The sequence below is a fragment of the Heteronotia binoei genome, chromosome 2, assembly GCF_032191835.1.
Source record: "Heteronotia binoei isolate CCM8104 ecotype False Entrance Well chromosome 2, APGP_CSIRO_Hbin_v1, whole genome shotgun sequence".
Taxonomy (NCBI): domain Eukaryota; kingdom Metazoa; phylum Chordata; class Lepidosauria; order Squamata; family Gekkonidae; genus Heteronotia; species Heteronotia binoei.
In genome coordinates, this window is record NC_083224.1 from 171,008,554 (window position 1) to 171,139,508 (window position 130,955).

General features: G+C 44.7%; 3 protein-coding genes across 3 annotated transcripts; 2 read left to right on the forward strand and 1 right to left on the reverse strand.

The window, feature by feature from the left end:
• Window positions 1–1,437: 1,437 nt before the first annotated feature.
• DDR2 (discoidin domain receptor tyrosine kinase 2) lies at window positions 1,438–62,942 on the forward strand. Its single transcript, XM_060232442.1, has 17 exons — window positions 1,438–1,623; window positions 15,895–16,003; window positions 30,456–30,558; window positions 32,201–32,432; window positions 33,465–33,612; window positions 36,069–36,174; window positions 39,449–39,632; window positions 40,230–40,473; window positions 42,110–42,172; window positions 44,715–44,845; window positions 45,572–45,782; window positions 49,317–49,540; window positions 52,403–52,530; window positions 54,575–54,766; window positions 56,643–56,877; window positions 61,413–61,562; window positions 62,358–62,942. The coding sequence occupies exons 2-17, from the start codon at window positions 15,922–15,924 to the stop codon at window positions 62,490–62,492; spliced, it is 2,568 nt and encodes an 855-aa protein (XP_060088425.1). The 5' UTR covers window positions 1,438–1,623; window positions 15,895–15,921; the 3' UTR covers window positions 62,493–62,942.
• A 12,230-nt stretch (window positions 62,943–75,172) lies between these two features.
• HSD17B7 (hydroxysteroid 17-beta dehydrogenase 7) lies at window positions 75,173–97,982 on the forward strand. Its single transcript, XM_060232443.1, has 9 exons — window positions 75,173–75,472; window positions 81,483–81,686; window positions 84,653–84,745; window positions 88,301–88,415; window positions 92,660–92,854; window positions 94,307–94,411; window positions 95,274–95,330; window positions 96,564–96,662; window positions 97,640–97,982. Exons 1-9 carry the CDS (start codon window positions 75,438–75,440, stop codon window positions 97,739–97,741), a joined length of 1,005 nt encoding a protein of 334 aa, XP_060088426.1. The 5' UTR covers window positions 75,173–75,437; the 3' UTR covers window positions 97,742–97,982.
• Window positions 97,983–101,947: 3,965 nt separating this feature from the next.
• On the reverse strand, window positions 101,948–106,197 carry CCDC190 (coiled-coil domain containing 190). Its single transcript, XM_060233364.1, has 3 exons — window positions 106,023–106,197; window positions 103,463–103,574; window positions 101,948–102,545 (listed from the first exon to the last, which is right to left on the reverse strand). Exons 1-3 carry the CDS (start codon window positions 106,195–106,197, stop codon window positions 101,975–101,977), a joined length of 858 nt encoding a protein of 285 aa, XP_060089347.1. The 3' UTR covers window positions 101,948–101,974.
• Window positions 106,198–130,955: the final 24,758 nt, after the last annotated feature.

The following is a 130,955-nucleotide window of genomic DNA, read 5'->3' on the forward strand; positions in this document are numbered from 1 at the left end:
TACCGCAACGCCGCCCCGATCCAGTTGCCGTTGGAGGTCATCCACTAAGGCGACCAGCACCGTCTCCGTCCCATGGCCCGGCCGGAAACCAGACTGACATGGGTCTAGGACAGAAGCGTCATCCAGAAACCCCTGTAGCTGCTGCGCCACGGCCCTCTCAATAATTTTACCTAAAAACGGTAAATTGGACACCGGCCGGTAGTTCGCCAATTCAGCCGGGTCTGCTGTAACTTTTTTCAGGAGAGGGCGGACCAAAGCCTCTTTCAGAGGTGTTGGAAAATGCCCCTCTAAAAGGGATCTATTTATGATGTCCCGTAAAGGACATCTAAGCTCCCCTTGGCAGGATTTAATCAGCCAAGAGGGGCAAGGGTCCAGATCACATGTTGTCGGGCGAGCAGCAGAGAGGACTCTGTCGACTTCCTCCAGGCTGAGTGGGTCGAAGTGGTCCAGCACTAAACCCGAAGACAGGCACGGAGCCTCAATTTCACTCACTGTATCTAATGTGGTAGGCAGGTCTTGGCGGAGCAGCGAGATTTTATCTGCAAAATATTTCGCAAATGCCTCGCAGCCTATTTCTAATTCTCTAACATTTGGTTTGCCTTGTGGCAACGTTGTAAGATCCCCAATTATTCTAAATAATTGTGCTGGGCGCGAATTTGCAGATGCAATCCTGGCTGCATCCAGCTGGGTGATTTACATAGCAATCCTATGAATTCCTTCCTAAGAGTAAGCGCTGTTGAGCAGACCTGCTTGGAAATACATTGTTAGAGTAGCAGTTTGCAGCTCTAATTTTAAAGAAGAGGGGTAGGGTTTTTATTTTTTACTCAAACAAAAGGGGAAGTATAGTACAGTTCCAAACAGTTACACTGTTCTTAGTCCATTGAAGTAAATTGGGTTAGAAGTGAGAACAGCTTAAATATGCTTACGATGCTACTCTAACAATGTATTTCCAAGCAGGTCTGCTCAACAGCGCTTACTCTTAGGAAGGAATTCTTAGGATTGCTATGTAAATCACCCAGCTGGATGCAGCCAGGATTTATATCAAGAACAGCACGTAGTTTGGCAACAGTTCCCTTAGTTCGGTTCTGCCGTTCTGTTTATCAATTCCTTTCAGGACAGTAACATCAAAGTAAAACCCTGAAATCTTATTCCAGTGAAAAATAAAAAAGCCAAGGCATCCTTTTAATTTATAAAAGAGGCTACATATGTCTAGGAGCCTGTTGGCTATAGATTCCGCCCCCCCCCCCCCCGCCTTTCCTCTTGCAATGAATGGGTTTTGTCGTAAATTACAGTTTGGAACAAGTTCCCTTGAGGGAAGGAAAGGAGCCTACCAAGAGAAAGCCAGCCCCAATTGGTGACTGGCTCCCCCCCTTCTCATTCCCTAATTGAAACCAAATGTGAAATATGTTGGATTGTGGGATTTCTGGCTGGAACCCAGGAATCCTCAGAATGCAAAATCGCTCGCAAAGGCATCTTGCATCAGCTTGCAGAAGTTTCTTTCCAGCCCGGCTTCTCCATCTAGGGCGAAAGAAAGCTGCATCGGTTCTTTTTCCTTTAGCACCGTGGATTAAACTACTGAAAACATCCTCCCTTCTTCCCCTAAAACTTCATCTCAGCACCCAGGTATGGACTTTATTTTGCCTTTTTTTTTTTTTAAGAAAGAAAGAAATGAGAGAAAAAAAACAGATACCCCAAAAAAAGAAGTCTTTCGTTTCGCAGTTTGCCTAATGAAAAGGGCGGGAAGAAAACATTTGCCTTTTTTGCCCCTGACAAAGACTAGAGCAGTTTAGGGCAATGTTAAGGGAGGGAATCTTAACAGTACAAAGTACGGAGTAAAAGCCACTGTTTGCAAAATTAAGTGTATTTTGAAAAAAAAAAAATGTTTGCATGGCAGGCCAGAGTGGTAGATTACAGATTCCGTTGATGGATATGTGAACGGGGAGGTACATCCGAAGTAGTTTTAGGAACTAGAGCAAAACAATGCTGGAAAGGGTTTGGGTTTTGTTTTGTTTTGTCACTGTGGTGGACGAGTCTTAAAAGATGTTGATTCAAAAATTAAAGATTAACATTTAGGTGTAAATACCACCATTGGGAGGTTATGAAATCTGCAACCCCCTCCTTCGCCGGTTATGTGCATGCGCCTCGTGACGGTCCAATGTTTCATTGCTATTTCTGTAATTATTGGTGGCGCCTCCAGTTTCTACAGTTTGGCGACTGTACAACCTAGAGGTCTGCCCTCAAAAAGGCTCTGATCCCAGAGGTCCTGCCATTGTATGGCTGGAACCCTTTCCCAGTGCAGTCCTTCGGAATAATGGCTCACAAAGGTCTAGTTGAGATAGCTGCTCCAGATGTGTAAATGGCAAAGGCAGTATCTTAATTCTGCTAGGTGAAAAAAAAAAATCTAAAGTTGACTTTTCTAGTAAGTTTCTAAGAATATATCAGTGCACACATAGCTAAGTAGTAAGTATGGAATAACTTTTTAAGATGCATATCCAAGAAGAGGTACAGTCTTAAATGAAATGTCTGCAGAAGACCAACAGGTGTTTGCACATGCACAAATCATACAGATGAGGGAACCAGGATTTGCTGCAACCTCATGTATATTTCACGGCAACCCTGTGTTTGCTCATGACATTGCCTTATGCTGAATCCAACCACTGGTCCATCAAGGTCAGTATTGTCTACTCAGACTGGCAACAGCTCTCTGGGATCTCAGGTAGCGGTCTTACCCATCACCTATTGCGTGGTCTTTTTTAAAAACTGTAAATTAAAAACTGGGACCTTCCGCATGCCAAGCAGTTGTCCTACCACTGAGCTGCTGAATTATGTGTGAGAGAAAGAATTTTTAGATGCATGAAAAATAATATTAGAAGGGGAATTGTATACTTTTTGTCTCCAGGGATATATTATGTTACCTATGGAGAAAGATGACGGAGATATGTTTTTTCTTCTTCTAGAAATTAGGGTCAGCTAGGTAAGCTGATTTGACAGTAGATTAATGAAGGACTGAAGAATGACCTTCTCACTTCGTGTAATGAACTTTGCTGCCTCCAGAGCCAATGATGGTCACTGGTGCAAACTGTATCTGCACAGGTGTTTTGCTCTTCCATGGTTTTTGGAGCATCCATACCACTTTGTACACCAGTGGTCCACTTGGCAGAGTTTCTCCTGCTGTGCTCTGATCTTCCCCAGCCTTGCTTTGTTTTAATCTTTCGGGGAAGCAAGTATGCACATTGGGAGGGATGATGGCTTAGTGGGAGGGACGGTGGCTCAGTGGTAGAGTATCTGCTTGGTAAGCAGAAGGCCTCAGGTTCAATTCCTGGCATCTCCACCTAAAAAGGGTCCAGGCAAGTAGGCGTGAAAAACCTCAGCTTGAGACCCTGGAGAGCTGCTGCCAGTCTGAGTAGACAATACTGACCTTGATGGACCGAGGGTCTGATTCACTATATGGTAACTTCATATGTTCACATGGAAAGGTGTATATGCTTGAACCTCCCACCTACACTGGTGCCATTTTACTCCCGGTGCTGTTGTTCTACCTCTCTGCTTCCAGAGTGGGTTTTGCTAGCTTAAGAGGGAGAAAGAGTCATTACTATATCACTGCCCTGTAGCAATGTAACAACCACGAATTTCTTTTTAAAAGCTGGTCAAAAGGCGGGGGGGGGGGGACCCTTTAGTGGTTTGGTGGAGGAAACTATGGCCATAAGGGGATGATTGAGGAAAGTGTGGAGGAAACTTTCATGAGGATGCTGCACTGACACTGCGTGCCTCTGCATTTGGGGTGGAAATTAATCCACAGCAGAGAACCACTTCCCTGTGGAGGCAGCTTTGAAAGGAGATAAGGCTATAGAATAGAGGTGTATCAAAGGCCTCTCCTCACAATAGCAAAATGGACTGTCCATATTTAGAAGAAATATGCTTCTTGATTACTGATATGGGGAGACAACAGGAGACATGGGTTTCGCAGTGGGGACAGCTATTACCTTCAGGCCCTACTTGTGGACTCCCCTGGCTGTCGCTGCTGTAAATAATGGATGCTCCTTTGGAATGATCCAACAAAGCATATCTTTACAAAAAAAAGTACATGGACAGCAGAATTCCAGGAATACCTGCAGAGACGTTTTACAGTTCAACAAGCATGCTGGATGTTATACAGGCAGCAACTCTAGTGCTAAGGTAGAGCTAAAAGGAATAACAGATTTTTCCTGGGGGTGCATTTTCTTCCAGATTATACTAGAAATCCACTGATTTCCTGTAGGACCATTGGAAAGCATTCATACAAAGCGGGGTTGTCACTCACCCACCTGATCTTCAGGTTGTGTCCTAGTGTGGACTAGAACAGGACTGTCTCCTAGTATACCTAGAGTGTTGGACTTAGGAAATTTGGGTTAACAGCCTTCCTCAGTCATGTATGGGATCAAAACTAGGGTTGCCAGCTCTGGGTGGGGAAATACTTAGAGATTTTGGAACCTGGGAAGGGTGGGGATTGTGGAAAGACTTCGGTAGGGTAGAATGCCAGAGAGTCCACGCTCCCAAGCAGCCATTTTTTCCTATGGAAACTAATCTGTTTCCTGGAGATCAGTTATAATAGCAAGAAGTCTCCAGGTCCTGCATGGAGGTTGGCAGCCCTAAGAACCTCATACAGTTTGCTTTTAGGATTAATTGAAAAGCTGTGGGTTTTGCCACTTGGTACAAAATAGGTAATTTAGGGGCTTTTTTTGTAGCAGGAACTCCTTTGCATATTAGGCTACATCCCCCTGATGTAGCCAGTCCTCCAAGAGCTTACAGGGCTGTTCTTACAGGGCCTACTGTAAGTTCTTGGAGGATTGGCTACATTAAGTGGGTGTAGCCTAATATGCAAAGGAGTTCCTGCTACAAAAAAGCCCTGGGTAATTTATATGTTTATGCCTTGTTATCTCCCCAGTGGGGACACAAAGTGGCTTACAACATTGTTATCTCCTCAATTTTATCTTGACATGACAACCCTGTGAAGTAGGCAGGATTCCATGGCAAGAGTGGGAATTTGAACATAGGTCTCCCAGATCTTACTCTGACACTCCAATCACTACACCACACTGTGTAGTGCTTGGGCACCCAAGTTTAAAAAGGCAAAAACACTAAAGGGAACTCTCAGCCTGCGTTTTCTGCCTGTACAATGGGAATCTTAGCAATCCTTCCTCAGAGTTGAGTTGTAAGACTGAGCAAGAAAAAACACTATAAACTGATAAGGCATCTGAGCTTTCCTCCCAAGTCTATGTTTATATGCACTTTTGGACACCCAAGTCCTCCAGAAGTATCCTGTTACAAAAATAACTGATTTTGAACATTTTCTCGCTTGCACCTGAGGCTCAGCATCCTTGCAGTGGCTATGGAAAATCTGAAATGATTATTGACATACACATATCAGCAAAATCAGAGTCTCTGTCATACTCCAGTGGACAGAATAGATTCTACATTTCTTGGCTTGTTGCTGCTAATTGGGGGGGGGGGGGTATTTTTATTTGGAATTGTATATTCTGCAATGATTCTCATGGAGTTGTTAACTCCTGCAGTTGTGAAATAGAGAGCGACCCCAAATTAAATTCACATTGGGGTGTTGCCTAAAGAAAATGTAGAATTTCCCAGGATGGCCGTTGAATTTTGGTGGATGCATGCACGTTAAGTTTAGTGCTTCTCAGTTGTGAGTATAGCATGAACCATGAACTCCTTTGTGCCTTTGTGTGTGCATTTCCTTTGAACATTCCCATCTTCCTCATACCAGTGGAATTCTACTGGGAAACCTATGGGCACAGCATGAAGGCAACAGCAGCGATCCCCCAAGTGTCTCCCCCTTGCCCTGCTCCTGTGCTTGAAACTGGGAGGTCCACTACCTCTGAATATAGATGCTCCATTTAACTATCATGACTTTGATGGGTCTGTCACAAAGGCTATCTGTATAAAAGAGGGATTGTTGTGTGTTCAGGAAAATTGGAACATCACATCCTTTTTGGCATCTAAAACAAGAAAAAAATCACAGGCAAAAGGTTCTCTTAATTCTCTAGAGAACAGTAGTAAACACTAGCTAAGTCATTAGCAAGATTCTGACTTCCTGAAGTTTCTTGGGACTGGAGGAAAGAAGGAAGTTTTTGAAGGGACTGAATGCATCAAAAGCAATCTGATCTCCAGCTGATGTTATGGCATTTCCAAGGTTTTTTTGGGGTGGGGAGGGGTGGGGTGCATTGTTCCCTTTCTAATGTTGTCCTGTTATTGGTTTGGACTGCAGAGGTGGGCTGTTACTTGGGAGGTGGGGGGATGAGATTGTATGTAGTTTTCCTGTTCCTATGTACACGTGTAGCTGCCTTATATGAATCAGAACACTGGTCCATCAAGATCAGTATTGTCTACTCAGACTGGCAGGGGCTTTCCAGGGTTTCAGGCAGAGGTCTGTTATATCGCCAACTGCTTGATCCTTTTAACTGGGGAGATCGGAAATTGAACCTAGGGCGTTCTGAATGCCAAGCAGTTGTTCTACCACTGAGCCACAGTCCCTTCATATGTTTGGATGAATGTTTGCTTAGAACCTGTGTGGATACAGCTGTCCTTGTGCATTTAGGAAGGCTCCAGAATTCCCAGTTGCAACAAAAACACACTGAGCACATAGTAAAATTTATACACACAAGCCATTTTCAAACATTTTATTTGGGTGCTTCACCTGCATATAATGGGAACATGTACTTTTTGTGATTTCCCTCCATGGGTGTGATTGCTGTTTTGTGTGAATGAAGCAACATGTATTTCCTGGGCATTTGCAGCTTTGGTGCACATGAACATGTTCCCTCAGAATTCCGTGATTCTGCATATGTATTCTGAGGCTGTATGCACATGGAAAATATACCTGTTACCTCATTCACATGAAATGCATTTGGGGAAGATCGCGCTTAGTGTGGGCTCCCATTGAGCATGGTAGAAGTGCCAGAACTCAGAACCTGGGAAGGGTCACCCAAACCAGTGGAGGTTAGAAATGGGGACAGCATATTCAAAGTCTGCCCAGGGTCTGTGTCTCTTCCATCCATATCCACAATTACTTTATCATGCAGTTTAAGCTGTCCTAGGGCTACTGTACCCAAAGCTGCTGCCAGTTTTGCTAAAGGGCATGGGTATAGAGCGAGCTGCTCTAACACAATGAATGTATGCACTGGCATGCTGCTGAAGGCTGAAACAGATATACAATGTGAAATCCATGATCAGATCTCCTGACTTCCCCCCCTTGCTTTAAAGCATTTGTGGATTTCCTGGACTGGGGAAGTGGTGGATTTTTTAAACCTAGAGCTCCATACTTTCCTCCCAATTTAAATTGCTTCCAAGCCATTACAAGACCCACAGGTATGATTGTAGTTGGATCCTGAAATAGGAGTCTGGCCCTTGGGACATATGATTTTTCACAAGTGTGTGAGAGACTTCAGGAACCCTTTAAACTGCGTGCATACCCTAGGGCTGTTTGTACTGAGGTAAGCATGAATAAGCATGCACATCAGAGATTTTTTTAAAGACTGAAAGAGTTCTGGGATGTATCGTTTCTTCAGCACTCAGGTACTCTGGAAAACGACTTACTCCACAGCTCTTGCTGACCTTCACATGCTCAGAAGTTCAGTTAACTTTCTAATCCTCAGAAGAACTTTCCTGGGGAATGAGTCAAATGTCACTCAATGATACAACTGAAGATTATCAGTTCAAGAAATATGTCTAACAAATTGTAATCAACTTTGATGATCTGACTTAAATCTGTGGGTTAGACCACAGGTATCCATTCGGTGTACTTGGCATTACAAAAGAATACTATTGCATATGGTAAAAGAATCAATAAAATATGGGTTCTTGCCCCAAGGAATTTACAATCTATGCTGTGACAGCTGCTGAGAAGCGAGAAAAGGGAGCGCTGGGGAAGGCAAGCATGGAATAGGAGGAACACAAACCGATTTCCCACTAGCTTTATGCCACTCTCATGCTCTTCTCTGCAGGGCTTCCATTAGATTTCACACTATCTGCCCCAGGGCTGCAATTAGCTTTGCCTTTGTCATGCGGCAAACAGAAACTGGTCTTTAGAGGATCTTGTTTGCTGCACCAAAGAGGTGAGGCGAGTTGCAGCCTCGGGGCAGCTTGTGTGAAATCCAGTGGTGAGTGAGAGTGAGTGAAGTGAAGTGAGGTAAGTGGGAAATAGGTCAAAGAAAATGGAGTTCAGGACAGCTTACTCTGGTTTAGTGCTAAAGCCTCAGCTTAGCTTTGGAACATATGAAGAAAGAATAGAGATGAGAATGCCTCTGGGCATGTATAGATTAGCTTTTCTTCAATGAGGTGGCAGGAGGCTGTGCACTTGTGAGATTAAGGGGAATAATTTCCAGGAAAGCTTGAGCACTGGCACCTCACATTCTAGAAATTGCACTGAGTGAGAAATTGCCTTGAAATGCACCCCTTTTACTTTTGGTCTCCCGGATTAATTTTTTAAATCACCATCCTAATTTTGGTATAATGGACTGAGTTAATTCACATACCTGGTAATGAGCCGTTTTTTTTTTTTTTTACATCTGCAAGGGGAGTTAACTGAGTGTGTTTTCAAAACGTTCATGGATAGAAGTGTTAATGGAAACATGAGTGCCGCAGGGATGTCAGCGGGATATGGCACAACATCCCAGAGGTTGGCTGTCACGTGGATAAATACAGGGAGGCTGCTAGGCGCATGGTTGTCTTGTGGTCTGGGTCTGGGCTAAGTGTCCAAGGTCATGGTATGTCTGTTCAGGCATTGCTGATGAAGCCAATGAAAAATGTGTCCCTCACTTAAGCACCTTACATCTGTCTGGTACAAGGATCTGTCCAGGAAGTCTGTCTTTGCTGAAAGCAGGTGTGTGTGGGGGGGAGGGGGGTGCTGTTGGCAGAACCAGGGATTTGGAGATGGGCGACCAGGGTTCAACTTGCTATTCAGTTGGGAGGCTCAGGTGGTAGCCTTGAAGAAGTGCTGTCTGTCTTAACCTTCCCTGCAGGATATGATCCCCATCTTCAAGTACGTGAAGGGCTGTCATATAGAGGATGGTGTGGAATTGTGTTCTGTGGCCCCAGAAGGTAGGACCAGAACCAGTGGGTTGAAATTAAATCAAAAGAGTTTCTGGCTCAACATTAGGAAGAACTTCCTGACTGTTAGAGTGGTTTCTCAGTGGAAGAGGCTTCCTCAGGAGGTGGTGGGCTCTCCTTCCTTGGAGGTTTTTAAACAGAGGCTAGATGACGATCTAACAGCAGTGAAGATCCTGTTAATTTAGGGGAAGGTATTTGTGAGTTTCCTGCATTGTGCAGGGGGTTGGACTAGATGACCCTGGTGGTCCCTTCCAACTCTATGATTCTATGATTCGAGGGCGTTAAGCAGACAAAATAGATAACCCCAAATATGCTGCACTGAATTCCATGGAAGAAAAAGGGAGATACAAACCATTGCAGGTTATTCAGTTATTTCAATTGTTTTTAGGCTGCCCTGTCCATCAAGGACCTTCTAGGCAACCATAATAGCATAAAAATATGATATCACTTTACCAGGGTTAAAGTAACTACAGAGAAAATTTTAAAGACCAAGAATCCAAAGAAAGGAGCCACACTTAATCTATTGTAAACAAGTCACTTCAACACAGATGGATTGTGTTGCCTTGCCTTTCCACCTGCAACAGTTCTTCTGGGGGCTTCTGTACTAAAATTGTTGTCTGGTCTTTCCCCTTCCAGGTTTTACTTGACTCCTTGGCAGGTTTTCCCAAGGTACACTTTTTTAAAAACCTGAGGAAAAAAATTCCATGTGAAGCATTGCTGGCACATTGCTTCTAGAATGGAGGGTATACGTTTGATTTCAATGAAAAGGAATGTCGCCCCCTATTACCTCCATCTATCCATTAGGGTTTAAAGACACACACACACGCAAAAGCAAAAATCTCTCTGAGCTTCACTGACAAATCACAAGTCCTAGGGAATGGGGGCAGCTGCATTTAGGCTTTTCTAAATATGCCTCCCCTTTTTTAAAAGGAATTCAAAACAGAATTGCACTATGCCTGTTACATTGTGTGAGTCTTGCCATTAAGAAGAAAGAGGGGCAGGGGATTGTGAAAGAAAGATTCTCAGATATGGACAGTTTTACTTCGGCCATAGAATCCAGCTCCAAAAATCAGGAGCCGGGCTCATATTTTAATCTTAAGAGTTATATATGATTATATTTTCTAATTATTACAAACACAAAAATTACTAGGTTTCACAATGAAATTTCTAGGCACCACAGTGACCCAGGACTTGGGATTTGTTCAGACCCTGCCCAAATGGAAGGTATGCCTTCCACCATTTATCCAAAAGATTTTTATTTTTTAACTCTTTAATGCACTGTTGTTTCACTATAGCAATTAAAAACCACAGTTTTTTCTTGGTGCTATAATTAACTCAGTAAGGGCTGGGCAATTGCCAGGACTGGATCTACATTTTTTTTGAGCGGGGGGGGGAATTAAAAAATGATGCCCCCTTTTGGGCCATTCTATCTTAGGCTTCCCAACCCTCCCGCCCTGGCGGGGGACCCCAGGTTTTCCACCCTCTTCCCCTGCTCCCCAAAAAAATGGAAGCGGGGGGAGAGGGGGGAAACGGCGCCGGGGAGCATGGCGAGCCGCCCGATCCTGGATCGGGCGAGGCCGCCGCGCCACTGCTGCCCCCTCCCCGCCCACCGCAGTTGCTCCTCCGAGATGGGCCCAGGCTGAGCCCATCTCGGAGGAGCAGCCAAGAGGCGGCAGCAGCTCAGGGGAAGGCGAGGCAGGCCAGGAGCATGGCGAGCCGCGAATCCGGGCCCTTCTATGACCCGGACTTGCGGCTCGCCATGCCCCCGGCCCGCCTCCACCCCCCCTCCGCTTCCACTCCAGAGGCGGAGCAGCTGAGGCCGCCGCGCCGTTGCCGCCTCTTCTCCGTTCGCCGTGGCTGCTCCTCCGAGATGGGCTCAGCCTTAGCCCATCTCAGAGGAGCAGCCACGGCGAGAAGAGGCGGCAGCTGCGGGGCGGCCCGCCACGCTCCCCGGCGCCGTTTCCCCCCTCCCCTAGCTCCACCCCAGTGTCTCCTGGCTCCACCCCCAAAGTCTCCTGGCTCCACCCCCAAAGTCCCCAGAGATTTCTGGGGTTGGACTTGGCAACCCTATTCTATCTTATGGCCCCATAGAATACAATGGACTCCATACCCAATTTGGTACGCCCCCTCCATCGGCGCCCCAGGCAAGCACCCCCCTCTGCCCCCACCCTAGATCTGGCCCTGGCAATTGCCCGCAATCTCCAGCCCAGTTCTGAACAGGGTTGCCTCATTTCCTCTGATCACCAGAGGGGGGTGGGGGTGGGTTAAGGCTGCCAGATCCAGGTTGGAAAATTCTTGAAGATCTGGGAATGGAGCCTGGGAAGGACAGGGACCTCAGTGAGGCACAATGTCATAAAGTCCACCCTCCAAAGCAGCCATTTTCTCCGGGGGAACTGATCTCTGTAGTTTGGAGATGATCTGTAAATTCCAGAGGCATCTCCAAGCGGTGCCTGGAGGCTGGCATCTCTAGTGCTGAAATTTTGCCCTGAATTTATGAGAGAACAGGTTAATTCTGAGCAGCACTGTGTAAGGTTTTCTGGGTTTTGTTTTTTAAAGGCTTGTGTTATTTTACAATTCCTCTTTAGCACTAGGCGAGTGTCTGAAAACAGAACAAGGGGAAAGAGGGTGGACAAGGATTCATGAAGGAGGAGAGACAGCAATGGAGGGAGGGGGTGATGATAATGCACACCTGATGTGAAAGAAAAAACCCAGCTAATAACCAGATTAGACTGTGCTGTGTGGGATCTCCATTGTAAGCGCAAATTGAGAAAATATCGTACTGATGAAAGAACGAGGACAGGAAAACTTCCTAGTGTGGAAGTGCCCCTGCTTTGGTACAATTGTTCCTAAGAAACTGAATCCGAAGCAGAGTTGTGGGAAGCGTGGAGGGGGCTGAGGAAGATGTAGATAGATTTTCAAATCCCCCTGCCCATATCTGGTGCCATTTTCTTTCCTGCCTGCTGTTCCTTTTCCCCTGTGGACTTTTTGCTGTTTGTTTTTTAATTATCAGCAATAAATATAGTAATGTAATGTTAAAACAAAAGCAGGTTTAATGCACTGATTTCAAGCACTGCCAATATATTTCTAAGTTTATGGAGGATTTGCAGTCAGAGGGTTAGAAGCTTGAACAGTGTATCGAGAGGAACTTGCATCCAGCACCCACAGTCTTTGCAGAACAGAACCTTTCAGTTTCCCCCTTCTGTGGCAGCCCATAGAGGGTTCCCCATTTAGTTCTTGGGGGGAGTCCATGCATCCACAAAATGGAAACATCACTCCATCAGTAACTGCATGGTAATGTAAGTGCCACTTTGTTTGTAAACTAATATGTAGTCTATATCCTAGCCGTATGATAACTAATTTTTGTTGTTGTCAGAGAGTTACAGATATGTGAATCATCTACACAACACATTGTAATTTTTTTCTACATGGATGTTGCCTTGGTTGTTAGAACAGAGCTTTTTAAAAAAGAAAAACAAAGCCATTAACCTTCATCTCTGGGTTCATTAAAAGAAAAACAAACCCTTGTGAAATAGGGGTAGTCCTTAATGTCATTTTGGTACTTAAAGCATTTTTTGAGCACAAACAAGACGTGTGACAAATGGAATATGAAACACATTTTTGCTGTTGAGTCACACTATAATTTACAGATTATCCTGGATTTGCAGCAGAGGAATCTGCATTCTCAATCCATGAATCACAGGAAGCAATCAACACCGTGTCAACCTCTACGGCTCCTTTTGAGCCACAGAACAGCTCTGAAAGCTTGTTTCTGTTCCCATAGCTTGACCCTCGGACCCCTGAATTAGGATATCTCTTGGCTGAACCTGAAGAAGTATCCCATATGAGCCCCAAAGGATGTTGCGATCGGCCAACCAACACCTTTTGGTCATCCCTGGCCCTAAGGACGTCCGACTTGCCTTGACTAGGGCCAGGGCCTTTTCGACCCTGGCCCCAACCTGATGGAATCAGCTCCCGGTGGAGGTGTGGGCCCTGCTGGATTTGTTACCCTTCCTCAGGGCCTGCAAGACGGAGCTGTTCCGCCAGGCGTTTAGTTGAGGCAGACGGGTGTCCTCTACTCTGTTGCCTATACCATTGGCTGCCCCCCACCCACAGCGATCTACCATCTGAATCTTTATATTTGGGCCACTGAAAGATTACACCTAAAGTTGCACTATGTGCTGCCCGCCCCTGCTATTTAATGTTGTTGTAATGCTATCGTTTTAACTGCATTTATTGGCTTTATTGATTTTATTGTATGTGATTGTTTTTTTTATCTGAATGTGATCCGCCCTGAGCCCGTCTGGGAAAGGGCAGAATACAAGTGAACCAAATAAATAAATAAGAATGTACTGATTTAGTTGGCTGCTTAATTAGTGGAAGCTTTCATTGTTTAATCGGTGGAGCAGAGTCTGCACAAGGGCATTTATCTTTCCTTGGGCAGAGGCAATATTTTCATTGGCAGTGTTATTGATTTAATAAGGAATGAAAAAAATACTGAAGGTGGCCATAGTGTCATCTTTTGTTTATTAAAGTGTTAAGTTACCTTCCACTTAGGGTTCCAGTCTCTGAGTGGTGTCTGGAGATTACAACCGATTTCCAGGCAACAGAAATCAGTTCACCTATCACATGGAGAAAATGGCTGCTGTGGAAGGTGGACTTTGTGGCATTATACCCTGTTGAAGTCTCTGCTCTCCCTAGACCCTGCCTTCCTCATGTTCCACCTCTAAACTCTCCAGGTATTTCCCAGGGCAAAACTGGCAACCCTACATTCCACTAAAAGGTAAAGGTCATCCCCTGTGCAAGCATCAGTCGTTTTCGACTCTGGGGTAACGTTGCTTTCACAACGTTTACACTGCAGACCTTTTACGGGGTGGTTTTGCCATTGCCTTCCCCAGTCATTTATACTTTCCTCCCAGCAAGCTGGGTACTAATTTTACTGACCTTTGAAGGATGGAAGGCTGAGTCAACCTGGAGCCGGCTACCTGAACCAGCTTTCGCTGGGATTGAACTCGGGTCGTGAGCAGAGGGCTCTGACTGCAGTACTGCAGCTTTACGACTCTGTGCCATGGGGCTCTTACATTTCACTAGGCGAGCTTAAAAAGCGAATGATGAAGATGTATTTAAATGTAAATCTATTTTTTAAACAGTAAAACATAAACTAAAACTTTTTAATCCGTGGTAAGGCCTCACGTTTCCACGCTTTATAGGTATCTATATTGGTGACTTTTTGTTTTTTAAAAATACAATTTCGTAGCATTTAGTTAATTTATTTAAATATTTGTACCTGGATAGCCCGGGCTACCCTGTACTTGTCAGATCTCAGTGGGATATTTGGATGGGAGACCGCCAAAGAATACCAGGGTCACTACACAGAGGCAGGCTACCAGACAACCTTGGGAGAGAGGTCCCAGGTATTGCTGGGATTCTGATCCATCAAGAACAAATTATTTGAGATGGGCTACTCATGCTGAGTGATTTTGGTTGGCAATTTCCCATTCATCCTTTCCACAGTAGGATTATAATATGCCATAAGTGGTTTTTTTAGTTAGTTACTCCATTTAACCCCACCGCTTTCCCCCAATGGGGACACAAAGCATTCATCATTTGCCTCTCCTTCATTTTATCCTGAGAACAGCCCTGTGAGGTGGGTAAGTTAGGCAGTGTGTGACTGACAAAGATCACCTAGCAAACTTCATGGCAGAATTGGGATTCGAACCCAGCTCTCCCATATCTTAGTCCAGTTCTCTTCTGACACTGATCAGGAGAAACTGTGCAACCTGAGGAGCCTGTCCTCTCCTTTGTTAGAATGAATAACAGAGCAAATAACACCTTTCAGGGCCATTTTGGTTTGGGAAAACTGAATGGGGAATGATGAAGCCCCTTTTCCCCTCCCCCTACTGCCATCCCAATCTGAATTGGGTCTCTGTGGGGCAAATTAATTCCCAGCAACTGTTGTCTGACTAGATGTAATGGGAGTTGTCCCCTGGCACAACTCATTAAGAGATGTAACATAAAGTTTGGTTTTAAGTGTGCTGATATAAGGTCGAATTCAGATCGGGACCATAGAGAGGGTAGAAAAGGAGCTTCTGCCTTCTCCGGGGCAAATAGTGCTTCCCCAAGGCCATTTCAGATCAGGAAGGGAGAAAGCCACTTCTTCCCCTGTGCTGTAACCCCAATCTAAATTGTGTAAATATGTCCCTAAATTACGGTTGTAACTTTCAAAAACCCTTAAGCCAACCTTGCTCACTGTCAGAGTGATAGGGTTGCCAAGTCCAGTTCAAGAAATATCTGGGGACTTTGGGGGTGGAGCCAGAAGAAAGGGTGTGACAAGCATAATTGAACGCTGAAGGGAGTTCTGGCCATCACATTTAAAGGGACCGCACATCTTTTAAATGCCTTTCCTCCATTGGAAATAATGGATAGGGGCATCTTCTTTTGGAGCTCATAGAATTGGGTCCCCTGGTCCAATCTTTTTGAAACTTGGCGGGTATTTTAGGGGGAGGCACTGGATGCTGTGCTGAAAATTTGGTGCCTCTACCTCAGAAAACAGCAACCTTAGATCCACAGATACCCGCAGTTCAATTCTCCATTATATCCTATAGGAATTGGCCTCCATAGGGAATAATGGAGTGCCCAGCAGATATTTCTGATAACCTGGAAGTGGAGGGAGGGGCTCCAAATCGGGGGATCCCCTGTCCCCACCTGGGGATTGGCAACCCTACACAGCAACACTGTGTAAGATTTAATGATGTATCCTGAGCCTGTTTCTCTTTATCCATGCTCTTACTGTAGGTACCGGAGTCGTAAAAGTGTTCCAAGATGCTCACTCCTGCCTGGGCATTGATAGCTGTACTGGTGCTGTTGGATATTCCAAGTGCTGTGAAAGCCCAGGTCAATCCAGGTAAGGGATAACTTTGCCATTTGTTGGGGACACAGAATGGGAGGTCCGACATACACCGTGGCTTCCCAACACTGGGTGGCTGATCCCAGAAACCTGGAAAAGAGTAAAGGAAGCAGGAAGAGAGGAAGTGTAACCATAAGACCTTCCTAAATAAGTAGGTGGACAAAGAACAACAGAAGTAATATTATGGAAAAGGCTCATGTAGATTTTGGTTGGAAGGTGAAATAGCGCTAAAGGTCATAGCTACATGAAAATTTTCAGGAGCCCCATGGCACAGAGTGGTAAAGCTGCAGTACTGCAGTCCAAGCTCTCTGCTCACAACCTGAGTTCAATCCTGGCAGAAGCTGGGTTCAGGTAGCTGGCTCAAGGTTGATTCTGCCTTCCATCCTTCCGAGGTCGGTAAAATTAGTACCCAGCTTGCTGGGATAGGGTGGGAAGGAAGGAAGGAAGGAAGGAAGGAAGGAAGGAAGGAAGGAAGGAAGGAAGGAAGGAAGGAAGGAAGGAAGGAAGGAAGGAAGACGGGAAGGCAATGGCAAACCACCCTGTAAAAAGTCTGCCGTGAAAGCATTGTGATGTGACATCACCCCAGAGTTGGAAATGACTGGTGCTTGCACAGGGGACTACCTTTACCTTTTTACATGGAAATTAGGCTGAGGCTGATTGTGATGACAACCCCCAGAAAGGAATCATGGCAGAAAACACTTGGAAGGCCTTGAAATACAGGGTGATAACTATCATAAAGTGATGGTGGTGCTTGTTTAGCAGTAGCAATCTGTCACGTCTTAATCTTGCCCTTTCTGTAAGGAGCTCAAGGCAGGGTTCTCCTCTCCTTCCATTTTACCATCACAACAGTCCTTTGAGACTGGCCGAGAATCACCCATGCTTCATGGTTTGGGGGGCGGAGATGGGATTTGAATTTACATCTCCCTGATCTTTGTGGAATATTCTAACCATTGTGCCATGCTTATCCTCAGTTTGTTTTTGCAATTGTTTCAAACCTCTAAATCACACAGATCTGTTGTCCTAAGAGAGAAAGAGAAAGAAAGAAAGAGTAGATGACTGGGGAAGGCAATAGGGTTTGAACCTGATTTCACCATAGAGTTTTGCCCAAAAACTAGGGCATTGCCACATGATATTGGTGGCACGATGACTCCACTGCTGGGTGATGTCATTGCATTGTGTTTCAGGGTGTTTGCAGGTGGGGTTTACCCCTGCTAGCTGGCTGGTCAGCAGTGGGAAGGAGCCACAAAAGTGGGGGAATCCCTGCCCATACTTGGGGGATGTTAACCCTGTCCTCAGTACTGATGGCATTTGGGCCAGTTACTTTATAAGGTGGAAGAGCAATAGGCCTAGTATCTTCAGTCTCAATGTTGTACAGACGTAACTGGGTTCTCCCTGGGAAATTGAAAAAGTTGGTCTGATACTCCATTCAGACAGCCATAATATGCCATTGCTGGTCTTAAGTCATGTTGGGTGCCGTATTTACCCCACTAACAGTGCTACCTTTGGTTATCTTTTCCCGGCCCTTTAATGCAGTTTCTTCTTTTTGCCCTTCTCTGGCCATAAGGACCAGATTACCTCTATCATGTGAAGGCTTTAACATGTTTACAAGGTACATTTTACACTGCCCCCCTTCCAAATGTACATTTACCAGATAGTTTATATTTGAAACGTTGTTTTCAACTCTGAATGGTTCTTCCCAAGCTACTTCTAGCTTGTGCTTTCTCTGAGGCTTACAAGCACTTGGTTTCCTGGCTTGAAGACTCTCTCTCTGGCTTTGGCTTCATCCCAGGTCTTCTTTTTTTTCTCATGGACTCTTTGCTTGTTGTCTGCTGCAGCCACTCTCAGTTCCTGCAGGTTCTCCTGTAGCTCCTGAAGATAGGTGACTACATCCCTGCTTTTGATGTCCTCTTGCCCCATCCATGCTTCTTTAAGGGTATCCATAGGGCCTCTTGCCTGACATCCGAACAGCAGCTTGAAGGGACTAAAACCAGAACTCTCCTGTGGCACTTCACAATAACCAAACAACAGATGTTGAAGAACAAAGTAGGAGTCAAGTTCATCTTTAAGACCAACAAAGTTTTATTCAGAACATAAGCTTTCGTGTGCTCCAAACACACTTCATCATTCCTCGTCTGATGAAGTGTGCTTGGAGCACACGAAAGCTTATGTTCTAAATAAAACTTTGTTGGTCTTAAAGGTGCATTTAACTCCCACTTTGTTCTACAGCTTCATACAAACACAGCTGCCCACTTGGACCTATCTAAACAGATGTTGAAGTCGCTGCTCCCAGCTGTTTCACAGCATAGGTCTTCAGCATGCAGTTCAAGGTGCCATTGAACCTTTCATTTAGAGCAGGGGTGGCCAGTGGTAGCTCTCTAGATGTTTTTTGCCTACAACACCCATCAGCCCCAGCCATCATGGCCAATGACTGGGGCTGATGGGAGTTGTAGGCAAAAAAAACATCTGGAGAGCTACCGTTGGCCATCCCTGATTTAGACTATTTGCTTACAGGTGGTAAGATTTGGTAGTCAGGTGTTTGATACCGCAAGCCTGCAACAGTTCCTTCACTTGGGACATGAATATGGTTCCCAACTTCATGACCATCTCTGAAAATGTTATTGCCCAGAATATATTTCTAAGCCCATGAAAAAGTTAAGACAGCATTTACAAATTAGTCAAGCGGAGTGAGTTTTATATAACTGGAAAGCTCTTGCCAAGACACCGAGAAGGTGCGATGGTTGTCTGGAGAGGCACAAAAACATTGGGATATTGGGAAATCTTTGAACAGCATGCCTGTCAAGCACATATCTGCTGATGTTGAGTCACTCTCTTCCCTCTGTCTCAGCTTTTCCTAGCAAATTGAAACCAGACAGTGAGGCTTCAGATCTGAAGGCTTCTACCAATTTCCAAATGTTGAAATGAGGGGTGTAGCTCCGTTCAGTGGTAGAGCACCTGCTTTGCTGAATGGCCCCCAGGATCTTCAGTTAAAAGGATCAGATAGCAAGTAAAGTGAAAGACGTCAACTTGAGATCCTTTAGAGTACCGCCCTAGAGCCATCAATGGTTTGACTCAGGTTCATGAGCTGAGAATAATTCTATTTAGATTTGGAGCATTTATGGTTATTTCCAAATACTGTGCTGTTTGGAACTGATGGCAATTAGTAAAATTCCAATGGCACATCTCTCCGGCCTTCTGCTTGGCTAGTCTTCCTAATTGGCTCCAATAAACTTTGTGAACAAGCTATTCCATGTTTCAGTAGTGGAAAACGTACAGTGCAAAGAGCAGTGAAAGATACATCTTTTTTAAGCGGAATGTTTATTTACTTCATTTATTTACTCCACTTTTTTTCAAATGGGGGCCCAAAGCACTTTATATTGTTCTTTCCTCCATTTTTATCCTCACACAACCTTGTAAAGTCTGATTGGCTGAAAGTGTGTGAATAGCCCAAGGTCAGCCAGTGGGGATTCAAAGCAAGGTGTCCCAGACTCTAGTCCAACCTTGTAACTGCTACACCATGCTGACTTTCTTTTGCTTTGGCATAGCCAGTGGGATATTTTTAACAGCATCCATTGCCGTAATTACTTTGACAAAGTCCATTTCAAAAGTAGTTTCTAATACAGCCTGCTGTTTGAAAAATGCATGCTGAAAGTTGGGGAAGGCATATAGAGGTAGTTTTTATGGTGTGGCTGTTGATTCCCTGCTAATACTCAATCCTGTTCTCCTGTACACCTCTACCTTGCTATCTTATGTTACACCAATTGGCGAGAGTGACACCTTTTGTGCCCATATCTGTTGGTATTTTCCTTCCCTGAGAGACAAAAGGAGCTGTTGTTTTGTCACGGTGCTTATTCTGGATTGGTGCACAGTGCTACTGGCAGAGCGGTATAGCTGCGGTATCACTCTCTGTTCGCTGCTCACGACCTGAGTTTGATCCTGGCAGAAGCTGGGTTCAGGTAGCCGGCTCATGGTTGACTCAGCCTTCCATCCTTCCAAGGTCAGTAAAATGAGTACCCAGCTTGCTGGGGGGAAAGTGTAGATGACTGGGGAAGGCAATGGCAAACCACCCTGTAAAAAGTCTGTCATGAAAACGTCGTGATGCAACATCACCCCAGAGTCAGAAGCGACTGGTGCTTGCACAGGGGACTACCTTTACATATGTGTGTGTGTATGTGTTTGTGTGTAACATCTGGATATCAAAGACCTCACTACCTCAAATGTTTATTTGAAAACATACAGGCCACCTCTCCAAAGGTAGCTCACAGCTAAAACATTAAAAACAAAGCCATTAAAACACAACCATAAAAAAGGCTGACACACACATTCCATGTCCAGGAGCTGTAAACCACTGCACACCAGTGCTGTAAGGAGCAATAATAACGGGGAAGGCCTTGACCTCTATGCCAAGTATACTTTGTGGAAAATAGGTGCAGAACAAAATAGACTATTAGACTGATTCAGCAGATAACCTGTGCTGGTCTTGCTCTAATTATTCTTGTTCACAGGAGTTCCCTACAGTAAGCACTACAGGTCTTCTCCTGCTACCCAGCCCTAATTCCCACGTTTAATGGGTTTGATTATGGTCAAAGTCTTCCTGATAGTCTGTGGATTGCTTTCTGATTTAATATTGCACTCTCAGTGATGAATGCAAGACGTATATTCTGTATCTGCATCCTTTTAGATTCTATCCCTGTCTCTCGCCTGTACTGTCTTAGAAATGGAGTTCTCTCATAAAGGACTCTTACTAGTTTGAATGACAATTGGCTCAGTGTAACTTTGTACCTTTGCTAGCACATGCACAGTAAAAAGCTGCTGCCGTGTGTGTAAGCCTCATGCACTCTGCTACATATATATCCTGAGTAGCTTATACCAGGGGTCCCCAACTCCTGGGCCTGTTAGCAACTGGGCAGCGCAGACTCCCTGTCCACTCCCCCCTCCCCCCGCAGCACTGTGCAGCCTCACCAGTCCCCCCCCCCACATGGTGTCTCCTCTGCCCTCCATTTTCACAATTTTAAGGCCCGGGAAGGGGCGGTGAAGTGCCTCCTGGGCTCTTTAAAGGTCGCCCCCCCCCCAATGATCAGCAGGGAAAACCACGGCAGCATGAAGCACCCGCTGAAAAAGCGGGGCTGCCCTTGCCTCTTCCCCACTTCCTTCCCATGCCCAGGAAGGAAGTGGGGAGGAGGCAAGGGCAGTGGCACTTTTTCAGCAGGTTGTTTGCCGCTGCCATGGTTTTCCCCCACTGATCAGCTGATCGGTGTGTGTGTGGGGGGTGGGGGTTGGCCTTTAAAGAGCCCAGGAGGTGCTTCACCACCCCTTCCCGAGCCTTAAAATTGTGAAAATAGAGGAGAGAGGATGCACCGTGGGGGGGGGGGGCGAATTTGGCACCCCCACCCTGCTGGCCCTGGTGCCGGTCCCTGGTGCCAAAAAGGTTGGGGGTCACTGGCATATAACATAGCAGTGAATCTGACACTCAGTACAGGATACTGTGGGTGTCAGTCTTCTTTATATAGTGGTAGACCATGGGTGGGGGATTCCCCCTTTCCTCTCTAAACTAATTTTTTTATTCTGGCCCCAACTGAGCAAACTAGTTAAACGCAGGAAGCAGAAGGAAGAAAGGAGGAGGAAGAGTTAAGCATGCTTTCCTCATTAGCTCTTTCCAAACGGCACCCTCCATACTTCATGTTTGGCCAGGTTCAGATCTTCTGCCAGATAGTTTGGCCCAAACTCACTCCCTCTGTGTGTGTGTGTGTGAGAGAGAGAGATCCTAGATATTGTATCTGTGCACACTTCCCCCCACCCTTTCCTTCAGATGTTAAATTCCTGTGTGTGATTATCTGGGATTTAGTTGTTTTTAACTCGGACTTACTTCTGAGTAAACCTTCCTAAGATTGTGCTGCACAGCACCTCAGTGTCCTCCTTTTGGGCCTTGTGTGTCCTTCCTTAACTAGATTCCTTTCAGCAGCCCCGTAGGAGAACTCTCTGGTTCTGATTTGAAGCGGTCTGCCTTGCCCGCCCACTCAGGGAGTACCGCATGGCAAATAGGCTCCTGATTTATTTCAGTCCCCATTTTCCCTTGAAGAGGGCCCCTCATCCCTGAGAAGCAAAGCAGATTGTGTGTAATACCATCCCTTTGTAGACAGAAATCCCTGAATCAGCTTTGTTTTCAGTTATTCCATCCAGTGTGAGTTTGAAGTTAGGGAGAAAAACTTGTTGGCTTTTTAAAGTTTTCCCCACCCCCCTCTCAGTGACGGATGAATACTTGGCCTGTGTATGTTAAGGCTTCTTATAAAAATGTTTGCCTTCAGCAGTCACCCAGGTCTTGGATACAAACGTTTCCAAATATTTTGTAATAGGTTTTACTGTCATAGCTGTGCCCAGAGAATTCTGGGATTTGTAGTTCTGTGAGGTTCCTTCAGCATTCTCCACAACTATGGGTGAAAGGTGAAGCGATTACGGTTTGATTGGTTTTATGTTGGTCCATCCAGCATGCCTCAGTCAGAAGCAACTTGGAGCAAGGGTCCAGTTCTAGACAGGATCACTGAGTTAGGAATCTCAGCCAGGAAGCAGAAGTAAGAGGCCCTAGGAACTTCTTGCATATTGCCTGCTATTAATGGTGCCAAAAGTAGAGGAGTCCCTCTTGGTTTTAACAAGACCGCCGTGGCGCAGAGTGGTAAAGCTGCAGTACTGCAGTCAAACTCTCTGCTCATGACCTGAGTTCGATCCCAGCAGAAGCTGGGTTCAGGTAGCCGGCTCAAGTGTGACTCAGCCTTCCATCCTTCCAAGGTCAGTAAAATAAGTACCCAGCTTGCTGGGGGGGAAGTGTAGATGACTGGGGAAGGCAATGGCAAACCACCCTGTAAAAAAAGTCCGTCGTGAAAACATCATGATGCGATTTCACCCCAGAGTCAGAAACGACTGCTGCTTGCACAGGAGACTACCTACCCTTTTGGTTGGGGGCCTTTGGATCCAAATCATTCATTGGGCATTTTAGGTCTCCTGAAATTCTGATTTGAAATACGGACAGGCTGAAGCCAGGGAGCGAAGGGGTGCTGTCTCGTAGCTCAGGACACAGACACAGTTAAGTTTCATTTTAGAATGACTGCACTTGTTCTGGAGTTCATTTTAAGGGACTGATTTTGTTGTTGTTGAGTGTTTGTGGATGTGCATGCATGCCAGAAATCATGGCTGACTTCTGGTGACCCCTCATGGAGCTTGGACATTTCAGAGAGGTAGCGAGCTTGCCTGCATCTGCAGCCCTGGTGTCCTTTGGAGGTCTCCCATCCAAGTACTTAGAGAGTCAGCCCTGCTTAACTTCCAAGGTTTGATGAGATTGGGCTTGCTGGAGCTATCCAGATCAGAGCTTTAAGGTGCTGAGTTTGATCTTTCATGCCTTTCACAACCTAGGTTTGCAGGGCCATCTCTGTCAGCATGATGATCAATGCTCCTTCTAAACTGTGGAGTCTTGTGAGCAAAAATTTAGCTTCATGAGCTACTGGCATTAAAGTTGTGAGCTACTGCATCAATTAGTTTGCTCTGGGGCCATTTTTCCTCAGCTAAGACAAAAAGGTGTAAGCCAGAGGCTAAAAATAACCTGTGAGTTAGCTCATACTAACTCAGCTTAGAGGGAACACTGATGATGATATGTGGAGGGGGGTTTGTATATTTGTTTGTTTTATTTAACAAAACACACAAAAAAGAATAAGGTGGAGGGACTTCAAATCCCACAACTAAATAAAGTTTAAAACAGAAAAAAAGGATATACATAAGGTAGAGACAAAAATATAACAACAGTGATGGCAGATCTACACCAAAGTTGCTATAAACAATTTCCAAATATCTAAAAATAAGTCCATATGCAATTGTTGCCTATATACCATATGTTCAAATACTGATAGAACCCTCAGGTTCTCAATCCATTTACTGTCTTTTTGTCCCTCAAATGTAATGAGGCTTTTGAGGCTGTAGTAAGGTCCATTTTCATTGACCATTAGTTAGCCTCCAAGAGACAGGCAGATACGTGATGGCTTGTGAGTTTTGTTTCCCCAACCTGTTTATTCTCTCTGTAGCAGCACAATCCAGAGCACTTTTAGTTATTATTGCCAATAATTCTGGATTGGGTTACCAGTGGTTGTGAGATTTGTTTGTATTTTCCAGGAGAGGGTATAATGCCATTATACCACCAGGGTATAATGCCATGGAATTCATCTTACAAAGCAGCCATTTTCTCTAATGAATTTTTATTAAGATTTTTAACGAAATACGTTAAAAGAAGTGGCTACCGAGAGAGAGCAGATCTTCGTTCAGCTACCTTTTTGGCCCTTCAGGCCACTGTCTGTCAATAGTGACCCTACCTTGACTGTTCCAGTGGCTTCTTTGAGTTGTAACCACCTAGTTGGTAGGTGGGAATTGCAATGGCAATGTGGCACTCCATGTGGCATGTCAAGGCATACTTTAGCAGCAAGTTTTTTCTCTTGTTCTGAATAAATTGCGATTGTTGATTCTAAAGAGGATATTGTACTTCTTTTTAACCTTGCGACCTGTACAGTTAAAACATTTTTTTTTTTGGCCTTTCCTTCGTTTGTCTTTTTATGTAGACCAGGTATTTGAAAGAGCCGACGATGACTAAATATGTTAACATGCAATGTGTTTATATCTTTCTGGGAAACCTTAAACTACAGACTGGACCTTGAATCACAGTATCACCAGGCCAGTGGCGGCAACACTGTTTCTCATCCTCCTTTTCTTGTTTTCGTTCTCTATTGTTTCATCTTTCAGATATGTGATTGTATTAGCTCTTTCCATATGAAAGAATTCTCCTTATTTAAATAAAAAAAAGAAAATACACAGAAAATGGAACTGGGAAGTTGGGTTTGAAGAATAAGATGATGAGCAACAAAGATAAAACAGAGGACTTTTAAAATGTATTTGTAGAGAGAGGGAATAGGAAATTAAGCTGTACCAGTTGTAGATGAAAATCAACATATATTCCCTTCTCTCTCTCTTTTTCTTTTATGGTTTTCTCAATTCCATTTTCCGTGTATTTTCAAAGTTGCCATTTTCTCCAGGAGAACTGATCTCTGTAGCCTGGTGATCTCAGTTATAATTCTGGGAGATCTCAAGCCAACTGGAGTCTGGCAAACCCTATCGCCATGAAGTTGACTCATCCTTTTTGACGGTTGCCAGCAGTGTTCCTTCTAAACTGAGTTAGTGTGAGATAGCTCACAGTTTTATAGCCTCCAGCTCACACATTTTTGTCTTAACTCAAGAAAAATGGCCCCAAAGCAAACTAACGTATGCAGTAGCCAAATCGCTCACTCCCAATCTAATGCCAGTAGCTTATGTAGAACTTTTGCTCACAAAACTCCACAGCTTAATGGAATGTTGTATGCTGGGATTTGTAGTCCTTTCAGATGACACCTCTGTTGAAGATAAATCCACAGGTATGGACTATATGAAATGTGTTGGAATGTGCTTTTGCCCTTTGTGAAGGATTCAGATTGGCAGCATCTTCCTTGCCACACTTTAGCCAATGTGGCTCAGTTTGCTAGGAAGTAGCTTCCAGGCAAGTTACGGACATGGTTTTATGGGCTGGGGCCAGCGGTCAGACAGTAAACACTGCGGAACAAGCTGCTCTTTGAGAAACTTTCTTGGCAGCTAATCACGAAAAAAATAACACTCAGGTAGCTGTGCGGGGCCTGCCAAAGCTCCTTCGGCAGCCTCCTGCAAATCAAACCAATTGTACATCCAAGGCACTGGTATTTTTCCACTGGGAAGAAGGCCCTGGGAAGCAGGCATGCAAAACTGCTCCATTCAGTTGTCCCTTTGGTGCTCATTTGCTTAATCTTAGGATAAAGTAATCAGTATGTACCATGTGAATCTGTGATAGGGATGCCAGCCTCCAGGTAGGACCTGGGGACCCCCCAGAATTACAGCTGATTTCCAGACTACGGAGGTCAGTACCCCTGGAGAAAATGGATGCTTCAAAGGGCGGGCTCTATGTCATTGTACCCCGGTGAGGTCCCAGTTCTCTTCAGGCTCCACCCCCAAATATCCAGGAATTTCCCAACCTGGATTTGGCAAAGCTTACCCCCCCATCCCCCACTGGTGGCCAGGAGAGATCTGGCAACCCTACCTCCGCTAGGGTTGCCAATCCCTAGGTGGGGGAAGGCGATCTCCTGGGTTGGAGGCCCTCCCCCCGCTTCAGGGTCATCAGAAAGTGGGGGGGAGGGAAATGTCTGCTGGGCACTCCATTATTCCCTATGGAGACCGATTCCCATAGGGTATAATGGAGAATTGATCTGTGGGTATCTGGGGCTCTGGAGGGCTGTTGTTTGAGGTAAAGCCACCAAATTTTCAGTATAGCATCTGGTGCCTCTCCCCAAAATATCCTCCAAGTTTCAAAAAGATTTGATCAGGGGGTCCAATTCTATGAGCCCTAAAAGAAGGTACCCCTATCCTTCATTATTTCCAATAGAGGGAAGGCATTTAAAAGATGTGCGGTTCCTTTAAATGTGATGGCCAGAACTTCCTTTGGAGTTCAATTATGCTTGTCACAACCTTGCTTCTGGCTCCACCTCAATGTCTCCTGGCTCCACCCCCAAAGTCCCCAGATATTTCTTGAATTGTACTTGGCAACCTTGACCTCAGCTGTAGTCCTTTTTGGTCTACGAGGGGGATGGGTGGGAACCCAAGCATTGTACCAGGAAAAAGTAAGCAGAGTTTCCCCCACTATTTTAAATCACTGCCTGAAAAGCTTCCTCACTGCCTGAAAAGCTTCCTAACTAGATCTTCCTCTGTTTGTTTGTTTGATAGATACAACAACAGGACTTGTGTGTGTGATGGGGTGGTGGGGAGGAGAGCCCAAGGTATTCTATATCCCACGTTAAATTCTGGCTAGTTTTGAAAGTGACTTCTCCTTCTGAGGCTTTCCTCCTTGGGCCTGACATCCTAAAGCTCTTTCTGACTAACACAACTCGAGCTGCAGCCAAGCCACCTTGCACACAGCATTGCTGTTCTCCACAGCACACACATGCCTGGTGCAACTTGAAAGCATCCCTTCCAGGAGCAAGGTTTTTTTGAGTTGTTTTATCTCTTGCCTTTTCCTAGAGTCTGCTGGGCTGGATGACCACTGAAGATGATTGGCCTCTCTCCCCCCTCCCCAGTTAGGGAAAACTCTTTCCAGGAACTGAAATGCTGAGTTTATTGTGCTCAGTCCCTTGAACTGCAGAGCACTTGAGTCATAAGACAGGGCTCGGCCATAGCTAGTGTTTTGGAAAGGAAAGCGGCATAGGAACTGAACCTGTGAGGGTCTTGCCGAGGAGCCTCACGGTGCTGAGCCAAGATCCCACTGATATTGCCACCGTTCCAGTGGCTGGCAGGCTAACAGGCAGAGAAAAGCATCACAGCAACAGATAGATACACATACAAATTTTAACTTTTCACATTTTCTTCTGATCTGTGGAAGGCAAATCCTGCATAGATTCTAATGACATACCCAGTATGGATCTTAGATTCTAGCATGATAGAAATCTAGTTCTGGCTATCTAGGAAGCATCATGCGATCTGGACCCTTGCCCCTCCTGGCTGATTAAATCTTGCCAAGGGGAACTTAGATGTCCTTTACGGGACATCATAAACAGATCCCTCCTAGAGGGGCATTTTCCAACACCTCTGAAAGAGGCTTTGGTCCACCCTCTCTTGAAAAAAGCTACAGCAGACCCGGCCGAATTGGCGAACTACCGTCCGGTGTCTAATTTACCGTTCTTAGGTAAAATTATTGAGAGGGCCGTGGCGCTGCAGCTACAGAGGTTTCTGGATGACGCTTCTGTCCTAGACCCATGTCACTCTGGCTTCCAGCCGGGCCATGGGACGGAGACGGTGCTGGTCGCCTTGATAGATGACCTCCAACGGCAACTGGATCGAGGCGGCGTTGCGGTGCTGATGTTGTTAGATCTGTCGGCTGCATTTGATACAGTCGACCATCGGCTACTGACGCGCCGCCTCGCCGACATTGGGGTTGAGGGGTCGGCCTTGCAATGGCTTTCCTCCTTTCTCCTAGGTCGGGGACAAAGGGTGGCTATTGGGGGTGAGCGGTCCCGGAGGCGCACACTGGATTGTGGGGTGCCTCAGGGAGCAGTGCTCTCCCCGATGTTGTTCTACATCTATATGCGCCCCCTTGCCCAGATTGCCCGGCGGTTTGGGCTGGGTTGCCATCAATATGCAGATGACACCCAGCTCTATCTACTAATGGATGGCTGGCCCAACCCCGCTCCAGGGAATCTCGACCGGGCCTTACAGGCTGTTGCGACATGGCTCAGGCTGAGTGGGCTGAAGCTGAACCCAGCGAAGACAGAGGTCCTATGCGTGGGTCGCGGCGCTCCGGGAAGGGAAATAGCTCTCCCGGCCTTCGATGGTGCGCCATTGAAAGCAGCGCACCAGGTAAAGAGCCTGGGTGTTTTACTGGAGCCTACATTATCGATGGAGGCCCAGATAGCAGCCACCGCCAAGTCAGCATTCTTCCATCTGAAGCGGGCAAGGCAGTTGGCCCCTTTCCTTGAGCGCCGGGACCTCGCAACAGTGATCCATGCAACGGTCACCTCAAGACTAGACTACCGTAATGCCCTCTACTTGGGGCTACCTCTGTGCCGGACCCGGAGACTGCAGAAGGCGGCGGCTAGGCTGTTGTTGGGACTCCCGAAACGGGAACATATATGGCCGGGGCTACGTGAACTGCACTGGCTGCTGATTATATACCGGGTCCAGTACAAAGTGTTGGTCATTACCTTTAAAGCCTTATATGGCCGAGGACCTGCCTACCTGAGGGACCGTCTTTCCCCATATGAACCCCAGAGAGCACTGAGGTCAGCCGGGAAAAACCTAATGACCATCCCCGGGCCGAAGGAGATTAAACACCAGAATATTAGAGCACGGGCCTTTTCGATCGCGGCCCCTACCCTATGGAACCGACTCCCCGAGGAGGTGCGGGCCCTGCGGAGCCTTGATCAGTTCCGCAGGGCCTGCAAGACCACCCTTTTTAAACTTGCACACTCGGACTGCTAAAAAGGATCGGTAATTAAGGATCCGCCAACGCGGTCTAAAGACCTATACCGCTGTATAACTGCATTTATTAGACTGGTTTTAATGTTATTAAGCTTTATGTTTTATATTGTAAATCTAAGGCTCTATTTATTACTGTATGTTTTTATAAAATGTTGTTAGCCGCCCTGAGCCTGCCGAGGTGGGGGAGGGCGGGATATAAATGAAATTAATAATAATAATAATAAATAATCATTCTTTAATCAGGTGTGCCACTTGAGGGTGATTGCTTAATCAAAGTTGCTTACAAGATCCCTATGGGAATTTCCAGACTCTGCATTAGTAGCCATATTCTATGGGTTATGGCATGATCATTCATGACTAGGCATATTCCTTATATCCCCACCAACTCATTTTCCCCTGTAGCCACACTAATCAGTTGAAATAGGCCTCATTGCTCAGTAAAAGATGGTGTGCTTTGCATACATGCCTAGGTACTTACTATGTGCATGCATACTTAGTGCTTGATCCATCATCTCAGAATCTTGATATATTGTGCTGAAGAAATTCCTGTTGCAAGTCTGAGACCCTAGACCCTAATGAAATAGTGTCTGACAGTGGGTTTCCTGTCACTCAATTTCTTCTTCTGCAAAGAAGTTGGCGTTTTGTACTGGCATCTCCAGCTGAAAAAAGATCAGGTAGAACATGACATGAAATGACACCTGAGATCCTGGAAAGCTACTGCCAGTCAAAATAGACAGACATTTACCTTGGTAGACCAGTGGTCTGAATCTATGGAAGACAGCACCATGGGTAATCTCAGTTGCAGAGAACTAGTTCCTGTGCTCAGGGATCCACGCTGCACTGTCTTCCATAAGAAGAAGATGAAGATGATGATGATGTTGGATTTATATCCTGTCCTCCACTCCAGATCTCAGAGTCTCAGAGCAGTTTACAATCTTCTTTATCTTCCTCCCCCACAACAGACACCCTGTGAGGCGGGTGGGGCTGAGAGAGCTTTCACAGAAGTTGCCCTTTCAAGGGCAACTCTTGCGAGAGCTATGGCTGACCCAAGAGCATTCCAGCTTATGATTTATGACTCATGTCTGAAGAGAGAAGATGCCTCAAGATCTTTCTGAAACATTCCCCATAGCCTGGGATAAAGAAATAAGGGATATGTCTACTCATGGCAAAATTAATTATGCACAGATGAGAGGCTATGCAACAACAAATGAATAGAAAAAGGGTTTCATTTGTGGCTTATTGGTATGATCACTTGTCACTTTGATTTTAAAAGCTATGGATTGGAATCTGTGGATCTGTTCTGCTCTCAATGCACAAAGCACTGTTGATGAAAAAAATTGTTAAAATCCAGTACTGGGTAAATTATGTACATTTGTCTTCTCTTTCTCTGCAGCTGTCTGCCGCTATCCACTGGGCATGTCAGGTGGACATATACCTGATGAGGATATTTCTGCTTCTAGCCAGTGGTCTGAATCCACAGCTGCTAAATATGGAAGGTGAGAATTGGATGCACTAGATTGTATAGAAGCCTTTTTAATCTGATTTCAGCTAGAAAAATTAAACCATGTTGTCCGCATATAATAGTACTGAAATTTTCTGCTGGCCTGTAGAAGGTGCAACAAATTCTGGGCAAGATAATTTCAGGACAATATGGAAAAGCAATCATAGAATTACGGTATATATAACGTAGTTCTGCTCTCAGTTTCTCTTGTGATCTAGGGTGGAAATATCAGATACAAGTGATTTCTTTATAATTTCTCATATTCCATATTTATATTTTCCTCTTTTACCAGACCAGTGTCCCATGCTAAACAATTACCTAAATAAATTTAAATATTTCCTGGCACAAATTTCTTTTTTCCCCCAAAGGAAAAAGCTAGTCTTGGCTTTCTACCATCTCATTGGAATAGCAGATACTTCAGAGAGCCCAGAGTCATCACTTTTATGTATCCATCCAGACAGGGTTGCCTCTATCATATTTTGGAATCTCCAGACTTTCTGCAGTTGGCCCTAGCTTCAAATTTTCTGCAAACCTTGACTCGGAATCTCCAAACCTTCTGTGATTGGCTCCAGCCATTTTGTTGTTGACTGCCATTTTGTGGTGGCAACCACTAACTGAAGCAAATAATAACTATTTTCAGTATTTCAAAAGTGCATACTGGATCAATAAGACTAGTGATCCCTGGTAGAGACTTAAGCATACACAGTATGTGCAGTGATAGGTGCTCTCTGGTGGAGCTAGAGGGACAGATTAAACCTTTGAGCACAAATACATTAAAAATGACCAGTAAAGAAGCACTTACAAAAATCTGAGAAAGGATAGTGGACACCCCCACAAAATAACTGCCATGGGATCAGACACAAAATGTCAGCCACAGGGAACAATAATAAAATGTTGGGCGGTTTCAAGCCAAGCAGCTTCCCATGATGGGTGCAGTCATTTCTGAATGGGTCCTCCCTGAAGACCCCAAACTAGTTTCTCATCAGCTCTTCTACAGTATTTCCTGTTCCAATAACTTGGAGGAAAGCCAAGAATGGATCTTTGCTTTGGGGAAGAAGTGTTTTGCAAACTAAGCAAGTGAGCACCAGGAAATGTTTGGGTGCTAGCATGGTATTTGTAATCACCATGTTGGAAATCACTGGTCTATCACCAGATTTTGTTTTGTTTTTAAGCAGGAATGCAGATCCAGCTGGCTCGGCATCAGGGTGTGTGGCTCAGGGGTGGAATTCTAGCAGGAGCTCCTTTGCCTATTAGGCTACATCCCCTGATGTAGCCAATCCTCCAAGAGGTTATAAGGCTCTTTTTTGTAAGCTCTTAGAGGATTGGCTACATCAGGGGTGTGTGACCTAATATGCAAAGGAGCTTCTGCTAGAATTCCACCCCTGGTGAAGCCTAATATGCAAATAAGTTCCTGCTGGACTTTTTCTTAAAAAAAACAACCCTGTCAATCACTAAATAATGCTGTGTAAAGCAAAAGGGCCAATGGCAGTGAGAGTTGTAGCTCAACTCTTCAAAGCCTGGAAGAATGAGGCAAAGCAGGCTTGTGCCTGGAGCCTTGGGAAGAGATCTCCTCCAGCTCTAGAATAACGAGCTAGACCAGCCATATTCACTGACCTGTCTCCTCTGTATTTCTCCAGGCTGGGTTCTGAAGAAGGAGATGGCGCTTGGTGCCCTGAGATCCCTGTGGAACCAGATGACCTCAAGGAGTTCCTGGAGATTGATTTGCATGCCCTGCACTTTATCACGCTGGTGGGGACCCAAGGCCGCCATGCAGGAGGCCATGGCAATGAGTTTGCTCCAATGTACAAAATTAATTACAGCCGGGATGGCGCCCGCTGGATCACCTGGCGGAACAGGCATGGAAAGCAGGTAAGAGCAATGCAGGAGTGTTACTCCAGAGAGGTACCATTAAAAGCTCCAGGGGGAGGCTCATAACGCTAAGCAGCAATTTTTGCTGATTTCTACATGCAGTTTTGTGCCTTTAGTTTTTTTTTTCTTTTGTCTCCTCCCCCCTCCCCTTTCTTTTGAGATGACTTTTATCCCAATCTTTTTCTGGATGCCAGTTTTGAGTTGCCTTTTTATTGTATGTACTGTTTAATTTGGTTTTCTTTGTCCCACTCACCTCCAGCCCACTTTTTGATGATAAGAACATGTTCATTTTCACTTTTTAAAAAATCCATCCATTATATCGATATAAGTATGCCCCCAAAATTAAAAGGGTGTGTGTGCTATGACACTACCATTGATGATGACAGTACCCTCCCTTGGAAATCTTGATTATTTAAGGCACTTGTGGAAGAAAATAAACTGACTCCACAATGAACATGCAGGGGGAGGGAAGAACTGTGCCTAAACTGATTTCAGTGCTCGTGGATTGAATGCCAGGAAAAACAGGAGTAAATTGGGCACATGGAGGTGAGATTAAACCTATAGCTGAAGTAAGTTGATTGCTAATTGGAAAAAATCCTACACATGTATCAAACTGAGTTGGCCAGTTTGGTGTAGTGGTTAGGTGTGTGGACTCTTATCTGGGAGAAATGGGTTTGATTCCCCACTCCTCCACTTGCACCTGCTGGAACGGTCTTGGGTTAGCTATAGCTCTTGCAGGAGTTGTCCTTGAAAGAGCAGCTGCTGTAAAAGCTCTCTCAGCCCCACCTACCTCACAGGGTGTCTGTGGTTAAGGAGATTGTGACTGCTCTGAGATTCAGAGTGCAGGGTGGGATATAAATCCAATATCATCATCGTCGTCGTCTTCATCGTTGTCGTCATCATCTTCTTTTTCTTCCACCAAGAGAAGAATACAATCTGAACACTACCACATCATTTTAAGGAGACTTCTGGCACATCTGCTTTCTGCCTGCAAGCTTTCCCTCTGATCATGGTGTGTTTTTTTTACCACAGGTGGTTGATGGAAACACCAACCCTTATGACATTGTCCTCAAAGACTTGGAGCCACCTATAATTGGCCGATTTATTCGGTTTATCCCTGTGACTGACCACTCCACAAATGTCTGCCTCCGGGTAGAGCTCTATGGTTGTGTCTGGTTGGGTAAGTACCATGGTCCATTAGCTGTGACCCAACAGGACAATCCACACAGAAGGCAAATATACCAGTTTTAGCTCCTTTAAGCCACTCACAAAGTGCTCTCATGTCTTTTAGTCCAAACATACTTTTCCTATCCAAGACTGAGCTCAGGGAGAAAAAATGGCTCTGCAAGTTTGAAAAAGAAGCTAACTGGGTGCAGTGCTTTGATTTTTTTTTTGAAAGTGAGCAATGCACCTGAAAAATTCCATACATGTATGTGTGAGCCTTGGTATTTCATAGATTAACATTTATAAGCATTCATGAATAAGAGCTCATCATGCTGCTGATGGGAACTCTGACACATGAGTCCTCTTTAAAGAATCAGGAAATGATATTGATGTACAACCCTGTAGTGTCATCCAAGTGGGTAGCCATGTTGGTCTGAAGTATTGTGACAAAGGGTGTTTTTACATTCAGTTTGATCCAGAGTTTTAGAGTCTTCAAATCGCCTGCCACTGTTCCGCTTTAATTATTTTCCTTTTACATTTAAGCATTTTAATTTTGGGGCCGGGGGGGGGGGAGGTCTCTGATCAGAGGGCAGCCAGAATACCAGTGCTTAGTTAAATGTATATGATTGCTTGGAAATCGTGTCAACACTGCAAAAACAATACAAATTTAAATTACTAGATGAGGTAAGCAATGATATGTAAAAATTTCAAGTGCTGTCAGTTCTCATGCAAATTACTGCACCTTGTGGTGGCTTTTGGAGGAGTCGTTTAAAACGCATGAAAACTTCTACAATACAAGTTTGAAATGCCTGTAGAGAAAAGACCAGATCAAAACTAGTGTGGAGAAAAACATTGCAGAAGCAGCTCGGAAACTTATCTCATTGAAACAAATGTAGATGCTTCGGGCAGCAACGATGCAAGACAGTTGTGAGAACGTTAGGTAATGTAAAAGGTGAATTTCCAATGCAGTGATAGAGAGTCACAAACTGCCAGTGTAAAAACACCCAACGTTAGTCTAATAGCACCTTTAAGACCAACAAAGTTTTATTCAGGCTATAAGCTTTTGTATGCATGCATACTTCATCAGACAATGAAATGGTGTACAGTGAGCAGTGCACGTAGTGCCATATAATATATAAAAAAAAACCCCTCCAAAAGCCCTCTGGTGGCACAGTAGGGGAAATGGTAGATAGAGAAAAGTGCACAGAGAGTGCCCGTGTGGATGTTCTGTTGCCAGTGCACATACTTCTGCATTTGCAGTAGCAATGAACACAAAATGGAGAATCATCACCATGTGGACGCAGGCATAGTAAGTTCATGGCAGAAGTCAGTTGTGAGGCACAGACCATGCTACATCTGCAACAAAGCCAGGGATGGAATAAGGATTGATTACAGAGCCTGCTAGAATTCCTGCTGTTACATGATCTAATGGTCCTAATTTTCCTGGCCGTGTGTTGGGAGAGCAGGTATGTTAAGCCAGATCCCTTGCCAAAGTTAGCAGAGTGCACTAGGCTCAGAACCAGCAGAGTTCCTTTGAGCATCCTATGCTTGTAATAAGACTACAAAGCTACACAGAGCCCCTACTCAGTATAAAATAAAATAGGAACTGATTTATTTAGGAAATATGTACTAGATAGTGCAGTATAGCGAAAGTGCAGAAAGGGACAGATTCTGTCTATTTAGTGATGCAGATAGGTACTCTGCATCCATGGTGCCGAAGATGGAGAACATGGCCTCCGTCTTTGCGTGCATGCAGGAAGAGAAGGAAGGAGATGGAAGGGAGTTGTTTCCCCTAAGAGTAGCAATCTGCACATCAAAGGGTTCAGTGACAGAAGAATAAACAGGAAGATCCTTATATTGAGTTGGATCATTGGTACATCTAGTTCAGTACTGCCAGGTTTGACTGGCAGTGACTCTCCAAGGTCTTTCCCAGCACCTGCTGTATGAGATCCTGTAGCTGGAGATACCAAGGAACATACAAAACAGGTGTTCTGTTCTATCTATCTGTCTGCAACTCTCTGGTCACTTGCTTCTTGGAGGCTGAGGCACAGAGACATTGCATCTGGTTTTTCCAACACCCTGGAGGGGTGTAGGTTCCCAGCCTCCCAACGGGCTGTGTATAGGCCAATCCCTTCTCATATTTGTGTTCCCATCATCAGGAGGACCAGTGTATTGCAGTTAGGTTGCTGATCTCCAGATTGTACCCAGAGATCTCTCACTATTACAGTTGATCTCCAGACTACAGAGTTCGGTTCCCTTGGAGAAAATGGCTGCTTTGGAGGGTGGAGTCTATAGCTATTGTACCTTGCCGTGGTCTCTCCCTAGAACTCATCTTCCTCAGGCTCCACCTCCCAGATCTCCAGGCATTTCCCCAACCCAGAGGTGGCAACTCTAGTTGTAGTGTTGTGTGTGATCAAAGGGCTTCCAGCCTGGCAACAGAGCAAGAGTAACCCCTGTTCTATCCCTTAACAGATGGGTTGGTTTCATACAGCGCTCCAGCTGGGCAGCAGTTGGTTCTTCCTGGTGGCACTGTGATTTACCTCAATGATTCAGTCTACGATGGAGCTTTTGGTTACAGGTAGGTTCTCCAGTATCCTGTAGTGAAGGGAGAGCTGTGAGTGGTAGACAAGGTGGGATAGATGGACAGGAGAATGTTTCAGAGTGAAAAAAAGCAGGCCATATGGAAGTTTTGGGAGAATGCCATATTTTCAAATTAAACTAGTAAACATAAAGAGGATGTAATTATTTTCCAGAAACTCTTGACCTTTAAGCAACTTTTTGCAGTTTCTTTCTATTGTATATTTCATAGCTAGAGTCATTTGTGTCACAACACATGCACACACACACCAACAGAAACATCATAATCACATACCCCAAGTGAATATCCCTATTTGTATGTTGCGGTGATCACATGTACATCCTGCATGTTCATGGTGCATATGTTTGTAAGAAAGAGCATTTTCACTTCATAAAATTGGGGACCGGTACCTGGGTAAATGTGGAATTTAAATCACTAGTTCAGCTGTGCAGTTATTGGGATAACATGAGACTTACTCAACACATATCCAAAGAAGAACCAAATGTACACTTGTTCAAAGTTTGAAAAAAATCCCAAGGAAATTATTTATTTTATTTTTTTATTTTATTTTATGACTTCTATGGCTAAATCTAGGCATTTTATACTCTGAATGCTGGCTACCGGTCAAGTAATCATTGATTTGTTATATTCTCTGGTCTGGTATAGCCAGAAAACCATAGCAGAATGCACAATGCTTACCACATAGCAGAAGCTTCTCAGGTTTGGATGTGTGCTGCTAAAGTTGTGTGGAGCCTCCTTTAAGCTTAAAACTAATAAGAGGAGTTTATTATACAGAATTCCATCCTAGATAGAAAATTCTGAGATAGAATAGAAACCTAATCTATCTGCCTAGTGTGGATGAGGATGCAAGAATACATCCTGCATCCATGTTGCCAAGGTGGAGAGAAAGCAGTGTGTGCAAGAGAGGTGTTAAAGCTGGAAGGAAAGAAGTTTTGTCCCTGAGAATAGCATTCTGCTTCAAAGGGATAGTATCAGAAAGGAAAGACTGCTCTGTGTGTCCTGACCTCTCTATCTAAGTTTATGGTGCCATTTTTAAAGTCTTGAGGCAGGAGACAGTGTACAGTCCTCCACTTCCAACATAATTAAGCTATGCCAAACATTTGGACGAACCAGGCCATCTTGCACCTGGTGTCCAGTGGTGGGAAGGAACAACCCAGACTTTGAAGATAAGGGCTGCTAAGCATCATGAGAGAGTGGAGACTTCTTTTGGGAGTGGCTGAACACTGCTCTCTCACAAGCCTTAGGGCAACTAAGCACCAACATGTAACCAAGATGGAGTCACACAGGCCATACTTTCTACTCTGGACAGTGGTGGATGCTCACAAAACTGCGTGTTACAAAGTCTTCTTGCCTCTGAGGGCAGGATCTTCATTGCCCCGCTACTTGGCCTCCAGGTGGTAAAATTCTAACAAAGCTTTTTGGGATTTCTGACATATGGCTATGGTACATTGCAAACAGAAAATACACCAACAGTATAGGCTCATACATATAAATGAAGGCTGTGTATGGCTATTGCTCATTTTTCCACCGTGCCTTGATTCCAACAGACTAGTGTGCAATGGAATCAAAGAGAGGGTCCTCTAAATTATGAATTTTGGCCTCAGCACTATGATTAACTAGGCGCTGTGCATCAGGAATATAAATTCAGAATTCTTGCATTCTTGTTAAAGCATGACACACCCTGGGCTGCAGTGATCGTGTCTGATGCTAACCTATTTTGCAAAACAGCTGCTCTCATACTGCAGTGCTGTATGGTCTGGTTACATACTGCAGCAAAGTCTGGTTACATTTTGCACATTAACTACTTTCGGCTCATCATTATTAAAGCTATCTTTGTGTTTCAGCTCTATTATCAGATCTTGTGAGGAGGCAATGGTCCACTAGGGGGCACTCTTGCCAAATGATTAAACCCACACAGCCCTTCAAGGATTTGAATGGGTTGAGCCCCTTTCCCCCCTTCTCCAGAGCAAGGGGCGCTCCTATCACACACAGTTGAACCCAGGTAGTCCAAGATGGATTCAGAAAGTTGAACTCCTCCCGCCTCTGGGAAAAATCTGGCTTTTAGAGTTTGGATTCCCTATGCTAGAACAGCTGCAATCTCCTCAGGCAACAGGAGTATCCATGCAAGGTACACCCAAATGAAAAATCTCTCAGCTCAGTCCCTGCTGTGTGCTCCTCAACAAGTCTAAGAGCTGCTAAAAAGCAAAAGAGAGCGGAAAGTTCTCTTGGGAGCGGCCAAACAAGACTTCTCTCACAAGACTCAGGGCAACTAAGCAGCAGCATGTAACAAAGATGCAGTTACACATGTCATACAATACTGTACATGGATTGTATCTAGTTTCACTGTAACTTGTGGAAAGGAAAGCTCCCCTGTGCAAGCACCAGTTGTTTCCGGCTCTGGGGTGACGTTACTTTCACGTTTTCACGGCAGACTTTTTAATGGGGTGGTTTGCCATTGCCTTCCCCAGTCATTTTACACTCCCCCCCCCCCCGGCAAGCTGGGTACTCATTTTACCGACCTCAGAAGGATGGAAGGCTGAGTCAACCTCGAGCCTGCTACCTGAAAACCCAGCTTCCACCCGGGATCAAATTCAGGTCGTGAGCAGAGCTTAGGACTGCAGCTTTAACATTCTGTGCCATGGGGCTCTTTGTAACTTGTGATCATCAGTCAAAAGATTATTGTTCTGCAGAAAGTTGCTTTCTGGGAATCTGATAATTGAACGAATTGCAAGCTTGGGGTTTGAGGGAAAACCAAAATGGTGGCAGGAATAGAGGTATAAAAAGGTGATGGGCGGTAGGGGTGCATGGAGATCATGATGGGTGCTTCATCCCATGAAAGCAGACCTTTTTTAGATGCAGCCTGAACAAAGTTAAAGTAGCTCCTAGTGCATGAGGCACCTAACAGCCCCAGATTACCCCCAACAGGCCTTGTCTTCCATTCCTTCTAGGAGACGAGTGCCCAAAATAATCCCCCACTTCCATGCTGGACAGGAACTGATATTCCCTGTACAAGGAAGTTTTGTTTCCATATAAGGAAGTTGTTTTGAGAAATAATTCATCACTGGGACTTTTGAGGTCCCCCCCCCCCCCATAGTAACCACCTGCATCCCACAGCAAAAATTCCCGAGGGTTGGGGAAGAAAAAGCTGCAGCTGGAAGCCAAAGCTGATAAAGGAGAGTCTTGCAGGAGTTCCGGGAGATGCCACTGGCCCTCATCCTTGGTTTTTGCTTCCTTCTCTTGTGTCTTTTCCTAGCATGACAGAAGGGTTAGGCCAGCTGACAGACGGAGTTTCAGGCCTGGATGATTTCAGTCAGACCCACGAATACCACGTGTGGCCTGGTTATGACTACATAGGCTGGCGCAATGAGAGCACCATGAACGGCAATGTGGAAATCATCTTTGAATTTGACCGGATCAGAAACTTCACCACGATGAAGGTTTGTCATTGAAACCAGTACTAGTTCCTGTGTGTTTCCTTCAGTTTGCTACTGAAGGCCACTTTATCTCCCTTCCTCCCCTTTCTGTCAAACCAAAAATGGGGTTGGATCTTATGGATCTGTTGAACATGAACATATGAAGCGGCCTTATACTGAATCAGACCTTTGGTCCATCAAAGTCAGTATTGTCTACTCCGACTGGCAGCGGCTCTCCAGGGTCTCAAGCTGAGGTTTTTCACACCTATTTGCCTGGACCCTTTTTAATTGGAGATGCCGGGGATTGAACCTGGGACTTTCTGTTTACCAAGCAGATGCTCTACCACTGAGCCACTGTCCCTCCCCTACGGTGTTCCTCCTAGGGATGCCAGCTCAGGGTTGGGAAAAACTGGGAGATTGGGTGGATATATAGAGCTATAGAGTTCAACTTCAGGAGATGGAGACTAATGTGGTGTGGCATAGGCAGGGGACATGCCTGGCTGGCCAGGAGAAGAACTTGGCTGTGTCAGATGCTTCAACTGGTGCAGTCTCCAATGCCTGGAAGGCACACAACATGGCAATATCAAGTCAAGCAGAAAATTCCCCTTCTCTACCGCACAGGTTCACTGCAACAACATGTTTGCCAAAGGAGTGAAGATCTTCAAGGAGGTGCAGTGCCAGTTCCGCTCTGATGGAAATGAATGGGAGCCGAGCGGCATCTCTTCGGTGCCGGTACTTGATGATGTGAATCCCAGCGCCCGCTTTGTCACGGTACCCCTATTCCATCGCATGGCCAGTGCCATTAAATGCCAGTTCTACTTTGCTGACACCTGGATGATGTTCAGTGAGATCACCTTCCAGTCAGGTATGATTTCTATGGTGCAGGGATGGATGCTGGTACTTTCTGGTGGTGTTGCACATATGCATCTGTGCACATGTGCCATTAGTTTGGCTACCCATTTTGAGAGGGAGCCAATAATCCTTGCTCATGTTATGCAATAATCTCCCTTTAGAAGTGGTTGGAGTCCTTTCAGGAACTGTTGATGCGCTAGGAGGTAAAGTTACTGACCTCAGAAGTGGGGAAACTGTTTTGCCTTTTGGAAGGTTATAACCAAACTTGCATAATATCTTCTGCCATAACAGTTTTGACCATTGGAACAGGGTCTTCTGCAGGTGCTAGCCTACAAATGGGCAAAAACAATAACTGCCCATTTACATGCCTTCTCTGTTGTGGCCCCCATCTTGTGGAACGGCCTGCCTGAGGAGGTCAGGAAGGCTCCCACTCTCAGTGGTTTTCCACAGGACTTTTCTATGGAGGCCGTAGAGTTGCACTGTACTAAATGATTCACAAAGTCACTTAGAAAAATTATTAGGGACTGTGGTCTGTACTCCTGGGTATAGAGTGTTGAAACTAGGATCCCACTCTGGAATTTTGCATCATTTAATGAGTCCTATTAATATTTATGCTTTGCTGCAGTTCAGTTTTTAGACTTCTGGTTGGTTTTATAACCCTAATCCTATTGCATTGTTTATTGAATATCTCATTGTGTTGATTATTTTGATTCACTCTGTTTAATCCACCTGGAGTCCAAGTGAGAAAGGTGGACTGTACATAGCATAAACAAAAAAAATAAGTAACTTTTGAGTTCCTGTGTTCTCCACCAGGGGAACCTATGACGTTGCCTTGTACTGAACAGGACTTGTGGTCCATTTGGTACGGTATTGTCTCTGACCAGGCAATAGATTGGATCTGGGGTCTTTAGCATTCAGCATTTTGCTGAGCCCATATTTAACAGCTTTCTGGTGTGGGGGGGGGGGCGTTCCCGTGGAAGCAACAAATGAGGATACTTAGTGAGCTCTGATAAGGTGCCATAGAATTACTGAGGGACAACATTTGGCTTGGTGGATTAGAAATTATACTGGCCCACACTGCACAGAGGATACCTGCAGCAAAGCAAAATATAGTGAACACAGAGCCGGGCAGCAGGATTGCTCCCACCCCTGTCTTGAAGGCCATTTATGCATTTGCAAATAGCATAGATCCAGGTGGGCAGCCGTGTTGGTCTGAAGCAATAGAACAAAGTAGGAGTCCACTAGTACCTTTAAGACCGACAAAATTTGTCTGTGCAAATACAGGGTAACATGTGTAGCATGGTCTTAGTGTGGGCCAATTACCATTCGGAATAAAAAAACTACTAGGTATTACACAGATCATTTAGATGTTATAGCAAATGCGTTAATCTAAAGGAAGATGGGTGGCTCTGAAGCTGCTGCCCCAGCTTGCACTGAGTTTTCTCATTTTGCTGTGTATTTGAATAATACTATGTGACTAGATCTACGGCAAGCTCAGGGCTTCCGAATTAGGAAATTGCCATCTGTAATTCTATGTCTAAGTTCTATTATCTAGTGCAGCAGCTTCACAAGTTAAAGCTTATGAACGAGAGATTGCAGTAGGCAGGAATTATGTGTGTGATGATGATTCCTCCTCTTTCTTTTAATAGATGCAGCCATGTACAATAATTCTGGAGCCCTTCCTGAGTTTTCCGTTACCCCCACTACTTATGGTATGTGTGATGCTTTCTGTTAGCCCGGGATATGGATTATAACAAAAGTGACCTAGTTTATCCAGAATATTCTTAACTGCTTGCTCAGGCAGCTGCTGAAATGTCAATGACTGATAAATGTCCATGGAACAGTAGCGATAGAATCAGTATTTAAATATAATAATTTGAGAAAGGTTAATAATGGCACAGTAGAGAGAAAAAGGAGCCCCGTGGCACAGAGCGGTAGAGCTGCAGTACTACAGTCCAAGCTCTCTGCTCACAACCTAAGTTCGATCCCTGTGGAAGCTGGGTTCTGACAGCCAGCTCAAGGTTGACTCAGCCTTTCATCCTTCTGAGGTCGGTAAAATGAGTGCCCAGCTTGCTGGGGGAAAAGTGTAGATGACTGAGGAAGGCAATGGCAAACCACCCCGTAAAAAGTCTGCCGTGAAAATGTTGTGATGTGACATCACCCCAGAGTCAGAAATGATTGGTGCTTCCTAGGGGACTACCTATACCTTTTTTCTGGTCTCTGCCTAAAGTGGCAGGGAATGCAAAACAGGGTTTTAAAAGGCTCAGAGCCATTTAAACCCCTGATTTCTGCTCTTCACAAACCACCTTAAAAATTGTGGACGTTCATGGTATCTCTTCAGTTTGCAAACTTTAGTTCAACATGAACCAGCCAAAATTAATCACAAACTTATGTTCATGAGCCAGTTCATGCCCATTGTTAGCTGCTAGCCAATTTCATTTCCTGTGTCTGAGTGTGCCCTTTAAGTATCTTGAGGTTTGTAAGCTGGAGTGTGGCAAGCAGAATGCAACATGTGACTCTCTTGAGTTTAAATAATCACTGGGAGCTTGGGGCATAGAACCTCCCCATAGCCATTTGGTTTGGCCATGTCCTGAACATCTATCTTATTATCTAGAATTGAAGTTTCTTTCTTTCTTTCTTTCTTTCTTTCTTTCTTTCTTTCTTTCTTTCTTTCTTTCTTTCTTTCTTTCTTTCTTTCTTTCTTTCTTTCTTTCTTTCTTTCTTTCTTTCTTTCTTTCTTTCTCTCTTTCTCTCTTTCTCTCTTTCTCTCTCTTTCTCTCTTTCTCTCTTTCTCTCTTTCTCTCTTTCTCTCTTTCTCTCTTTCTCTCTTTCTCTCTTTCTCTCTTTCTCTCTTTCTCTCTTTCTCTCTCTCTCTCTCCCTCCCTGGGTTTTTTTTTTGTAGCATATTAGGCCACACACCCCTGATGTAGCCAGTAGGCCCTGTAAGTTCTTGGAGGACTGGCTACATCAGGGGTGTGTGGCCTGATATGCAAAGGAGTTCCTGCTACAAAAGAAGCCCTGTTTATTTTGCTGCCAAGTTACAGCTGACTTATGGCAACCTATAAGATTTTCAAAGCAAGAGACATTAAGAGGTGGTTTGCCATTGCCTACCTCTGTTTCACAGCCTTGGTATTCCTTGGAGGTCTCCCATCCAAATTCTACCAAGGCTGCCCTTTCTTAGCTTCCCAGATCTGATGAGAGTGGGCTAGACAGTCTAATAAGCCCCTGTAATATTCAACAGTACGATAAGTGGCTGTTGTCCTCATGCAGTCACATTTCAGAATCCACATAACAATACACAATTGAAGTTGTGGCACAACTAGAGGAAGATAGCACCATCCTATTGATCATATTTTATAAACAGAACACTGGGGAAATGCTGTATTCCTGCTGCGGAAATATTACCATAGGAACAAGAGCTAGATGTTGTGCACTAGTATACATTTGTTGTGTGGTAACTGGTTGTCTGGAGAGGCATTAAAAATGGACTGAGAGGTGGAATCCAGGATGAAAGAGTTTCATTTGTGTGTGCATGTTTCCAATTTAAATTTTATTGAATTTTTAAAACTTAACTGACATAACAAACACAAGGGGTTTCATTCCAAGCATTGCAAACAATTAGTGTGTGAGAGCAACGGATGTATCCATAAACCAACATACAAACAAAGCTGATGATCCTTAGTCTAATACCAGTGTTTAAAATACTGGGGGATAGAATAAACACATGATAAGGGATATAATGGACACTTTTATGTAAACAACCATATATTATAATCTGGTCGATTTGGTAGAACATTGTTGGATTTAAGATAAACAATAACTGGATCCCAATAGTATTGCATATAGATAGTTGTCGATAATAAAAAGTCTCCTAAAAAGAATACATTTAGAGTAATTTGAAGCATAATGAAAGTTTCCCAAATTCTATCGTACCATGTTTTGAGTGTAAGTTTAGCTGAATCTTTCCAGCAGGAGGCAATGGTAAGTCTGGCAGCTGCTATTAGCTGGGAAAGAAAATCTCTTGGATATTAGCATCGAAATATCTAAAAGCAGAAATTCAGGACTGAAAGGGAGGTTCACCCCTGTCCACTCAACAATTTGAATACAATTTTTTTGACCAAAAAGACTCCAATTTTTTTTTTACTTGCCTGTGCATGTTCAACAGCTGCTGGCTTAGAGCTGCGCTTTTCCTTCATTCACCTCAACGAAGCTTATGGTTTCGTGGCTGTCTTTTGCTCTTCCTACTTTTAACAGATCCAACCCTAAAAGTGGATGACAGCAACACCCGCATCTTGATTGGCTGCCTGGTTGCCATCATTTTTATCCTGGTGGCCATCATTGTTATCATCCTCTGGAGGCAGTTTTGGCAAAAGATGCTGGAAAAGGTAAGTCTCTGATGAAGGGCACTCTTGTGTTACCAACACAAAGTGAAACCAACACGTTTGCCAAAGCTAATTGCTTGGTCACTGACAGGAGCTTGTCATGCCTAAACTGTCTTTATTGAAACTGACTGATGCAATTATCTTCAACCCATAAGGCTCCTGCATTGTGAGCCCTACTTTTTGCTCTTTTGTGGAAGGACCTGCTTCAGTGTAGTGAGAGCAAGGGTGCTAGCTTCCTTTCTCTCTCTGCATGTACACAGAGGGTTTTTTACATTGTTTGATCCAGAGTTTTACAGTCTTCAGATCGCCTGCCACTGTTCCGCTTTAATTATTTTCCTTTTAAATTTAAGCGTTTTAGTTAGGGGGGTGGTGTGTTTCCTATGCAGCGATAGAGAGTTGGAAACTGCCAGTGTAAGGACACCCAGAGAGAAGCAACATGAAGGTGAGGTGAGGTTACTCAGTGATGGAGAGGATTCATAGGTTTTGTAGAATCATACGAGTTGGAAGGTACCCAACCCCCTGTACAATTCAAATTGGCCCCTATGCACTTGAAAAGTGAAGTTGCAACCAGGAGCTTCCAGAATGTGTCTCCTTGAACAGAACATGTAATTTAGGCCTTCAGCCACAGAGTTACCCTCAGACATAAACTACTTAGCCCAAGCTACCTCAAAAAGCTGAAGTTTTTCCTACTCAAATGTGTCAGAAAAAAATAACTTTCCTATCTCACAGGCTTCTCGCCGGATGCTGGATGATGAAATGACTGTCAGCCTCTCTCTGCCCAGTGAGTTCAGCATGTTCAACCACAACCGCTCCACCTCATCAAGTGAGCGAGAGTCCAACTCCACATATGACCGTATATTCCCCTTGGGTCCAGACTACCAGGAGCCCTCTCGGCTGATCCGCAAGCTGCCTGAATTCACCCCAGGGGAAGATGAGGCAGGTCAGAACACCCAGTATTTGGGAAGATAATCAGTTCTCACAACCACATCTACATCTCCTTGTGAATGATTAGTAATCCTGGGGTACCAACCCATGAAATAAATTCAGCTTCTGTCTGTTCTTTTACCAGCTCATGGAATGAATCAGATTGCCATGACCTGAGCATCAGCAATCCATAATAAGAGTTGGAGCGTTTAACTCCTCCCTTTTTCATCTTAATATAAACAACCCGATAAACTCTGCTTACCCATGAAATGCTCTTGTTGTTTTTGGACGAGAAATATCTCCTCTCAGCCTACCCTAGACCACAAAGTATGCTGCTCTGAACTCATATTGCACTGCGAGCTGTTATGGATATGGAGTTCACAGTTCCATAGAGAAGCACCGTAGCCCATGAATAACCCAAGATAATTGGCAAGGGAGAATGGCTGAAATCTTTCAGTTCCTTGTTTACGTAGAGTAGGTTAGCGAATTTAAGAAAATAACTATGAACTATAACAAACCTGGGAGAATAATCTTTGAAGCCATATAAAAAAAAAAACACCAGTACTTGTTGGGTTGAAATGGGGATGTAGGTAGAAGGATATCTGTATCCCCATTCCAGACCGGAAATTCTGCAAATACGGTACTTGTCTTTAAATTGAAACAATGATTCTGTGTGTAAGTGCCATCAAATGGCAGCCAGTTTATGACAATCCCATAAGGTTTTCAAGACAAGAAATGAACGGAGGTGGTTTGCCATTGGCTGCCTTTACATAGTGACCCTGGAGTTCCTTGGAGGTCTCCCATATAAATACTAAGCAGCTCTGATTCTACTCAGCTTTTGAGATCTGATGAGATTGGGCTAGCCTTGGCCAGAAATTTAGGCCTTTACACTCTTTTTAACACAGGGCACTCCTTTTATAATAAATTCCAGAGGGGTAGCCATGTGAGTATTGTTGCGTTATAAAGTGTTACGGATTGATTGTCACAGAATCTTTAATGCATTAGAGTCCGCTTCACTGCTTCATCAGATGCATGAGTTTGTTTTCAGTGAGCAGACATTCCTGTGCATGGATGTAGAAGGGAAAAATTGTAAACAGCAGGGTCTAGAGATCATAAAATGCACAGTTATAGGCTTTACAATACAATGTTTGACAAAGATGTATTTAAGATATTCTGTTTTTGTTTTAGTAACTGGTTGCTAATGAATTTTTTCTGCCAGTGGAGTCAGTGCATCTCAATAGTGCTGTTATAGAACTGAAGTGCTATATCGGTTTAGTGCTACAGTGCTCTACTTAGAATGTTAAAAAAAGTCTGAGAGTTGAAAAAGGATGGGGGGAAAAGCAGCAGTGTTTGAAATGACCGTAGGACTTCAGAGACGGCTCGTTAATGGAAGGAAATTCACCGTATGGAACGCCCATCCCTGTATTGATTTACTCAAAATTGAGCCAACAACGAATAACATCCAGTTTAGAATGGTAATGTGAAAAGGGCCATAGTGCCCAGGGCTATTTTGTAGCAGGAACTCCTTTGCATATTAGGCCACACCTCCCTGATGTAGCCAGTCCTCCTGGAGTTTACTGTAGGCCCTGTACTAAGAGCCCTGTAAGTTCTTGAAGGACTGGCTATATCAGGGGGTGTGGCCTAATATGCAAAGGAGTTCCTGCTACAAAAAAAAGCCCTGATAGCGACCATTCAGACTGGTAGTAATAGGTGATAATTGAGGGCCAAACTGTGTATGACAAATACGGCACTGTTTTTCCATACCAAAAAGACACCAAGGGAGTAATCTGCCCCATTTTGGAGTTGCACATGCAGTCCAAAGTGGGGCAAATTACTCCCCCTGTGCCATTTCAGCATAGGAAAATGGCTCGGGGAGAAGAAGATGATGATATTGGATTTATATCCCGCCCTCCTGTCTGAATCTCAGAGTTTCAGAGCTGCTCACAATCTCCTTTACCTTGCTCCCTCACAACAGACACCCTGTGAGATGGGTGGGGCTGAGAGGGCTCTCACAGCAGCTGCCCTTTCAAGGACAACCTCTGCCAGAGCTATGTCTGACTCAAGGCCATTCCAGCAGCTGTAAGTGGCGGAGTGGGGAATCAAACCCGGTTCTCCCAGATAAGAGTCCACGTACTTAACCACTATACCAAACTGGCTCTCTTTCCCCCATGCTGTCATCCTGAGTTGACTTGGGCCCTTGTGGACTTGAAGAATTCCTTTCCCTGCAGCTGCTTTGTGACTGTGGGGAAAGCACATGTGGTCATGGGAACCTGACCTCAACTCACCAAAATTCATACACTGTAGCCCACAGTCTTAAGACAGATTTTTTGTTGTTGTTGAGTCGAGTCACAGCTGACTTATGTAGGGTTTTCAAGGCAAGAGACGAACAGAGGAGATTTGCTTTTGCCTGTTTCTGCATCGTGACCCTGGACTTCCTTGGTGGTCTCCCATCCGAACACTAACCAGGGCCAACCTTGTTTAGCTTCTGAGGACTGATGAAATCGGTCTAGTGTGTGTGGGCTATCCGGGTCAGGGAAGTTTTATTTTAACAAAAAACAGATGCCAAGTACATCATCCGGACTGGTGGGATAGCATTCTTGAAAATGGACAGTAAAAGACTGAGTGGGTGACTTACTCAGGAGAAAAGGGTTCATCAACAATTGGAATAGAAGCTGTTGATTCACTGGGAGCACAGAAAAAATTCTGAATATGGTGCTGGCATAATATTTAGTTTTATGAAAATCACAGCTTTCAAGATTTTTTTAAAAGAAACAAAAACACGAACCCTTATTGCAAAGATATGTTTGAAAGGATAAAGATCATGCCTGAGGAATCTTAGTAATCGGAGGGATGTCTGAATATGGGTCTCCTGTTTCAGTAACATTAAATTTGAGTCAGGTTAGGGGGTCCTCACCTCAGTGGAGGAGGTAAATCTGCTGCAGAGCACAACACTGCACTAGGAGGTGCTTCAGCCTTCCCTCCCTTCCACTCTATGCCACTTTTGACAGGAAAAAAAAATGGCCACGGAGGAAGTTGTTTGTCTCCTTAAAGCTGTTCAAAAGCAGGGGCTTCAGTCCCTCTATAGCTTCATGAACCTCTAGAAAACCAGTAGAAGCAAAATAAAAAACACAGAACTAGAAAATATATTTTACATAATTTATGTAACCAAGGCTTTTTTGTAGCAAGAACTCCTTTTCGTATTAGGCCACATGCCCCTGATGTAGCCAGTCCTCCTGGAGCTTACAGTAGGCCCCGTACTAGGAGCCCCGTAAGCTCCAGGAGGATTGGCTACATCAGGGGTGTGTGGCCTAATATGCAAATGAGTTCCTACTACCAAAAAAGCCCTGAATGTAACAGAACTCTGCATTTCTGGGCTGAAAATAAGTGCAAAGTGCATACAATCCTGGCTATTGTTTATGCTGTATGGTGGCCCACAGTGGCTTTAGCAAATGCTGACACTTCACTGCTGGGTTCTCCCTACAGCTCCCAGGCAACCCTTTTCCCAAGGTGCTGTGCTGAGATCGTCTCCTTATTGTTTTTTTCTTCCCAGGTTGCAGTGGTGCCACCAAACCTGCCCAGGCAAGTGGAGCTGAAGGCGTCCCTCACTATGCAGAGGCAGACATTGTCAATTTACAGGGAGTGACCGGCAGCAACACTTATTCTGTCCCTGCTCTCACTATGGACTTGCTGTCTGGCAAAGATGTGGCTATGGCTGAATTTCCCAGGAAGCTGTTAACTTTCAAGGAGAAGCTGGGAGAAGGCCAGTTTGGAGAGGTAAGCACTCATTGCTCGCTCCTTCCAGAACACATGAAGTTGCTGAGCCACATATTTGAGTGAGATTTGTAGTCTGTCTGTGGCAGAATTTTGGGATTAAGGGAGACTTGGTCATTTATGTATAAGATGTATTGAATAAACGTTAGCAAAAGCAGACTTTGCTTTTTTCCCATTAAGCATTGCAGCATGGCTACCGTAGTCTTTCCCACACAGGGAAACAGTACCTGACTGTTTCCCACCTGTAGCTTGCTTTCCTTAAGTTCTGTGTGCTGTCTAGAGGCTTTTCACCTGTCTGATAACCTTCAGGTGCCCTCTCCCACTACTCCGTTGCTCTCAGCTATCGCGGTCGTAGGCCCCAGAAGCTGAGAGTGGTGGAACTGCACCCCAGTTTGTGCTCTCCTCCAAGCTCAGCTTCCTAACTGGGCTTGGAGGAGAGCAGCGTTGCTCTGACGCTGCCGCCCCTACAAAGGAAGACAGCCTCAGAGCAAGACAGGCAGTCCCGTGGCCCCTTTCCCCCACCCAGCAGCTGGGCAGAGGAAGGAGGAACCACAGCATCGCTCTGACGCTGCCTCCCCTGCAAAGGGAGACAGCCTCAGAGCAAGGCAGGTGTCACGTTCTCAGTGTGCAGGCAGGCAGGAGTCCAAAGCCAGTCCAAGGTCAAAGTCCAGGAAGTCAAGCAGGAGCCAAGTCACCAATGCAGAATCACAAACCGGAATCAGAAGTCAATGTCCAAAAGCCAAAAGGTCAGGGTGCCAAGGAAATCAAGCAGGTCAGGATCAGGAATCAGGAAGGAACGTGGATGCAAGCCAGAGAATAGACTTGTTGCTTCCACAAGGATACCAGGTCCTGGGTGGGAGCTATATGGCAGTCTCAATCAGCCTGCTTCCTGGGTGGCAGTGACTCTGCTAGAACTCAGGGCTGAGAGATCTGAAGCATCAGCGTGCCTCATGTCTTTGCTCTGAAAGTTCTTTCTGGAACCTGCTTCGAACTCTTGAGATGGGAGGAGAAGAGCTTGGAGGAGATTAATTGTCAACAGCTGACACTGGTGCCTGGAGAGTGATTGATGGGCCAGCTGCTGTTTGTTCATCTGAGGAACTGGCTGGCAACTCTTCCAGGTCTGTTAACCCTTCCAGCTCCTCCTTGTTAGGGCTCATGACAGCAGGCAGTCCCACGGCCCCTTTCCCCCACCCAGCAACAGGGCAGAGGAAGGAGGAAGCACAGCATCGCTCTGAAGCTGCCTCCCCTGCAAAGGGAGATGGCCTCAGAGTAAGGTAGGTAGTCCTGCAGCCCCTTTCCCTTACCCAGCAGTTGGGCAGAGGAAAGAAGAAGTGCGACGTCACTCAGACTCCCTAATTTGGGGGGGGGGGGGGCGCAGCTGTGTGGGTGGCTTGGGGCGGCAAAAACCCCAACACTGCCCCTGCCTGTTAGTGGGCAAAGTTGATGATTGAGGTACCATCAAGGGAAAGGGTCTGGCTACTGGTGAGCTTATGAGATTTCCATGGGATGTTTGATATGAGAGCCAGTTTGGTGTAGTGGTTAAGTGCACAGACTTATCTAGGAGAACTGAGTCTGATGGAGACTGATACACAATGGAGATACTTACTTTAAAAAAATGAAAGCTGGGAATTCACAAAATTGTGTACACTTATTGTTCTAATGTATATTGACATAACCATATAAAATTGTGATTTAAAAAAAACCAAAGCCACTGTGTGGACTGTCTGGGGAAATGACTGCTTTGCAGGCAAGAAAATCCTAATTTTCCCACCCACACAGCAGCCATCCAGGCTTTAGAGCAATCTTTCCCAAAACTTCACAGCTAAGCAGGTTTGAGGAAGATTGAAGAACAGCTGAAGAAACCCTGTGAGATATACAAAAGGATCATAAAGCTAGGCAGAAGCTGGGGGGTGGGGAGGAGACAGCTTCCCAAACGCATGATTTCTATGGAAATAGCCCTAAATAAATAAATAAAGTTATTTGCGAATGTACAAATCAGACACGTTGGAAGCAAATAGGTGCTCCTAGAGCCAGAAGCAAATCCACTAACCATAGATCATGACTTGGATCCTGTGGGAAATCTTTGCTGGTAGAGAAAATATTTTCATCAGTGGAACAGAACTTTCTTGTCCCCTCCCCACCCCCTGCTGATATCAAAAATGCTATTCCTGGGGGACAGGGAAACCTAGGGACATCATGAAGAAGTCAAAGGTCTTTGTATAGTCTTGAGTATGGGATCCAAGCCCATATTCCCAAGAAAAGCCTCTGCTCCCTAAGATGCTTCTCCCCCAACCAATTGTGGCTGTCTTTGAATTCCTGTCATCTGCTTCCCCAAATCAAACTATAAAGCTTAAACTTCTCCTTCCCACCAGCTGGAGGACATTACTTTCACGCACTCTTATGAGTACTGACGTTCCAAGGCTAGAGAGTGCTTCCTCCATAGGAGCATTAACATTTTTGTGTTTAACTCTCGACCCACATTAGACTAGACGATAGGGAAACTAATAGTGAATGCTAATTTTTTTTTTTAAAAAAAACGTCTGCACAAATACATTTATCCAGGTGGATCTAGACCTTGAGCTTGCTGTTGGTCTGGTTTGCTGGGTGGTTTCGATGTGTCTCTTTTTCATCTTGTGGGATGTAATACTGTTGTGTCTGGGAAGCTTCCCATAGCTGATAAAGGGATTCTGGCAGAATGACAACAGACAACCAGAAGATTCAAATATCCGTTTGCACAGAACTTCACAAGCAACCCTGACCCTGAAAATGGATGCACATTAAATGTATTTTCCAAACAGAATGAAAAGTGGATGGGGAAGACTTCTCTAGGTCAGTCTAATCTTGCTTGTCCAAATTCTCCCCTAGGTCCACCTGTGCGAAGTGGAAGGGATGGAGAAGTTTGCGGACAAGGATTTTGTTCTGGATGGCAACGCTGGTCAGTCTGTCCTGGTGGCTGTGAAAATGCTGCGAGCGGATGCCAACAAGAATGCCAGGTGCTTAGGAAAATATTTATATCGTTTAGTACCTTTTTATCTAGCCCTGACCTGGATAGCCCAGGCTAACCAGATCTCAGAAGCTAAGCAGCATTGGCCCTGACTAGTATTTGGATGGGCAAGGCTCTTTTTCTAGCAGGAGCTCCTCTGCATATTAGGCCATGCCCCCCTGATGTAGCCAGTCTTCCTGGAGCTTACAGTAGGCCCTGTACTAAGAGCCCTCTAAGCTCTTGGAGGATTGGCTACATCAGGGAGGCAGGGCCTAATATGCAGAGGAGCTCCTGCTAGAAAAAGAGCCCTGGATAGGAGACTTCCAAGGAATAGCAGGGTCATGATGTGGAGGCAGGCAATGGCAAACCACCTCTGAACGTCACTTGACTTGAAAGCCCTACGAGGTTGCCATATGTTAGCTGTGACTGGATGGCCCTTTCCACCACCACCACCATTTTATCTGCCAGTTCTCCAGGGAGCTCAAGGTGGCATACCTCATTCCCTGCTTTTCTGGTTTATTCTCACAACAGACCTGTGAAGTAGGTGAGGCTGGAAAAGAGTGACTGGCCCCAACGTTACCCAGTGAGCTTCAGGACCGAGAGTGGATTTGAGCTTAACTTTCTAGATCCTAATTGAACATATGAAGCTGCCTTATACTGAACCAGACCTTTGGTCCATCAAAGTCAGTATTGTCTTCTCAGACTGGCAGCGGCTCTCCAGGGTCTCAAGCTGAGGTCTTTCACACCTATTTGCCTGGACCCTTTTTTGGAGATGCCAGGGATTGAACCTGGGACCTTCTGCTTCCCAAGCAGATGCTCTACCACTGAGCCACCGTCCCTCCCCTAATTTGACATTCTCAGGGCTTTTTTGGTAGAAAAAGCCCACCAGGGACTCATTTGCCTATTAGGCCACACCCCTGATGTCACCATTGTTTCATATGGAGCTTTTTTGTAGAAAATGCCCAGCAAGAACTCGCTTGCATATTAGGCCACACCCCCAACACCAAACCAGCAGGAACTGTGTTCCTGCTCAAAAAAACCCCTGGACATTCTAACTGCTGTGCTACACTGGCTCCTGACATGCTGCATGTGCAGCGTCCTTAAGAGCAGTTACAGCAGGTTTTCTACCCACAATATGAATCCTCAGCTTTTAAAATCATTTTAACAGTCTGCTTTTAGCTTGAACGCTGCTTTATGAGCCTGTTTTTAAAGCTGTTTTATGCTGTTTTTATTGTCTTGCTGAGTTTGTAAATTGTTAATGACTTATATGATTTAGGTTTTACTTTGTAAGCTGCCGCCAGCAGCTTCTCTGGAAAAGTGGCAAAGATATATGTATGGGGTGTGGGCAGGATTGCCAGCTCTGGTTTGGGAAATACATGGACAAACTGAGGATGAAGCCTGGAGAGGGTGGAATTGGGGGAGGGGAGTGACATCAGCCGGGTATAATGCCATAGAAAAGGGGTGGCCAAACTTGCTTAACCTAAGAGCCACACAGAATAAACATCAGATGTTTGAGAGCAGGGAGGGAGGGGAGGAAGAAAGGAAGGAAAATAGATGGGGATGGAGGGAGAGGTGGTAAGAAAACAACTTTAACTTTAAATGCATTCCCCAAGCTGCAGGCTGGCTTGGCTTGGAGAAGTGATTTAAAGAGACAAATGCTTTCTCCAAGCCACCCACAGGGCAGTGGGGACTTCAAGAGCCACACGATATGTGTTAAAGAGCCACATATGGTTCCTGAGCCACAGTTTGGCCACCCCTGCCATAGAATAAAGTCCACCCTCCAAAGCAACCATTTGCTCTAGAGGAACTGATCTTGGGTTGCCTGAAGATCCACTGGAATAGCGGGAGATCTCCACCCACCACTAGAGACAGTGAATCCCAAGATGCGTGTCAGGGCTACCATTTAGATTTGCTGCCTCAGGTGTGCCAAAATCTCTTGAGGTAGCCCTGAGCAAAATGTGGTGACTCTTTGTCAGAGTTGCCTAGCTCAAGGATGACTGCCCATTTCAAGGAACATTTTCTCCACTAAAACTCCCCTTCTTTGTTTTTCAAAGGAATGACTTTCTCAAGGAGATTAAAATCATGTCCAGGCTGAAGGACCCCAACATCATCCGGCTGTTGGCTGTGTGCATTGCTGATGACCCTCTCTGCATGATCACGGAGTACATGGAGAACGGGGACCTCAATCAGTTCTTGTCTCGCCAAGAGCCCCAGAGCTTGTCAGAGAGCTCCATCTCTTCCGTCAGGTAGCCAATAAAAGTTCTGCAAATGCTGCTCTATATGATGCCTTCTCCATGCGGAGCTGCCCTTTTTGTGCTATCTACTGCATATTCTGGTCACAAAGATCTATGCTCCAGGTGAATGTATGTGTATGTTGCGCAGTTTTACAGAAAGGACTAAAGGCTTCATAGAAGGATGCTGAAGACTTCACAGAAAAGGATGGTATGGGAGACAGAGTGAGATGATCCCATGAAAGTGTATTGTGAGGGAGTCCTAGGCAAAAAGATAACAATGGGAAATCAGGAGAGTCATTTCAGAGAGTAGGGTGCTTTCAGGAAAGTATTTAGGGTTGCCAGGTCCATTTGAGATGCCAGGGAGGGGTTGGGGGGGGATGTTTCAGGCGTTGGAAGCATTGTTCCAAACATGATGACATCACCAGAAGTGATGTTACACACTGTGTACATCACCTGGAAGTGACATAGGAACATTGGGGGTGATGCTCTGGTTTTTGAGCAAAGCTCTATGATAAAATTACCCTCAAACCATAGAGTTTTGCCCAAAAACCAGAGTGTCGTCCCCCCCCCCCATCCCCAGCAAAGCCCATGTCACTTCAGGGTGATGTAGACATGTTGTACAACATTGCTGTTGGGAGGGATTTCCCACAAAACTGGGGGATCCCCACCCCCAACTGGAGAATGGCAAGCCTAACAGTATTGGAGTTCCATTTGTTCTGCTGTTTTAATGGTCTTCTTTTTGTACCGCTTTATAAACATTATTCAGGCTGCTGAATGTTGTTTTATGCTGTTTTATGTCCATAAAACACCAGATATCTCCCTTGTACAATGAAAACAATGTACTTAATATCACCAACACAAAAAAAATCTACAGGACACTAGTAATACTTATGAGAAAAAATCAAAATGTTGTAACACACACACTGTTGCCAATAAGTACAATAACCAGAAAAAAAAATATAAACCAAACTACCAAGTTCCATTACAGTTCCAGGCTTCCAAGGAATATGTAAAGACTTGTTCAACACTCAAAAGTGATATGAATATAAATTCTCCAAATGTGCATAAAGTAGGTTCTTAACAGTATTTCAATCATTATATTTTCCATTTCAATAAATATCTTTGTCAAGAGATGCACATATAAATAACTTAAGCCTTTACTCTAAGGCTCTCAAAATAATGTGTCAACTTCAAAAATATTTATTTTAATATTTCTTATCTCTGGAGCCTTGCAGCCTCTGTAATATTTATGACTCAGTGGTACATACTTCCTGCTGGCCCAAAACCTTTCCCAAAACTTCACAGCAAAAAAAGGTTTAGAAAAGATCAGCGAAAAGGCTGGGGAAACGCTGGAAAGTATATGAATGCACCAAAATAAAGAGAAATGGGGCAACCCCCTCCCCCAACTTCTCAACAGCACTGAATCCTAGGTAAAGGGAAATAAGAACAAAATGTACTGTAAGGCCATGGAGGACTTTAGGACTTGGTTGGTTTTTTTTAAAGGCACCTGGTCTTTTTTGACCACTGTGTGAGAGTGCTGACTGGATGGGCCATTGGCCTGATCCAACATGGCTTCTCTTATGTTCTTAATCATAGAACTAGAAGTTAGCCAAAAGTCATCTGGTGTTCCCCAGGGCAGGATCCCTGTCCCAGGGTGTTTAAAAATTGGCAATTGAACCTTAAAAACAAGCCACACACACCTCCCTACAGATTAATTTGCAGAAGTAGGACCACAGTTGTTCTTACTCTTCCTGCCGAGTTGTTCTGTTCTTCTGTGAGTTTGTCATGTACTGCCTTGCCTGAAAGGGACGTGTTGTTCTGCTGTCTGACGATATGCTAACTCAGCCGTTGGCTTGATTTCTCCTTTGGCTCTTCTTGTCATCTAAAGCTATGCTGATCTGAAGTTCATGGCTACACAGATTGCTTCTGGCATGAAGTATTTGTCCTCCCTGAATTTTGTGCACCGAGACTTGGCCACGCGCAACTGCCTAGTGGGGAAGAATTACACCATCAAGATAGCTGACTTTGGAATGAGCCGGAACCTCTACAGTGGCGACTACTATAGGATCCAGGGCCGAGCAGTGCTCCCCATTCGCTGGATGTCGTGGGAGAGCATCCTTTTGGTAATCTTCTTGCATCCTGTGCTTCCCCCAGGGACTATTGAAGCCAAAACATATTCTTCTGTCTCAATAATTAGAGCCAGTTCATATGTTAGAAAGTCCTTGGGCTTTCTGTCAGAGGTGCAGTGAGAGTTTTTGCGCTCCCCTGATGCACCCGGATTCAAGTGTGCATGCACACAAAAACTTATACCCAGAATTCAACTTTGTTGCTCTTAAAGGTGCCACTGGACTCAAACGTTGTTCTGCTGCTTCAGACCAACACGGCTGCCCAGTGCCCACCTGAATCTATGACCACAGGGTGCATGGAGTTCAGCTTCCCCCTCCACCGTGCCATTTTCATGTTCTAAAACAGCCCTTAGAAACTGCTGATTTCCTATGAAGATTATGGGTGTTTTTACACTGGCAGTTTGTGACTTATCACTGCATAGGAAACTCACCTTTTTCATTACCTACATATTTCCTAAAGAAATCAGTTCCTATTTTATTTTATACTGAGTAGGGGCTCTGTGTAGCTTTGTAGTCTTATTACAAGCATAGGATGCTCAAAGGAACTCTGCTGGTTCTGAGCCTAGTGCACTCTGCTAACTTTGGCAAGGGATCTGGCTTAACATACCTGCTCTCCCAACACACGGCCAGGAAAATTAGGACCATTAGATCATGTAACAGCAGGAACTCTAGCAGGCTCTGTAATCAATCCTTATTCCATCCCTGGCTTTGTTGAAGATGTAGCATGGTCTGTGCCTCACAACTGACTTCTGCCATGAACTTACTATGCCTGCGTCCACATGGTGATGATTCTCCATTTTGTGTTCATTGCTACTGCAAATGCAGAAGTATGTGCACTGGCAACAGAACATCCACACAGGCACTCTCTGTGCACTTTTCTCTATCTACCACCATTTCCCCTACATTTCCCCTACTGTGCCACCAGAGGGCTTTTGGAGGGTTTTTTTTTATATTATATGGCACTACGTGCACTGCTCACTGTACACCATTTCATTGTCTGATGAAGTATGCATGCATACAAAAGCTTATAGCCTGAATAAAACTTTGTTGGTCTTAAAGATGCTATTAGACTAACTTTGGGTGTTTTCACACTGGCAGTTTGTGACTCTTTATCACCGCACTGGAAACTCACCTTTTACATTACCTAACGTTCTCACAACTGTCTTGCATCGTTGCTGCCCGAAGCATCTACATTTGTTTCAGTGAGATGAGTTTCCAAGCTGCTTCTGCAGTGTTTTTCTCCACACTACAGGCGTTTCAAACTTGTATTGTAGAAGTTTTCATGCGTTTTAAAAGACTCCTCCAAAAGCCGCCACAAGGTGCAGTAATTTGCATGAGAACTGACAGCACTTGAAATTTTTACATATCATCGCTTGCCTCATCTAGTAATTTAAATTTGTATTGTTTTTGCAGTGTTGACACGATTTCCAAGCAATCGTATACATTTAACTAAGCATTGCTTCCGGCTGCCCTCTGATCAGAGACACCCCCCCTCCCAAAATTGAAACACTTAAATGTAAAAGGAAAATAATTAAAGCGGAACAATGGCAGGCGATTTGAAGACTCTAAAACTCTGGATCAAACTGAATGTAAAAACACCCTATATGTCAGCATGCAAGATGCTGAATTTTCGCTGCAGAGCGAACTGTGAATCCCTGGTACAGTTTCAGGACATGAAAATAGGCTTGGGGGGGGCGGGGGAGAGTAGAAGGCTGAAGACTCTTCCACACATGCCTTGGTTGCAATCAGAACTGCACTCATGTGCCCCTGGGAGGCACAGGACTGCCATCAGATGCTGCAAAGCCATCAGAGTGGCTGTTTCAGAGAGGACTACTCTGAATAAATGGGAGTCCTCATGTTAGGGTTGCCAATCCCCAGGTGGGAACAGGGGATCCCCCGGTTTGGAGGTCCTCTCCCCGCTTCAGGGTCATCAGAAAGCAGGGGGAGGGGAGGGAAATGTCTGCTGGGAACTCTATTATTCCCTATAGAGATTTATTCCCATAGAAAATAATGGAGAATTGATCCGTGGGTATTTGGGGCTCTGGGGGGGGAACTGTGTTTTGAGGCAGAGGCACCACAGTTTCATAATAGTGTTCAGTGCCTCTCCACAAAATACCCTCCAAGTTTCAAAAAGATTGGACCAGGGGGTCCAATTCTATGAGCCCCAAAAGAAGGTGCCCCTATCCTTCATTATTTCCTATGGAAGGAAGGCATTTAAAAGGTCTGCGGTCCCTTTAAATGTGATGGCCAGAACTCCCTTTGGATTTCAATTGTGCTTGTCACACCCTTGCTCCTGGCTCCACCCCAATGTCTCCTGGCTCCACCCCCAAAGTCTCCTTGCTCCACCCCCAAAGTCCCCAGATATTTCTTGAATTGGACTTGGCAACCCTACCTCATGTATATCTGTTATTTTCAAGTAAAGGCAAATTATTTATTTATTTATTTATTACTTTTGACTTTTATCCCGCCCTCTCCGCAAGCGGACTCAGGGCAGCTAACAATCAGTTCAGTTCAAACATCTATAATTACAGTTTCAAAACAAATACAATTCAAACATTTTATAAACATTTTATGGTGCTGTTCAAGTACAATATAGGTGGGATCTTCCTTTTCTAACAGTGATCCCATAATGATCGTAATTCCTCAGCAGTGTAGGGTGGCAGTCCTCTCCTGGTTCAGGTGTTAAAGGCTTGTCGAAATAGTTCAGTCTTGCAGGCCCTGCGGAATTGGGAGAGATCCCGCAGGGCCCTTATGGCCTCCGGGAGGGCATTCCACATTTCTGGTGCTGCCACTGAGAACGCCCTGACCTGTGTAGAACACAGCCTGGCCTCCATTGGTCCAGGAATAAACAACAGATGTTGTGTCCCTGAACGCAGTGCTCTCTGTGGAACATGTGGAGAAAGGCGGTCCCGTAGATAGGCAGGCCCCTGATCATATAGGGCTCCTCTCAAGTAAATGGACTCCTCTCAAGTAAATAAAAGTCTCTGCACTCCAAGTTCTCAATAGTAGATATTTTACAGTTCATAAGTCTGATTATTCTCTATGTGGAAATAAAGTGCTTGTGCAAAGATAAGGCGCTATTCTCATAATATTTGCTGGACTCCTCCACCTCTGACGAAGCATGCTGGCTGAGATCTGAAGCCTGTGTTCAGTATCTTCCTTGGAGAGGGGTATAGGCAGTCTTACTGTTGTGTCTATAACAAAACAAAACAAAACAAAAAAACTTGCTAAGAGCATCCCAAAACTACACATGTTTTTTTACAAAAATTGTACAGATAAATTACGTGCCAAGCAATTCATCGCAATTCAAGTGCACAAGCACAAATCAATAGGAGCAAAGCATCTCAATTGGATCATACCCAACATGCCTTTTTACCTAGTGTGGCTCAACTTAATTCAAGGCAGCTGCTATGATTTTTTAAAGAGCCACATAGAGAATAATCAGTCATTCGTTTGTCTTCTTTAGTGAACTGTGGACTCTTTGGAGTTGTTATATTGTGGGCTTTTGAAATCACAGGTGTATACAATCTGTATATTTACAAAATAGACTCTGAAACATAAGTATTTATTAGTTATTTGGTTCATGGTTATACTTCTGTTGCTCACATCCACCTGGAGGTGGGCAACTCTAGTTAACATCCTTATATTTGCTGCAATTAAGTAAAAAATGACTGCAAAACAGCTACAGACGGGAAGCAGCATCTGGAAGCAAAATTTTTAAAAAAGCAAATGTTCTAACAATGCGTGGTGGAGATTTTTTGAGCCCTCCCCCCGACCGCTCATTTTGATATGAAAATGAAATGGGAGCACACTTAGTACAGCCGAGTCCTTACCCAACACAGGAACTACCACAACTCCCTAGTTCTATATCTGCATAAAGTACCATGGATTATCCCCATTTCAGTCACCGGTGCAAGTATACATTACATTTTATCCAGGCATGTCCCAGGAGTAGATGGAGAGGTGTATTCTGAAGTTCTCCACTTCCTAGGTACGTAAGAGTCAAATGGCATTCCTGAGTTAAACCCTTGAGAGAAAAGGATTCCAGCCTTGCCCATTCTTTAACACAGGGGTTCCAATAGGGTTGCCAGTCCCCAGTTGGGGGCAGGGGATCCTCTGGTTTGGAGACCCCCCCCACTTCAGGGTTATCCCTATGGAGACTCATTCCCATAGGGCAAGGGTGGGGAACATCTGTCCCGAGGCCTCGAGATCACTTGGTGTGGCCCTCGGGGATTGCTGGACCGAACCAAGCCATGTGGCAGTCTCCCTGGGGCCTGGTTGGCCAGAAAGGATCGTGGAGCCCAGCTGCGCTGTGCAGCAGCCTCTCCAGGGCCAGGCAGGGATCACAGGGCCCAGATGTACTGTGCGGCAGCCTCCCTGGGGCCTGGCTGGCCGGCCAGAATTGCTGCAGGGCCTGGAAAAGTTACTGTCACAGTTCAGTTTGCACTTGATTATCCCAGATAGTTACCTTCTTGGATGCCAGATGATTATGCTTGTGTTATTCTGAACTGCGCTCTTCCCTCTTTATCCAGGGGAAATTCACCACAGCAAGTGATGTGTGGGCATTTGGTGTGACACTCTGGGAGACCTTCACGTTTTGTCGTGAGCAGCCCTATTCCCAGCTTTCAGATGAGCAAGTCATTGAGAACACTGGAGAGTTCTTCAGGGATCAAGGGCGACAGGTACAAAACATTTGGGGAAGGGACGGGTTTTTTTGTAACAGGGAAAAAAAATGGAAAGGCTCCTAAGTGGTCCTCTGGTCCAAACCCACCTCCAGCCTCTGCTGGAACTATCTGCCCTTTTGTATAACCTGAAATTTGATACTTTGGAGGGCTAGGAAGTGGGTACCAGGAGGCACCAACACACACCATGTTGAAGGTCTCACTGGGAGCAAGTGTTAGGCATGTGCTACAAAGGCCTGGGTTCAGATCTTCTCAGCCATACAATTTTTGGAGTTTCTTAGAATAAATCATGCTTTCAGCATCATGAGTGACTTCATGGGATTGTTGTAAGGATAAAAAGGGGGTAGTGCCATGTAAAATACTCCCAAAGTTTTTGGAGGAATGATGGAGTGCTAATGTGATAAGCAATAATTTAAAAATTTAGTAGATGACCAAAAGCACTCTGTGCCAGGAAAAAAAAGGTGTTAATATCATGGTTACCTTCTGCTTCTGATGCCTTTTTGTGTAGTGAGAGCCAGTTTGGTGTAGTAGTAAAGTGTGCGGACTCTTATCTGGAAGAACCAGGTTTGATTCCCCACTCCTCCACTTACAGCTTACAGCTGTTGCTATTGCAGGAGTTGCTCTCTCAGCCCCACTCACCTCACAGGAGGTCTGTTGTGGGTGGAGAAAATATAGGAGTTTGTAAGCCGCTCTGAGTCTTTGATACAGAGAGAAGGGTGGGTATAACTCTGCAGTCGTCTTCTTCTTTGGAGAAGGAATTGGTTCTTCAATGTTTATCCTTTCCCCCTATTCCAGACGTACCTCCCACAGCCTGCGTTTTGCCCTGATCCTGTATATAAGCTAATGCTCAGCTGTTGGAGACGAGACACCAAAGACCGGCCTTCTTTCCAGGAAATCCATCGCCGTCTTGAAGAAGCAACCACTTCATAGTCAATGCCTCTCATTCCTACCCCAGATACTCTAGATCATCTCTCAAAGAAACCCCACACTTCAAGCTGAAGCAACTTCACCTGGACTTTCCATTGCTTTGAGAAGCAGAGCTGGGACTTTAATCAGCCACCGAAGCAAGAAGTTGGGATCTGACCAGGTCTGTCACACACTCTTCTTCGGGGTGGTGTGCATTAGACTGGCAAAGGTTGAAACAAATGTTTATTTATCTTGTACATGTTAGAGCTTCTGATTCATGAATGCATGTTTTTTCTGCAAAAGGAGGGAGAAATAATGAGGTATACTATTTTTTTTTCCTTGAGGAAACATTTTGAGATGCGTCCTGAAATTGGTAAGAGGCAAACATAATAGGGACGTGCCTACCTGGTATTTTATGTTCGGGGCTATATGTATGCTATAAACTCCTTTCATTTTTCTCTGTATCATTCCAATGTTAGTGTCTGTGTTGCCGAAGTGAGCACAACTCCTACCATTTTCCCCCTTCAAATCACAGCTGACTTATGGCAACCAGATAGGTTTTCAAGACAAGAGACATTCAGAGGTGTTTTGCCGTGGCCTGCCTCTGTATCATGACTCTGGGCTTGTGGGTGGTCTCCCATCCAAATACTACCCAGGATCAACCCCACTTAATTCTGAGATCTGACGGAATCAAGCTAGTGTGGGCTATCCAGGTCAAAGCATGAACCCATAGGAGCACAAGAAGTGCAGAATGAAATATCCAATGCAGAATGTACTGCCTTCACTTCTGTAGATTCTCAGCTTTTTTAAAAGACCAGGATTCTAGTCCTCAGGGCTGCAAAAATATGTCAGAAAGTGAGTTGACAATATATCCTAAACTCAGATGAGCAGCTAAGATTTCCAATAGTTGAAGGCAGAGCTTCAGTCCTCCCCGTAACTAGCAAACCCTGTACAAAATATACCAAAAAATAAGGAATATTGTGCAAATTGACTCTATTTGCACACTTTATACCAATCACAGAATTCAGCTTTACTTGTTGTAGGATTTGGGTTGCTTATGCAGAAGATTTTTTTTTAAAAGCTTGGTATATACATGACCCTGTTTGTGCCTTGTGCTACCTGAAATCCCCCATGTTCCCCAGGTCTGGAGTTCCTGAACTAGGTGCTCTCCCCATCTGATCCCGTGGGTCTCCTCCTGAGGCATGGAGGGGAAGGCCTAAGCTTCTCTCTGCGTGTTGTGGTCCCAGTCTGAATTGGACTCCCACTAAAGTTGCCAACCTCCAGGTGGCAGAATTACAACTGATCTTCAGAGTACAAAGATTAGTTGCTTTGGGGAAAACATCTCCTTTGCAGGATGGATTCTGTAGCATTACATTCTGTTGAAGTCCCTCCTGAATCTGCTTTTCCCAGATTTCACTCCCACATCTCCAGGAACTTCCCAATCTGGAACTGGCAACCCTAGCAACCCCATTCACCTGAGAATTAAGTTCTGAGCACAGGCACCCATCAACACATGGTCTTTGTGAAGTGCGAATTGACCCTTGGTTAAACAGAGAGAATGAATGTTAGGTTGATTGACAGCTGCGGGTTTCAAGCTTCAAAAATCAACCCCAGAGTATTGCTGTAGGATATTTGTCTGTGAATGTCTTAAGAAGTACAAAACTGGGATTTTAGGGGGCTTCAGGGATTTTTCTTTTTTTACTTGCCCCCAGGCTCTTGGCTAATGAGGCATCAAAGTATGGCAGGAGAGTGATTGGTTTCGCAAAGCAGAGCCAGTAGGAAAGGTCTTAAGATGTCTGAAGTAACCCTGCCCTGCCATGAGAGAAGGTGAAGTGTGTGCTTTCAAGAAGTCAGTTTGGGGTATCTTTAAAGGGAGACAGAGTTGTACATTGATTTTGACAGGTTAGGTAGTTCCTGTTTGTTTCGTGGAAACTTACAAAGGAGAACTTGCTGGGACTCTGGAAAAAAAGAAGTACTGACCAGGCAGGTTGTCATTTGGAAGCTGGAAGGTGTGCTGGAAGTACTCTAGGGCTAGACTACATGCGGTGGGGCAGCCGTGTTGGTCCATACACATGCCTCCTCTGTTCACGTATAGAGGTGGGATGGTGAACAAAGTTGAATGCTTTCTCCAGTCCTGACTTGGCACTGTTTTGCAATTTCATATGCTTATAGAGCAGAACTCAGAGCAAAATCTCTTTGTCCCTGTCCCATTTAATTTTGCACTTGAGCCTGGGAAACCAGATCACAGAATTTATAGGGCAGGAGAAAGGAACACACAGTTGCAGCTGAAGTAGAAAAAAGAAAATAACTGTTCACACAATGAAATATCCAATAATCCAAATAATAAAAATTCATATAATGTACTTATCATAGAAATTCAAACAATGCACATCAAAAATTTATACCATATGTACAAAACAATAACACACACATTTCGTACACATGCAACACTTAACAAAAACCACTGTGTATATAAATAACCTTCCCTCAGGTCTTATTTCACTGTCCAAAATTCTAGCACACCTTCGTATATTATAAATGTAAGCCAGGAGGGCAATCCACTTCAGTGAAAGTTGTACAATACTTAGAAATAAATTCCAGGTTGCTCAAGGCTCAATGTAGCAATTCTTTTGTAGACTGCTGAAGCAGGGTCATGTGACCACTTGATAGTTGTAGTTCTCCCCTCTGAGTTGTTGGCTGCCCTTCTGGCTGTCTGCAGTGGCTGTGCCAAAGCACAGGAGAGAGCAGAACAGCAGCTCTTCCTTTGGTAAACTCAGGGGTGGAATTCTAGCAGGAGCTGCTTTGCATATTAGGCCATACCTCCTGACATCACCATTGTTTCACAGGGGTTTTTTTGTAGAAAAAGCCCAGCAGCAACTCATTTGCATATCAGGCTACATCCCTTGATGCCAAGCCAGCTGGAGCTGTGTTCCTGTGCGTTCCTGCTCAAAAAAAGCCCTGTTCCACACACCCCTGATGTAGCCAATCCTCCAAGAGCTTACAGAAAAGAGCATTGTAAGCTCTTGGAGGATTGGCTACATCAAGGGTGTGTGGCCTAATATGCAAAGGAGCTCCTACTAGAATTCCACCCCCTGGCGTAACCTACCATGATGGCATGGGGGGAATATCTGGTTCCTCCTGTCCTAGTTAATTAGGAGAAGGGAGCCTGTCAGCTGGAATTTCTGCTTCAGGCACTAACACAACACGGATGGCAGGTCCTATTTGAGTGGTGCCCGTGTTGTGTTTAGTAGAAGCCCAGTGAAGCAAATTTCTGGGCCTCTGTAGTTTTTATATTTGAGCCACCGGCTAAGGAGAGGAATGTGGAGTTGTGAATACAGGCCTGTTGCCTCCTACTTGCAATTACAGGGGTGACAGGGATTTGGAATCATCAGTTGGTTGCTAAAAGTGTGTGTGTGTGTGTGGGGGGGTGGCACTAAGAAGTGAGGACTACAGCAGAGCTTGGGACTGGTAGATCTTTAGACCACCTGGAACATCTGCTTTCAGAGTATCATTTTCAGACTGTAAGGGAGGACTACTTGGAAAGTGCAGGCCATTGATAAGAGAAAAAAAACAGATTGTCCTCTGGATCTCCAAGGTCAGTTTAGGGAATGTTTTGTCTAGGCTAGGAGCTGGAATGCTACCCCTCTCTTTCCCACTCAGTGGTGGAGGCTTGGTGCCCATTTCCAATATGCACCGTACTAATGGACTTTGCAACAAGTTGATGGAACCAGTGCTTTTCACTTCAGCCGCAAGCTTTAAAATTTGCTTGGTGGGCATCCGTGATACTTCTCCTTTTCCTATCCCTTTGACTACTAGCCAAGGACAGCCAAAATGAACGCCATCAGCCTAGTAGTTCTGCTCTAGTTCATTTTGTTCTAGTTTGTTTAAGTATCCCACCTTCACCCTTTCTCTTGTTTGCTTAACAAGATATAGCCTTTATATGTCTGCAGGACTGGCTTGTAGGTGATTCAGTGCATTTGCTTCAGTGGCATTCCTCTGCATTTTGTCAACCTGTCAGCCACATCAGTTCTGATTTTTTTTCTTCCCGATAGTCCAATGTGCTCATTCAGTGCCCTCCAAACCATATGCTTACTGCACTGATTTCAGGTTGCACAGCAGTTGGGGAGAGTGGATTCTCTCATGCTGCAGCATGCACATATTTTTAGGAAACTTCCATCATTGCTCTAGACCAAGAGCAGGGATTTTCCCATGCCAGGAAAAATGAAGATTGCCACCTTGTAGGCATTTTGAAGGACTGCCAATGTTTTAGGGCAGTCAGAATAATTGATAAAAGAGCTTACATAGAGGACATTCGTTTTTTAGCTATGCATTTTTAGTTATGCAGGGGATATGCATTGCATATCCAAATAAATGTCAATGGGTCCTGCAGCAGTAAAGAGGGCAAATATAGGGTGTGTCAACAGATGCATAGAGTCTAGGATGCCCAGGTGTGACAGTATCCCTGTATATTGCACTGGTCAGACTCCACTTGGAGGACTGGGTTCAGTTCTAGAGGCCTTTTTCTAGAAAGGGGGTAGAAATGTTAGAGTGAGTGCAGAGGAGAGTTTGGAGACTTAAGCCTTACAAAGAAAGGCTGTGGGAACTGAGAATGTTCATAGGGGATATGATCGCTCTTTGGAAGTAGTTGAAGGGCTGTTGTTGAGAGGAAGCTAGGGCTCTATTTCAACTGGTTGTGAAAGATAGGACATAATAATGGGTTTAAATTATGACTGGGGGAAATATTGGCAGGATTTTAGGAAAACTTTTTAAACAGTAAGTGCAGTTCAGTGGTGGAATACGTTGCCCAGGATGTTGTGGGTTCTCCCTCCGAGATATTTAAGCAGAGATTGAACTTTTGTTTGTCAGGGATACTTTAGGTCATCCTGCCTGGTGCAGGGGGTTGGACAGGATGATCTTTAGGCACCTTCTAGCTTTTTAATACTATGATTCTAAGACTGATGGCACCAAGGGAGGGTTGATTTCTACTGGGAACTGGGATGGGAAGATATCCTCCAAGAGCTTACAGGGCTCTTATTACAGAGCCTACTGTAAGCGCTTGGCTACATCAGGGGATGTGGCCTAATATGCAAAGGAGCTCCTGCTAGAATTTCACCCCCTGGCGTAAGCTACCATGATTTAGCAGGAGTTCTTGCTACAAAAAAAGCCCAGACGATGGCAGTTGTAGGAAAAGTGCACCCGCTTGCCGCAGTGCATCAATGGATCTAATATATTACCCACATTATGGGGAGGGGGGAAATACAGCCTCTTGAGAAGACTTTGGCCATACTAAGACTTGGTATAATCCAAATGTGTACATAGAATTCTGTAAAAATAAAAATAAGAAAATTAGGTTATGTACATTTACAATATATTGGTAGGAAATAGGAATTGTTACAGCTTTCTAACACGTTCGGAAACATAAAGCCTTCCTTTCTCGGTGCATGAAATATTCAGCTTGTGCCAGCTATAGTTTGACCTGAGATATAAAGTGGGTGTCATTCAGGTGCCTAGAATTGTTTGCCTTAAGCAGAGTTCAAAGAGATGGCAAAGGGTGTTTTTATACTGGTGTAGTCCCTCCAGAAAGAATTTACTCTGGATTGTGGGTTTAGGGTTGTCAACTCTGGGTTGGGAAACACCTGGAGATTTGGGGGTGTAGGGAGGGGCCACAGTAGAGTATAATGCTGTAGAATCCACACTCTGGAGGAGCTAATCTCTGTAGCCTGGAGATCAGTTGTAATACCAGAGGTTGGCACCCCATACAGGCAACACTTCTGTAACCTTCTGAGGACGTGTGAAGCTTTGAGCTGCGGCCTACCTCTTGTTCTGTAGCCCTTTGGTAGGGAGGTGGAAGATGTGACAAGATCATGGAAACAAATTTGGGAAGACATTTTAACTCTCAGATTTCAATATATTGTTTTTATTGAAAGTGTAAAGTAAAAAAACAAACAAAGTAAGGGTAAACAGCAGCCTAATTTTAAAGGGGGGAAATCTGTTTCTTGATCTATTTTTAAAGTGAAAACATGCATCTGAGGCAAAAATTAAGGACTCAAGATTTCAAGTTGTGTACAAGTTTAATCTCTGAAGCAGGCAAATGTGATGACAAAATTTCAACAGTTGAAGTATGTTCCCTGCCTTTGCTATAAATAGCAAATAGCTATGCCAGGACCTAAAGTGTTAACAGAAATTCTTCAGGGCTGAGGTTGTCCCAGAGTGAGTTTCCCCCCACGTTGTTCCTGCATCCAGGATGCTTGTATCACAAATTACTGTTGAAAGTTTCCCTCAGGTTCGAAGTGGTTTGCCATGCTGTGTAGATGCTGTTGTTCAAAACACATATGCTGAAAGGCCCCTGGGGGTGCAGTTCTTTGAAGCCTGACCCCAGTTTATAATATATTATACATTAGTCTCACTGTTTGTAGGGGTAGTATTTTTTGTCTTGTACACCATTCTCCTGAATACAGAACACATTCCTCTGAGATGTTCTAAGTTGCCATTGCGGCTAATTAGTCCCTCTCCTATAGCAAGCCCCCGAGAGGCCATGTTCCTTTCGTCCTGAGAAAATATATATTTCAGACTGCTTGGTCTTTGTTTATAACTGTAGTATTTGTTCTAAAATAGTTCTGTATGTGGAAATGGAGGCTTAGATTACCAGTGTATAGTTTCTTTATTTATTCTCTGTAAGGTCAAAATTGAACTACATTCCTGTAAAATGATCAATTTGTAAATAAGAAAGCTCTTTGGGGGGGAAAACATGAAGCTGTCTATGTATTGAGAGTGGTGTGTTGTCATTCTGTTACTACACATGTTGGAGGGTCAATGCAGTGGCCTCAGTCTGGCTTCTCCCCCTACAAACTGGGAGGAGGAGATGCTGCTCAGGTTGTGGTAAGTAGAGTCCTATAGGAGGGTCTGAGGAAACCAAATCCTCAAAATAAAAGTCATGTAGTACCTTGAATTAGGTCCAACCTTTCAGGGAGAACCTTGGAGCAGATGGAATAAAGATAAAGTTGTCAATCCCCAGTTGGGGGCAGGAGATCCCCTGGATTGGAGCCCTCCCCCCACTTCAGGATTATCAGAAAGCAGGGTGCGGGGAATGTCCACTGAGCACTCCATTATAGCCTATGGAAACTGGCCCCCATAGGGTATAATGGAGAATCAATCAATGGGTATCTGGGGCCGGGGGGGGTTGCTTTTTGAGGTAGAGGCACCACATTTTCAGCATAGCATCTTGTGTCTCTTCAAAAAAAACCCTTCAAGTTTCAAAAAGATTGGACCAGGGGTTCCAATTCTATTCTATGAACCTCAAAAGAAGGTGCTGCCCCCATCCTCCATTATTTCCAGTGGAAGGAAGGCATTTTAAAGGAACATGGTCCTTTTAAATGTGATGGCCAGAACCCCCTTCAGAGTTCAATCCTGTTTGTCGCAACCTTGAATTTTGGCTGGTTCGTGCTTTGTGAAGTCATGTTCACGGCAGGTCACTCAAGCTGTTTGTGGAGGTTTGTGAGTGGAGACATTTCCAGACCCGACTGTCTCTGCTCAATCAAGTTGTTTACATTACTTCAACAATTTGGAGGGCATGTAGAGGAACATGTAGAAGATGTCCCCAGTGAGTTTGCACAGGATCTGTTCTATACACTCCCGAACCCACTCTCTTTGACAGGCGCAGGTTCAGGAGCGTAGAGAATGGATCCTGGGGCAAGCGAGAGACATCAAACTTGCAGCAGACCTCCACCAGATGTTCCTCTACATGCCCTCCAACTAGCCTGCACAGGATCCACTCTATATATTGAACATGCGCCTGTCAAAGTGACTGCTGCAATCATTTCCCCAGAAAGCATTTTCCTGGGGGCACCTTCCTTGGGGGGTTGCAACTCGGACCCTGTAAATCCAATGTTCACCAAACTTCGAGGGCAGGTAGAGGAGTCAGCAGGAAATCCCCTATGAGTTGTGTCTAGCACGCTAGTGTGTTTGTGTGTTCTACTGCCACACAAACTGAACCAGTTCAAGAGGCTGTTAAACATTTGTGATGTTCTATATGGTTTGCAAACAGGGTACGCCACAAACCAAATTTTTCTGGTTCGTGCCTATCCCTCATCGTGGTCAGCATTGTGTCCTTTAACCAGAAGCAGCTGATCATGGTCTCAGGCCAAGGTCTTCTGTATCACTTACTACCTGATCCTTTTAACTGGAGCTGCAGGGAACTACAGCTGAGAAGTTCTACATGCAAAGCATTGAGCTATAGTCCTTTACTGACATCGCCTTCTACTGGGTCAGACCACTGGCCTATCAAGGTCAGTACTGTCTGCTCTGATTGGCAGTAGCTCCCCATGGCCTCAGAGAGGTCTTTCACCTCACCTACTACCCTTATCCTTTTCATTGGAGAGGCCACAGATTGAACCTGGATGCAAAGAAGATGCTCTATCACTGAACTTAAAAAAGGTAGTGCCCTGTGTAGGCACCAGTCGTTTCTGACTCTGGGGTGACGTCGCATCACGACGTTTTCACGAGACTTTTTACAGGGTGGTTTGCCATTGCCTTCCCCAGTCATTTACGCTTTCCCCCCAGCAAGCTGGGCACTCATTTTTCCGACCGCGGAAGGATGGAAGGCTGAGTCAACCTTGAGCCGGCTACCTGAACCCAGCTTCCGCCGGGATTGAACTCAGGTCATGAGCAGAGAGCTTCGACTGCAGCATTGCAGCTTTACCACTCTGTGCCACAGGGCTCTCACTGCTAAATTCATGCTGCTGAGCTGATGGAGAAGACACAATTACCGCTCCAAACACAATGGACGTCCTCAGATTCTAACTTTGGTTAGAGGAAACTAAGGTAATATGTTGGAAGGTTTTAAAAAAATATATCAAAAGCAGGGGTGGCTTTTTGGGGGGGGGGTGGAGGAAGGGGTGATATTTTTAGTTGTTCATAAATTTTTTACGTTGCTTTTCCATCAAAGTTCTCAAAGGGGTGCACAAATCACATATGCAAAGAGTAAGGAGAAGCTTCTGTGCTCATGAAATACCTAAGAGGTAGGATGCAGGCCTTTAGAGTATATGTACCCACTTGCTGGTTTAGGCCAAATATGGTAGAGGTGTTTCAGAAGTGCTATTAGAGCCTTTAAAACACATGTACATGTTTTTGATCTAAGGCCCAAGGTCACTGTTCTGAAATACGCATCTCTCATGAAGAATTGGCAGTGACCTTTCAAAACCATGTGCTTCAAAGTCAAACTTGATGGTAGCTTTTTTGGAGATTTGGGTTCACTGCAGACACACAGCAGTTGCTGGGAATGGCTATTAAAAATAAAGCAAAGCCCGTCTGGGCTTCGAATGCCACTGTGGAGGTAGGGGTGGTCCTGCTCTTGCCAGCCATTTTCTATGCTAAAACGTTGTGTGTGGGGGTGGTATTTCCCTGTTTTTGCTCTTTGCAGGAGGTATAAGGTCATGAACCTTCTGAATGCAATGTAAGGATAACTACATGGGTAGGTGTGGAGCAAAATGAATCAAATGCACGGTGGCACGAGCAACACCCCCCCCCCCAAAGTGATTGAGTTTGATGGTACAAAATGCCCAGGATGCTTTCCAGGAATGTGAGGGGGCTAGCCTCATGCAACGATGGAACTGGGGGCCCCTGAGCAAATGATGCCTTTCCTAAGGATTGATTGTATTGTTTTTTTTGTCCTGTGTGCCTAATTGGGTGTGTGGTTAGAGTTCTGCTCAGGACCATATGAGGTTTGTGTTCTAATCCTGCTGCTGCTTTCTCTTTTGCCACTGGTCACCAGCTTCCACTTGGCAGGAAGCAAACCCACACGTTAGCACTTTCCATCAGGTAGTAATTGAAAAGGTCACAGGGATGCCTTCTGTGAAGGTGTAATTGAGTTTTTGTTGTTGTTGCTGTCCTCATTGGTCCACTCCCCCTTGCTTTGCCAAAAGCTTTGTTGTTGTTGTTCAGTAGCACAGTTGAGTCTGACTCTTGGCAAAATCACGCCAGGCCCTCCTGTCTTCCACCATCCTCCAAAGTCTGCTCAAATTCATGTTTGTTACATCAGTAACGCTGTCCAGCCATCTCACCTTTTGCCATCCCCTTCTTCTTTTGCCTTCTGTCTTTCCCAGCATCAGGATCTTCTCCAGTGAGTGCTCCCTTCTCATTTGGTGGCCAAAGTATTTGAGCTTCAGCTTCAGCATCTCACCTTCCAGGGAAAAGTCAGGGTTGATTTCCCTTAGGACTGACTGATTTGATCTTCTTGCAATCCAAGGGACTCTCAAGATTCTTCTCCAGCACCACAGCTCAAAAGCATCTATTCTTCTGCGCTTGGCCTTCCTTATGGTCCAGCTCTCACAGTCATACATTACTACTGGAAATACCATCGCTTTGACCATACGGACTTTTGTTGGCAGAGTGATGTCTCTACTTTTTATTATACTGCCCAGGTTCGCCATAGCTGTCCTCCCAAAGAGTAAATGTCTTTTAATTTCATGGCTACAGTCACCATCTGCAGCGATCTTGGATCCTAGAAATGTGAAGTCTGTCACTACTTCCATGTCTTCCCCTTCTATTTGCCAAGGTGTAATGGGGCCGGATGCCATGATCTTAGGTTTTTTGATGTTGAGTCTCAAGCCTACTTTTGTGCTCTCCTCTTTCACCCTCAACAAGAGGTTCTTTAGGTCCTCCTCACTTTCTGCCATTAGAGTGGTATCATTTGCATATCTGAGGTTGTTGATGTTTTCCTCGGCAATCTTAATTCCGATTTGTGCTTCATCCAGGCCAGCATTCCGCATGATGTACTCTGCATATAAATTAAATAAGCAGGGTGACAATATACATCCTTGTCGAACTCCTTTTCCTATTCTAAACCAATCAGTTGTTCCATATCCTGTTCTGACAGTTGCTTCTTGACCCTTATACAGGTTTCTCAGGAGACATGTGAGGTGGTCTGGTACTCCCATCTCTTTAAGGACTTGCCGCAGTTTGTTGTGATCCACACAATCAAAGTCTTTAGCGTAGTTAATGAAACAGAAATAGACGTTTTTCTGATACTCCTGTGCCAAAGGCTGGTTTGCCTTAAATCCCCACCCCCCAAGACCTGAACCCTTGTGCAAGTGAGGTTTGGAGAGTTTTGCCAAGGCTGCCCTTGCCAAGTGAGCTGTGAAAGCACGTGAACACCAGGGTGAGGCCAGGGAGCGCTGAACCCTGGTAGTTGGGAGCAAATTGCATCTGAAATTGCGACTCGAGCGAATAAATCAGCCCAAGGAGGCACCCAAGAATGCGTGAGAATCCTAACATTCTGCAACAGAACGACGCTGCTATCTGCCACCTATGATAAAACTTGGAAGAAGCATATATGAAATGTTCCCCTTTGTGTCCTTGGTGTGCGAGTAAGAGTTACAAAACACACTAAGCATTCCTCTGAAAATGTAACCAGAGTCCTGCTATGGCAGCCAAAAGATCATCATCTCGTTTCCAACCGCCAAATGCCTTTTTTAAAAAAAAAACATGCAACCTGATAGAAAGTGTGCGAGGGAGGAGTTGTGCCGTTCCAAAATAATCACTATGCCAGCTCCAAAATTCAAGTCGTTTGCATTATTGCTACTGCTGTTAGGTTTCCAGCGCTGGAGGATTTTTCTCTCACCCGATCTGGGCTTCTAAAAGCCATCCAATATGATGACTCTAAGTAAGCAACGGCACATCCAGATGGGTAGTCATGTTGGTCTGAAGCCATAGAACAAAGTTAGAGTCCAATGTTGGTCTGAAACTGCCAACCCCCAGGTGGGGACAGGGGATCCCCTGCTTTGGAGGCCCTCCCCCTGCTTCAGGATCATCAGAAAGTGTCTGCTGGGCACTCGATTATTCTCTCTGGAGACTTTCCCATGGGGTATAATGAAGAATTAATTCCGTGGGTATCTGGGGCTCTGGAGGGCTGTTTTTTGAGGTAGATGCTCCATATTTTCAGCATAGCATCCAGTGACTCTCCCCAAAATACCCTCCAAGTTTCAAAAAGATTGGACCAGGGGGTCCAATTCTGTCAGCCCCAAAAGAAGGTGCCCCTATCCTTCATTATTTCCAATGGAGGGAAGGCATTTCAAATGTGTGCAGTCCCTTTAAATGTGATGGCCAGAATTCCCTTTGGAGTTCAATTATGCTTGTCGCAACCTTGCTCCTGGCTCCATTCCAATGTCTCCTGGTCCCCACCCCCAAAGTCCTCAGATATTTCTTGAATTGGACTTGGCAACCCTAAAGGTGCCACTGGACTCTCATTTGGTTCTAATCAGACAAGGCAGCTGTGTATGCATGCACAAGCCTGTTCCAGCAGTCCACTCTGAGGCTGTGAACTGCAATCGCACCCCGCTGAGTCTTCCCCAAATGTCCTTTTAAAAGGCTCTAGTCACGAAGGCAACGTCTGCTTTCCTTGCTGTTTGTGCCCAGCGCCTGGCATTCACACGTCTACGCGCTGTCCCCGGAAGCTTCACCTGGACTTGGGTTCCAATTCTGAAGTTTGCGCGGACCACAATAGCCGGCCACAACTTTATTTTGCAGATCTAGCTGCTGTAGTACAACGCGTGACGTTCCAAACACTCCACCAATGAGAAGACAGCAGCGCCGCCACTGGAAGTTGGAGAAGCCCGCCTCCGAATATTCACGGCCCAGCCGATTGGCTAGCCTTCTCTCTTTGCCTCCTGCCCATCATCGGGCTATAGTCACGCCACGCTCCCTTTTCCCTCATCAGCGCCGAGACCGGCTCTTATTGGCGGAACGCGTCCAGGGAAAGGGGGCGTGGCTTGAGTTTGACTTGAGTTCGGTGCGGTGCCGAGGTCGGAGCCCGGCTCGGGGAAGGCGGCGCTTCTGTGTGCTCAATAGCTGGTGGTTGGTGAGGGGGCATTGGGGCGTAGTCTAGCGACCTCGGGGGCGGGGCCTCCATGGGGTTCCTATACTCAGCGGCGGGTCTGCTGTTTTGCCTTCATTCATTTTCTGGCCGGCATCGTCATGCAAAGGGTCGCGGTGGTCACTGGAGCCAGCAGGTAGGAAGGGCGTATAAGGCGGTGCCTGGACGGGGAGAAGCGCCTGCCTGGCTTTGAGTGAGAAGGATGGGGAAGTCTGACACGAGTCAGCCAAGTGTAATATATGGTTCCTAACACGAGTCTCAAGCACGTCTGAATCCCACTGGCTTCCATCGGCAGCATTACGCATGTATTTCACAGTCTTTCTAAAATCAGTCGGGCTGGAAGAGTGTTGGTCTCTGACTTGACCGTGCTTACTGTGCTCTTTTGGGAACCCTCCAGTGTGTGTGGTTGGAAAGTGATGGGGCTGGGGGGCATATGCGAGTGGGGACTTCGGAGAAAAATGATATCTGGGAGGATGGGGAGGGGGGAAGGCAGCCCCTCCCTATTCTAAATTCAACCTAAAATGTGTATAGTTTTTTAAAAAAAATAAAATTAAAATGCGGTGACTTTTTTCTTTAATAAGCGTCTCTTAATTATTACTTTTGAATTGGCCAACGTGCTGGAAGGCAGAAGCAGATTTATACCTTATTAAGCAGCACAATGCTGCCTCTTTGAGAGAGAGATCTTTTTTAAATTATTGTTTTATTAATTAGACTTATACACCACCTTCCTCCCTGACAGGGCTTAGGGCAGTGAACAACACTTCCATACATACAATAAACATTTACAATTAAATTATAGTTATAATAAGTCACTTATAATCAGTTAAAACAGTAAAAAGTATCATCTAATATAATTTTTGCCTTCTGTGCCCCAAACCCCTGCTAGTCTATCTGCACAGATGTTGGTGTGTACCAGCAGGCATTGTGTGTGTATGTGTATGGGGGGAAGATGTGGACTGAAATGGCCGGGCACACCAGGAGCCTAAGTGGTACTGCCAGCGTCTCTAGGGCTCACCATGGATGCAGAACTGGTCGCGGGGGCCAGGCACAGTAGTTTGACAAGCTACTTATCCCTGGCCTACATGTCTCTCTTCCTCCCTCCCTCGCCCATTTAACAGCTGTGTTTGTGTCAGTGGTCGAGAGAGGCCCATATGTGTTAAGGATTTTTTGAGAAGAGTCAAGCTGTGCCTGGTTATTTTAAATTTACCTTATGGGAAGTTTTTAAAATCATTTTTATATATTTCTGTCATATTAGCTGTATTATATTCAGCAGAATAAATGTGATTGCTAGGATTCAGCAATGTTGTAATAATTGTGTATTTTGGTAATTGTGTATTTTGATGCTTAGGATTGGATCCTCTCTAAATCTTTGTGGCACAGAGTGGTAAAGCTGCAGTACTGCAGTCGGAGCCCTCTGCTCATGACCTGAGTTTGATCCCAGTGGAAGCTGGTTCAGGTAGCTGGCTCCAGGTTGACTCAGCCTTCCATCCTTCCGAGGTCGGTAAAATGAGTACCCAGCTTGCTGGAGGGATAGTGTAGATGACTGGGGAAGGCAAACCACCCTGTAAAAAGTCTGCCGTGAAAACGTTGTGAAAGCAACGTCACCGCAGAGTCAAAATGACTGGTGCTTACACAGGGGACTACCTTTACCTTTAAATTTTATATCAGTGGAATGGAATCCCCTCGCAGTCCTCTCATCTGTGCACAGTGCTGATCCTGCAGGATGGGGGATAGGAATGACATGGGGGACTGCAAGGGGAAACAGGAGCGAATGGGTATTGTCAATGTAGTCTGGATCCAGTGCTTAGAGAAAAGGGTTGTTGTTTGAAACTTGGCCTCTCATCCCTATCTCTACATCACTGAAAATAAAACTACCAGTATCAAATTAGTGGTGCAGCTGCATGTGGAATACTATGTACAATTCTGTCGTCTTATTTCAATACCGATATCTTAACACTGGGAAAGGTACTGGAAGATCACCTTTGGTATGAATGAAAAAGAGACTAAAGTGTCTGGAACTTTTTTGTTTAGGAAAAAAAACGACTTCTAAAGTGCCACTAGAGAGAGGGCCAGGGGTCGTTGAACATAACATAGGGAGAATTTTTTTCTCACTTCCACAAAACTAGAACTTTTGGTCACCTAGTGGAATGAAGTTCAAAGCAGGAAAACGAAAGACAAAATCTGCAGCGCATGATGCGATGATGACTGCCAGCCTTTCAAGGGGCATTGAACTTCATAAACTGTCTGACAGCTATTATCTGCAATAGCTAATTGGAACTTGCTGGTTCAGAACTTCAAACTGAGATGGCCTGAAATTGTCTGTTTGGGGAAGAGTTTGATTCTGGGTTACTGACTTTTCTGGCAATCTTTATAAAATTAGTTTTGGCAGACAGGATGCTGCTTGGGTTGGGTACACCTGCTAATATTCAGTGATCTGCCTGTTTCAAAACTAAGCCCTTTTTTTACTACTTAAAAAAAATAGGCATCTGAAAGGCTAAAATCAAGCCTTCTGCAAAGCATAATTTGCAGTTGGATTTTTTGCATGTTTGCTTGAGTATAAGTCTCTTGAGCCGAGTGTTAACAGTCACTAGCAAGCAGATGTGCATGGATCGGGCAGTATGGGTTCTTATTGCCTTTCAACAGTGCTTAATTTCTTTCGATTCCTTTCCTTTGAGCAGTCTGAAATTTCATTTATAATCTCTACTTATTTCCCAAAAGACGAAAGTTTTTTTTTCAATAGCCAAAGGTTATAATAAGATTTTGATCTGAGAGTAGGAATGGGACCACCCTGCTTGGATTAAAATAATTGAAATTTGTCAGCCACGGTAGAATAAAATGACGTCTTAGATATTAGGCATCTTAGATAGTAGAAAGCATTCCAATAAAATAGGAGGGACTGTATCTATTTTACTAATGGAGCAAGAACAAATTCTGTCAAAGTAGGACAGATGCAAAAAGCGGCCTCTCACAATCAATGTTCCCTGTAAGTGGCAGAGTCTTGTGAGCAAAAATTCAACTTTGTGAGCTACAGGCATTAAAATTGTGAACTGCTGCATAAATCAGTGTGCTCTGGGGACATCCTTCCTGAGCTAAGACAAAAATGTGTCAGCTGGAGACTAAAAATCTGTGAGCTGGCTCACACTAACTCGGTTTAGAATAACACTGCTCATAACCCCTGTTGAATGAACATTCCTTCCAGCAACAGTAAAAGCACTGAAAAGACCAGGTGAGGTCAGATTATAAGCATACGAGGAAGAGAAACAGGGGAAAGTATTCCAAAACATTGTGAAGAACAAACTCGTCAAGCGCAAAGAGTAGTACTATTGTAATCAATCTGCCTCATCCATTTTTAATTGTAATTGCTTAATTTCTGAAAAAATAACAGGAATCGGGTTTTTTATATGGGGGAGGGGGAAAGCTGAGACCATCCTTTGAACTGTAAGACTTTCTCCCTAAATCTCTGATGTGTGAGGACTAGTCACTGTTGATAGAAATCTATACCTGCTCAGGGACCCAACTCCCTTTGGCTAGAAGAGGAGCTGGTATTTATACCCCACTTTCCTCTACTCTAAGGAGTCTCAAAGTGGCTTACAATCACTTTCCCTTCCTAACAACAGGCAATTTGTGAGGCAGGTGGGGCTGAGGGAGTTTTGTGTGAGAGACTGTGGCTGGCCGAAGGTCACCCAGCAGGCTTCATGTGGAGGGGGAGTGGAGAATCGAACCCAGTTTTCCAGATTGGAGTTCACAGCGCTTAACCACCACACCACACTGGCTCTCTAGTATTCCTTGATAGATTCCATCTATCATTTCTGAACAGAGGACAAAATTTTCGCTGATTCTTTCCTTCAGCAAACCTCTAGTTCCCCCCTCAGTTCCTGGGGGTCCCTTAGGAGTGGCATTTGAGTGGGGTGGGAGGTAGTCAGAGAATGTGCACTCCCCTGTCGGAAATCCTTTGGTCAGGAGAGACTGTGGACAGGATCCGAGCTTTCATTTCTTTGAGGGTTAAATTGTGACACAGTAAGCTTTTGTTCCATTCCTGCCATAAGTGTTCTCAAATCTTTCTCAGTGGGGAAAATATTGTGAGGTGTCACAAAGGAACATCCTCAGAGATTCCCCAAAGACCTTCTGCGTTCTTGCACAGGAATCTTTGTTGTGGGGGTCAGACAGAGCTATTTTGCAGCTCTGGGAAACAACTGAATGTAATGTTTCCCCCAATCTTGTTGTGTACAGGTGAGTTAGGAAGATTTGTGCTTTCTTTTTGGAGATTTTGTAGGCTGCATTCTTTTATCCTTACTACAAACTCGTGAATAGGGTGAAAAGAAGGAATGTTCATTCCATCCAGTTACGTGGAAATTATTTTGGAAGCTGTTGTTCAGACCGTGTTGTCCTAAAAGTGTGGGTCATAAGTGTGGGGATTGTGTTTCCCCGTTAAAATTCAGCATCTTGTGTTTCTCATGTAGCCCAGAGCCTCAGGCAACAGTCTGTTGTGTTTGGCCAGTGTGCCGATTTGTGCAGAGATCCTATCTGGTTCTGGGACTGACCCACCTACAATTGGGGCCAGATGAAATTTAATCCCAGCACACAGAAGCATGCACGTCCACTGCTTAGTCACCCACCTTTATATTTTGTAATGAAAGTTCAATTTTTGGTAAAATGGTGGCGATATTGACAGAGAGAAATTGGATGACATGGAGTCTTTTAAAATTATTATTTTTTTTGCTTTCTTAACTGATACTTTGTAGGAGAAAATGGCATTTGTTGTGTGTGTGTGTTATGGGGTGTGTAACTGGTTACCCTAGACAGGGTGCCATCAGGACAAGGGAAAAGGTTTAGGGGCCCATTTTATGGGCTCACTGGGGCTGCCACCCTCAAAAGCTAAGTTTGAATTTCAAGTATATGTCACCATCTAGAGCTTCCCACAATAAAACCATTTAATCCAGAGTAAAAAAAAAAAACTTGCCCAGCTTCGCTGTTGATCCAGAACAGGGGTGGCCAGACTGTGGCTCTAGAGCCACATGTGGCTCTTTCACACACATTGTGTGGCTCTTGAAACCCCCACCACCCCATCAGTCAGCTTGGAGAAGGCATTTGTCTCTTTAAATCACTTCCCCAAGCCCTCCCCAATCTGTCTTCCTTCCTTATCTTGTGGCTCTCAAACATCTGTTATTCATGTCTTGCAGCTCTCAAACAGCTGACATTTATTCTATGTGGCTCTTACGTTAAGCACGTTTGGCCACCCTGGATCCAGATTAATTTTGTAGGGTTTCCTGTAGCGCTGTTTTCATTTTTGCACGGTGCAATCCTAAACAGAGTTATTCCAGTCTAAGCCATTTGATTCTAGTCTAAGCCCATTGATGGGGCAGAAGACGTGCAGGTTTCTGTGTGCTGGAATTAAATTTCATTTGGCCCCAGTTGTAGGTCGAAGTCAGTCCCAGAACTAGATATAGAAATAGGCATGCTGGCCAAACAGAACAGATCGTTGTCTGAGGCACTGGGCTACTTGAGAAACACAAGATGCTGAATTTTAACTGGGAAACAGTCCCCACGCTTATGGTCCACATTGCATCCTTTCATCCTTACGACATATCAGTGAATGTTGTGAAAAGAAGGAATTTTCATTCCACCCAGTTACGTGGAAATGATTCTGGAAACTGTTGTTCAGACCATATAGTCCTAAAAGTGTGGGGATTGTGTTCCCCCATTAAAATTCAGCACCTTGTTTGTTTCCATTTCTGATAGGAGTTAATAGGAGTTTTGTGGGTTTATGAACAGAACTAAAAATCAGTAGGCAAACATGTTACCATATTCATATTCTACATGTTGTATCCTAAAGGCCAAACCCTTGACCCAAGAGGCACATGATTAGGAAGAAACTAGAGGGAGGAATTAACTATGCCACCGCTATGTTTTCCTTGTATCAGTTGATAACTTTCCCCCATCAGCAGGTACCTGAATATTTCCATCCAAGGTGCAGTTCTGTGAAGGGGAGACTGACAGAGTTTGATAGCATATCTTGTAACTCTTTCTGTTGACTCCATAGAAAAGGAGTGAGGGGTTTAGTTGGGCTCCCAAAGCTGTTCAGGCTGTTCCTCTAAGCAGCTGACCCATAAGGCTTATAGCACGCCTCATTACTCTTTCTGTTGCAGCGGAATTGGTTCTGCATTGTGTGAACGCCTTCTTCAGGAAGATGCCAGCCTCCATCTCTGCCTAGCCTGCAGAAACATGGAGAAGGCCAACACCACCCGTAAGAAACTGTTGTCCTGTTTCCCCCATGCAGAAGTCAGCATTGTTCAGGTAGACGTTGGCAGTGTGGCATCGGTTCTCAAAGCTGCCAAAGAGATCAAAAAGAGGTATGTGGAAGAGTGGGGACACCTGGGGCAGTTGGGAGGGGGGGGGAGGCTTCCCTGTGGCCTTTTGTAATGAGTCATTTCCTTAACTCATCTGAGTTTCTCAGAACAGCTCTCCCATGTTAGTGTTCCAACTGATGTCCTTGTTGCAGAATTCTGTGACTATAGCCGCACTAGTCTGATGTAACAGAGTGATACTTCAAAGCCTTTTAAGGTGGAGCTAGATACTTGCCAGCAGATAAGAAGGTTGGGAATATAAACTGGGTTGCCAGGGGATGAATTTAAGTACATGAAACAGTGCTATCTCCAGAATGTGTGAGCAGCCAAACACGCTATACCAGGGGTGGCCAAACTTGCTTAACTTAAGAGCCACATAGAATAAAGTCATATGTTTGAGAGCCACACGATATGAACGTCAGATGTTTGAGAGCTGGGAGGGAGGAAGAAAAATAGATGGGGGAGAGAGAGGTGGAAAGAAAACAACTTTTACTTTAAATGCATTTTCCAAGCTGCCGGCAGGCTTGGTTTGGAGAAGTGATTTAAAGAGACAGATGCTTTCTTCAAGCTGGCCAATGGGCAGTGGTGGCTTCAAGAGCCACACAATATGTGTGAAAGAGCCACATGTTGCTCCCAAGCCAGTTTGGCCACCCTTGTGCTATACCCATAACCAAAGTCTAGTTCCATCCTTCTTAGGAGTCTGCAGATTGCAGCAAGACTTGTAACCCGCTGCTGTTTTCAACTAGTCAGTTCAGTCTCACCCTGCAACAGTTTCTATAAGCATTTAGTCACTTTGGGTTTCATTTTGTTTAAAGAAGCCATAAATGTTTGTACTCTGTAGCTTTTTCCTTTTTTTGTCTTTCCCATTTTTAAGATTGTTCTTTAATCCCAACCCAGTTATTCTGAGGTTTACTTTTCAATCAAAATCCATGATGGAACCAAACTTTTGGCATGTAAGATCTTTCATTTAGGTCCCTTAAGGTTACAAAGGTGGATCTCGATTCATCCTTCAGAAACCTGTTTGACAACTGTTGTGACAGATGTTAGTTCCTGCCAAACGTTCTGAAGTGGGACACACTTCTAAACTTACTTTGCAAGTGGGCTCCAAAAAATAGAGTAAATCCACACTAGTTTTCCCACTCCCTGGTAAAAAATACAAGATTTGCACATCAATTAACATTAAACAAGTTTGTTTTTCATTTTAAGTATTTACAAGTGTATTGTATTACTGAGCAGCATGCTGTATTTTATGGACATTTCATAAATTAAGCACAGGTAAAACCAAATTTACTATTTCTTTCCCCAGCTTTCCCTGTTCTACCTCTACCCTCCTGGCCCTGTGACCCACTTTGGGGTCCCAACCCACAATTTAAGAACCAATGGCAGAAATAATGCCAGTGCAATCAGATATGAATTTGCCTCATGAGAGAAACCATCATGTGGCAAGATGATGCCGAGCAATTTGTGTGGGTTGTTATTGTGACAATACCATTGGACAAATCCAGATATTCAGAAACGTCAACGTGCATCTTGGATTTTATGGTTAAAAATGTGTGGAATTGATTATATTGTTTTTAATATTCTGTGTGGTTTTTTTGTTAGCCGCCCTGAGCCCATTAGGGGAGGGCAGGATATACATTTGATAAAATAAATAAATACTGAGTTTTAATGTTTCATGAACCCAAACAATTTTATTATTAAAAATGGAATGATTTTTTTTAATGGGTAAAGATTTTCTGTATCTCAATTATAAGGGTTTCTGAGTAAATACCTACTTTTTTCTATTTTCTTCCAAGACCTGTTCTGTGCATGCTTACTTGGGAGCTAGCTCTGCCTGAATTCAGTGGGGTTTACTTTAAAGTATATGGATTAGGTAGTAAAAGCATCGATAACCTGCTTAGTGAAAAGTTAAGTTTTAACCTAAACTTTGTATCTCCGATAAAAAACTAAAAATCTTACAAAGAAGTATTATCATTAGACTGAGCTAGAGGCCTGGTTAAAAGGCATAGAAGTTATCTCCCCCCAACTTTCCCCCCCTTCTAGTTCTAATCAGTAAAGATAAGTAGATAAGATACATGAATCCTGTACAGAGTGACTCCTCCTTCTTCCCCTACCTCCAGACATTTTGAATTCAAGTTAGTCTCCTGATCAGCTTGAACTTTAAAGCCTGCCTGTGCCTCCTTGTCACCCATTGGAAAGGATGGCTTGACAGAGCCAGGAAAGAAAGTTACCATTCTTCATAATGGAACTACTCTTTTGGGTCACACTACTGCATTCAAGTGGTAGCAGACACCCTGCTACCTGTGAATAGTGAGATGTAATTGGAGGGCTGTAACGTGTGTGTGTTAGGAACTTGTCTTTGCAGCGTTGGACTGTGGCCAGTTCCACACTAGACCTTTAATCCTGGTTCATCCCTGTCCCCAAACTGGTTTTCTACACTAGAATCATAAACTCATCGAGTTGGTTTCTATGATTCCATGATTCAAGTGTAGAATGTCAGTTTGGGGACACGGCTGAACTAGGATTAAAGGTCTAGTGCAGAAATGGCCAGTTCTTTCCTGAGCAGACTTCCTGTAATGCCTGATGGCCCGGAGTCTACAGCATTGAAGGAGAGTAAAGCTTTTCATGGTGTAAGTCTCTTCACGCTCCAAGTGGGGTGGGATCGTATATTTAGATTCTCTCCTGCAGGAAAATGAATTTGTGCAAGCAGAAAACTGCCATAGTAAAGGAAACTATTCACCTCAGTGTTTTCCTAGTGTGCCAGTTTTGTATATGTTGGGAGGCTGTGAAACCTGCAGCCTGAATCTGTCTTGAATGACAATGCTCACTGTATCAACTGGCTGCCAAAGAAAGATAGGACCAGAATTCAGGTCCTAATGCATGTATTTTGTATGATCAATTCTGTGTAGCAAGTGTTCAAGACTGTTGGTCTCTTTTGGCAGTAACTGACAATAAATAATTTTGTTTTGCAGATTTCAGCATGTAGATTATCTCTTCTTGAATGCTGGGATCATGGTAAATCCACGTATCAGCTTCTCAGCTTTCATTCATGGCCTCTTCTCCAGGTATAGCACATCTAGCTAACTAATGGACCTTGATTCCCTGCCTGGCTTTGAATAGAATGAAGGGATGAATGGATGTTCTAGGACATTGCTTTGGGTGGCCAAGTGAGATAGAGGTGTTCTTTGTCATTGGCTATCTTATAAACCTAAGTCCATCTAACTCTCATGGATCTCCTTCCTCTGAACAGACTGTCACAAGCTTAATTCTTTCTACTAGGAAGAAATCAACCCCCTCCCCAAGGCTGCCATCTTGCTTTTCTGCCTCCTTTCTTGCATGTAATCCAACTGTAAGAACGTTGAAGTTTATTTTGAGCATAAGGTACATTTCTAGATCTCACTGTTTCAGAGCTACATTTCATGATATGAAGATAAAAGCATTAGAGGATCAGAGCGTAGCCCAGATTCGCTGTCTTTCTCCTCTTCCACTTAACTTCATTTGGAAGGGTGGGTCCCATCCTTCCTTACTGCCCACATAAGATCACACCCAATGGTTGAATAATCATATTGCAGAAGGAAAGTGCTAGCTGTATTTAGGCCACAGCGTTTATTATTTTTTCAAACATATAATATGTTGGACTCAGTGCAGTATTCCCATGGGTGCAAAGGCTTCTGTTCTTGAAGGGTGACTTACTTGGCTCTGTGTTCCACAGGAGCAAAACGTGCTCCTGAAATCCTGCTCCTGGGGAATTCTTTCTCCCTTGAAGCAGGATTTCAGGGAGGGAGGAGCCTAATGTCAGCTGCCATGGGAGGAAGGAGCCCAATGTCATGCGCTGCAGGTAAAAAGTCCTTGCACCTGTGGAATGCTGCCCTGCATCCAGCTCATTAAATGCTGAGATAATATGCATATTGGATTGGATCCAGATTCAGTTTTCAATCAGTGGAACTTTTCAGAGCTTCTCTCTCTCATCTTCCATTGACGCCCACTGATTTTCTTACAGAGCTTTTCCTGGGGAATAGGGTTCCCTGGGGAGCAGCATGAAGGGGTAGGTCTGCAGGAGGAAGGGAGGATTGGTGGAAATTGCCGGTTTAGTTAGTTTTTCAAACTAACCCATTAGGGCAGGGGTCGCCAAACTGTGGCTCAGGAGCCACATGTGGCTCTTTCACACATCTTGTGTGGCTCTCAAAGCCCCCATCGCCCCGTCAGCTGACTTGGAGCAGGCATTTATCTCTTTAAATTACTTTTCCAAGCCAAGACACTGGAGAATGCATTTAAAGTTTCTTTCTTTCAACCGCTCTTTCCCTACCCCTCCTTCCCTGCCTCCTGGCTCTCAAACATCTGACATTTCATGTCTTGCAGCTCTCAAACGTCTGACATTTATTCCATGCGGCTCTTACGTTAAGCACGTTTGGCTACCCCTGCATGAGTGATTTATAAATATGGCTTGAAGAAAGAATGAAGCTATGATTGGTGATATTTTAAAAGGGAATCAAGAAAGTCATATTTTGAATTGGGCAAAGTTTGCAGGGGGGGCTGTGGAAGGCCTTGGGTGGGGGGAGAACTCTTCCAAAGTCTCTGGTGCTGCTCACTCTTGATATGAAGGCAGAGCCCCATGTCTTGGTTTGGGAAAAAGTACCGAGGCCCACGATAAAGAGGAGAAGATCCGTGAGATTAAGAGCCTGTTAGGGGGCCGGATGAGAAATTACCAGGGCCTGGATTGGTTTGCCAGGTGCCCATCCTGAAAATAAAGTGGCAGCGGCAGGGAAAGAGAGGGTCACATTTATATGTGAAGCCTTTTTGGCTTTGCTTTTTGGAGACTCAGAATATACGGTTTCTCCCGTGGATCCTGTACAGATGCACGTATCTTACTGGACAACTGTACCTCCCCTTCCATTCTTTGCACATCCCACTGATTGTTATCCAAGAGCAGCAGCCTCAGTTGGCCATCAGCCTTAAATGCAAGAGACTGTCCATACACTCCAATTCTGAGCCTCAGTAGGAAAAAAGTTATTAAGAAATCATCTTGCATCGTATCTTTACAGCAGGGGTCCCCCACCTCCGGGCCATGGACTGGTACCAGGCCGTGGCCTGTTAGCAACCAGGCTGCAGAGTGAGGCAGAGGCACTGCACCACCCCTTTCACCTGCCCAGGTCCCAGATAGATGAAAGAGGCAGCGCAGCCTCACTCTGAAGCACTACCTCTTTCATTTGCCCGGGTCCTGGGTGGGCGGAAGGGACAGCACAACAGTGACCTTCACCTACCCCTCATTTAAAGATGCCCATGGTGGGGGCAGGGACAGGATGTGGGCATGGGGGCAGCCTGGAGCAGCAAAAACCCCAGCACCCCCACCGGTCCGTGGAAAAAATGTCTTCCACAAAACCGGTCCCTGGTGCCAAAAAGGTTGGAGGCTACTGGTTTACGGTATGCTTATCTGGCACACAATATGAACTGGAAGTAGCTTGATTGTTGCAATGTTTTTTCCCCCAAAGTTGCTGCAGCTGGAGGTGTAGGAAAACTGTTGGCAGATGCCAAACTTCATTTGCCAGGCATGTTGCACTCCTGTTACAATATCAGTATTTGGAACAATTCTGGCATCATATTTCCCCCTCTCCTTTTCACTGTCTCCTTTTTCCGTATCACATTCATTGTGAACTTGCTCCTTGCTTTCAAGGTCTTGCATTGTCGGGCCCTTCCCTAATCTCCCTCCTCTTCCTTGGCTTTTGTGCTCCTTCCAATAGGTGCAGCTTTCTTAGGGCATAACCATCTGCCCTTGCCCCCATTCCTCCTTATCACAACTCTTAAGGATAACAGGAGCCCTTTTGTGTTTTTGCTGCTCCTGCTGTCTAACATGTTGCCTCCTTTCTCAGTGACCCAAGGTGAGAAGTGTAAGTGATTTCTTCCTTTCATAAAGTCCATTATGTACCTCTTCAGGTTCTTTTTCCAGTTCATCCTTCTTAAAATCAGCAGTTTGCACATTAAACTGTTGCCCCACATCATGATATGGGGACAGACATGATCTTATTTATCTATTTATTTACTCCAGGAGTGGCCAATGGTAGCTCTCCAGATGTTTTTTGCCTACAACTCCCATCAGCCCCAGCCAGCATGGCTGATGACTGCGGCTGATGGGAGTTGAAGGCAAAAAACATCTGGAGAGCTATCGTTGGCCACCCCTGATTTACTCTATTTATCCCTCACTTTTCTCCCCAATGGGAACCTGAAGTGGATTTCATCTTTCTCCTTTCTTCCATTTATAGCCTCACAGTAACCCTGTGAGGTAGGTTAGCCTAAGAGTCTGTGACTGACCCAGCCCAAGCAAGCTTCCATGGCACAAGCAGGAATTTGAACCAGGCACTTCTGTATACTTTTGCCATGTTTTTGAGAAGCCGCTGAAAAGTTGATCTCCACATTGTAGCATAAGAACGACCACTCTAGAATGTGCCAGATAGAAACAAAGATAGTCATTTCCCGTGTGTGTGTGTAGAAATTGCCACCTCCTTACCTCCACATAATCTTCCCCTCTCACCCTAAGAGTAAGAAAAAGGGATAATGGTTCTTTTTTAGGGCAGATGTCCTTGCTCTTTTGCAGATGCTGCTGCAACTTCTTGTTCTGTTTTCAGGAGGGCATTCCGGATGCTAACCACAGCAGAAGGCCTGATGAGTCAAGAGGATCGTGTAACTCCAGATGGCCTGCAGGAAGTCTTTGAAACCAACATCTTTGGGCATTTCATACTGGTAGGAAAGGTGTTGGCCCAGCAACTGGGTTTTGTGTATTGGACTGCTTGTATAAAGGACTTTTATCACAATAATGTAGGCCAAGGGTGGCCAAACTGTGGCTTGGGAGCCACATGTGGCTCTTTCATGCACATTATGTGGCTCTCAAAGCTGTCTTGGAGAAGACATTTGTCTCTTTAAAACACTTCGCCAAGCCAGCCAGTGACTTGGAGAATGCATTTAAAATTGCTTTCCTTTCACCCCTCCCTCCCTTCCTTCCTTGTGGCTCTCAAACACCTGACATTCATGTCTTGTGGCTCTCAAACATCTGACATTTATTCTATGTGGCTCTTACGTTAAGCAAGTTTGGCCACCCCTGATGTAGGCAGTTCGGACTTTGTTCTGGATGAAAGAAACTGAGGCCTTGAATGGAAGGGTTAGGATCTAGCTGAATCCACAGCAAATCAGCCTTTTGCTACTCTTCATGTTCCTTGGCACCACAATGTGAACGTTTCAGACATCCTTTGAAGATTATAAAGTGATCTGATCGCAAGTATATGAAGGTCCTAAAATTCCGGGAAGTCCAAGGGCTAGCTGATCATTTGAGAGGATCCACTTTCTTCTTCTTGCACCCTGTATCAATGTCTTGGAAGAATACACATATGGCATTTTTTTTAAATCAGAATTTAATAGAGCACTATAATTTCTTGAAAACTAATAGGCGAAATGCTATCGGAATCAGACTCACCTGTAAAATAATATATTCCTTTGGCAAATGGAATCCTCCCACTTTATTTAGATCTGGACCTCTAGTTAGTGGAATTCTGGGGGGAAAGGTTGCTACACTGCCTGTCGGGGACCTCAGTTGAGCCAGTGACTCCACCTCTCTCCTGTTGGCTGGGGTGATGCCTCCACCCTCCAACCAGGCTCTTTGACAAGCTGTTGGCTTTGCCAGGGCTAATGGGCTCTATGTTGATTAATTCATACGCCAAACAACAGATCTTACCATTGAAATCGGTGGTCCAGTAATTGTAGCACAGGGCAGGCCCAGAATACTGAAAGTACCCTTAGTTCAGGGGTGGTGTTTTCGCTGGCAGGTGTTACTGCTTGGCAGGAAAATGATCCAGTTCTTTCAGACACTGAAATGGGGAATTGATGCAGTCCCAGCAGCGTGTCTTGTGACTTGACCGTGCTTGTTCTTGAATAGTGGCTGGTGGTCCTGCAGGGCAGGTTTTGATGTCATTTTTAGAACTGAATAAGCAATTCTAGCAGACGTTGCCTGACCTGGATGGCCCAGGTGAGCCTGATCTCAAAGGCTAAGCAGGGTTGGTCCTGGTTAGTAATTGGACAGGGTTGCTGTGCAGAGGCAGGCAATGGCAAACTACCTCTGAATGTCCCTTGACTTGAAAACCCTTCAGGGTCACCATAATTCAGCTGCAGCTTGACCGCACTTCCTGCTCTCAACAGAAGTGGCTCTTCCCATCCCAATCTGATTTTCTCTGCCTGTCCTAAGCTCCCTTTCAACACTTATGTCACCTTTTGCTACAGGTTTCTCTCTTCACTGAGGGCCGTTTGCCAGTTTGGTGTAGTGGTTAAGTGTGCAGACTCTTATCTGGGAGAACTGGGTTTGATTCTCCACTCCTCCACTTGCACCTGCTGGAATGGCCTTGGGTCAGCCATAGCTCTCGCAGTTGTCCTTGAATGGGCAGCTGCTGTAAGAGCTCTCTCAGACCCACCTTCTTTACAAGGTGTCTGTTGTGGGGGAGGAAGGTAAAGGAGATTGTGAGTCACTCTCTGTGAGATTCAGAGTGTAGAATAGGGTTTAAATTCAATATCTTCCTCTTCTACTGACCAAGGCCAACACTGCTTAGGTTCCGAGATGTGATGAGGTCAGGCTAGCATGGGCTATCCAAGTCAGGACATTTGTGTTTTAACAATTTATTAATAACATATGGTTACAATATTTAATTGTCTCTTTTCTATACTAACCCATATGATATTTCAAACCCCCCCTCCAGTATTTGACTTCCCCGAAGTTATAAATTTAAATTCAATTATAAAGGTACCACTAACCAATCGAAGTTCAATATTTTTCTTCTCTCATTAATACTAAAAAATTGTCCAATGTCTTTTTACATTCCACTCTTTCTCCATATATCCTTTAAATTTCTTCCACTCCTTTTTGAATATGTCTAAAACATTAATCAAGACCAGAGCAAAACATTCATCAAGACCAGAGTCAATGTTTCTGTACCACCTCGAATACTTTTTAGTGAGCTGAAGGGGCTCTTGGTCAGCGTCAGAAACAAGTGTGCAACTTTGGATACACCAAGCTAATCCCAGCCCACTATTCATGTACGGTGGCCCACTACAGTCTTGTTAAATCTGAGGGTGTTTTTGCTGCTTGCACGACACTGTTAGAACCAGGGGTAGTATCAGCATTCTTCATTTTATTTATTTGATTTATATTCTGCCTTCCCCGCCGAAGCAGGCTCAGGATGGCTCACAACATAAAATCTCACAAACAATTACATTGTTTTAAAGTATTAAAATTACACATTCAGTAAGAAAATAGATATGCAATGATTAAAACAGTCAAAACAGAATGTTGAGTTGGTGCTATTCTGGTAGCGACGGCCTTCTTCCACTTCTCTTAAATACCAGTGCTGCGTCAATTGAATGCCTGCTGGAAGAGGACAGTCTTGCAGGCCCTGCGGAACTGCACAAGGTTCCGCAAGGCCCTCACTTCATCTGGCAGTTGGTTCCACCAGCAGGGGGTTACAATTGAGAAGGCCCTGTCTCTGGTTGATTTCAATCGGGCCTCCTTCAGCCCAGGGATTACTAATAGATTTTGTGATCTCAATCTAAGTACTCTCTGGGGAACATATGGGAAGAGACGGTCCCTAAGGTAGGCAGGTCCTAGGCCATATAGGGCTTTAAAGGTAATAACCAGCACCTTGTAACGAATCTGGTATACTATTGGCAGCCAGTGCAGTTCCCGCAGTCCCGGCTGAATGTGCTCCCACCTGGGGAGCCCTAATAACAGCCGGGTGGCTGCATTCTGCACTAGCTGCAGCTTTTGGGTTCGGCACAAGGGCAGCCCCATGTAGAGGGCATTACAGTAGTCCAGTCTTGAGGTGACCGTTGCATGGATCACTGTTGCCAGGTTGCCACGCTCCAGGAAGGGGACCAATTGCCTTGCCCTCCTAAGATGGAAAAATGTGGATTTAGCAGTGGCTGCTATCTGGGCCTCCATTGTCAGGGCGGGCTCCAGTAGCACCCCCAAGCTCTTGACCTTGTGCGCCATTGCCAGTGGTGCACCATCAAACGCCGGTAGGGAAATTTCCCTTCCCAGACCGCCACAACTCAAGCAAAGGACCTCTGTCTTTGCTGGATTGAGCTTCAATCAGCCAAAGCCATCCAGCCATGGCTTGTAGCTCCAGGTCCAAATTTTCTGGGACACAGTCAGGCCTTCCGTCCATCAGTAGATAGAGCTGGGTGTCATCAGCGTACTGGTGACAACCCAACCCATACTTCCAGGCAATCTCGGCGAGGGGGCGCATGTCGATGTTGAACAACATCGGGGAGAGCACCGCCCCCGAGGCACCCCGCAGTCAAGCTCATGCCTCCGAAACAGTTCATTAAATTAACATGTTATGAACACTCACTAACAGTTTGTGGATAAATTTCTCAAATAGTGGACTTTCCGTGTAATATGTTAAAGCAGTAAACATAAGAAGGGTGTCCAGCCCTATGCTTTTTTGAGCCATCTGATTTGCTGTCTTTATGTGTCACCCTCTGCGTTTTATGATATTTACCTTTTTAAATAGAAACTGAAACTTGGAGAGGGAGGAGAAAGGAACAGGGTTGGTGTCAAGCCCCTGGCTGGCCTCAATAGATGCTGGCTGGGGTGGGGAGAATCACATGTTCTACATAAGGTTGCCAACTCCTGTTTGGATAATACGTGGAGGTTTGAAGATGGATTTTAGGGGAGGGTGGGGATTGGAAAGGAGGGGTCTCAGTGGGGTACAATGCCATAAACCCCACCTTCCAAAGCAGCCAGTTTCTCCAAGGCTGCTGATCCCTGTTACCTGCAGATTAGATTTACCAGGAGATTGTGTTCATCTCCATGCAATGAAAAGTTTCACCTGCCCACTTCCATACAATGATAATCTCTTCGAGGAAGAGGACTGCCCCCACCCCACCCCAAGCTATTGTCAACTCTGTTTGGAGTCTTCTGCAATCCTGGTGTCTTGTCTTTCCAGATCCGACAGCTGGAATCTTTGCTTTGCTCTTTTGAAAGGCCCAGCCAGCTCATTTGGACCTCCTCGATCAGCGCCCGCTGTTCTAACTTCAGTCTCGATGACTGCCAGCACAGCCGAGGCAAAGAGGCCTACAGCTCCTCTAAATACGCCACTGATCTTACTAGCGTGGCTCTCAACAGCCATTTCAACAAACAGGTGACGGATGCTCATTTTGCTCTGCAGTGGTTTCTTGTTTTTTGGAAAAGGGATAAGGTTGGGGTGAGCTTCAGTGAATGTTAGTGAAGAGTGACGAAACATGATGTGTCAGAGTGGGTTTTTTAAGGGTTTCTAGTCGACAAGGCTGTGAAGGTTAAGTTTAAGTATGTAAACACTGCCTGGTGAAATTTCCAAAACTGGGAGGGGCATGGCTCAATAGGTTTAAAAAAAAAAATCCTTACTGTGACCTGCAGGTGGTGAAGAAATTAAGCAATCTAAGGAATTTTGTGCAAACCTGCTTAATTCCATCATTTGTTCAGGGCACAGTGGTGCACAGATGCTTTTGTTCTAGGTGCAGGATTTGAGCTCTTTGGGGTGAAGTTTTGTAGTTGTCTTGGCTTTGTTTCCTCTTTAGGCATCCTTTTCTCCTCCTACTTGTGTAGTGCATCACAATCTCTGTCTTCCAAAGACACACCACATGAGTGCAGTGGGCATAGAAGGAGTGCAGGACCATGTATATGCTCCTTCCTCCCCCTCCCATTTGCAAATGAGCATGCTTGTCCAGCGTCTTCTATGTGCATTCTCCTAAATATGGGCCCAGCATCTACATGCAAACAAGCTGAAACCCTGTAGGCCCAGGCCTCATAATTGCAAACATTTGTTCCTGGCCACTTCTGGTCACTTAAATAGGCATTATTCCACGTGCAGTGAATGTGCATTTGAAGGTATGACAGTTATTTCCATTTCAAGGATATAGATGTACCTAGGTCAAAACACATAAAGTTGTCCAAAGCCTACTTGCAGATGTTGCAACAGGGACTTCCATATTTCAGTTCTACTTTTCATCAACTGAGTTGTATTGCACGTGTACAGAAAAGGGGGTTCTGTGACTATAAGAGCTGCGCAGCAGAGAAAAATTCAGTGCCTTCAAACACACACCTCTTTGCCAACCAGTTCTTTCAAATATACTTACTATCATCTTTGTATACTGCCATTCCCTCAAGACTGTGTTTTTAATCCTCACAGCAAGCAAGCGTAAAATTGGGCTCAGAATGTGAGTCTTGCTGTGACTTGAATCCTGACCCCCAGCCCAGACCTTTTGTATCACATTATCCTCTATTTGTAACCCATTTGGATGCTCTTAAAGGATCAAATATTTTGAAGGCCACCTCCCGTTCCCCAGCAGATCTGTTTCCAAGAAGGCACTTAGAGACCTCCCTTTCTTGTGCGTCTCTCCAGCTGAATGCTTTCTCAGAAATAATCCTCCTGCTACTTGAAGCAATTGGCATGCATAAAGAGTGGAATGGGAAACTACTGGGAAGATGTGGGGTAGTCTTGTAATAGTTTTCCCTCTTCTCCCAGTAAGCTATGTCACTGCATGCTTTACTTGAATATGCTCTGTTGGATTCATTTCCCCCTCCATTTGCTTTTGTTTCCCCTCTCCCCCAATAGGGACTGTATTCCAGTGTTGTGTGTCCAGGAGTTGTGATGACCAACATGACGTATGAAATCCTGCCTTCTTTCATCTGGAAGTTATTTTTCCCCATCATGTGGCTGGTGAGTGGGCTGTCTTCTGAACCCCTTATAAAAAGGGGAGGACCAGGGCTCACTGTAGAGCAGGGGTCGCCATCATGGTGCCTATTGGTGCTATGGCAGCTGCCAATACTTTTCCTGGCATCTGCCAAATGTTTTTAGAAAGAGGGCCAGGCAGGATGAGGTTTTGGCCCAGTAAGGTTTCAGATTGGCTGCTGGAGAATTGATTGGCTGTGCAGATTTTTTTAAAGTATTGTTTTGGCAACAGCTGCCTTCACAGTACAAGGATCTTCATTGTTTCACTGAAGGTAAGCCATGGCAGCCATTTTGTGGCTGGCTTCAGCTCTTGCGGCAGCCATTTTGTAGCTATGTCCACCACATGTCAGAAATCTAAGGGTGTACACAGACTCAGAAAGCTGGGGAACCCTTCTGCGGATCATCTGCCTTGCATACAAAAGGGCCCTAGTTCAATTCCCAATAATCACCAGTTGAAAAAACATTTGATAGTAGAGGGCATGGAAGATCTGTACATGAAATCCTAGGGAACTGCTGCCAGTCAGAGAAGACAGGACTGACCTTAACAGGTGAAAAGGTCTGACTTGGTCATAGAGCATCTTCACATGTTCAAATTTTGGGAAACTGGGAAGAGGTTCCAGTTCCAGCATATGTGGGAGAAACGGATATATATGTAGGCCAAGAACTCAGTTTATTGCTAGCAAATCTAAGGCAAGAGGAGGTCAGAGTGGCTGTTTTCTGCTTGAGTTTAGGTGCTGTAAATATTGACATGAGTTGTGGTAGTATTTCCTGCCATTTTGAGAATATCGAATGCCAGAGCTGTAGAAGGAAGATTTAACAAACCAAATGTTGTGTTTTGCTCTGCTGCCAGATCCGCCTTTTCACTCACACTTATACGCTGACGCCTTACAATGGAGCAGAAGCCCAGGTAAGGTGTTTTTCACCTGTAGCATCTAGGTTAGTGTTTCAGCCAGCTTCTCTGTTTCTGTTGCTTAGCTGTTGCTTCCCATTGGCGTAAATAGAGAAAAGTCTATTCCAGTGGTCCCCATTTGTGGTTGGCTGGCCTCCCATGGCAGCCATTTTGTGGTTGTGCCCACCACCCTAGATCAGAATTCCAAAAGTGCCCACTAGTCCCAAAAGGTTGGGGACCCCTTGTGATTCCATAAACCATTCTAGCCATTCTCATGTAGCCATCTGTGGCCATGCCACTTCTTTTTGCAAAGAAATAGACATGAAATAATCTTCAGCAGGAATGACTAGTACCTCTAAGAATGGATGGAGAATGATTTTCTCACCACTGAGGACTATGACCCTATCCCCACACACTGAGACTTGAGCTCCACATGTAGAAGAATAAGCTGATTGACTGCTCAGAACAGTGCCACTTCAAACCACAGGGAAAGAATCACCTCATTCAAACTTTCCCAATGTTGATAGTTTTCTATAAGTGGAAACCTAACACAGCACACACACCACTAGGCTAAAACCTCTTTCTCCATGTCAATACCTTTATATCTGTGTGGATTTTTTCATAGGGGCAATTAAAATATAAGCGCCACCACCACCTGCAGCCCATTCTGTTGCTTCTAGATTTTACCAATTGCAGCAAGCGTAGCCCAGGCCTAAGAGTTAAGGAGCATGGATATTTTTTTAAAGGATAGAGCTGTTTCAGACCATTGAGCTGAATGAGGAATAATAGAAACGAAGAAAATATAGGTAGTATTAAACCTCAGCATTTGTCTCCTACAGGGGTGGAATTCTAGCAGGAGTCCTTGGCATATTAGGCCACACCCCCTTGATGTAGCCAATCCTCCTGGAGCTTACAAAAAAGTGCCATCAGGAGTGTGGCCTAATATGCAAAGGAGCTCTTGCTAGAATTCCACCCCTGGTCATCTATTAGAAATTAAGTACTTCACCCACTTCTCTTTATCAGCTTGTGGAGATAACAGTTGAAAGGATGGCAGTATTCCTATACTGCTGCTAAATGATATGCCAATACTTTGTTCCTGAGTGTACTTTGGTGCCGTATCCCTCACCTCTCTGTGGGCTTTCTTCCCACTCTCACACTTGTCCTTTTTAGCCCCTGTTAAGTTTTGCAGAGTTTGTAAGGAGTGAAGGGGTGCTTACAATGTGCTGCTCATGGCTTGCCCTTCCTATCTAGGTTTGGCTATTCAAGCAGAAGCCAGAGACGCTGGACCCACTGGTGAAATTTCACAGCTGTACCACATTATTTGGGAAGAATTATGTTGACAGCCGCAAGGTAAGCCTACCTATTTGTGCAAATTATGCAACAGCTATTGTTTCATTGATGAGATTCACATGTCCTCTAACATAAGGAATGGGGGGGGGGGAAGGCCTTTCATAAGGAGAGGCAGCTGCTTTAGATGGCAGATTTAGGCTTAGTATTTAGACGAGAACTGTTAGAGACAGATCCAAAGGGCACAATTTACCAAGGGCGTCTGGATTAGTCTCATTGAAATGCATTGCCTGGAACTTTAGGGACTTGGAGGTCTAAAATAAAATCTGACATTCCCTTTTTTTAAAGCTTACTCCACACACCCGTTAAAAAACACATAACGTTATTGCTCCTTATTTAGTTCATTCTGGTGGAGACTTTTGCTGTGTATTCATGCAGACACAGACTTGGAAACCAGTCCCATGAGAAGTTATCTTAACATGAGACAATGATGGAATTCTGTATTTTTAAAGGGGAAAAAAGCCAAAGCAAGCCTTGATGCCAGTTTCCTATTATGATGATCTCAATTACTATTTACACAAATACTTCTAAGTTGATTTTGTTTAAAGAAGCATCTTCAGCCAGCTAGTGGGACCAGTGGATATGAAAATAAGCTTTGATATGTGTATCACTTGCGGAATGAAGAATTCTGCATCTGAGTGCAGAAACTGCATGTGCACTTTCTGCTATATTCCAGATTACCAGTTCACCCATCTGTGCAGTTCCTTTCGGAAGCTTGCTGATAGCACTTGTCAGTTGGCATGAGCAGGGGGCTCAGTTTTGCTCCAGCTGTCCCAAGCACTGGTCAGCATTAGCATAGGTTATTGGACCTGCTTTATGCACATACATAGCAGAACTGAGACCAAGAAACAAAGTATGCAGTTTGTAGAGGCCAGCAAATAATACCAGGGAATGAGGGGTATGGTGCCCCACACAGGTGAGGAAGAAGGGCTTAATTCATCCTGATAACCTTTCACTGCTGTGCTCTGTGTGTCATTCAGATGGATATCAACCAAGACCTGGCTGAGAAGTTTTACCAGAAGCTGTTGGAACTTGAGGTGGAACTTTTGGCAAGATGTGGTATCCCAACACACAAACAATAACTAGTCAACATCTCCTGGCTGTTGCCTGTCTTCCACAGCAGTGGGACTTTATTGTTTCTTGTTTGCAAAGCAAACCTCACTAAAGAGTTGACATCAGGCTTTCCTGGAGCTGATGAAAGGAACCCAAAGCCTTAATTATCTATGTCTTCATTACCCCCTTCCCCCCAAAGTCTGGAACTTTACTTCTGTATGCAAACTGTCTTTCTAATAAATGGTAGCAACACAGAACCATTCGAAAAAATTGCATCTGGTTTGCCCTCTGTCCTGCCCTCTGGCTGGCAGTTTGCTGCAGCTAAGGAAATATCCGTCCTAGGAAAGATATGAAGTGTCTCAAAATGGGTCCTAGCCTTTTGGTTTGCATACCTGCTTCAGGGAAGCTGCTGATGTTTATAGTACTCTCTCATTCAGAAACTGTCTTCTGTCCTTTCCTATGCAAGTGAGGCAGTGGTCCTTCCTCCACCTCTGTTGGGGTGCAGCCCTTGGAAAGTGAACTCAAAAGAGGTTTCTCTATGCATCACTCATCTACAATAATAAATTCCTCTGAAAGGTCCACATTTTCTTCATCCTAGAAGTACAGGTCTTTAAGAAGTACTTTTCTCCCTTTCTCACAATACAAGAACTCGTAGGCATTCAATGAAATTGCTGAGCAGTTGGGTTAGAACTGATAAAAGGAAGTACTTCACCCAAAGGGTGATTAACATATGGAATTCACTGCCACAGGAGGTGGCAGCAGCTACAAGCATAGACAGCTTCAAGAGGGGAATGGATAAGCATATGGAGCAGAGGTCCATCAGTGGCTATCAGCCACAGCTTATTGTTGAAACTCTCTGTCTGGGGGCAGTGAAGCTCTATTCTTGTGCTTGGTGGGGGGCACAGTGGAAGGGTTTCTAGCTCCACTGGTGAACCTCTTGATGGCACTTGGGGTTTTTTGGCAACTGTGTGTCACAGAATGTTGGATTGGATGGGGCATTGGCCTGATCCAGTATGGCTTCTCTTATGTTCTTAAGACTATAATGACTTCTACAGAAAACGTCTGTAGTAGGTAGCAAAGGAAACCACTCAATCCAACTGATGGAGTATGCACTCATTGCAGTGGGCTTCTGTGCATATATTAGGCAGGCAAGGAACCTCATGCACTATTCATGTGCCATGTTTCCAATGAGCCTGTGTCCAGGGACATGCAGGCACACACTGCTAATTATGCTGGGGGGGGATGGGTGCCTGAATTTGCCTTCCTTGCTAAGCAACTGATTGGTGTGGTTGCTGATTTCTTTTAAAGGAGTTACATTTGCACAGAATTGGATCCGGGATCAGTATGTGGATATATCGTGCAAGCCTTTTACGGACAGTAGTCTGAAGTTCCAGAAAAGGCTGTGTTCTGTGGGTAGGTTTTCTGAGCCAGCAGCACAACTGCTGTCAAATGCAGCATCCCATCCCTTAATACCAATTTAACCTCATTTAGTTTTCTGAATCCTGATGCTGGGAAAGGCAGATGGCAGAAGAAGGGAATGGCAAAAGATGAGATGACTGGACAGCATTACTGATATAACTAATGAATTTGAGCAGACTTCGGAGGATGGTAGAAGGCAGGAGGGCCTGGCACGACTTTGTCCATGGGGTCGCAAAGAGTTGGAATGGACTGTGCGACTTAACAACAAAAATTTTCTGAAATCTTAGACATCTTTATTCCATTTTAATTGTCCTCTACCACATCTAATAATAATTGCCAACATTTGAAGTGATTCGGAAACCCAGATTGCAGACACTGATAAAACTAGGCAACTCTAATGTAGGAAAGTTGTATTTGAACTGCACTGTGAGCTGAAAATCTGGCTATTACATTTTTTTAACCACAAAGTTCACATAGCCCTGGTTCTTGCGGTATTACCTTTACTCATTTATTGCAATGCCCTTCCTTGCTCCAATTTCTTTGTCCTCTCTTGTCCTGTGTTTTATGTAGGCTGTGAGCTCCTTGGAGCAGGGCAAACAAACAAATAAAATGGAGGGCAGCTATATTCTTAACAAACAAGTTGGAAAAATTGTCACCTCCTGGGGGAGAGACTAAAAGGGGTCAAGAAAGGGCTGCTGAGGGTTGGGGAAGGAAAGAGAGAGGCAGAACTTCCTTTTAGTGGCTCAGTTCTGCGAAGTGTCCTAAGCAGGCACAGATTCCAATCTCCTAACATTCTAATGCTAGGAATCAGTCATACCTCCTGCCCTCGAGTAGAATAGCAGTCCCAGCTTGGCACCCGTGACACCTGCTAGTGTAATTCTTCACCCAAAGGGTGATTAACATGTGGAATTCACTGCCACAGGAGGTGGTGGCGGCCACAAGTATAGCCACCTTCAAGAGGGGTTTAGATAAAAATATGGAGCAGAGGTCCATCAGTGGCTATTAGCCACAGTGTGTGTGTATATATAAAATTTTTTGCCACTGTGTGACACAGAGTGTTGGACTGGATGGGCCGTTGGCCTGATCCAACATGGCTTCTCTTATGTTCTTAATTCTTTCCTGAGATTTTGAATCTAAAGGGTCTTGTATGAACTGAGGTTAAAAAAAAAAATTCAGGTTGCTCCCCTTTCTATGGTAACTGAAACCAGACGTATTTTTTCCATCAATCAAAGAACATATTCTGCCCCTTCCATGGCAGCCATTTTGTGTTGGCATGTACTAACTTTACTCAGAATTTTGAAAAAATTAGATTTAGAATTTTGCTTTCTGCCCCCAAAGTGGTGATCCGCATTTCCCTGTTGCTGGGTGTTGCTGCGTGATGCTAGCCTCATGAGAAGGTAACAATGAACAGTAGGTAACCAAAATGCATGGCCAAGGCTGGACTGATTCCTCACCAGCAGTTGCTCTGTTCCTGGGCTTCTGCTTGAGCCAGCTCAAGCCGTTGATTCCCCAGCAGTTGTTGTGCGAGGGCCTTTTGATCCGTGGCTACCTCCCATTCCCCTTGCGATGACTGGATCTCCAAAAACCCAGATCTGGTTGCTGCGTGTGGGCTGGGAGGTAGCTGCTGATCAAAAGGCGCCCGCACAGCAACCGGTGGGGAATCGATCGCTTGAGCTGGCTCAAGCTCTTGATACTGAATAGACGTAATTCAATTATTGTGTACTATATGGAGTCCAACTTAAGAACAAGTAAAATTCCTCTGACCTTAAGCCGCTTAGGTGGTGTACTGAGATAATGTTAGTGAGCGATTTCCCCTATCCTGCACTGATCATCTTCAGTCCAGTCCAGTCTCAAACAGGTAGGAGACAGGTAGCCTTGTGGTACTTTTCTGTTCCCCTTTTCTAACAACCCCATTTTTGCATCCATATGTATACGCAGCTTTCCTTTACTGTGGTTGCAAAAGCTGTTCTAAATTCCTTGCCAGTGGGTGGTGTGGAGGTGTTAACTTGGTAAGTTAGCCTATAGGCACAGAAGCCCCCACGTACTGCTCTGTGTGTGTGTGTGTGTGTTTAGCAAGGTTTTTGGTCCAATAAGGGACACTATTACTGTTCTGTGTCTTCTATTATTTTGTTTACTATCCCATTAGAAATGATGCTCTTGCAGTTTCTGTCCCCTCACTGTTCTCATACCAGGACAGGAAGGTGCACATGTATTATGAAGATATGAAGCTAGTGTAATTAAGCCAAGACAGTTTGTTGCAGGAGAGAGAGGGGGCTTTTTCAGTGCCTGCTACCCAAAAATCTCTAATGGGGAGACACTAGGAATTGAACTTGGAATATTCTGCATGCTGAGCAGTTCTGTTATTGACCCACAATAAGCAAAAGAGAGAGCTCTTGTACAGAGTGACACGGATTCCTTGCCCTTCTCAATGATTCCTTTCTGAGGGAGGAGACAAAAATTATTTCCATTCAGTGAAAAAAATTGTCTGAAATCTTCAACAGCCAATTTAAGATGAGCCTGCCGAGGGGATAAAAACTAAAACAGGTTGTGGGCAGCATCTGAGGTATCCAGCTACCTCCAGCCTCTAGAAGATATTACATCTGGGCCTAGTTTTTAAGCTGGGTCTACAAAGCCTTTGATCCAAATTGAATGCTGCCCACCAGGGGCTTGATAAACCACCTGCCAAGCAAGCTATAAAATACAGCTGATAGATTTTCTGAGTCACAAATTGTGTAGTCTGTTTTGGGCTGATGACTAAGTTCTGTGGTCTAGTCTATAGAAGAATGCTGTATTTTCCCTGCCCAAGGCTTGGCATACCTTGAGTATGCCAAATGCCCCACCATTTAAGGTTTAGGATTAATCACTGGTTGTGGTTGTGGAGAATGCTCGATGAGGGGTTTGTGCCCAAATATCTCCTGAAGGCTGAGCTCTTTTTCCCAAGCTGGAATGTTCTTATGTCGAATGTAACGGAATTTCCGAGCTTCAGAATAGACCTTGAGGAAATCGGGTCTGGAATACATGGTCCTGAGGCGTCCATCTGCACCATAGGCCTCTGGATCTAGAATCAGCCTCTCATGAACAAGAGAAGGTCTCCGCTTCACTGGGGCATTCATAAACTTAGTTCTAGAGTACTTGGGTCCAACATCTCTAATCTCTTCTGTTGAGAGCCCTTTCCCTTGGTCCTGTGTGCTATCCTGCTCTTCTCCCTCTGTAGTTTCTGCCGAGATGTTAAGCTGCTTGGCGATAGTGGTTTTAAGAGCGATCACTTCACTGTCAGCTACAGAAGTTTGGTCTTTGGCCTTCAGTGGCGGTAAATGGCCGTTTCCATCACAGACTGTGGCATCGTTGCTGTGTGGATGTGACACTGACTGGCTTGTATCTGAGGTGCCTCCTGGCTTGATTTTCCTCATGCTTCTAGAAGAGAAGGAGAGTTATGCAGTTCATGCCTAAGCAGAAATGGTTCTTCATTCCCTCATAAAGCGAGAGCAGTGTAGGGTTAGAGTGTCAGGCTAGGATCTGTGAGGTCCAGGTTCAAATCTCTTACTCTGCTATAGAAACTTACTGGGTGGCCTTTGGCCAGTCATACATACTCGGCTTAGCCCTGCCTCACAGGCCTGTGAGGATAAAATGAAGGTGAGAAGAACTGTGTGAGCTGCTTTGGGCCCTTGCTGGGGAGAAAGAAGATATAAATTAATAAGTATCACAAAGTTTCGTGGACTGAGTTCATCTGCCAGTACCACCAAGCAGTTTAGAAGCCCACAAGCCACTCAGCAGGTCACATGGCCTCTGGGAACAGAGTCCAAGCTCTGGGCCTTTTCATGCTTGAGAAAGCATCCAGTGGAAAAGACTGTGGGATGTGTAGGGATGTCACCCCCCAGGTGGGATCTGGGGATCTGTCAGAATTACAGCTCATCTACAGATTAAAGAATATCAACAATGAAGGGACCGACTGGGCCAACCTCACTTCACACAAGTCTGGCACACAGAGAATGGCCCCAAATGTGTGGGAAAGTGAGCAGTCCTGTTTTCAAATGGTCTGGTCAATGGGGGCAAAGATTCTGGGACAACTGACAACCACCCCCTTTTATTTGATTAAAGTTACACATGAAGCGACATTAAATAGGCCCCTTTCTCTCAGCTTCTTGCTGTTCTGCATTTACAACATTACCAATCCCTGTATAGCCTTAGCCCTTCTCTACCAATATTCTGGCCACAGGTCTGATGTGAAGCCCAGTGCGATTTGGCTATAAATATAATTCATGACTGGAAAATGAGGTTTTCCTATTCTTAAAAGCCTTCACATGTCTAGGAGTCCAAAATTTAAGCCTTACCGTTGTGCATCTCTGGAGCTGTTATCCCACCTCGTTTGACGGGATAGTAGAGGGAGTGTCATGTTTATGCCAATACCACCTGTGCCCAAGGATAGCTTCTGCTTGGAGCGGCCTGGGAAGAACAGGAGAATGATGGTCATTGGGATGCTAGTCCTATAAAATGGTGTGTTGAAAATCGAGAGCTCTGAAGCACAAGGCAAGTGAGATCTGAACAATATCACAGTAGATGTTAACTAAAATACAGCAGTGGAACGGTAACTGGGGAGGAACTGGTTTGACTCTTATTTTTGTTTTCCACTCAAAATTCACCTTCTTGAGCTGCCTTTTTTTGGCAGGTTTTTTAGCTAAAAAGAAAAACAGCAGGAAAAGAAAGAGGAAAGTAGACTCTCCATTCCCCTTCTGAATGCATCATCCCATATTATTTTTCAGATCTTATAATAACTGGGAGACATTCATGCATCTCCCACATATTGCCCACTTCAGCTCTCGATAGCCTGGAAAGAGCACTTTGCTATGGTCAAGCCTCCTTCCCCTCTTCTGTCCGCTGGCATTTCTCATAGGCACACCCTCAAGCGCAGGCTTGGACCCACAAGCATTGATCTACGCAAGCGGCTATACCTATGCCATAAAAAACTGAGGCATGTCTAGCATCCCCTTCAACTTTATTATTTATTTTATATCGTGTATATCCCACTTTTGTCCCCTGGGGGAAACCAAAGCAGCTTACATTGTTCTGTTCTCCATTTTTAAACTGCACAATAGCCCTGTGAGACACGTTAGGCTGAGAATGTGTGACTGACTAAAAGCCACCCAGCTTGGCTCCCATGGTAGAGTGAGGCTCTGAACGTGGGTCTCCCAGACCCTAATTTGACTCTCTAATCACAGCATCACACTGGCTCTCAATTTTCTCAAATCACAGACTGTGTCTATGGGCTGGTTTTGTTTTTTTAAATAAGCCTTTTCTTTTGGATCTCTTGCTCAGTCTGTGACCTTGCTGAGAATATGTGTGGACAGTTTCTTTGTTATAACCGCTTCGTAATAATGCTGTTAGTGATTCTCTGTACTGCATTAGATCTACATTGCTCCAGGCATGATATTTTAAGAAGGAGCATCAGGAAGAAGAAGAGGGGCACTCAGTTGGTGAGTGGCTGCTCCCCCAGTGGAGCATAAGGCAGTAGGCTGGATAGCAGAAGATGCAGAGGCAAGACCTCAGAACACAGAGAGGAAGCTGGGAATCCTGGTTCTCTCAGGGGGTAATTGAACCAAGAGAGGGAGAGAAAAGGCCCTCCAGATATAGGTAAAGCAAGGTGAGTAGCACATTCCAGTCAGAGACCTTGGGCAGCAACTGTTGCCCATGTGCCGTTGAGGGCATGGTGGAATAGGACTTGCCAGTCAGGGTGAAGCTATTCTGCCACTCCCTTCATTGGAGGAGGAAAGTTGGTTTAACTGGGGTGTTGCAGCAATGAGAGGTTCACTGTGAGAAGTTCCTAGACAACAGATTGCATGAAGATGCAGACCTACATTGAGCAGGGGATTGGATTAAATGGATTAAAAGTTCCATCCAAGGAGGTCCATGAATATCCTATACAACTACATTCCACCCAACATTCACATGCACTAGTGTGTGTTGGGTTTCACTTTTTTGATGATAAATACTATGACTGGAATTCTACTAGTTTAAGGAAATAATCTGGGTTACTTGAGGTGGGAATAGGAAACACCCTTCCAATTATGTTTGCTGTATGAATTGATGTTGTGGCCCAAATCTATTCCTACTCATGTGGAACTACTTGAACACTAGGGTTGCCAGCTCCAGATTGGGAAATACCTGGAAATTTGGGGGTGAAGAGGATGGGTTTTGGGGAGGGGAGGGACATCAATGGAGCATAATGCCACAGAGTCCGCCCTTTAAAGCAGCCATTTTCTCCAGGGGAACTGATCTGGAAATCAATTGTAATAGATCTACAAGTACCACATGGAAGCTGACAAGAAGAAGAAGAGATTGGATTTATACTCCATCCTTCGCTTGGAATCTCAGAGCAGTTTACAATCTCCTTTCCCTCTCCCTCCTCACTATAGACATCCTGTGAGGTAGGTGGGGCTGAGAGAGCTCTGTTAGAAACTGCTCTTGAGAGGAACAGCTCTGTGAGAACTGGTGACAGACTCAAGGTCACATCAGCAGGTGCATGTGCAGGAGTGGGGAATCAAACCCGGTTCTCCCAAATAAGAGTCTACACATTTAACCATTACACCAAACTGACAACCCTTTTGCACGCTCTGAGTGTGGGCATGAATACTTTCCTCTACATCCAACTGTTTCAAATTCACATGAGAATTACAATGTGGATCCATAGTCTGCATTCATGGTGGTAAAATGTGGAAGGCCTGCTTTTAGTTGCAGATCTCCTTTGCTGGACAAGGACTCTGTCCCCACAGAGATTTCTTAGGGACTGTTGGTAAAGCCAATCAGATGAAACAAACCAACAAAAATCACTAATTGCAGAAACTAAAGGAGATTTGTCATTATGTTGGATGAAAGCAGAGGCCTGCAGTCACTCACTTTTCTGTAGTTTCTGGAGTTCTTGCCGGAGCTGCCTCTGTTCCTTGGTCATCGAATTCAAATAGGCGACACGGGCTTCTTCTAAACTCCGCAGCCCACGACTGAGTCGGATCTCTGCCCTTTTGACATCTCGCCTCTTTTCTTCCCAGCGTCTGAAGTCCTCGCTCTCGGCCATGAAGTCCTTTCCCAGAGAAGGGAGATACCCTGTAAACACCAGTGCTAGATTTCCCCTTCCAGGTCCCTCCCAGGAAGCCTAGCCAGCCGCACTTGGAGAAATCTGAAAAAGAGTAGGTGAAATCAGCATCCTGTTTTTTTGTAGAAGAAGAAGAAGAAAAAGATATTGGATTTATATCCCGCCCTCCACTCCGAAGAGTCTCAGAGCGGCTCACAATCTCCTTTACCTTCCTCCCCCAAAACAGACACCCTGTGAGGTGGGTGGGGATGGAGAGGGCTCTCACAGCAGCTGCCCTTTCAAGGACAACCTCTGCCAGAGCTATGGCTGACCCAAGGCCATGCTAGCAGGTGCAAGTGGAGGAGTGGGGAATCAAACCTGGTTCTCCCAGATAAGAGTCCGCATACTTAACCACTATACCAAACTGGCTCTCCACCAGTTTTTTATGCATTGTGATAGCACATTCCACAGCTCTGCAGATGTTTTTTTTTTAAAGGGGATTAATTAAATCCTGGCAGCTTAATCTGAGCCAGTGATAGGACTATCCTGGACTCAGATCTGGAACATCTGCCCCAGAACATATTAACAAAAGCAAAAAGCTCATGGCTAAATTACTGCAAATATTAAATACACACAAATCTAGAAAAATCATTCATCAAAATTTTATTCAAAGATATTCTTTGCAAACACAGTTGCTCAATACATGCTGACTTGAGACACAATTGGCACGTATAAGTGCCACTCCAGCAAGTGGAGTGTATTGTGCAACTGTGTTTGCAAAGAATATCTTTGAATGAAATTTTGATGAATGATTTTTCTATATTTGTATGTATAAATATTTAATATTTGCAGTAATTTAGCCGTGAGCTTTTTGTTTTTGTTAGGTCGATTCATTCACACGGCTTCCTCTTCTGGTTCCAGAACATATTAAAGCATTCACATGATACAGGAGGGAGATCTCTCAGCTCCCACAATCCTTTTGTTCTGGACAGTACACCTTCTTATGCATGTACAATGAAAGCTTGCTGGATGATCTTGGGCCAGTCACATGCTCTCAGTTTAATGTGCCTCACAGGGTGGTTGTTAAAAGGATAAAACGGAGGAGAGGAGAACAATGGAAGCAGCTTTGGGTGCCCATTGGCGAGAAAAGGGCATAAATGAGGTAAAGGAATGAATAAATAATGACTAATCAAAATTCAGCTATGGGTATCAGTCCTGGATCCAAGTCATTTTTACACAGATCTGGTTCAAGTTATTGTGCTGCCCCAAGCAATACCCCTGCTTGGTCTTTCATCAGCCAGATATAAGCCAAGCGCCATACAATGTTCACATTGCATCGCATTTTAAGATGTACCCTGAAGGTTTCACTTAAACCTGTCATGTGAACGGGGAAAAAATGCACACCATATACAAAGGGATATACAAACCTGGGAGAGGGAAGGTGACATGGTGTAGTCTGATCTTGTCAGATCTCAGAAGCTAAGCAGGGTTGGTACTTGGATGAGAGACCACCAGGGCTTTTTTTTTTAGCAGGAACACACAGGAATGCAGTTCTGGCTGACTTGGTGTCAGGGAATGTGGCTTAATATGCAAATGAGTTCCTGCTGGGCTCTTTCTACCCCAAAAAAGCCCTGGAGACCACCAAGGAAGACTCTGCAGAGGAAGGCACTGGCAAACCACCTCTGCTCCTCGTTTGCCTTGACAGCCCTTTGCAGGGGTCGTCATAAGGCAGCTGTGACTTGACAACACTGCATGCACACATGCTCATCTGGATGGGGGCTGTAACTAGCTGCAACTTCTTGTTGAACGTACACTTGATGGCAACCCTGGTGACCCCTCTGTGTAATGTGCAAACCCCTGCTTTTTGAAAAGCTTTTCAAATGTCTGGGATACTGATTCCTCAAGGCTGATGCTCCCAAACCCTAATCCCTTGCCAGTCAGAGAATTGGGGATTAGCAGGGTTCATGGGTAGGTGGGGGAGTGGCACAAAATCCTCACACAAATTTATTTTTCCGTATTAGTTTCTCTCTGAGTCTGCTACCATTCCAATCATGCAATTTTTCTCAAATGCATGCCTAATTCCAGCTGCAATCCTATTAATACAATCTTGGTGCACCTGGTGTTTTTTGGCCATTGTGTGACACAGTGTTGGAGTGAATGGGCCCATTGGTCTGATCCAACACGGCATCTCTTATGTTCTGACGTTCAGGGCTTTTTTTGAGCAGGAATGCAGTTCCAGCTGGCTTGGTATCCGAGGGTATGGCCTAATATGCAAATGAGTTCCTGCTGGGCCTTTTCTACCAACATCTCCCCCCCCCCCAGCTTAAACCATTGGACATCAACTGTCCATGGAACTCTCCATGGCATTCACTGAGATCTCATTCTTCTGAATCTATATGTGCTGAATTGAGCCATAAATTTTCTAGGGAGGAATTCTGTTTTTCTGGATTCTTGAGTAGAATTCTAGGTTGGCCAGATCCTAAACAGAGAAAGCACCTCTATTGTGTTCCTTGAATGGGGGTTGCTATGAGAAAGGCTGCTCCCTGAACTACAGCTCATTCACTGTTGTGTAATATGAAAAGTAAATCTTTGTTTTGCCATGCCCCCTTTAATATACAACCAAACAGTGCTGAATCTATTATGCTAATACTAACTTCCCTGTCTGGTTTGCTTCTTGGTCTGCAGTGTGACCTTTAAGGAATAGGACAGATCTTGGTGCTCTTCTCATGCTTCTGAGTCTGGTCACCTTGGTTACCATAAAGGGGTCTGTCATCCCTCCACATTTTGTCTGAAGGGCCACCTGAGGAGTGTCTGAGCATTGGGGGTTTAACTCCTTAATGGTCCTTGAGGACTGGGAATTGGGGCAGTCTTAGCCAATGGCAACAGGGATAGCTGTCCCAGGATAGGGGGGGTGAATGCCTACAGCCTCCCTCCCACAAGCGGGGTAGAAGAAAGAGAGCAGACTCACACTGCCACCATTCACACCCATCCTGCCCACGGCTCAGGCCACAACCCACTTGTAGCAATGGGCACTCATTCCCACTCTGTCTAAGGCTTGGGCAGCCATCTTCACCCAGCTCACACAGTGCAAGGGATACTTGTTGCTTGACCCCAGCAGGGGAGGCCAGTAGGAGGCTGTTTCCACTCTACTGTGACTCTTTATTCATCTAGTACCCCTGTGGCGCAGAGCCCCATGGCACAGAGTGGTAAAGCTGCAGTACTGCAGTCGGAGCCCTCTGCTCACAACCTGAGTTTGATCCCAGTGGAAGCTGGTTCAGGTAGCCGGCTCCAGGTTGACTCAGCCTTCCATCCTTCCGAGGTCAGTAAAATGAGTACCCAGTTTGCTGGAGGGAAAGTGTAGATGACTGGGGAAGGCAATGACAAACCACCCCGTAAAAAGTCTGCAGTGAAAACGTGAAAGCAACATCACACCAGAGTCGAAAACGACTGATGCTTGCACAGGGAACTACCTTTACCTTTTTAACGTACAACCTAGACCCAGTGAGTCTCCAGGGATCTCTTCTCCAAAGAAAACAAAAACCTGTAAGCAGGGCTGGCCCTGTCACTGGGCAAACTAGGCAATTGCCTAGGGTGCTGATCTTTTGGGGCATCAAATTGGACATCCTCCATATGACTCAGTGATGTCATCAGTGGGGGGGGGCTCCAGAAGTTAGCCTTTCCTAGGGTTCCAGACAGTCTAGGACCAGCCCTGCCTTCAGAAATGGTGTTTCTGGTTTCAGCAGAGTTGAATCTATGACCTTGTTCATTAAAAGTAGATGCTGCACTGTTGGCCCATTGAAGAAGAAGAAGAAGATGATGATGATATTGGATTTATATCCTGCCCTATACTTTGAGTCTCAGAGCAGTCACAATCTCCTTTACCTTCCCCTTCCCAACAGACATCCTGTGAGGTGGATGGGGCTGAGAGAGCTCTTACAGCAGCTGCCCTTTCAAGGACAACTCCTACGAGAGCTAAAGCTGCAAGTGGAGGAGTGGGGAATCAAACCCAGTTCTCCCAGATAAGAGTCAGCTTACTTAACCACTACACCAAACTGGCTACTTTGGTGGACTGGGAAAATCAGCCACACCTTCCTGTTAACTGTAAAGGAGGCTGAGTAGCAGCTGAGGAGGCTCTTATTCAAGGAAGCTTATCTCCCCCATCACTGATTTTACTGGGGGAGCCCTGGTAAATTCCTGAAGGATTCCAGGTTTCCCCCCAAAACACTAATATTGAAATATTGAAATATTCTGACGGAAGACTGTTTGATGTATTGATATATTAGTTGTTTTAATTATGTAAATTATTATTGTATTTTAACTCTTGAATTTTATTGTTAGAATTTTTATGTTGTGAGCCGCCCTGAGCCCGCTTTGGTGGGGTAGGGCGGGATATAAATAAAATAAAATTAAAATGAATGAAATGAAATGAAATAAAGAGCATCTCCCTTAACATCAAATAGGAAATCTAGAGTAACTGCTCCTATTCCTGCTCTATCTCTGACCAGAGTTTCCACTCCCAACTCCATAAACAAGCACTGAAAAGGGGGGGGGGGCAGATCCACTTGTTAACTATTCTGCTTGTGAATACACAAGAGGGCATAAAATGTTTAAGTCAAAATGGATCCACCGTAAGCCATTTTTATTATGCATCTTTAGAATGGGTACTGCTCGGGTGATCAGATGCAAAGGAATATAGATCTCCATTGCCGTTAACAGGAAAGTTGTGACTGATTTTCCCTGTCCACCAAAGACAAAGACACACTTCAACTGATAAAAATGGCCTTACTTTATAGATAGAGAAACTTGCACATCTGGTCATGACCAGGCAATTTTCAAAGGTCGGACTGCACTACCCACACCCCAGAGGAGGACACAGGTGACTCGCAGTACTTACTGGCTCGGGATTCCTGCTATCACGTAGCGTGCTGCTTCTTATCAGGGCTGTGAACCTGAAGCTGGCTGAGGAAATTCTCACCATTCATTCAAAAGCTTGATCCTGTCCAAAGGCAATTGACAAGGTTGCTCCTTCTTGTTATTTGTGAGCCCCCAGAAGTTAGGCTAGCAAAAGCTTCCAGCCAGCCATCCTGTGGGCAGGGCCAGAGTCAGGGAAGTCAATACGTTTCCAGCCCTGCATGCAAATCTTGTTGTGGTGGTTGCTGGTTCTACTTGATGCTTTTGACAGGGTGCCAGGAAGGTGGAGGCTGGGTTGGGGTAGCGATTTGGCTCAGGGGAACAAAGAGCTTTCTAAATAGGAAACAGACATGTGAGGTGACGTCAGTAGAGAAGGTTTTTACTGATAAGGGAGAAACAAAGGATCCTTCCCACATGGGATAGTTTGTTTGCTTTTTAAATAGAATATCAATAGTATCTACTGTCCGATGCTCCTGTGCCACGTTGCCAGTAGACCCACAAATAACTGTTTTGAGGTCTTGCACTATGAAATTACTGAGGACTAGCCAATTAAGATAACCTTCACAACAGGGTTACAGTCACCTTTGAAATAGCTCCCCATCATACCTGACCCAAAGCTCTGTTTCTGTAAGGGTTGCCAGCCTCCAGGTGAAGCCTTGAGATCTCCTGGAGTTTTAACTGATCTTCAGATGATAGAGAGATCTGCTCCCCTGGAGAAAATGGCTGCTTTGGAGGGTGGACTCAACGGTATTCTATCCCATTGAGTTCCCTCCCTAAACCCTCCCCTCACCAGACTCCACATGCAAAATCTCCAGGAATTTTCTAACCCAGAACTGGCACAAGAAGAAGATATTGGATTTATATCCGCCCTCCACTCTGAAGAGTCTCAGAGCAGCTCACAATCTCCTTTACCTTCCTCCCCCACAACAGACACCCTGTGGAGAGGGCTCTCACAGCAGCTGCCCTTTCAAGGACAACCTCTGCCAGAGCGATGGCTGACCCAAGGCCATTTCAGTAGCTGTAAGGGGAGGAGTGGGGAATCAAACCCGGTTCTCCCAGACAAGAGTCCGCACACTTAACCACTACACCAAACTGGCTCAGATGTGCTCAGTCTTGATGCCCCCCATATCAGTCATCATAACCTTTCCTTTACAATACACCAACTGAATAAAATTAAGTAGGAGTCCAGTGGCACCTTAAAAACCAACAATGTTTATTCCAGAATAAACTTTCACAAGTCATTTTATGCTGGAATAAATTGTGTTAGTCATGAAGGTGCCACTGGAATCCCATTTTATTTAGCTGCATCGCCGTGTCTTCTTGTAGCAGTTGCAGAGAGGTGGCTGCTTTAGGATTCTGTTGCAGAAGCAATATGCAGGAGTCTGATAGCACCTGAAAGACTAACAGGATTTTATTCCGACAAGGACATGCCTGAACTAGAACCCGCCGCTAGACTCCTGTTTGTTCTTCTGCAGGGAACTTTTGTAGTTCCCTGCCCACCCCCTTACATCAAACCAGGACTTGCTACTGACAACAAAGACCCCACCAATACCGATCTACGGACAAATGAAGAAAGAACACTCACAAGACGATCTGTACTGAGGGATTAAATTCTGCCTGGAAAAAGAAACCGTCATATTTTGCAATGCTTTCTCTGCAATCCGACTCCAAGAAAAACATTTGAATGGAACCCTTGGGAACTGGTATCTTTACCATAAGTTGTTTGTTCTGAACACAGTTTACAAAGAACTCTAAACTTGCAATCCAGCTAACGGCAGTCATGAATGTGAGCCCCACAGATAGCTACTGCGTTACTAAGCCTAGCAACTAGAACCCAAGAGACTGCTTGGTTCCCAGGGTGACTTTCCCTGGCTCCCTTCAGAGCTTTAGACAAACCCCAGAATGCCTTTAGGAAAAAGGCTCTGGCAGGCTGAAGGGGAAGAGGCAGCCTCTAGTAGTTAGCATGCTGAGAAACTTTCCGTTGCATTGTCAGCATTAGTGACACGACCATTATATGATGGGCAGAGAGTCAGAGACAAACATGTACCCCCCCCCTCCTCCCAGACTGTAATAGTGTCAGCCAGTATCAGTCAGTCTTCTTAAAATATTTTGTATATTTGTGTGCGTTTGCAACTGGAAGTCATGTCGACCTCTGGTGACTGACCCCTTCTGGGGACCTGGAGGATATTCAGAGAGGTGGCCGAATAGAGCCTGCCCCTGTCCTCTCGACTGGGTATTCCAAAGGAGGTCTCCCATCCAAGTACTAACCACGGGTGATCCTGTTTAGCTTCCTGTCTTCAGTTTTAGATCAGAAGTGTCAGTAATGGCAGTGATGGTGTGTGACTCTAGTCTTTCTCTGTTAATATGCACCAAAATGCCATTTGTATCAGTTCTTGGTTCACTTTTATTTACACTGTTTATAGTCCACCTTTCTCACAGGGACTCAAGGCGGATTACACACAGTGAATCAGTACAAGTGACAAAATGGGACACTCAGTAACCAATGCATTAGGATTTTAGAAGTCTGGAAACCACCAGAAAGCACTGAAACACAGCATAACTATTAACTTGGCATATTAAGTGGTACAGAACTACATAATAGGGTCCTGCTTGCAATACGCTATACAAAGCAGTAGAGACCACAGTCCCTACTTATAAATAAAACTTTGTTGGTCTTAAAGGTGCTACTGGACTCCAACTTTGTTTCACCCAAGTAAATCTGTGAAACATTTTGTACAGTTCTACCCTAATTACCTGTGCAGAAAAGTCCTCTTTAATAATTCAGTTTTGCATAGTTTACAGCAGGCCTCATTTGGGCAGGAGCTCACAGACAAGAGTGGAGCTCCGGAACCTCTAAATTTTATTGTGCTCTTTCTTTCTTAAACATCCCCCCCCGATACTTGCTTCTGGGCTCCATTGTTCAAATTCCCTGAGAGAATTTTGCTGAACTCTTAAGATTTGACAAACTTTCTAATATTTTCCCCCACAAAAAAATCGGGAAATAACTAAAGCATATAAAGCAGACAGATGGAAATCTTCATCATGCCGCTGTGGCCACATAGGAGAAAGTAATTTTAAAAGTAGAATGGGGAGTAAGGTTTTATTATGACAATTATAATTCTAGAAGCATTTTAAGGTAGATGCTGAGCTGATATAATTTAGTATACCTTCTGGTGATGTCAGGGGTGTGTGGCATATGCAAATGAGTTGTGTTAATGAGCTCTGGCACCTCCTTTTCTATTAAATGACCCCTGGTTTGCAGAAAGCCAGGAGAGAGGGAGCTTTCCTGACTTTGCACTTCAATAATTTTATTCATTTAGAATTGTAGGGGTCAGCTGGGCCATGCTTCTGGCAGTGGCACAGTCCCACCTGATGACTGAGCTGGAGACATGTCTCCACCCAGAGCAATGTGCAACTGATCTGGCAGAACATACAGAAAGGGTAAAATCTTTTCCAGCAATCAGAGAGAGGACTGGTGGGCAGATGCTTATCCTGGGGCTAGAAGGTAACTTGAGGAAACTTCAGTGTGCAAACCAAGGGCACCGCATCATCCCAAATTTGGGAGCACCTACCAAACCATGAGCCAATTATTGCAAATGCCCTCCTCCCCAGCTGTTTTAAACACTAGTGAAGGGGGGGGGGGGAAGACAAAAAAAAGTATTTTATTTTTTAAAAATGGGCTTAAAGAATTGGTAGGGGTCACTTTCGACTGGGAAAACGGCACAGGGGCAAAGAGTTACTCTCCCTTCCCCAGTGCTGCAAATGCTCACTGCATTTACGTCATAGCTAAATTTTGCAGCTAAATTCCTTGGTGGGGGATTTAATCATAGGTGTCCAACATCTTATGTACTTTGGTCCTTATGGTCTGATTGCGCATCCTTGTTTTCTGTCTCGGGGCAAATACGAGATGAGGGATAAAAACAATATTACATAATAACCACTAGATGTCACTGTATTCTCATCTAATCTTTAAAAACTACATGCTGCCTGGCTGCAAAATAGCCAGCAGGAGGTGCCTTTTACCCATGAGGGACAATGCACAGCACGATCCGGGAACTTCGTCCCTTTTGCAGTTTCTTTGGCTTTTTAAAAATACCTTTTCATTAAGATATTTCTCCACTGCATGAGTTGCATAGGTAGCTAAATATAAATAGAAAATACGAGTATACAAGCAGAGGACCTGCAAGGATTTGTGAAAACATTTCATCCCCCCCACCCCCCCACACTATGTCCTTTTTCTCTTACATGAAAACCCCCATAGTCTCTTGCCTTTTCCTTCCTCCTTCTCTCCTTCCACCACCAAACCTACCTTTACCTGCCATTTGTTCAGCTTTATCTTCCAGTTTGGTGTAGTGGTTAAGTGCACAGACTTATCTGGGAGAACTGATGGGTTTGATTCCCCACTCCTCCACTTGCACCTGCTGGAATGGCCTTGGGTCAGCCATAGCTCTGGCAGAGGTTGTCCTTGAAAGGGCAGCTTCTTTGATAGCTCTCTCAGCCCCAGCCACCTCACAGGGTGTCTGTTATGGGGGAGGAAGTTGAAGGAGATTGTGAGCCGCTCTGAGACTCTTTGGAGTGGAGGGTGGGAAATAAATCCAATATCTTCTTCTTCCCTACTCCTGGCAGCCTTTCTCTCGGAAAAGCCTGGCTAAGCCGTGCAGTGCTGGCCGTTGGGCTGGGCCCAATTCCACAGTGGAGCTGCAAGGACTTTTGAGGGATGCTTCTCTTTCCCCTGTATCTCATTAGCTCTTGAAAAATGCTGTGGATTAGGATGGGTCAGATGGGTCTTTGTTTTTAGACATACTGGCTGGGATCCACAGGAGCAGTTCCACAGATGGAATGACTTCTGCCACTGGAATGTGATTATCTTACCTCATTCCTCTCACCTGCAGAGCTAAATGATCCCACGCAAAAAGAAAATCAAGGGAAGAGGGAGCTGAGACAGTCACACTCCATGTGCAGAAATCTAGCCACAGAAATGCTGTAATAGGTCCAGGTCATTTTGTATATGTGTTAAGTGTAAAAAGCAATAATACTACTATGCCAGGTTGGTTAAGAAGGTAATAAAAGTTGGTCCTTATTGAACGCAAGCCAAAGTTGTTCTTTCCTTCAACGTTTTGTGAGAGCCAGCATGCAATAATATCAAGAAAGTTGGACTAAGATCTGAGAGACCCAGGTTCAAATCCCAACTCTGTCATAGAAGTTGGCTGGGTGATCTTGGGTCTATCGTACATTTTAAGCCTAACTGACTTCATAATGTTGTTGTGAGGATAAAAAGGAAGCAAGTTTTGGGTCTCCATTGTGAAGAAAGACAGAGTCTAAACAAAACAAAAAGAGTAAATAAATAAAGTGCTGGAACAATTCTTGTTGCATGAAGGAAATGCCAAAGTTAAGGTAACACTGAATGAATCACATGTGGGGGGGGGGGCAGAGGCTAAGTTTCAAACAGAGCCCATTTTTGCAATTAGAATAATATCTGCTGCTCATACTAACCACACGCCTCCAACACAATGAGTGGAGGCAGTCATGTGACAGTTCTATAATATATATAGAGAGATGTGGTCCTTGAGTTTGAGTATGCAGCTACCCCATAGAGTTGCCATGACTGGCCAATTTCTTTTTCTTACCTGTAGGGGGATTCTTGTGCTTTGTCTCTGGATCTATTAATGGGGAAAGGCCCTCAAACAAAAAATGGTCCCCATTTTGATTCATTTTAAACCAATCCAATATGCAGAAATGTAGTGGTGAGTCTTTGACCATCACTTTCTCTCCATGCCAAGAAATCACCATGTTTACAACACAGGAACAAGCCTGGGGTGGTGGTGTGTGATTCTCCTAGGTTTGAGTGTTTAAAGCTAGAGATCAAGTGTTGAGGAGAAAAAGGTGGTAATATTGTATTGTTGTAAAAGGCCACACGCACTACAGAGTTAGAAGAGAAACTGCCAAGTTGAAAGATTTTTTGTTTGTTCGTGTGTGAAAATCAATGAACAGTGGGAAGTTACAGGCTGATTATTACGAGTTCTTGGAGCTATTAGTTTTGGCTCTCAAAAAAGAGGGAGAGAAAATAGGATGCAAATCTCTCAACAGGACACTGCCTTAGATGTCGACTGCAGGCAGATCAGACAAATATCTGAAGCAGACAAACACCAGTGTGAAAATAGATGCGGTAATTATTCTTCCATTTTTTGAAGCACATTATCCCTCACCTTCCCTCCAAGTAGAAAAAAGCGAGAGTTCAGTAGCAATTTAAAGAGTAACCAAATATGTGGCAGAGTATGAGGTTCCATGAGCCTTTGCTCACTTTTTCAGATACCTGAAATTTTGTTAGGCTTTATGGTGCTACTGCACTCTTGCAGAAAAGGGCAACCAGAATGAGTAAAGGGTTGAAACACTTTTCCTATGAGGAAAGGTAATAGCGACTGGGACTCTTTAGCTTGGAGAAACGTCGACTGTGGGGTGACATGATAGAGGTTTACAAGATTATGCATGGGATAAAGAAGGTAGAGAAAGAAGGACTTTTCTCCCTTTCTCACAATACAAGAACTTGTGGGCACTCAATGAAATTGCTGAGCAGTTGGGTTAGATTAAGACATGGAATTCACTGCCACGGGAGGTGGTGGCAGCCAGGGCTTTTTTTGAGCAGGAACACACAAGAAAGCAGTTCCGATTGGCTTGGTGTCAGGGGGTGTGGCCTAATATGCAAATGATTCCTGCTGGGCTCTTTCTACAAAAAAGCCCCATGTGAAACAATGGTGATGTCAGGGGTGTGGCCTAATATGCAAATAAGTTCCTGCTGGGCTCTTTCTAAAAAAAAAACCCTGTCTGAAACAATGGTGATATCAGGGGGTGTGGACTAATATTTTTCTACCAAAAAAGCCCTGGTGGCAGCTATATGCATAGATGGCTTCAAGAGGGGATTGGATAAATATATGGAGCAGAGGTCCATCAGCCACTATTAGCCACAAGGTACAGATGGAACTCTCTGTCTGGGCCAAATGATGCTTTGTATCTTTGGTGTCTGGGGGGAAATGGTGGGAGGGCTTCTAGTGTCTTGGCCCCACTGGTTGACCTCCTGATGGCACCTGGGGTTTTTTGGCCACTGAGTGTTGGACTGGATGGGCCATTGGCCTGATCCAACATGGCTTCTCTTATGTTTTTGCCTTTCTCTAATAGTGCAGATGGACTAACATGGCCTCCCTTCAAGAAGCCCAGGACAGCATACATAATCACCCCCTCCTCCTTTTTATCTTCACAAGAGCCTTATGATGTAGATAGAGTTGAGTGAGTGAGACTCACCCAATGTCATCCAGTGATAGGGTTTCCAGCCTCCCACTACTACAACTGATCTCCAGGTGACAGAGATCAGTTCACCTGGAGAAAATGACCACCTTGGAAGGTGGGCTCTATGGCATTATACCCCACTGAAGTCCCTCCCTCCCCAAACTCTACCCCCCATCAGGCTCCACTCCCAAAATCTCCAGGCATTTCCCAACCCAGAGCTCATAACACTACACAGTGAACTTCCAGCTAGGGTCAAAATCCAGGTCTCCATTGCTTTTGTCTAACACCCCAGTCATCACACCAGATCACATTTATAGTGCTTCCTTTTTTTGCCAAAGAATTAATGCATTTACCCAAAAAGATTTCTAAATTTCCCCCCAGGTGTGCCATTAAGAGAAAGAGGGGGTCATCTTACACTTGCATACAAGTTACAACTATTCACAGTAATAAAATCTGCTGTGTATAATATTTTTGGAGTGGGTGTCCTATATACAGGGTCCTGAACATAAGCATGAACTAGCACAGTGTAGTAGCTAAGAGCTATAGACTCTAATCTTGTGTACTGGTCTAGCTTCCCCAGGAGGCAGGGCTGGGGTTCCTGATGTAGTGGTTAAGTGCACAGACTCTTATCTGGGAGAACAGGGTTTGATTCCCCCACATGCAGCTACTGGAGTGACCTTGGGTCAGTCATAACTCTGTCAGAAACTGTTCTGGAAATAGTAGTTCTTGGAAAGCTCTCTCAGCCCTATCTACCTCACAGGATGTTTGCTCTGGGGAAGGGAAGGGAAAGGAGATTGTAAGTCGCTCTGAAATTCCTTCAGGTAGCGAAGGGCAGGGTATAAATCCAATCACCACTTTTCCTTCAGGTAGCAAAGGGCAGGGTATAAATCCAATCACCACTTCTTCCTCTTCTCCTCCTTCATCTCCTCCTCCAGAGAGCCAATTTGGTGTAGTGGTTAAGTGTGTGGACTCTTATCTGGGAGAACCGGGTTTGATTACCCACTCCTCCACTTGCATCTGCTGGAATGGCCTTGGATCAGCCATAGCTTTCACAGGAGTTGTCCTTGAAGGGACAGTTTCCAGGAGAGCTCTCTCAGCCCCACCCACCTCACAAGGTGTCCATTGTGTGTGTGTGTGGGGGGGGAAGGTAAAGGAGATTGTGACCGCTCTGAGACTCTGAGTATAAGGTGGGATATAAATCCAATATCTTCTTCTTCCTCCTCCTTCATCTCCTCCTTATTTTCCTCCTTCTTCCTCTTCTCCTCCTCTTTCTCCTCCTCCTTCATCTCCTTCTCCATCTCCTTCTCCTCCTCCTCATTCTCTTTCTTCATCTCCTCCTCCTCCTTCATCTCTTTCTTCATCATAATCTCCTCCTCCTCCTTCTGGCAGGTCACAGGCAAGGGTGCAGAGAGAAATCAGAGTCCAATCCAAAAGTCAAGGGTTTACCAAAGTCCAGCCCAGGGTCAAGAAGTTCCAACTAGCAAGTCCAGCCCAAGGTCAGTTGTCAGGCCTAGTCCAAGGTTGCAGTGGTCCAGTAGCAGCAATGGGCATGGCCCAGTAACAAAAGTATACTTGCTGCATCTGCAACCTGCTGCTTCTTCTGGCTGAATTTATAGCCAAGTCTTAATGAACTAAACTCCCAGCCAGTTCCTAGTCATCCTGAAACTATTCGTTCATCTCCATAGCTTCTCCTCTCTTGCAGCTCTAAGCCTAGGCCCTGCAAGGGTGTTGGTGATCTTGGTGGGCGGGGAGTGGCTTCTGAAGACTTGTTTATTGCTTCAAAGCTAAAAGGCTTTGGCTGAATTTCAGCTGTAGTCTGTGACTCCTGATCAGTTGGTAACCTGATCTCTTGTTGTTCTCCTTCTGGCTCAAAGCCAGCTGCTGAGGGCTAAGTGCAGGTAACTCTCTATTAGCGAAATCTGAGTTCTCACTTAGCACATCTGGAGAACCAGGTTTGATTCCCACTCCTCCCCCCACCTGAAGCCTGCTGAGTAACTTTGGGCCCATAACAGTTCTCTCAGAACTCTCTCAGCTCCACCTACCTCACAAGCAATGTTCCCTCTAAGCTGAGTTACTGTGAGCTGGCTCACAGTTTTTTAGCCTCCAACTCACACATGTTTTTCTTTGCTCAGGAAAAAAATGTTCCCAAAATAAATTGATTTATGCAGTAGCTCACAACTTTAATGCCAGTAGCTCACAAAGTAGAATTTTTGCTCATAAGCCTCCACAGCTTAGAGGGAGTAGGTGCCTGTTGTGGGGAGAGGAAGGGGAGGCAATTGTAAGCCGCTTTGAGACTCTTTAGGGTAGAGAGAAGCAGGGTATAGAAACCTATTCTTCTTCATGCTCTTTCTCAAAGGTAGATGTGAATAATGGCCTGATTATAGCATACATTGTTTATGGCTTCACCCCAGGTTCCCTATGTCTCATCTTTGTACAAGCTAAGTAAACTATAGTTCAGGACTCCAGATTATGAGGAGCCTCTAAACACAAAAAGTTATTAAAGTATCATTTATGTTGGCGATGCTATGGGGCCTCTCCAGGGCTTTTTTTGTAGGAAAAGCCCAGCAGGAACTCATTTGCACATTAGGCCACACCCCTGACATCACCATTGTTTTGCACCAGACTTTTTATATAAAAAGCTCAGCAGGACTTATTTGCATATTAGGCCACACCCCCTGACACCAAGCCAGCTGGAACTGCGTTCCTGTGCATTCCTGCTCAAAAAAAGCCCTGGTCCTCTCAAATATAATATAGCTTAGCTTTTAAGCATACCTTAACCCAGCCCTGAATTCAAGCCATCAAGAAGGGTCTGGAATTCATAGCAAGGCAGAAAGCAATTGACTATTTGCTAGGTCAGTTTTGTTGCAGAGCTTCTTATTTTTCATGTCCCCCCAAGTCATCCCCCTAGCTAGATACAGGTTTGCCTGGAAACATATTCCTGATCTGAATGGCCACATGTGGTTTTACAGATGGATGGGCAGCCAGAGAACCAACACGCAGCCTTGCCAACACAATAGACCTCTGTCAACAGCGATCTACTGTCATGGCTCAGAACTCCGTAGGAGACTCTGGCCAAGGGCCCTTTTCTTCCTAGTACCGAGCCAAAGAACAGGGTGTTTTAAGGTAACAAGCTTAGCATCTCCAGCACTGTGCATGCCAGTGGAAAGGTCTAGTGTGCTGTGTTCTTGTAAGGTTGGTGTTTCTAGTTTACTGGGCTTCTGCCAGCATCACAAGGCATTTTTTTCTATCCCCTGCAATGCATGTCCTTATTGTGCTTGTATGAATTCCATGTATTTCCCAGTGGACTGGTATTATCTTTCCCCTGTAACTGCACATGGAGTCTGGGAGTTTGCTTCAGACACAAAGCTTCCAGTTTACAAGTTTAGGGTCCTAGTCTGCCCACCAAGTGCTACAAAATGCATTAAAAACATTCTCTGTGTCAGTTCACTTTCCATGCTTGCTCCTAAATTAAAAGTCAGTTGCTTTGCACTGTTTCCATACCACCACACCTCTAGTGGGTTTTTCCCCCCAGAAAGGTTGAGTATGTCATAAAATGGCATTGGGAACAATGAGACACATACAAGGCATTGTATTCCATGCAAGCTGACAAAACAGCAAATGCAGAACACAAGAGTGCAATTCTCTAGAGAGTTTGTGGTGCCGAAACATGACCCCATATAGTGCAAGTTCTCATTTGACCTGGCAACCGGTGGAAGACTGAGGGGCGGGGACATGAGGGAAGAGGCCTTAGGTCGACAGAATAACATCACTTCCAGGAAAAACTAGAAGTGTTGTTACATTCCTGTAGGAACCATATTAGAGCCCCATGGCGCAGAGTGGTAATGCTGCAGTACAGCAGTCCTAAGCTCTGCTCACGACCTGAGCTCGATCCTGGCGGAAGCTGGGTTCAGACAGCCGGCTCTAGGTTGACGCAGCCTTCCATCCTTCCAAGGTTGGTAAAATGAGTACCCAGCTTGCTGGGGGGGAAGTGTAGATAACTGGGGAAGGCAATGGCAAACCACCCCATAAAAAGTCTGCCGTGAAAACGTGAAAGCGACGTCACCCCAGAGTCGGAAACGACTGGTGCTTGCACAGGGGAATGCCTTTACCTTTCTTTTTTAAGGAACCATATTGTTTCTGGCGATCCCTAGACATCATTTCTGAAGTAAGGACAGAAGTGGAGACAGAAGTGACATCAGTCCTCTCTAGAGTTTCGTTCAGTTCCTAGAGACGCATGATATCACATCTTGATTTCCCCAGCAATTATATCATGCTAAGTTGATGGCTCAGAGTGGCATTTGGAAATACAGGCTGGGAGCGGAAGACCCTCCCTCCCCACTGGGGGGTGAGGTGGCAACCCTACTTTGTATTGGTGTAAACACTTTTTGTATTATGCCCGTTAGGGTTGCCAGCTCCCAGGTCCCAGCAAGGGATGCTCTAGTTTCGGGAGCCCCTATCCACTGTGAACCAGCTGGCCAGCAGGGAAAACCCTCTCCTAAACAGGGACGTTATAGAAGAGATTGGGGAAACTCTATAGTTTTGAGGGTGAAAAAAAATAGAGTTTCACCCAAGTACCAGAATGCCCCCAACGTGATGATATCACTGAATGTCATCATGTCGGGGACATCATGTGACGTTCCCCACCCACCCCCAAAATGCCCCCAAATCCCCTCACCAGACAGACACGAGGACCTAGCAACCCTATTTTTGTTGCAGCCAGTTAGCTGTTTTTCCAAAGGATGCGAGTATGTTGATGCCCAAAAAGACAAGTTGGAAACCAGTACATGGGGCTTTTTTTTTTGTTGATGTTAATTTGTTTTTATAGTGATTTCCCCCCAGACATTCCAGATAGTTTTTATAAATAAATAGTCCCTAGTTAATCACTTTTTTTGTTGTGCAGTTCTCACAACACAATGTTTTTTTGGCAAAGAAGATGGGATTGTCAGCTACAGGACTTGTGACTACAGCTCTGAAGAGACAGACTTTACATTTTGACTGAAAGGAAATGGTTGTTTTTATTCCTTCAATCCCCTCCCCCCGACACACTGTTGCCGTGGCTAAAAAGGCTGCACTGGCTGCAATTTGAAGTGAGTCAGCCAGTATCTTGGGACTGTGATGCTGAAAGGCTATCCTATTCCCTGCAAGCCTACAAAATAAAAAATGCAAAACATGAGTGCACAATTCTCTAGAGAGTGTGTAGTGCCAAAATATTTGCCATTGTTCATTCCCTGGCATCTTCTTTTTCTCCATGCTTAAAGACCTACAGTGAACTAGTTGCCATTAGGAAGGTGTGTTCTTGGCCAGGTCTGTCTGCTACCCGACTGAGGTTCACATTTTAAAGAGCAGACCAAAAAGCCAGTGTGATGGACAGCAGGCAAATGTGCATGACTAGAGGCAGTGCATATGAGTGAAAGCTAATGGAACTCACTCTGGTTGGTGAACTGCTTCTAACTGTCAAAAGAAGGTGGCAGTTAGACAGAGAAAGCAGTCACAGAGTGGAGGGGGTTGAAGAGTGACTGGAAAGAGTGTAGTGGTCTTTGTGATGCTCTCTAGCAGGACTTTTTTGTAGCAGGAACTCCTTTGCATATTAGGCCACACACCCCTGATGTAGCCAGTCCTCCTAGAGCTTACAGTAGAGCCCTGTAGTAAGAGCCCTGTAAACTCTTGGAGGATTGGTTACATCAGGGGTGTGTGGCCTAATATGCAAAGGAGTTCCTGCTACAAAAAATGCCCTGCTCTAGTGTGTGACAAGAGACACCAAGCAGAGTCTGATTCAGAGCCCGTGTGGGTTTTGAATATTGGAGACTCTGATGGGAGGCTGTTTCCAGGAGTTAAGAACGGCCCGTGTATTTGTAAAACAAAGAGTTGCATCTTGAGAAGGAAAAGAATTTCCTGTATTAAGCTTAGTGTCCAAAGGGGTGGAAAGACTGGAAGTTGGGAAGATTAGACTTTGGCAAAAGGTTTTGAGGTGGTAGTGAAAGGTTTTTAAAGGGTCCCAAAGGCACAGGTTATTTATCTTAAAGTGAAGATAGTAACAATCTTGCCAGAGAAAGAGGTCTAGTAGAGAGACCTTAGTCTTATAACAAAAGGGACAAAGCAGGGTACACTCAAGATTGTGTGATTATAAAGTGGGGAAGTTCTCCAGAAATATAAAATATTTATCAAAAGATAAACATTTAACATTGATGATACCTTCAGGGAAAGTTAAACCACTTTAAGGGAAACACTGTATCTTGTGTAGTCAGTTACCTCAGAAGTAGTTTTGTGTTCAGTTTTAACTATCTGCCTACATCTTCTAAATCCCCAAAACCCATGTAAATATCCCATCCCTTCCCTGCCAGTCTGTTTAAATAAACCAAAACTTATTTTAAATCACTATCATTGCCTACTGTGCCATTTCCTGAAAAACCTAAACATCTTTTCTAGCTCTTTCATGGCTGCCCTCCCCAGTCTCAGACTCCTTCTGAATGGCTACTCTACACATTTGAAAACAATTGAAAATGACTGCCAATTAGATCATCAGCAATGGGATTATGTCCTCACCAACGGAACGTTTTATTTGTATATATGGAAACTAATTTGCTTATGTATCAGAAATGTTGTATATAAATATTTTAAGTAAAAAATTACTCAGTAAATCATGGGCTGGATCCCGCTCAAAGATCCCCCCCCCCCCCCACAGTTCAGGGACAATCTTAGTGGTTCTGGGTCTGGGCAAAAGTCCACTATCCCTTTGAAGTGTAGATTGTGTTCTTAGGGAACAACTTCCTTCTGCTCTCTCTCTCTCTCTCACACACACACACACACAACACCTTTTTCCCTGCACACAGATAAACCAACAAACTGGGGTCACAGTTAATATGACAAACAATACAAGAAAACTCACTGTGATATACTGGCTTGACAACATTTAGTAAAACTTTTGAAATTCATATCAGACTTTTATGCACATTATGAAGAAGTACAACTTTGCCATGTTGCAAAAAAGTTCAGTCCAAACTCATTCATATAAAGCTTATATGCACATTAAGAAGTACAACTTTACAGTGTTACAAGAAAAGTCCATCCAATCTCAATGAGCACCCAGGTACAGGCTAATTTTGTCCAAAAAACTTTCTCAAGAGTATTTCTATTTCCTGCAGGGTTATCAGCCTCTTGTTCCAATGTAATGTAAATGCTCTCTGCAATCTCTTTATTTTCTTCAAGCTCTCCCAGTACCACTTAAGTATATTTATAATAGGAGTAAGCCATTTTTTTGCTGGCAACATGCTCTCAACAATATTTATACTATAGGAGCAAGCCGTTCCTTTTGATGGCAAAATACTCTCAATTCATATATCAATTTAGGAGCAAGTCGGACATGAACCTCTTTTGCTGGCTAATGCTCTCAACAATTTTTATTATGAGAAAGCCATTCCTGATTGATGGCAATTTTAATGCTCTCTATACCACAAGTCAGGAATGTCGAACTCATTTGCTATGAGGCCCAAATCTGACATAAAAGAGACCTTGTTGGGCTGGACCATGTCGGATTGGACCAAGCCATGTCGGGCTGGGCCATGTGTGTACCTATTTAAGATTAGGTAGCAGAGATATAAATATTATGAAGAACACAGACAAACACAAATATATATTTTTAAAAAACTTAAAACATGCTTAAAATGTTAGCACTCATTGGTCTTAAGGATGCTTTCTTTATATTTCTTCCAAGGGATCCAGGAAACTGAGCAAAGGAAGCTTTGGTTCTTTCCTTCCTTCCCCAGGGGACTGGGGGGAGAGGAGACTCAGCCAACAGAGGAAGAGATGTTTGGCTCAGTAGCTCTGCTGTGCAATTGAGAGAGCCTGGCAAAGCAAGCTATTCTTCCCCCCTTCCTCCCCAAGGGAGGAGCTTCAGCCAATGGAGAAAATAGATGTTTTGCTCTGTAGCTCCTGTGCAATTGAGCAAGCCTTGCAAAGCAAGCTGTTGTGCAGAAGGAAGCAAGAGAGAGGAAGAAGGAAGCAGATGACAGCCAGTTGCCCAGGGGGCCTGATAGGAGCTCTCCAGGGGCCTGATTTGGCCCCTGAACTGCATGTTCGACACCCCTGACTTAAGTGTATGGCTTGGGAGCAGCCAGCCCCAAATCTCTTCTCAACCTAGTTGCTAAGGTCTTCTGAATTATGCTGGCAAATGCTCTCCCAGAAGAGTGCCTTCCACTGATGGAACATGGGATTGGAACTGACAGACAGATAGAAACACACACAAACACATCATTACATATGTCCAGCTCTAGGAATAGTTCCTCTTCAACCAGAACTGGGGATTCCTACCTCCACTGCTGGTTGGGAGTAGAACTGGGACATCCCTAATTTCATGGAGTTTGTAAAGGAGATGTTACATTTTTTTTAAAAAAGTCTAGATTTTCACCATCTGTTTTATTTAATGGAAGGCTTTAAAATGAATAAATGCAGTGGTTTTAACCCCTTTTCTGTCAACCTTTTGGCCATGTTTTCCCTTGTTGACATTGCAATGTTATTTTCTTGACTGTTCCCCGCCCAGCTTGATATTTTTACTGGCTTGATGGTGTTTTTCTTTGGAGTACTTTGCAAAAGTAAGTTGTTGAAGGAACAAGGAACCCCTGGGGCTTTGTTCAAACTGCTCTCTGTTGAGTGAAAAATTAATTTAAAATGTCTGCCTGGTTGGGGGGAAAAAGATTTATTTGAATGCTAAATTAGGAAACCCCATCTATGGCTTTGGGAAGGGAATGATTAATGCTATCTAATGGGGAGGTTGCTGAGAAGGAATTCGCTGTTTTACAGCTGATGGGAATGAAAAACCGGCAATTTACTCCACAATTGAAAAAGGCTGTCTTTTCGCCTGGAGGCAAACAGTCTGGCAGCATTTCCACGATCTCAGCAAATCACCTACCTCAACATCTACCAATGATTGCAACGCTTAGTGGTTCTTTCCCCCAAAATAGACTCTTGAAAGAAAATGAACTTTCATGTCATGTGGTTAAATAAATCCAGGATTGCCACTTTGGGATTTAAACAAGCCATGAAGGCAATATTTGGGGTGGGGAAATGAACTGCAAAACCAATTATCCAGCTGTCCCTGTCCTTGGCATTGGAAATATATCTTTGAAAAGAGAGATGCTTGGGAACAGCAATGAATCAAAGATCACCATCTAATTCAAGGGGTCCCATTAAAGTTGCCAATCCCCAGTTGGGGCAGGGGATTCTGCAGTTTGGAGGGCCCCCCCCTTCCTTTCATCAGAAAGCAGGGTGGGGAGAGGGAAATGTCTGCTGGGCACTTCATTATACTTTATGGAGACCCATTACTATAGGGTATAATGGAGAATTGATATGTGGATATCTGCAGCTCGGGACGGGGCTGTTTTTTGGGGTAGAAACACCAAATTTTCAGCATAGCATCTGGTGCCTATCCTCAAAACAACCCCCCAAGTTCCAAAAAGATTGGATCAGGGGGTCCAATTCTATGAGCCCCCAAAGAAGGTGCCCCTATCCATTATTCCAAATGGAGGGCAGCCATTTAAAAGGTGTGTGGTTCCTTTAAATTTGATTGCCAGAACTCCTTTCAGAATTCAGTCGTGCTTGTCGCACCCTTGCTCCTGACTCCACCCTGAAGTCTCCTCCCAAAAGTCCCCAGATATTTCTTGAGTTGGACCTGGCAACCAATCGAGTGTGTTTTATTATACTGTTGATTTTACCAGAATATTCAAAATATTTATATTACTCCAATTTTATCTGATTTCTCAGATAGAACGAATCAGTTTTATATTTTTCTCTTTCTTGGAGATTGTTGTAATGAAATGACCCTTAAATTAGCCAGGTTTTGTGCTCAGGCATGTTTAATTAGACAGAAGATATTAAATACTCGGTTTGATACAGAGGAGGATGCTTGGTGGAGTGATCAGCATATTTATTAGTGATTATAGCATAGTAAGAGTACAACTGACTAATGGGCCTACAGGCCAGCTATATACACATCTGGCTCATGTGCTGGCAAGCCATTGGCCTGTTTAAACTAGCAGGGGGAACTGCAATTGGTTGGAGAAGCGCTGGGACTAGGATCCTGCTTCCATTTATATTACAGTCCCAAGCTGAGTACTTTGGTCCAATGAGCCACCGTAGGAGTGCCAGAGCACACAAAACCCCAGACACAACAGAAGGGTACAACCCAGTCTTAATATTTTAACCCAGTATTACATTTTATGTTTAGTGTATCTAGCACATTAAAGATACGAAACCAAAATGTTTCCTGGCGATTTTGATTCCAAATTCTGGTCTTGACTTGAAGGGAAAAGAAGTGGGCAAGACCAGGTAGGGGCTTCTGTTTGACTATTGAAGATTGGATTGGCTGTGCAGATGTTTTAAAATGTTGCTTGGCAGCAGCTGCCACCAAAGCACAAGGATCTGTACTATGTCCCTGAAGTTAAGCTATGGCAATGATTTTGTGGCTGGCTCCGCCTCCTGTGGCAGCCATTTTTTTGCTGCACCCACTATGCTATGTCGGAATTCCAAATGTGCCTGCAGATTCAAAAAGGCTGGGGACCCCTGAGCTAATTAAAAAAGAAATTGGCAAGTGAAACTATAAGGCAGTGACCAACTCAAACTGGGACAGAGGTATCATGTTGTACAGCCATGTACTTTTGAGATATTTCTACCCTGCTTTTCTCCACAATGAGGACCTCAAGTGACTTGCAACATTGTTCTCCCTCCTACCTTTTTATCCTTATAAGAGATAGGTTAGGGGAGGGGTGGCTAAACTGTGGCTTAAGACACACATGTGACTCTTTTACACATATTGTGTGGCTATCAAAGCCCCCACTGGTCAGCTGGGAGAAGGCATGTGTCTCTAAATCACTTATCCAAGTCAAGTCAGCCAGCAGCTGGAGAAGGCATTCAAAGTTGCTTTCTTTCCACATCTCCCTCTCCCTTAGCTATTTTCCTTCCTTCCTTCCTTCTTCCCTTCCTCCCTCCCTCCCTCCCTCCAACGCTGACATTCATGTCTTGCAGCTCTCAAACATCTGATGTTTATTCTATGTGACTCTTATGTTAAGCAAGTTTGGCCACTCCTGGGTTAAAGTGATCTTTTGGAACCTCCCAAGGGTGAATTGAGGAATTCACATACCAATGTATGCCACATCACTGCCACAGATGTCCTTAAACCGGGAATTAGACAGATTATGGAGAGATGGTTAATCAGTGCTTACTAGGCATGGGAGTTAGAGAGAATTCTCATATCCAGGGGCAGTAAACCTCTGAATGCTAGGACAAAACATCTGGGAAGAACTTGGTGTCTACATCAGGTTTGTTTGGCCTTCCAGGGCAACTAGTTGGCCGCTGTGCGAAACAGGATACTGGACTAGATGGACCACCATTGGCCTGATGCAGAAGAACTCTTCTATCTTCAAAGCATGGAAAGAGGGATACCAACACAAGTTTTTAAGCTTCACAGCCCAAATCTATTGGAATAAGTTTCAGAGAGTAGAATCTAGCTGTTCTACTGACCAAGTCCCGTGGCACTTCAGAGACCAACAATCTGATAAAGGGAGCTTTGACTCTCGAAAGTTCATAGTCCAAGAATCTTGTTGGTATCTAAGGTGCGATTGGACTTGAGTCCAGCAGCCCACATTTAGTTTCTGCATCCTCATCTTTGACCAAAGAGTGCATGTTGGTATGTGTGTGTCTTTTCATTATTGACCACAGCAGACCCTGCTTCTGAGTACTCATGGGAGGCTGCCGGTTAGAACTGGCCTGGAGTTTTTGATGAAGGGGTGTCAGCTTAATATTAGGTTATTCATCAGTGATTCCCAGCATGTTAAATAGGATCTACTCCCAAGAAAGCAGACCTAACATTGCAGTCCTAGTGAAAAGCTTTTCTTTTTGAAGACAAACCATAAGAGGATTTCACCAGATTGTTTGCGTCTGTCACTCTCAACAGTTGGTAAAAAAAGACTTCCTGAGCTGATTCCTCCTCAGCATTGTTCATTTACATGTTTTCACAGTTAAGGGTTTTACCAGGGCTTTTTTCCTGGGGGAAAGTGATGGAATGGAGTTCTGGAACCTCTTCGTTGAAACAAAATTCTAAAAAAAATGTTTAAAAATTCGTGAAGGGCACCCATGTGTTTCTCATTCATTTTCCTCTTGAGTTGTGGCATCTTTTTCCAGAAAAAAAGCCCTGAGTTTTACAAATGCTTTCAAGAACATTGACGGGTTTGCTGGATTTGTATACATCCTTTCTCAGAAACTGATGCTACTGGCTGGTGTGGCAGTTAGTAGTAGTAGATTCAGACTAGGCTGTGGCAGCCCCAGGTTCCAGTGCTCACTCTGCCATGACGTTTGTCAAGTGATCTAGGGCCAATTACTCCCTCTCAGCCTAACTTACCTCACAGAGTTGTTGAGAAGGGGAGAATGACGTACATCACTCTTTTTATCCTGCCTTGCAGGGTGGCATAAAAATGTTCCAAATTAATTAATGAATTCATGTCAGACTTCAACTGCTACTTCTAGCAATAAGATGGATTTTAATCAGAACAGGGGGCCCCAGCGCCCTGCTTCTTGCCACC

Coding starts and splice junctions, on each gene's coding strand:
- DDR2 (XM_060232442.1), top strand. CDS start 15,922: ATGCTCACTCCTGCCTGGGCATTGATAGCTGTACTGGTGCTGTTGGAT. Junction 44,846..45,571: donor GGCAAAAGATGCTGGAAAAG/GTAAGTCTCTGA, acceptor CCTATCTCACAG/GCTTCTCGCCGGATGCTGGA. Junction 45,783..49,316: donor CCCAGGGGAAGATGAGGCAG/GTCAGAACACCC, acceptor TTTTCTTCCCAG/GTTGCAGTGGTGCCACCAAA.
- HSD17B7 (XM_060232443.1), top strand. CDS start 75,438: ATGCAAAGGGTCGCGGTGGTCACTGGAGCCAGCAG. Junction 94,412..95,273: donor TTTTCCCCATCATGTGGCTG/GTGAGTGGGCTG, acceptor CTCTGCTGCCAG/ATCCGCCTTTTCACTCACAC. Junction 96,663..97,639: donor ATTATGTTGACAGCCGCAAG/GTAAGCCTACCT, acceptor TGTGTCATTCAG/ATGGATATCAACCAAGACCT.
- CCDC190 (XM_060233364.1), bottom strand. CDS start 106,197: ATGGCCGAGAGCGAGGACTTCAGACGCTGGGAAGAAAAGAGGCGAGAT. Junction 103,575..106,022: donor ACTCCAGAAACTACAGAAAA/GTGAGTGACTGC, acceptor TGTTCTTCCCAG/GCCGCTCCAAGCAGAAGCTA. Junction 102,546..103,462: donor AGCTCCAGAGATGCACAACG/GTAAGGCTTAAA, acceptor CTTCTCTTCTAG/AAGCATGAGGAAAATCAAGC.